General features: G+C 36.6%; 1 protein-coding gene across 1 annotated transcript; it reads right to left on the reverse strand.

The window, feature by feature from the left end:
* Window positions 1–7,767: 7,767 nt before the first annotated feature.
* On the reverse strand, window positions 7,768–97,175 carry LOC134659203 (uncharacterized). The gene is made up of 8 exons (XM_063514836.1): window positions 96,397–97,175; window positions 53,944–54,152; window positions 53,460–53,595; window positions 35,542–35,750; window positions 26,683–26,818; window positions 25,401–25,534; window positions 13,456–13,660; window positions 7,768–8,022 (listed from the first exon to the last, which is right to left on the reverse strand). Exons 1-8 carry the CDS (start codon window positions 96,473–96,475, stop codon window positions 7,937–7,939), a joined length of 1,194 nt encoding a protein of 397 aa, XP_063370906.1. The 5' UTR covers window positions 96,476–97,175; the 3' UTR covers window positions 7,768–7,936.
* Between the last annotated feature and the right edge of the window lie 47,004 nt (window positions 97,176–144,179).

The raw sequence follows: 144,179 nt of genomic DNA on the forward strand, positions 1-144,179 counted from the left end.
CAACAAATGTCACTTTTACGTTAGATACTCGTAGAGTTAGATATCTATTAGATGTGAATTGGATCTCTAAGCCATATCTTGTGGAAATCGTTCAACAGTATCTCAAGAATCGCGCAAATGTCAAATTTGACAGGTTAGATCTTAAACATATCGTTATCGTATCTTGGTGATGTCTAAAAGATATCTAACAGATGTCTATTTCAAAATCCGAATCGGGCCGACAGTCATGGTCTGGCTAAAATTGACTCTTCAAGTGTTCTTTGCCAGAAAGGAATTATTATCATACCTTTTGCATGTCTGTGAGACATTATATTGCGAGTTTTTGAGCTTAAGTATTTAGTTGTTAGGAGCACACTTATACTTGTTATTGTATACTTGTAGATACAGTCACGTTTTAATGGTAACCACGTTTTTATGAAATACAAGGGTTCTCTTATATACGCCATGACGGCCAGACACGCGTAGCTTTTAATTCCGCGTTTTTAATTGAAACACGCACTCTTCACGTGACCTGAATATCTAGAGTTTTACGGCCAGACCCATCATGAATAATAAAAAAGTTTTAATTTTTGTTTGTCAAAAATTAAAACCAGACAGATTGGCAACTGAAGAAAATGAAGGAATATTAAAAAAAAAACATGTATTATCGTAACACAAATGCGACGAGGTAGGTATGTACCGACTTAATATTATAGGTTTCGAGGAATGTTATTTGTTATGGAAATCCATTTTTCATTTCTCATGCTCTGAAAGTGGGTCGTTGTTGTTCTGAAAAGTGCAGATAATGATACGTTTCGGCTTTAGAGCACTGTACTTTCCAAGTACGTTTACCAAAAGCAATTAACATTTTGGCTTTAAATGGATTTGTTATACAATTTCCATTCTGATAATAAGCTCCCCATTCCATAAGTAACAAGAAATACTACTGAAGTTTATACTTAGCCTTTTTTTTTAATTCACATGTGTTTTACTTTCCTCGTATTCGAAATTAAAAATAGTAGAAAAAAAAAAAGATAAACACTACTTTTAATTTCGAATACGAGGAAAGTAAAACACATGTGAATTAAAACTCGGGTGAAAGGTACTATATTTCAGTCTCGGACTATTGGCAAACTACCCCTTGGTTAACAATCTACTATTTGATGATAAAGTGTTACTAATTAATCAAATTGTATGAGCGTACCTATCGTATCTTAGTATTTATCTTATCCATTATTTGGTGGGCCATTTTGATACTTATATCACATATGACTCTTTATGTCTAGATATATCTACCAGGGATGTTGCGGATGCCGATTTTTTGACATCCGCGGATGCGGATGCGGATGCGGATTTTTAAAGGCTCACATCCGCGGATGCGGATGCGGATGCGGATGTCAAGATAGTACCATAAAAAACGTCAAATATTACATTTTAGTAATTTTTATTTCAAAAAACCGGCCAAGTGCGAGTCGGACTCGCGTTCCAAGGGTTCCGTACATTAAGTCCCACTCACGCTTGACTGCTCATTTCTAATAGTTTTTTTTGGTTAATGACTAAATTACCTAGCAGTCTAGTACTTAAGCCAATGCTAAGACGTTCCTGTACCGACCTGTTTCACATCCGCATCCGCATTAAATCCGCATCGATTTTATGCGGATGCGGATGCGGATGCGGATGTTGAGAATCATGCGGAAGTTCCGCGGTTGCGGATGCGGATGCGGATATTCGCAACATCCCTGATATCTACCATTTAACGTTTTTCCCGTCATTGGCATAGCTCAGGGCAAAAGCTATATATTTCCATTAACAGGATCGCTGATCACATTATCAACACACGTAGATCGGCCATTAGACGCCGAACCTTCTGAAAATTGTTAAGCGAAAAACGAATTTATAAATGCGCAATGTTACGGAAAAAATACCTGAATTTTAGGATATTCCAAGTTATACGTAAGCAATATAACGAGTTATAAGAATTTACAATTTCGCATTACGGTGGAGTGAAAATACTTTTTTTAAATTGAAATTTTCAGATTTGGCCCACAATTTTCAGATTCGCATGAAAACCTCTGAAATAATAATATTTGTTTGATGATACAGGAGTGAACATAATACATAATGTTTTTCCGCACCACCCTATTTTACATAAAGGTCAATTTTATACACCTACCTACCTACTTGTGGGTGGCTGACCTTTTCATTGGGGTCTGTTTACACATTGATTAGTGTTTAAGTATTCAAGATCATACATGTGCTACTTGCTACTTGCATTTAGTGGCTCAAATGTATAAACTCGCAATCCCCACAGCCACACTTACTCGTATTGACCTTATCTATATACCTTTGTGTAACCTAACTGACAAAATATTAGTCGCAAAATTGGATCCACAGTTGTTGGTCGTGGTACACTCTTCAAACCTTGTACAGATTTTGACGTAATAGTTGTAATTACACATAATATTATCAAGCTGCAGTCAAGGAAAACTTACTTAACCGTTGTGATAGGATTTTGTGATAACAAAAAAATAATCAACAGCTAATTTTCTAAACGTAGAATAAATCAGCTTAATACTCGTATTGAATAATTACAGCCTCTATTTGGAGTAGTAAATATGTTCTATACTTAGTAAATTTTTGTAACTTCAAAGTCTAAAACGTAAACCAGACTGAGCTTAAAAAGTTGGTTCTACGAGTCTCAAGTTTTTAATTAAAATTTCTCAGTTAAGTTACTTTGTTTAAGATTTTGAATTTTACCTTTTTTATTTACCAATAGGTTGAAAACAAGAAAAAACACGGAAGAGTATTTTATTTAAGTTTATAAAGATCTAATGGCTATCTTATTGATCTGCTAAGTCAGTGCATGAAGAATTTAAAATATCGTTATAAGTAATAAAAAGCACTGAGATATATATTATACAGATTGACACTGGAAAATACTTAGTATTTTAAGTTGTAAACAATTGCATACCTATATAGTGGTGAATTGTGACCATCGTACCAGAATCCCAACTTATTACAAACTATCACTATGGCTGGGGTATTCATTTTAAATAGGCCTCATACACGTACATAAATTAGCTTCTTGCAAACCTACCTATACATATTCTTGCAAATTTTTATATGTATAGGTCAACGAGAAGAACCCTTTATTTAGGTTGACTTAAATAAATATGCAATATAAACAGACGTATCTTTTGATAGCGGTGATTTAGAAGTTTGATTTTTTTGCAAGGGAAAATCTGGAGGTCAATTCGAACTACATACAGATTGATAATTATAAAATTAATTCATTATCATACGCTCGCGCATTTCGCTTGTACCATTTCGCATGGGTACCATGACGTCAAAATAAAATCCTTTTGACGTCAGTTTGTAAGTTCGAATTGGCTTCCTGGGGATTTGTTATAAATTTAAACTTCACTCACTTGATAACTTCACGCGTTCTACATATAAAAACACTAACACAGTTATGCCAGACAAACGGACGGGCAGGCAGACGGACTGACAAAGAAGTGATCCTTTTTCCTTTTGAGGTACGTACAAAACAACACAACAAAGACAATTAATAAAGATAACCAGACTAACATAATACCACAAACGACTCATAACATATTATATCTATAGGACAATCGTCCAAAGCTTATCATTTATCTTTATTTCTTATATCGGTAAAAGGTAACGATCAAGTACAAACACTTAAGATAGGCGCCCTCAAAGTTTCACATCACACAAAAGTAGGTACATATACCTACATAATCGCCACTAGTGAGGGTTCCTTTTTGGAGAGTCGATCGCTATTCAAGCAAGTGCTTTGTTGGTTCCTTGTTAACATAATCTCTTAATAGTAAATTCATTTCCTACTATAAAACATTGTTTATTTATAGGACAAGAGGAACGACGTTGCAGAGCAAGAACTCGGTTTGGTCTGATTTTATTAAATTATATTAAATTAATTAACTTAAGATATTTAATAATTATAGTAAACCTTATAATGGATGGAAGAGCGGAGCCTTCTGGCACAAGTATTGTTTACTTAAAAGAAGGTTTCTGTTTTGGTTCTAGTTAAAACCTATTAACCAATAAATCATTTTTCATTTTTTCATTTTCATTAAATGTCGTTCTAAAAAGACGGAGATGGTGATGATGGCGGGACGACCTGGACGCATATCTCAACGATTGGCCGGAGATTGCCAAGACCGAGGCGAGTGGAGATCGAGGGAGGAGGCCTTTGCCCAGCAGTGGGACACTGTATAGGCTTATAATAAATAAATAAATATTGTTAAAAAAAAATTATCTTGGCTGGCCGTAATTTGCGATTTTTAAACACATCATAGAAGGTTAAAGATACGTGTGTGAATAAAATACTATAACTTTGCATATTCTACTCTCGTGCATATATTGCAATTTAACCATTCTATTATTCTAACTTACCTCCATACTCACCAAAATTTAATCTCTTTAAATAAATGTGAAATGCTAAAGTTATTAAATCTGTAGGCTGTAGGTCTGCTCATAAAAGCAATTTTATTAGCAGACCTAATACCTATGTATTAGATTTCAAATGGTTGTTTTCTGTGGATAATGTGTTTTATAATCGCATCCCTGTTCAGTTGCTGTAAAATAAAAGGTAGGTAACTTTTTGTTTAATCTCCTTCCTCTTGCGTATTATCGTCGAAAATTTTAATTTGGAAAAGGTTTCCGACGCCTGTTAAGTTGTTAACTACGTTTCGTTCATTTTGAAACAACTTTATAACAAGTGTTGGCCTTAATTACTGTCCTGCGTTTCCAAATTTCGCCATAGGTAGGAACGTGTTAAATTTAATTTGTAAACATTGTATACAAATTTTGTTTAATTTTTGCGTATTCTCATGGTATTCTCTTATAATTAAGCAACTATTACTTACCACCATAATATACGTAAATAATTATTTCGCCTTAAACGAGAGATCTTAGTTTAGACTTAAATTAAGTAGGTAGGTATATTATTTTCGCAATTTGGTAGGTATGGTTAAATATAACCCAACTTATTTAAAGAACTCACCAATTTTAAATAACAGTATTCGCGTAACATATCACTTATATGTCTACTTGTCATAAAATTTACTGCAGCAAAAATTAAAATGCATTTCAAAATAACCGGGAAATGTAATTAAAAAGTGCATTTACTCTCGCAGCAGTGAAGTCTACTTATTTTGCGCGTTGCAATTCGTGACGATGAAACGACAACGCGACGTGATGATTGAACGACGGTGACGGGACGCGCATCTGTGCTTACAGAGGTTGACCAATAGGGAATATAACGCGAAACTCTACGTAGGGGGCGTCACTTCCACAATCCGTCACAATCTAAGGGCTCATTTAGGCCTCATTTAGACGGCGTGCGAACTCGTATACGATTTAAGTTACACTGCGGACCATTGAGGTGACAGCAATTCAGCCGACCGATCAAATGACGCAATGTAATGAAACTCGCATGCGAGTTCTCGCACCGTCTAAATGAGCCCTTAGAGGATGCGAGAACTTACATGTGAGTTTCATTACATTGCGGGTTTTGATCGGTCGGTTGAATTGAGCGTAATTAACAGTCCGCAATGTAACTAAAATCGCATGCGAGTTCGCGCGCCGTTTAAATCAGCCCGGGTCTACCGCAAACGAGAGAGTCGACATTTTGTTATTTAACCTCTCTATCACTTGTGCATATTCGAGCGATATAGAGGCAGATAGCTGAGTTCCGATTTCACGTTTGCCAGTAGGCCCTTTGTTTGTCTTATTTTATTGTCTGTGAAAACTTGTCAAAAAACAGTTTAAGGCACAGTACGAGTATGTATACGTTACTGTATGGTTTGCTACAATGGGTGCTAGGGCTGCACTCTGGCGGCAGAACATTGCAGTAATATACCTGTGTTGTGTACAATAAAGTGATTACTACTACTACTAGTACTACTACTACTACTACTATATCCCCTATTACTGTACATTACTGTAGCGGCATTACGACACGGGCGCAGTCACTGTAAATTTCCTTGATAAAAACAGTTTATAGCTGCATTACTGCCACGATTAGAAAGTAATGCAGTAGAAGTTGACATCACCTTAAACATTTATGAATGTGAGAAAAATATTGTCACTTAAATCGAACTAGCGAAGTTTTTAAATTTAAATATTAGACTGACTGTAGGTATAAACCGTGCATGCAACTTAAAACCAGCAAAGTCCACTTCTCCGGACAGTTTAATTAAAAAGTACATTATTGCAGAGGCCGGGAAATGGTAATTCTTAGATGAGAATCGGTATACTATGCTATATACTAATTGGCAGGAATAGAAATTCGTGGACTCTTCTTCTTCCGACATAAATCCAAAAAGCATCACTCGTATCGAACCTTCACATCAAAAACGTTACTTATTATTACAAATATTTAATAATTGGCTTTTTGCGTTGATTTTATTTAGTTGATACGTTTTTAAAACGTAAAAAACAATTCAGTAATGGATTTTCATACACCTTCCCGTCCGCTAATGTAGGTACAATAATGATTTCGGTTTATTTTTTTGTGTTTGTCCATAATGAAGAACTTCCCGTACTATTTTTGCTACAATAAACTGAACATTTCTGAGCATATTAGAGAAAAAATGATTATTATTTTACACATGGCATTCACTGTTGGTCACTCCCTGTGCGTTCAGTTGCGGGCGCTCGTGAATAAAGGTCCCATCAAAAACATTACATGTAAAAAGGTGCAAGTCTCGCAACGCTTCTACTAATACAAAAAAGTTTTGAGATGTAATGTGAAACCAAGTCGGTTATTTTAATCAGTGCCAGGGGGTGTTAAAACTGTATCAAATATATATATTTAATTTGTAATACGTATAATGACTCATACCCATACTATGTATACACATATCATAACTAAACACATCTTCATTCATACTCACATCGTACATCGTAGTGTACCTTTACTTTACCTACAATTTGTAGGAACTGCAACAGTAACTTTGTAATAGCATATATTTATATGGGATTACAAACTTACTTATGCAGTTCTTAGATCTTTAAAACGTGACTGATATTGCAATATTTTTAGGTTTTCTATGGCTGGATAAGCTGAAAACTACTTATGTTTAAAATTTGAAGGTTGTGGGTATACTAGAAGTACCTTAGAATTGTGATGATCGTAGGTGAGTGAGTGAGTGAGTGTGTCAGTGTCGAAAATAAGGAACTTTGACGTACAATAATTCTTAAACTACAAGTTCAATTTGAATGTTTTTGAGAATATATCTTACGCATGTTAAGCCCTATATATTACTGAAAATTCAAGGTTCTAGCTTCAGCCAGCACAAAATTACAGGACGTCGAAAATGGCCTGAATCGCTTCGAGAAAAGGATGGTACGGCGTGCCTCTTTGTTTTGCTCGACTTGGCGGGGGCACTACCGTGCCCCCAGATAACTTACGCTAGAACGGTCCGGGTCGGGGCTGAGGCGTCCGACACTTCATTTTCTATGACGGATGATCAGTAATTACGTTCGGGCATATCCATTCAAGTCCTCATCAGCCCCACTTAGGCATGACGCACGGGAGGGTTCCCGTTTCCTCTGCTCTAGCTTAGCGTACGATGTGAAATCAAAAACATTTAAAATGGTAAGTACGAATAGTTATTAGAAACTGCAGCTTTTTTACAATTCTCACAGCTAAATTCTGAGGCCGGCCTTAATTTGCTCTTTTAATTGAATATATAAGATTGTATTTATTGAGATGCGAGGGGATCAAAGTAAATGAAACTTAGATTCACATATATAATTTATATTAAATCAACAATATCTCTTAGTCTTTACATTCTTTGGTATAATTGTCAGCTCGTTTAAGTTTTTCAACTAAATTCACAATCGTCCATGAAAGAATTAGTACATCTAGTATAATTATTTATTTGTATAGTTTCCATTCTTATTATCTAATCTAAGTGTTATTTGCCCAAATAATTGTATGCATAAGCAGAAGAATTTGACACCCTTGCAATGTAGTAGCGGACCCTGGTGATGTAACTGAAACAAAAAATATACACTACAGTTAACACAAATATGTGAACAATGTAAATACTGTATTCTTGTAACCGGGTTGTCCAACAGCGTGCCTATTAATATATGAATAAAATATTGTCATTATACCATAATTGTGCATAAACTCTCGAATATTTTTTAAACTTATTGAAACATCCGTAAAAAAGTAAAATTCTTTATTTGTACCTATCTATATTACAACATGACGTATAATGTAAATATCGACTTTGTACTCGTTAATATGTATCGTTTGTTATGTGTAGGTATATTGTATTGTAGTTATATTAGTTATCACCATTTTGCGCTTATTGGCTGTACAATGTTTTTAGTATGACTTCATATAGTGTGAAATACTAAAATACGGTACTACTTTGCCGAACTAGTGCGGGAATAAGCACTTTCCGTGCTTATGTCAAAAATTTAAAGGGCCATATTATTTATGAACCTACTGTAAAAAGTTGTTCAAAACACGTGTGAATAGATAATTCGCAACTCGTGTCGATTTCCTTTCGGTCGCGTTTTAATTCATCACCACTCGTTGTGAACTCCGTACTTTTCGCACTTGTATCATAAATAACTATTTACAAAATGGAATATTAAAAAGCACTAAGTAGTTCGCAAAAAATAATTTTGCGAACGCTAAACGGCCACGCAAATCACCACATTTTGAGCAACGGTATAAAAAATAATTTCCACTACGTGATAATTAATTTTCAAGCTAGATTAAATTAAAACACAAGCACCATTTTTAAGAATATTTTTAACATTTCACTACAAAATGTTATTTCATGTGGCAACTTTGCGTCGTTTCGCCGCTGAAAGCCTTTAGTAATTTAATTTCGCCAGCTTTGAGCTGAACGCACAGAGAGCAGAACAAGTTTTACGGAATCTTCCGAGAAAATAATATTATTAACCTATTCAATTAAAATATTTAATAAGACTTTTACGACAGCAAATAATTTACTTAAACCTTTGGTGTTTGATGTGAAGTTACTAATTGATTCAAGAGTTTTTACTCTTGAATATAAATTTGAGATTACAGAATTTTATATCGCAAAGCGCATTCATTGCTATTCTATCCAGTATCATCTAGGAAGAATGTTAGAAAGAAGTTATAACAGATTTGTTACTGTTATGACTAAATAATTGATGATAGATATATTATATTATATTAGGGCTTTCGGTATTACAATTGAATTATCATTATAGAATTGTGTTCTTTCGTAGCGTGATCCTCTAAATATATATGTACGAGTATATATATCCTATATACTTTATTTCTTGGGTCCCAAAGGTTCCTTTGTTACTTTTTTGCTAATACATATTCTCTTTCAAACGTATCTATAATAAAATGTGATGGAATGGGTTTGTTCCTGGTTCGTCGTAAACCTGTTTCGTCGGATTCCTGATTCGTCGAAATGTGCTAAAAATGTTAGAAAAAGTACGATCACTGGTGATTACATTAAATCTTCATATTTAGGTAATAAATACTGGTTTACTGCACGACATATTTAATTATATGTATATAATTCCGACGAAACAATAATACGACGAATCAGGAATCCGATGAAACAGGAATACGACGAAACAGGAATACGACGAACCAGGAACAAACCATGGAATGTAGGTACCCATTTATAAAAAAGCGAAGCGTATCAAAACTTTTCACAGAACTACTTAATAATTGTATTGTCACGTTAATTTAATGACTAATATAATATTCAATTGTCAATGATTGCTGTTACTAAACTTTTATCATTTACGAGGCTAACCTCGTACGTATACGTAAGTATACCTACGTACGTACATTACCAAATATACGCACAAAACGCATCTTAGAGGGCATAATATAGATTTGCTGAATTTAAGCGCAAATTGACGTCACGTGCCCTGGAAGTCCCTGAAACTGTCAAATTGTGAATGGGCTTGTTTTAAATGTATCTCGTTAACATGACATAAAATAGCATGTATATTTACAAATCACGGGATTTTCTTTTGTTGCGACAAGGTTTTGCTTAAATGGTAAATAAGTCTACCTAGTTCTGTATAATTTAAATTTACATTTTTTGCTCCTTTGAAACGACTTTTTCTAGGAAAGTAATAAATTAAGAAAACGGCATAGATATGCCATTTTACATAATGTTTCAATATTGTCTTGCATATAGCGCGTATTTTTTATATAACCACAAAAGAAACGAAACAAACACAAGTTTTAGTCCTATGACACTTTCATGAAAGATTTGATTAGTTATATTTTTAATTGACCTACATAGTAAACACCAGTAGTGGCGGCGCGTCAAACATATCCATATAATTTGGCTTACATATTTCCTTTGCAACTCTGCTCAAACGTCCAAAAACGTGCAAGCCGGTGGGAATCGGTTTTTATTGATGCGCCGCCACTGGCTAAACACGCTGTTGTGACGTCGCCTGGTACGACTCTTTGAATAAAAATAAAGTAGGTAGGTACCTACATAGATACATATATGATATAGCTGACAATATTGATAGGTACTGATATCAAATAGATAGAGACGGCCAAAGTGGTCAAATTTATCGGAACACATCTTTTTTTATCAAAGTAATAAATTATGTTTCGATATAAATAATTTTCCGTCACAATTTATTTTATGGTAACTGTACAGTGTACATTGCGTGTGTCTTTCGTTTTAATAGACTATTCACATATTGTATATTTTTTTGGTTTGTTCCTGGTTCGTCGTATTCCTGTTTCGTCGGATTCCTGATTCGTCGCGTCGAATATGTCGTGCAGTAAACCAGTATTTACTACCTAAATATGAAGATTTAATGTAATCACCAGTGATCGTACTTTTTCTAGCATTTTTAGCACATTTCGACGAATCAGGAATCCGACGAAACAGGAATACGACGAACCAGGAACAAACCACTTTTTTCACCATCAAGTATTGGTTAATTAAATAATGGCTTCGCTGCTTGAAGTGCTCGGATTTCCCGTGCGCTGATGTTCTAATAGTTAGGGAGGCGAATAGGGGAATTTTCGGCAATACTCGAGCGTGGCAGTTTAAGATATGAGAGATACCTTAGACCTAATAGAACAACCTTGTAAAGTATTTAGCTCTATATGTAGTGACGCGCGCCTAGGATAGACGATCAGATTAGTAAAAAAAAATGGATAGTCTGAAATACTCGAGCGCGTCAGATTAAGATATTGGGGGTTGATTTTAGTGTTTAAAGACTAAATTTAACTAATCTGACGATAAGTCCTTGACGCCGCCGAGTTATAGGGTCGCGAACTTGTAAAAAAAAACGTTAATCCGGCATTCTAAAGCGCGATTTTTTTTTATTTTATTTTGAAGAATATAATCTAAAACTTACTAAAAATACAAAATCTGCCGGTTTCCGCATGACCGGAAGTGTGGAGGAGCCATTTCGTCTTCCTAAGAACGCGTTGCGGCATATAAGTCGCGAACGATACATTTTACAAAAAAAAAGTTTAAATAAACAAAAAAGGTAATTTTATTTTACACAAAAAAGGTCTCTTTACATTTTTGTCCAAATAAAAAGCGCGGCCACGGAATTTTTTGAACCAAAAACCTTTTTCGGTCAGATTAAGAGAACCCACCAACATTTTTGTCAGATTAAAAAAATATGCTTTCAGGATACCGAGATAAACCTCCCCTATGAAAATCTGACGCGCTCGAGTATTTCAAAAAAACTTTTTTTTTTTGCATTTTCAAAAATTCATCGTAACTTATCGTCACGCCGAAATCGTCAGTTTTTTTAAAAGAAGCTTCCTTGGGGCCTACTTAACACCCCTTCCGAAAATCTGACGCGCTCGAGTAAATTTTTTTTTTTGCATTTTTGACTACTTTATATCAGGGATGTTGCGAATGCAGATTTTTTGACATCCGCGGATGCGGATGCGGATGCGGATATTTAATGGCTCACATCCGCGGATGCGGATGCGGATGCGGATGTCAAGATTAGGTACTTAGAAAACGTCAAATATTACATTTTTAGTATTTTTGTATTAAAAAAAAACGAAAAGTTTAGTATTTGAGCAAGAATATAGGTGCGTTATATTTAATAAACAGTAACTTCGCCGACTTTTCTGGATCTAGACGATTTCGTTATAGGTAATGACGAAATTACCTAGCACTTACGCCGCCGCTAAGACGTTCCTGTAGCGATTTGTTCGACATCCGCATCCGCATAAGCTCCGCATCGATTTTATGCGGATGCGGATGCAGATGCGGATGTTGAAAAGAATGCGGAAGTTCCGCGGTTGCGGATGCGGATGCGGATGTTCGCAACATCCCTGCTTTATATGCCTACCCCCACCACGGAAACCGGCACATCAGTATACCGTTGTTATCAGAGGCACTCGGGGCATACGTAGTATGAATATCTGACGCGCTCGAGAATGCCCAAGTAACTGTTTTTTTTAACATTTTTGAAAAACCGTACACGCCAAACCCACCGCTAAAATGGTTTTTGCCATACGAGCTTTTCTTTTCGAAATTATTTTATCTTTCGATTTTGATAGGTCTCGACGGCGCCGTTGAATTACGCCATTTAGCTACCTCGCCTCCCTAACTATAAGGCAAGCCAAGCTTGAGATATTACAAAAGAAAATAAATATAACAATAATTCCTCCTTTGTGTTAAAGTTAACAGAAATAGAATTAGTTCGTATATTAAAACAACGTTTGGAAAGCCTTTTAATATTAACACGTCGCTTTAACCGCTCACAAATCATAACCTTTGAGATTTATGAACCTCAAAATAATTTACTGTTAGGGTTCAGTGTACGGGCAGGGTTGCCTTGCGTCGAAGATAAATTTATTATCTCCAGACAACGCCCTACTGTGTTGCCCTTGGAGGAAATTGTCTCAGAAACGAGGCGGGAAGCAGTAACTCATTGGGCTCTCAATGCCCCTTTTAGACCAATGATCTTATTAGTAGCGCTTTTGATAAAAATCGATTTTGCGTGAAGGCAAACGAATAATTTAATGCAGATGCAACTTGCTATTTTATCTTTAGTGCTAATGGTATTAGAATAGGTAGGTATCTGAGATTCCTACTAAAACAACATCTGATTTAATTATCAGATATTTTAAAAACTAACTTAGACGCAGATTAATTATTTTATTAAATAGTTTGACTTAGTGAAATTTGCTACGTTTAGTACTTAATCGAAACATACTTGTCTCTAAATTTAACTCTCGAAGCCGTGAGTTCAGGTCTCACCCAAGACAGTAATTTTTCCACTTTTAAATTTAAATTTATTCTAAGTTTAATAGCATCGTTCGCAGACGTTTCTGCTTATTAAAAATTAAAATTAATACTTGTCTCTATTAAGAGTCGCATAAAATAAATTATAGTATATTATATTGTGACATTCTCATTATTGTTTTTAAACTAATAGTGAGCTTACCACGTTCTATTTTCGGATCTCCGTTGGCAGAATAAAGAGCAATTGTTGAATCGTCCCTGTAAAGGTCTCCTCCCGCCTTGGCCTCGCATCTGAGAATGGGCGCCCCTCTCTCGTAGTGGGCAGGCCACAGCTGGATCTGGACGTGGAGCTCCGCTCGGAACAAGCCCTCGGGAGCTGGCTGCACCTGGTACGAGCCCGGTGTTACCTGGTAAGTTTAAAGAAATGTTAAGAACGCTCTACCACAGATCAACAAGCAAGTGATCAACAGAAAACCTCCGTGTCGCCGAAATAATTTTTAGCTTGTAATTTTTTTTTATTATATGTATGTTAGTTTGTAAGGTATGTATCTATGGGCCTTAGTTGCCTGACAATAAATGATATTTGATTTGATTGGTTTTTTTACAATGGAGACCACAAAAGATTGAGTTTGAATGGAAACATTTAATACCGCTTCTTTATATTTGAATACTTGGAATATATAAGAAAAAAAATTGCTAGATTTGGTGTGTGCTGTGATCCAACTGTAGGTAAAAACTATTTACAGCACAAGTGCTATTTAACTTGTAGGTACCTAAGTACAGTCGACGTCAAAGATATATTTACAATTGAAAGTTACAAAAAAATCTTTACATTAAAATAAGTTGCCATGTAATGTGACAAGTACTTGTTTACGTGATATATTACAGTTTTATATTTTCACACAATGTGCCCAAAATATGTTTACACTATTTAATCCATTGTAGTTTGGCCCTTTTTCTGACGTATGTTCATTTACATGACAAGTTACAGAATAATATTTACTACTAATGTGTCAAACGTGATACACGTCAAGAGCAACATTTCTGTTTTTACGTTTCATGATGCATAACAACTTTTACGCATTCTGCTACAAAAACATATTTACACAATTCACCTGTTTATTTACTAATTTCTTTATAATTCACCTATTTCATTCTGGCCTACTTTTTATTTATGAAACCTCCTTGCTATAATTTTCTTTACCTTCTTACTTATTTTTATTAATTCATATTAAGAATATTCATATTAGCTTTTGCGTTTGACATGGCGCCGAAAAGGGTTAACTTATAATTCTTCAGTATCTATGCATTTACAAAATAACCGGCCAAGGGCGAGTCGGATTCGTCCATTAAGGGTTCTGTACAATTGGCAAAAAATCACGTTTGTTGTATGGGAGCTCCACTTAAATATTTATTTTATTCTGATTTTAGTACATATTTGTTATTAAACTTAACGGCACAGAAATACATCGTCTGAAAGTTTTAACTATTTGTGAGATAGATGCAGTCTGGTGACAGACAGACAGACGAACGGACAGTAGAGGTTTAGTAATTGGGTCGGTTTTAACCTTTGGGTACGAAACCCTGAAAATCAAAAATACTGAAAATGGTTTAAATGTAAACATCGAAATTACATACTCGACATAGCATTGACGTCATCTAAACGAACGAGACAAACAGACCATTTGACAGTATGGTACTCTTTTCGATGATTGTCATTATTTGAAATTAGAATGCAGCTTTCAAATGTTTGTAAAGATATTTATTTAGCAGGAGGTGTATAAAACTGTTTATGTATGGTTGATTGTAAATATTACATTAGATCTTTACATGCAATTTAATTTGGTACATTAAGAGTAAATATTATTCTGTAACTTGTCATGTAAACAAACATACGTCATAAAAAGGGGCAAACTACACGGATTAAATAGTGTAAACATATTTTGGGCACATTGTGTGAAAATATAAAACTGTAATATATCACGTAAACAAGTACTTGTCACATTACATGGCAACTTATTTTAATGTAAAGATTTTTTTGTAACTTTCAATTGTAAATATATCTTTGACGTCGACTGTACCTGAGTACCTAAAAACACACTAGACATCCATTTTCATTGCTCGTAAGGGTGTATTTTTAACTTCGTATAATAACAGGAAGCCTGGAAAAATCGCTAATAGTAGAGAATATGTACCTAGTTGAAAATGGTTTTTATAATTTAGTATATTGTGTTGATGTATAACTTCGGTCGAAAAAAAAATTGCTTATAGAAAAAAGAGCAGAAACTGACAAAGAAGTTCATTGTAACAACAAAAAGTAGGTACTAAACTTACGCGCAACTAACGTGTTAAAACACTGTTCAAGAGAACAAAAAGTAAGCAGATTTTCCAAGCTTAGCACTCCATATCAGGAACATTGCAGGAACAGTGCACTAATACCCCTATTGTGGTGCAAAAGGAAATTCTTGCTCGTTTACAAGATTATGTTTTAAGTAGGTACCTACACAAAGTTTAGTGTTTACTTTGCACTAAAGGTTGCTGCCTTAGACTTAACACTAAGTATAAATATTTGTTTGTGAGTGCCTACCTTTGTACCTTCTACGAATAATTTACAAGTTTATAAAAAAAGTGGTGGCCGCCTGGTAGGTCGGTCCAGATACCACTGGAGAGACAGTGTGGAAGCGGATCTGCGTCAGCTTCAAGCCGATAATTGGCAGGAAACGGCGCAGGATCGGGAAAAGTGGTGTGCTCTCGTCTCTGAGGCCAAGACCCTCTTTGGGTAGCTGAGCCGTATTAGTTACTTATAAAAAACGAAATTTTAAAAACTATTCGTTTCAGTGAACTATCGCCACTATTGAACTATTGATGTCACTGTAAAGATAAGTAGGTACAGTTAAAAGCTTGAATCGAAAATGAAATTATTGAGAAAAACTTATTGAAAAGTAAGTTGATCTGCCAATTTACTCATAGTATTTGTCGAAGAGCATTAAGTATGTATAGTTGGTGGGACTTTTAGCTAATAGTTTTACTCGGGTGGATACATATTGCGCGGTGACTAGAATTTTGACTGGACACTGCAAGTTGAACAAACACATGTTCCGAATAGGGAAAAAACAAGATGCGACATGCAGGTTCTGTCAGGAGTCAGAGGAGACTGCTATGCACATTCTCTGTTCCTGCGGACCACTAATGTCCAAAAGAAGTACCTACCTAGGGCGACACATACTGGAACCCTATGAGGTACAGAGCATTACGGCCCAAATAATCTGGAGCTTCCTGGATTCAACGGGCATCAGTAGTGAACTTTAAAGGGCTGTCACAATAGATCATAGCTTGGTCGAAGCGACACTCAAAGGCCCACAGAACCCCAATAATAATAATACATATTGTGTCGTTATTCTGTTCCGTTTTCCGAGGGACAGGTAGGTAACTAATAGTGGCACAATTTGTCAGAAGAATTGTACATTACATCACGTATTTTTAACCCTTTACCTACGGGCCTTTGAATCACTCCGTCACCGCCCAATACGGGCATGTTTTAGCGAGAGTCAGCGATTAGGTATAATTTCACATACTTGTAAGTTTTGAAGTATTATACACACTTGAAACTTCACACACACAATAAGTATAATGTGTTTAATCAATGAATAATCACTTGGAGTAATAATATTCACTATTTTTTCTGCTATCAAGCACTAAGAAATTGAAGATTTTTAAGTTACTACTCGCGGATTTCACAAGTTTAAGTTTAAGAACATTAGTTTATAGTATACTTAACACAAATAAATACTCAAATAACGATAATTATGAAAATAATGCATAAATATCAATCACTTAAAACGTTGCATAAAAAAAATGTGCCACTTATGGAAAATAGTGATGTGCGTCTATCGACATTTGTCGATATATCGATAACCTAGTAAATGTAAAACTTATGATTTTGGTGAAATTATTATTAGGTAGGTACAATAGTACCTAATAATGATTTCATAACATATTCCAATATTTAAACCTAAAACGGTAAAAAAACACTAAAGATAACACTCCAAACACTGCCACGCCGTACTCTCATATCGACAACAAGGCGATGAAATTTAAAACAACACTATTGTCCGCCATATTGAGTTCAATTTTTAGTACCTCTGCAGTACGGGTGTCAACCCCAGTTGCCAGCAAAAAAGCGGTAATTTTAAAATTATGTTTATGTCAGAGCCATCTACCGAAATATTATGATTTTTTTTTATCTATACTAATCGCAGTGCATAATGTGACCGCTATTACCAAGCCACAAGGTCTCGTTTTGATTTAAAAAAATGTTTAACACGACCATTACTTCGATCAAATATAGTTGACACCCGTACTGCAGCGGTGTCGCCTTACTGGCAACTCTGGTTGACACCCGTAGGCAAAGGGTTAACGTGCTTAGTAGTTTTGTTTGATTTATCTCTCAATCCAATTCTAACGCATAATTGTGATTGAGTACTTATCAAATAGTGTAGTTAATCAAGATTTTAAAAGTTGTTTTTCCTGGGACTACTAACCGTAACCAAGGCAACGAGTTTTACTAAAAAGTAGATTTACCCACTGACTGTATTTCTGAAAGCTTTTGCTATAAATAATAACTCTAACCGCGGAATGGTGACGCGGTGGAATTTAACCACGTTCATTCATGTCGCCACGTCGTAATGTGGTTTATGACGCTAATATGAATGACGGTACATTCATTGTAAGGTCTTTCGGAGTAATAGAGGATTTCATTTTATTTATATTTTTTAAATATTCAAATTAGGTACCTTTTAGTGTCGCCTAATTTCTGCAGATTCTCGCAATAATTTCCTTTACCGAAAAGCAATTAGTAAACACAAATTAAATTTCACACAAGTAATTAAGTACCAATAAATTCGGGTAAGAGCGCGGATTGCAAGTGGTATGAAAATGATGAAAATGTTTTGATTGTTGTTACGCACTTGGTCATGTAAAAACCACAGATTCATTGGTGTGACAACTGTGAAATGTTAATCAAATGAGTACTTCGAAATTGACAGCTAATGTAGATGGCGCAGTACGGTTCCATTCATTATTCTGTAAGTTTAAGAGTCAAAAGTTTACGATTAAGTTACCACAAAACATATAGCGCCGTATAGCGCCATCATTTTCAGCTGTGAAATCCGGGCATCATTTTTACCTACTTAGACTTTACACATCTTATACAATCAATATTGGTTAACCTTTTGGACGCCAATTACCGATATATCCGCACCGTAGGTTCAAAGCCAAAGACCGATTAATCGGTCACATATCACAGAGCAACATATAGACCTACGTGCATATACATAAAGATAAAGTTCAATTTCAGTTTTGACACTACGGTGACGTGGCGTCAGCGTGACAGCTTTTGTGTTTGACACGGCGTCGAAAAGGTTAAAGCTAAATGCATGAAAGCTTTGATCTTTACTTCAGAATTCATTTCATCCACAACTTTATAATAGGCCTCACTTTTCAGACGCGGACAGTCGACGAAATAATTTATTTCCTCCATTAGCAGCGGCTGTTCCGGCCCTAGAACTTGGGCCACTTTATTAATAATGTTTACCCGGCAGCAGGAACGGGAAACCGCACAGCGATGCATAAAGCATTGAAACTAATTGTATTACATGTTACTCTACATTACGTGAAAAAAAAAATGACGTAAACGTAAACTGACAATGTGATGTCTTGTGTTGTGGTTGCAGGTTAATGTAATGATAAAAAACGTATCATTGTTGTTGTCGATCGAAAATATTTATTTTATATTGTAATTAACTACAATAAGCATAATTATCAAACAATCATGAGCTTCACGACGAGTGATGAGCGTGAAAAAAAAGCTTTAATATAAAAAAACCGACTTCTCAAAACAGTTTGAAATGCCACTTATTTTATTTACAACCAATATTGCAGTTCATATTAATTAATTTCAAACTAGTTCGCCTGATGTAGGAGGTCAGATTAGAAAATTATTAGTGAATAATATAAAAATTTTACCTTCCAATAAAATTATTATTATGTTTCCTTCCACGTCTGAGATCTTCATTGAGAGCGTAACGTCTCCGGTGACCGATAGATGCCGCTAGCGTCTATGTAGTCGCTCCGCCGCCTCGCCGTGACGTAGTTCCGCTTCCCTTTCCTGCAAACAGACGCCCGCCCCCCGCCACTCGCCGCCGCTATGTCATTGTTGAGGAGAAGTGCCGTCGGTATAAAAGTAGCCTAGTAGCCTGCCAGGAAGGCATTACTCAGATCTCAGACGTGGAAGGAAACATAATAATAATTTTATTGGAAGGTAAAATTTTTATATTATGTGTTCCGTTCCACGTCTGAGATCTTCATTGAGACCTGTTTATTATCTCCTGGTGGCGAGTCAGCGGGCGCGCAAGCGTTAGGGCTACACCTACTGTCATATAACTCAGAGAAAGAATAAATATATATATACGCCTTATTGCAACCCATGAAATCACAATAACTCGTTATAATGATGCATTACAGGAAATTGAGAATTTAAACTGTAATCCCAGGTTCGAATCTGACGTTAAACTGGTTTGAGAGATTTCTCATTCGAAATCGCATCCGATCCGCAGAATCTCGGCGATAGTATCGTCTAAAGAAAGAGTCATGTTCCCAATTAACTTAAGCCAAAATATCGCTAAGTAATTGGATAGTTTTCCAGCTAATTTAGTGATTAAGTACATCATGGATCGAAAGCAATCGTAGGCGAGGCCGGATTGGATGAGACTACTGTGTCTGAAGGAAATAAGCGCAGTGTCCCCTAACATTTTGTGTAATTCTCACAAGTTGACGTACCCAGACTACCTACTGGGTCTATACTTTATTCCGAAGCTTCTAAGAGAGTCCAGTCGGTGAGACACGTTATCTGGTTTAGAAACGAATTTCGGACACAAAATAATAGCGTCAAAGTTATCTGTGTAATTGCCTGGGCTACAGTGTAGTAGGGTAAGGTCATTGACCCTGCGGCCTGATGCTAACAGTAAAGGTGCGGCAGCTCTTCTATATAGGTACGTTGTAGGATTATTCAAGTTAGGGCAAGTAATTTGAATAAGATTTCTCGCGTCCCAAGCTGGTGGTTTGGGAGGCGCGGGTCTCGCTATTAATGACGATGGAAGAAGGCATAGTGTCCGATAGTGGTTCACATACAGCACTTGTTACAGGCTTCTGAACAAGTATCATTCTGAGAGCTAACATGGAGAATAGAAATAGATGTCTGAGATAGCTTGCTACTTCACTGGGTATTAGAGGTACCTGGCAGTCGATCTCATTTTTGATGCACCATGAAGATCCTTTCTACATTGTGGGCGTACAGCGACCTCGACAAGGGGACGATCTAGGGAGTGCTCCTCGGTACTGGTTTTCTAGACAACCAGTACCGGAACCGGAAATACCCGGTTATCGCCGGCTCGGTGTTGGAGCGTCCTATCTGACAGGAGCTACGCCTCGATTCTTAAGGTCGTTGACTTGTAAGGGATGGTGGTCTGACGTTGTGTTCACTAGGACCGCCAGTAAATTGCAAGCTTACCACAGCTGCGAGAAAGCTCTCCTCATCACGCCGTCACAGTAAACAGACTAGCCTGGGAGGTGGAGATATCCATGCCAAGTCGTATCACCGGCAGCTGCCAAACGCGTCGTGGTAGCACTTCAAAGAGTCGATTAAGACATACCGTGGTACAGTGCGAGGGCTCTCGAAAGCGGAGAGGCCGACCAACAAGGTGTGGTGCCTATCAGGCGAAGATAGTCTCGGCGGCTTCTGGGCGCAGTTGCCACTCGATGGGACGCAGTGACTTTTTGATAAACCGTCGCCTTTGGGGGTTATACCGACCTGGTAAGTAGCAAGGAACCAGCGCGAACTATAGACGATCTGCTGGCATCAGCAGTTTTTTCGACAACCGTAGTAACGGTTGTATGTTTGTAGTACACTCCTGTCGTCAGCGCTGCAGGTGCGGCCCGTTAACGATTACTCTCCACTTGAAGGGCCTCACTTCGTACATTGTCTACCATTATTAACGGACTACAGGTATAAGGTGAGGACTACGACGGTGCAATCTCAATAAACTAACGTTTGCGAATTTGAGACTGAACAGGAGGCATCGAGTATAGTTTCTGTGAGAAACTCGGCAGCAAGGCAGGTCTGTATGTTGAGAAAACCAAAAACCTTCAGTCAAACTTGTATAGGAGCATGGTAGCATGCTTTTAAGGAAATCGCACTGATGAAATCAAGTCTAAAATCGATTTTGGCGCTTTGCTTAACAAAACTGTTTCGATAAAGTCGAAGACAGACAGATGGAAACTGCTGGAGTCCTCCTGGCCCCTTTCTCTTGGTACCGGAAACACAAGCTCGTTCAGGCGCAGCGGGTTTATTTGTCCCATTTTGTTTATTAGGGGCTTGGCGAACGAGTTCGTCTTTGTAAGACGGAACTTAAGCTGGAGAGCGCGGGCAAGCAGAGAGATAATTATGTGAACACTGCAAACCTTTTCAATGCCTTCAACCTCGGTTTTGAGCGGAGCACACGGGACCTTGTCGGAGGAATCCTTAACCGAAAGCAAGAGTTTAGCGGTCTGCTCGTGCTGTTGCACCATAGCTATAAGCGCCTGCGTACCTCAATGGGGCCATGTGGACAGGGAAAACTGGTACCGTGGTACACGTGCGTGGCGCCGGACGGCAGCGGCGTGGCGCCCGGCCGGCGTCGGCTTGGCGGGTTGCATCGACACGGCCGCTGGCGATATCATTGGGAACGGCAACAGGTAAGTTTTCTTACGAACAGAACATGGGTGCCATTGCAAAGGACGACAGCGTCGTACTTGCAGCATCGACGTAATTGCCGGCGCTATCATGGCAACCGCCGCCGCTCGGAAGGTGCCGGTGCGTGAGGTGGGCGGCGCCATCGTGGCGGCAGCCACCGCCAGCTCGGGAGGCGCCGGCGCGTGACGCGAGAGGCGCCATCGTGGCGGCAGCCATCGCCAGCTCGGGAGGCGCCGGCGCGTGACGCGAGAGGCGCCATCGTGGCGGCAGCCATCGCCAGCTCGGGTGGCGCCGGCGCGTGACGCGAGAGGCGCCATCGTGGCGGCAGCCACCGCCAGCTCGGGTGGCACCGGCGCGCGACGCGAGAGGCGCCATCGTGGCGGCAGCCACCGACAGCTTGGGAGGCGCCGGCGCGTGACGCGAGAAGCGCCATCGTGGCGGCAGCCACCGCCAGCTCGGGTGGCGCCGGCGCGCGACGCGAGAGGCGCCATCGTGGCGGCAGCCACCGACAGCTTGGGAGGCACCGGCGCGTGACGCGAGAGGCGCCATCGTGGCGGCAGCCACCGCCAGCTCGGGTGGCGCCGGCGCGCGACGCGAGAGGCGCCATCGTGGCGGCAGCCACCGACAGCTTGGGAGGCGCCGGCGCGTGACGCGAGAAGCGCCATCGTGGCGGCAGCCATCGCCAGCTCGGGTGGCGCCGGCGCGTGACGCCATCGTGGCGGCAGCCACCAACAGCTCGGGAGGCGCCGGCGCGTGACGCGAGAAGCGCCATCGTGGCGGCAGCCACCGCCAGCTCAGGAGGCGCCGGCGCGTGACGCGAGAGGCGCCATCGTGGCGGCAGCCACCGACAGCTCGGGAGGCGCCGGCGCGTGACGCGAGAAGCGCCATCGTGGGGGCAGAGGCGCCGGCGCGAGACGCGAGAAGCGCCATCGTGGCGGCAGCCACCAACAGCTCGGGAGGCGCCGGCGCGTGACGCGAGAAGCGCCATCGTGGCGGCAGCCACCGCCAGCTCGGGTGGCGCCGGCGCCTTGATAGACGGCAACCGGCGCGGCGAACGGCCCCGCCGCTGTACTCGTAGTGTTTCCACAGAGTGGCTTCCACGTAACTTACCTTCCTTCCACTTTGAGCAGTCGAGATGCAGTAGCGTGCTCCCCGTGGTCCGGTCCGCCTTCACCTTGGCGCCAGGACGGGACCGAGAGGTCCGCGATCCACCCGCGCCGCGACCGCAGCAACAGGAGCGGGCGTGTGACGTCTCTCGGAGTCCCGCGGACCGGAAGCGCCTGCGCCGCGACACTTCGGGCGCCGGCCCACAGCGTCGCGGCGTCTCGGAGTCACCTCGGACGACAAGAGAAAGTCGACGGCGCCGACGCGGCGAACGACACGAACTGTCGCGTCGGAAACTAACAACACGAGGTAATACTCCCGGGCTCCGAGCACGAGCACCGACCTCGGCCGACACCTGCGGTAATCGGACGAGAACCGGGGCTTTAGCGTCCAAGTAGGCATTCACAATGCGCTTCCGAACGCCAAATACAGCTAGAATATCATTAAACTGCCTTACCAGATGGTTTGAGACAATCCAAACCTATCCTATTGCAGCGCGGCTCCGGCACCCCACCGCGCGCGCGAGGCGCCGGGGCGCCGGGCCGGCCCCGCTCCCCGCGGCAGGCACGATGACGCACGTTCCTCTCCGATGCGGAGCGACTTACGTTACCACGCGTTGTAACAAACGACACTTGAAACGACTTGTTGACGCACTTCCTACTTCACTCTCGAAAATGCGAGTTAACGGTAACGATTTTAGCAGCATGGCATGTAAAAAATAATTTAGCAAGAAAAAAGTGGGTAGAATCGAAAAGCACCGTTGGAAGATCGATCCCGAGACCGCCAAAAGACTAGTAGTGGCGATCTCTGGCTATATCTCGCTATTTAATCGAACAAACTTTGGATCGGAAATTTTTAAAGCACCATGCTGCAAAAATGTTCGCAAAAAAATTTGCGGACCATCGGTCAGGACGGTCGACGAAACAATGTCATAGCGGCGGCGAGTGGCGGGGGGCGGGCGTCTGTTTGCAGGAAAGGGAAGCGGAACTACGTCACGGCGAGGCGGCGGAGCGACTACATAGACGCTAGCGGCATCTATCGGTCACCGGAGACGTTACGCTCTCAATGAAGATCTCAGACGTGGAACGGAACACATAATATATTAATATAGATAGGTATTCATACATGAATACTTACAAAAATAATGTCAGTGACTGAAATCTTATTAATTCGTCGACAATTGTGTTGAATTGATCAAAGCCTCGACTCTAAACGTTGACTTACTTAAGTAGAACATCATTTCCAGATTTTAACGTTCTTAATTAAATTCCCTTGTCTACTTTTACGCGATTAACGCCAGGAAAGGAGATTGTGGAAACGTTTTGCTCTCAATTGTAGGGTTACCACTTTACATATTTTTTCAGATAAATGACTGCGCCTAAAATACGGAAATTTCATGAAAAAAAACCTTTTTTTGTTTTAAAGTAGACTTTGGAAGAATAATTAAACACTTTAAAGTTGGCTAAGTTTTAAATGGCAATAGATGTGTCATATTGGCAACACATTTGTGCTCTTTAGTTTACTCAGGTTTTTTTAAAGTAAATTAAGGAATGATGGTCAGAACTTTAGAAATTAGTACCTCAAAACCACTTTGATGTTGTAACGTACACGATAAATATTCATAGAATGGAAAAATGTAGGGTATTTGCATGTATAATACGTATAATACGTTTTTACTGACAAAATGTTTAGTTTCATTGACATATATCTCAGGACTGGCCTTAAATGCACTAAAAATGATACTAGTTCAGCGGTGTCACTCACGAATTCGAGCCAATCGTGCAGACAAACGCAACTAGTTGCGACCAATCGCGCGGCCGCGCGTGCGTGATGTGAACTCATCAATAGTCATCAACCAATCGCGTTGTAGCGGTGTCACACCGCTGTAAGTACTTGCTCCATTCATGCCCCATTCTTATTGCCCGTAACTGATATATATGTCAATGTTTAGCTTCCTGTCAGCTTGTTTAAGAGCCCATCAGCGTGCACACTAGCGCCACTGCTAAATAATCGTGATTATTTAAATTTAAACATATCACAGGTGTTTAAAAAAGGGGACCGCTACGTACTGTATTTTGTATTTAAGTACCTTTTGTATACATCAAACTAGTCTTTATGTCGCGTCTATGCGTCCAAAGTAAAACGGCCGTTTTTGTTTTGAGTACCTACCGGCGGCCGGCTGCGTTGCGCTTGCAATTTGATAGATACTATAATAGGAAAAAATGCCACTATTTATCAGATTTGTTTCTACTTACGGGCTGGTCGTTGAGCAAAAAAGCAAGCTCGGAGGCCGGCCGGCTGGGCCCCGACGAGCAGTTGGCGTGCAGCACATCGCCCGGCATGTAGTAGTGCTGGCTCGTGTGAATGGTCGGCGGCGATGCTGGCCAAACTGTTTGGAAGATTTATTTCTTAAAACATTATTGGAATAAAGTATCAGTCCCCAGACACTCCTCCTTTCGGGCAAACTCGGCTCCATTCGACTCAGCATTGCTCTGAGCACAGAACATATTAAAGAGGTTAGAACGGCTATCGCGCGCAGTTAGTATCGGAACCGGTGTCGCCGCTCGTTCCTCTCCACATTTCCACATTTCTCGCGCAACGGTAGTAAAAACTTGTGTGCCTGGTGAATGGATACGCCTCCTTTAGACAGATTTGATGTCTGGCTTCTTAATCTGAACGTTATTGTGGCGCAAAAGGCATGTTTACGTTTTTCGGTCAGCGCGGGCGAGTACTAGCATGCGAGCGTTTGCTCATAACCGGCGGCGACACGTACCCTGCGCGCATCGCCATTCTACTAATTGTTCTGTGGCTCTGAGCAATTATTTAGCGTTGGCATCACTTGACGTCCTTTTGCGTGCACGACCACAGATAAGATAAAGACTTGAATTTTGACAACCCTAAATAGCCGAAAGGGATAGTGCCATACATTAGAAAGGGATAGCATGATTCGTCTCTGAATCGCTGTCAAACTTCGGTTTTGGAGAAAGTGTCCTTCCTGTCTGTACGGTAATACTATTATTTATTCTGTGTCATTATTTAGATTTATATAGGAAAGTTAGATTGACGATCTTTTGCTAACAATATGCTGGACACTACGCCAGACACAATAGAACGAACAATGGGATGACGCCTGTAGGCTTCTAGTGTCCACCAAGGTGTTAAAATAATGTTATGGGCGATATGTGTAGGTATGTGGGTAGTTTATGTTTAATGTAATTTACGGTAATGTTTCAAATTGTAATGTCTTTAATAAATAATTAATGAGTGTTTATGTTTATGGTATTAATATGTACCTATATGTAAGTAACTAGATAATATTCTTCATGAGAGCCAAGGTTAATTTATTCGTTTAGATGCCCGGAACTTCCGTAAAAAAAAACTGAAGATACCAATATATTGAATTACAAAAAGTCTAAGTTGCGTAATCTACCACTAGATCAGACCAATAATTATTGTTACTTACATAAATTTAACTGAATTTAACACATTATAAATTTAAGAGAATGTTGTTATGCTAAATAAATTAAATAATTTTACCGACGACTTCCATAATATTGGACACGATGGAGGTGGCAAATGAGGGCGCGTCGGCAGTCACCTCGCAGCTGAAGTTCCCCGATAGCCCGAAGCTCACTCGTGTCAGAACCACTTGGCTCTGGTTAGATCGAGATAGCTGGGAACAAAATAATATAATGACATATATTTTTTTTTCCTCCAGGACCACAAAGTTGAATTCCTAAAATGTTGAAATCCCAAAATGTTGACTTTGACTTGAACTTAACTAGACGGAGCCCCGCTTCGCGGGGCTCCTATTTGTAGGCGGTTTGCCCTTCGGGCATCTGAAGCTACCTAACGAACCTAACCTACCTACCTATTGATTTAGTCTGATATCATTTTGAGAATCCAACATTTTGGGATTTCAACATTTTAGGAATTCAACTTTGTGGTCCTGGAGGATTTTTTTAAATTATAATTAAATAGACAGGTAAATTACTCAGTATTTCGTGTTACTTATGTTACTTCGGGTGGGGTTAGAGAAACATCCTTTATTTTTCACGGGGCATTAGAAACCGTACGAGGAAATTGTTTCCACGTAAGCATTTTTAAGTTTTGATTAGTGCAGTAGTTTTATTTTTAGAATTATGATTAAATTTAGTTTTAGATGTATTTAAATCTTCTCGGGCAGAGATGTAGGGTTAGAGCCGGTGTAGCTATATTTGGCGTTCATAAGCGAATTGTAATATCACTTGAAAAATAAAGTATCTTTATCATTATCTTATCTAATACATATTATATGAAAAATAATTGAAATGGAGTTTCAAATATTTTTTATCTATCAAAATGTCCCTTCACTTGTCGAAAACTCCGAAACAGAACATGCGAGAAATTGTATTATTTATATTATTCAATGTCTGTATAAAACGTGATCATAGCTTTAAGTTTTTATACTCTTTGTTGAATGATATCAAAATGTCAACAGTCTTATTTATACTTATTGCTTCACGCAGTTAAAATTCGGCACCCAAATTAAAAATAACATAAGCGAGCACTCGCTTCACAATAACAACGAAAAAGCATATTCTATCAAACTCAGCATCAAGGTAGACATTTAATAATTCTCGCAAAAAATCTCTACCGCATTTCCGGGCATATTCAGGCAATTTTCAGATGCTGTAGCAAGGGCACATTTTTCCTTAGAACAAGTCCATCTTTCCCTGTCTCGGTCCCGGCGTCTGTACATAAATTTTACCCCTTTATCGCGGCGTACTCTTATTTCGCAGTGTTTCTGTAATAATAACTCAATGAGCTTCCCCTTTGCTCTCAATCTTTTATAGCTGAGATTAACATTTAATATCCAATGGAATTAGGTAAATTAATGGTTCAGCGCCTCTTTTGTTGTCAAACGTAAAAAAATTACACGTGTAAAGTTTTATTTTTAAAATTTGTCTGCCAAAAGACGAGTCCGGCGAATTTTTTGTTCTGAACCTGTTCTGGATTAGGTCCGTCAGCTATCGAAAGCGATATTTCTGGACCAGAAATGTGAGATATGTTACTTTTGGCAGCTGACACTTCTATCTATGTTCACACATCATCTATGTTGACACCAGGGATGTTGCGAACATCCGCATCCGCATCCGCAACCGCGGAACTTCCGCATTATTTTCAACATCCGCATCTGCATCCGCATCCGCATAAAATCGATGCGGAGCTTATGCGGATGCGGATGTCGAACAAGTCGGTACAGGAACGTCTTAGCGGCGGCGTAAGTGCTAGGTAATTTTGTCATCTCATTACCTATCACGTTCCCTGTGCATGCATCATATGTGTAGCATTTTAGGGTACATATGATACGTGCATGCACCACTAATGATGCACGACCCCATATAAACTTAAAGCATTGCCAAAATTTACACGTGTGAACTAGGTCTTTTTTATTTGCGTGCACATATTGGCTATGAACCTTTTGACAAAAAACACGTTGCACGTGAGGACTCAATTTCTGGTTCCTAGGTACACATGGAACGTGCAATCGTCTAGATCCAGAAAAGTCGGCGAAGTTACTGTTTATTAAATATAACGCACCTATATTCTTGCTGAAATACTAAACGTTTCGTTTTTTTAATAAAAAAATACTAAAAATGTAATATTTGACGTTTTCTAAGTACCCAATCTTGACATCCGCATCCGCATCCGCATCCGCGGATGTGAGCCTTTAAATATCCGCATCCGCATCCGCGGATGTGAGCCTTTAAATATCCGCATCCGCATCCGCATCCGCGGATGTCAAAAAATCTGCATCCGCAACATCCCTGGTTGACACATCAAATCTATGTTCATATATGATCAAACAGTTTTAGAACATACAATTTCAATCAGAACAGGCTCCAGATTCAATACAAGCCTCTTCTTTCAAACAAACACATATATTTGTATTGTAAAGGGGTGTTTCATAATGGCACTTGAAATGTGAAAATGTCATTGTAGCCTACTAAACCCGTAGAAATAAATTATTGAATTAAAATTTGACTTTGATGTTAATTTTTAGGGTTCCGTACCTCAAAAGGAAAAAACGGAACCCTAATAGGATCACTCGTCTGTCTATCTGTCTGTCTGTCCGTCCGTCTGTCACAGCCTATTTTCTACCGAAACTACTGGACCAATTAAGTTGAAATTTGGTACACATATGTAAGTTTGTGACCCAAAGATGGACGTGTAACGTAAATAAATGAATTTTAAATTTGGAGGCCATTTTTGGGGGGTAAATGAGAAAATTAAAAAATAAAGTTTTTCTAACCATATCGTGTTACATATCAAATGAAAGAGCTCATTGTAAGAATCTCAAATGTATTTATTTTTATTTTAAGATAAATAGTTAAGCGGTTATTCAAGAAAATAGGCAAAAAATGACGATTCCCCCCCCCCCTTATTTCCGAAACTACTGGGTCTAAAATTTTGAAAAAAATACACAAAATAGTTCTAGAAATGTGCAGTCAAGCGTGAGTCGTACTTAATTACTTAGTCTTTGACCCTACCCCTACGGGTTTTTAGGGTTCCGTAGCCAAATGGCAAAAAACGGAACCCTTATAGATTCGTCATGTCTGTCTGTCCGTCTGTCTGTCCGTCTGTCTGTCCGTCCGTATGTCACAGCCACTTTTCTCCGAAACTATAAGAACTATACTGTTGAAACTTGGTAAGTAGATGTATTCTGTGAACCGCATTAAGATTTTCACACAAAAATAGAAAAAAAACAATTAATTTTTGGGGTTCCCCATACTTCGAACTGAAACTCAAAATTTTTTTTTTCATCAAACCCATACGTGTGGGGTATCTATGGATAGGTCTTCAAAAATGAAATTGAGGTTCCTAATATCATTTTTTTCTAAACTGAATAGTTTGCGCGAGAGACACTTCCAAAGTGGTAAAATGTGTGTCCCCCCCCCCCCCTAACTTCTAAAATAAGAGAATGATAAAACTAAAAAAAATATATGATGTACATTATCATGTAAACTTCCACCGAAAATTGGTTTGAACGAGATCTAGCAAGTAGTTTTTTTTTAATACGTCATAAATCGCCTAAATACGGAACCCTTCATGGGCGAGTCCGACTCGCACTTGGCCGCTTTTTTAAATGTTTTCTCCGAAACTACTAGACCAAAATTGGTACACATATGCAAGTTTGTGACTCAAAGACGGCCATGTAACGCAAACAAATGAATTTTAAACATGGGAGCCACTTTTGGGGTGTAAATGGGAAACTTAAAAAATTAAGTTTTTCAAACTATATCTTGTTACAATTCAAATGAAAGAGCTCATTGTGAGTAACTCAAAATTTGGGGGAAATGCCTCCGGCGCGCCTCACTCTAAATTTTATATCTGCATACATCTAGCAACTATATCAAGTTTGGTGTCTTTTTCGTGTAATTCGAGGATAAGGAATTCATTTATGTGACTAAATTTTCATTCACCCATACAAAAAATACGAGAAATTCATAATTCATAAAAAATCTTTACCCTTTTTTTTACGAAACTCCTCTACAGAATTAAAAGTATGGGCATTTGCTCTAGAAAAAAAATACCTGTGAATAGCCCAGTTATCCTACTATATACAATAGTAAACTTATCAAAAAAAAATTATTTTATAACCCTGTTAAAAAATGTTTTGTGTCGCACGGCGTACCTGCATTTTAAGAGCGGTAAGCAGCTTTTAGGATTTTTATGTATGTTTAGATGATTTCTGATAAGTTGTTATGCTTCTGTACGGCTACCATCAGTTTGGCAATGACATAAACGCCATCGAGAACGTAATTTACTTTCTATGCATCTCGCTCGTACTCGCATATTAGTGCGAACGAGATGTATTATAGAAAGTAAATTACGTTCTCGATAGCGTATAATATGTCAGTTTTGACACTGTCAGTGACTCATGATACGGGCTCTGGTTGTAGATAACATTAATAAATTACTTCTAAACTTGATATATATACATATACAATTTAATTATTTTTTTAAGAAGCAGAAATGTCTGCGACCGATGCTATTATGCTCAGAAAAAATTAAAAATTGGAAAAAATACTGTCTTGGGTGACACTTGAACTCCAGACGCCGTGAGTTCAAGTCTCACCCAAGAGAGTAATTTTTCCACTTTTAAATTCATATAAATAAAGATGTTGGGAACACTTTCGCCAGTAGAGTTATTATAATTGTGATAAAATTAACATATTTAGTTAGGATATGTCTGACAAAAAATGCACATAGGTCCGTGCAAATGTGCAGTCAAGCGGGAGTCGGATTTAATGGACGGAACCCTTAGAACGCGAGTCCGACTCGCACTTGGCCGGTTTTTTGTATTTCATTTCTAAGACTAACTATACAAAACATCAAATGGACCGTAAAACAATAAAGAGTAGAATAACGCTGCAATTAAATTTTCTGCATTTCAAAGGCATTTCAATGAAGTCTAGAAAACTTATAAACAATCCAAGCTAGATTGAATTCATAATTAAAAGCAAAACTTAAAAGTAACTAAATTAACAAGCACAATTTATAATTCCAATAAAGGCTCTTGAGGTGGTCCCGAGGATGCTGGTTTTGAAATTGTATTAAAGTAGGTTTGTATTTTCAGGAAAGGGACGGTAAGATAACAAACACCTACAGGGTGTTGCGGTATTACAATTTAGAAGCGTCGAAGCGTAGGTACTCAAGTTTTGTCGTTATACGTACATTTGGGATACAATTAAACTAGACTTTGATTTACTAGGAAACTTCTGTATCGCTATATTGTTGAAAAGAAATAAGAATAAGTATATTAATTGTGCAAATGTTTAAAATATGTAACACAAAATTAATATTCATTTATAATGAAGTTTCCTGTGATGTCAAAGTGAGGTTATTGAATTATTAATATAAAATTACAGTTTACTGTACTACCCAGTTATGTGAAAGTGAGGTAGTTCAATTATTAATATATTTTACCGTTAAACGAGAAGTCAATTATCTACGTTAAATATCTAATTAAGCTTCCTACCCATATTTAAGTCTAGAGAGAGGCAACCCTGTTTGACAGATGACATAGCCGTTCACCATTGGCTGACACCTACCGCCAAATTCCTATTACCAGTTTCCGTTACTGTGGTTTTACTGCCACCAGGGGCGCTACCAGGAAAATCGAAGTTCGCAAATTGCGAGCATTTTTTGTACGGCAAGAAGTAGATAGAGTCGGACCAAAAAAAGTCTGCAGCGGATTTGATAGCCCACGCAGTGCAAGTGTCATTTATACTTCATAATTTCATAGAAGTTTGATGTTTAAAATAACACTTGCACTGCGTGGGCTATCAAATCCGCTGCAGACTATTGTTGGTCTGACTCTAGTATTTATTTAATTTTATCTACCCAAATATCATAAACCCTCCATGATGCGTCCAAGAACCACACATTATGACCACCATAAAAATATACTGTTTTGTTAGAACCAATTTCTTATCTGTAACAATGTTATTATTGCTAAATAATAACATCGATTTCGATAATATTATGCATTCAAATTTCGAACATCTTTGAAAAACAAAGAAATTTGATTTGACCTCTATTCTAATATCAGTCGAGATGACGTTTAGTTCGAAATGAATTGTTAATTTTCAAACAAATTTGACAAATGTCGCACGTAAGTAAGATATCGAACGATATGATAGTTGGGGCCGACTCTAGTTTGTCTCTGAATTAAAAAAAAAACTATGACAGCTGCCAGAAAACTTTTCAATACTGCCATTACAGGTTAAAATTTGTTTTGTTGCATAAAATTGTTCAATTTGTTGAATTTAAACCATAAAATGAGCGATCAAGATGATATAGATATTTCGGCGACGCCTCCTGATATCCGTGACAAAGCAACTAACGTTATAAATGACTTATTACCAGCTAAGTCAAGGAAACAATACAAAGGAACATACTTCTCTCCGAGCTGGGCAAGTGAATTATAATAATTGCACCATCCAAACTGTAGGTAAATAATTATTATTGTTCTAAATCAATTTCTTCATTTTCGCATTTGTTTTCTGTTTTATTTTACTAATAATTGTTGTTAGTGGCCCTGAACACCGCGATGCCGGTCATAATATGCGGCTCCTGAATGCATCATAAAGGCTTATGATATGTGGGTAGATAAAGTAGTATATGTAACTGTACATAATTAGGCATTAAAACACTCGTGTGATCCTTTTAAGAAACTCACTTCGTTCGTTTCTTTGTTCACAAAACACACTCGTGTTTAATGCCCTTCATTATGTACAGTCACATAAACTACTATTATGAATTTTACTTGATAAACAGAACACCAGTTTTTAAGTCCTAATTAAACAGACGCTTATAAATAAGTGCTATTGGGCGAATCTAACAATTTATATCAGTCAAGGTTTCGCGCAATTTATAATAACTGATGTGCGGACCCTTGATGCAAATAATATGAAGCCCCTAAAAGGGACAGAAAAATATCCCGACATCAAACAACGTATTTCATCCTTTTAAAATTGCTTCTTTATGATATCCAATATTTCACGTGTTGAATCCTTGAAGTAGAGTATTAGGTATACCGAATTTGCGTAGGTATCTTCTGAGATTTGAGATTTTTATACAAAACTCAAATCTGCTTTGATGGACCTGCAGGCTATATGCGTAATGCTGTCGGCAATTTTCTTTCGTTTGATATTAAAATAAGAGTTCCCGTTTTGTCATCATCATTATCTTCATCAACATCATCATAAATCATTATGTTCAAAAGGAATAGGTTATAAAATGCCATGACAACGATTTCGAGATATCTTATAACACCTCGTCATCATTACAGCCGAAAAAAATTCACTGCTGGACTTAGGCCTTCGCCAAGGATCTCCACAACGCCCGACTGTGCGCTACTCTCATCACATAGAATGCCAGCAAATCATCGGTCCATCTTGTTGGGTAAGATTAAGTTAGGATAGGTTATCTCCTCCTGGGCGGGCGCGATGGTTATCAATTTCCACAAGAGTCGGGTCCGAGTCCGGACGGCCGCTGGCGAGGTTGCGGAAGAGTACTTCGGCGTTCCTGGGATCTCGCCGTATAGCAGCGAGGCGGCAACAGAAGGGTTTTAGTGGGTAAACCTGGGGACTCATTAGCCCACAACAGGGAGTCCCACATAATCATCCGGCACGTTCCCGCGCCGGGTGGTATGCGTAAAGCATTTCCCCTCTTAAAAAAAACAAAAAGGTTATCATCTCCTGGGCTTTCTCCTGCTGCGACATTTTTTTCACGTTCGTAACTCAATAACCTTTCTTTTCTAGCGACCATCGGTTCTACAATGATTGTGTCCGGCCCACTGCCACTTAAGTCTGGCAACTGTGCGAGAAGATATAAGCTGATTCTCGGATCATCTAGGTATATACTCGTACATATTTATCCACAATCCAAGTCTCAGGGAAATATGTATGACTGTATGTGCAAGGAAGTTCAACATAAGTTTGGTTTTATCCGTGTTCACTTTAAGACCCACTAGTGAGATTCCACTAAGACGGTTCAGCATTTTGCCTAGGACTTCCAGGATCTCGGCCTTTGATATTGTTGGCACAACGTAGATTGATGAATGATGATGATGTACTCGCCGTTATCCACCCAAGCCCAGAAGCTTGAAGACAACTTCTAAAGCGGGGGTGAACAATTTGTGAACATCTTCCTGTCATACACCCGACGATGATGATAATTCAATGATGACCAGGAACGGGGCCTAAATAAAAAAAACTCTGAGGCACTTTTGCACCTCTACATGACGTCACGATAGTCGATTTGAACTTAACAAATTTAAAAACAAACTTTGTGTAAAATTATCAAATATTGCCGAATACTGTATAAAACATTGATTTTGCGACTCCCACTTAAAAATATGTATTGAAATACACTGATACTCATTAAATACAACTATTGTAATAACAATATGAATTAAACGGAATACCTATATTATTAGAATACAAGGGTCACTATATGTTCTATTATAGCCTTCCAGCGTCGTGTGAGTAGGTACTACCATAAAAATATTATCACCATTACCTATGCAACACAGAGGTACAACAAAGTTGAGGATTTACGGTTATTGTATGTCAGAAATACAACACATTACACAATCTTAACATAACCTTTTTAGCAAAAAAAAAATGCTAACACATGCATCGTCATCATTATGTCAGGTAATATAATGTCGATTGATGGACATAAAGAACACAGGGTATCCTTAATTATATCAATACCACTACTTACTCCCTCACTTATTACCGTAATCCAACGAACTCTGGAATCTTTCACCAGATTCTAGGTTAAGGAAACAAACTCAAGTGGGGCATAATGTTAGCTTGGGCAGTGAGAATTAATACTTACATCGACATTAATACCAGCAAATGGAAATATCTTCGTTGAAGGTGTTTCAGTAGGCGAGTAGCAGTAGAACTCTTGGCGCCCTCTGTACCACTTTACAGAGTAGAGGGGGGCATCCGTTAGCTCGTACAGGCAGGCAAAAGTAGCGTCTGCTCCTCGCTGGACCACTGGAGGAGATATCCGAAGCTCAGTAGCACGAAGCCCGCCTGCTCCTGCGTGTAAAAAAAAACGATATCGTAAGGGGAGTTTGCAAAAAAGTTAATAGTAAGAAAACAGTGATGTAACGATCAATTTTTAATGGAAATAATCCTCCGTTTATTACTAAATCTAAAATTAAGTACATTCTTATTCAATAAAAACAATATTCTTTTAACTAAATTTAAAATGTTCAGAGAAAGCATGCATGTCAAAACGAGCATAAATACATATAACGGTCTTCATGTAGGTAAGTACTTGAAAAATTTACGGGACATTATGAATTCGCTGCGTTGTGCAATTGGACCGCTACGCGCGTGTCGTAGCATGAATGTAGCGCTATGATTAAGCAAGAAATGTTTTGGACATTGTTTTCTTTCTAAAAGTGACATTACTTCAACCAAAAACGACACACCGTTTGACACTGACAGATCAGTATCGTATCGGAATCAGATCGCATAACTAAAACTCGAATTGGCCGGTAAGATTTAGATAGTCACAGCGGCAATAGCGTTATATGAATTAATCTGAAACTTAATTAAGGTTTATTCGGATAATTCCAGAAATCGGGTAATCCCGAAAATCATTGTAAAATCACTCATATTCCGTTGTAGTAAGAGTCAGCTTTCGGAATTATCCGCCACTTTCGTTCATTCGGAAATACCCGAATACACCATATGTATAATTGTAATATTATACTCGTAAACAGATAGGTACTACAGATCATACTGAAAGTACCTAGAATCTCAAAACAAAAACTGTAGTACATTATGTAACATTTTATTTTATAATCACATTTTTAACTCTTCTCAATTTTCTAACATAATAACTAAAACTATTTTGACCAATGGCATAAAGGTAACGTGGTAAGAAAGTTTTAAGAAAAGAGTTATTCAGAGCGGGCAGGCTTTGTTTGAAATTCTTTTCTTTTTTAACCGACTTCCAAATCTAAAAGGAGGAGGTTATCAATTCGGTTGTATGTTTTTTTTTTATTTTTTTTATTTTTTTTTATTTTTTTTTATGTTTGTTACTCCATATCTCCGTCATTACTGGACCGATTTTGAAAATTATTTTTTTGATTGTATGTATATGCATACAGATTGGTCCCGTTTTTATCAAAACCCAGTTCTGATGATGGGATCCATGAGGAATCGAGGGAACTCCTCAAATCTTAAAGGCACACATATAGTGATTTTTATATTTTTATCAACAAATCAAGCATATACATTCAAAAAAGTGACATTTGATGAAGTGGAACTGCTGATGATGATCAGAACGGAACTCTTCAACGATGCATAGCACATGTCTGACGATTTGTCCTCTTCGTTATGTTTGTTAAGCAAGTTAAGTTTTTAAGCTACATTTTTGTCAAGCTCGAGTGCTGATGATGGGATCCATGAGGAATCGAGGGAACTCCTCAAATCTTAAAGGCATGCGTATAGAGATTTTTGTATTTTCATCAACAAATCAAGCATATACATAAAAAAAGTGACATTTTATGAAGTGGAACTGCTGATGATGATCAGAACAGAACTCTTCAACGACGCATAGTTCACGTTTGGCGATTTGTCCTCTTCGTTATGTTTGTTAAGCAAGTTAAGTTTTTAAGCCACAATTTTGTCAAGCTCGAGTTCTGATGATGGGATCCACGAGGAATCGAGGGAACTCCTCCAATCTTAAAGGCATGCGTATAGAGATTTTTGTATTTTCATCAGAAAATCGAGCATTTTCATTAAAAACTGTCTCATTTGATGAAGTGGAACTGCTGATGATGATCATAACGGAACTCTTCAACGACGCATAGCTCGCATTTGGCGATTTGTCCTTTTCGTTATGTTTGTTAAGCAAGTTAGGTTTTTAGGCATATTTATGTCAATATCAAGTCCTGAACATGGTATCCATGAGGAATCGAGGGAACTTCTCAAATCTTAAAGGCATCCGTATAGAATTTTATATAATTTCATCAGAAAATCAAGCATTTACATTAAAAACTGTGGCATTTGATGAAGTGGAACTGCTGATGATGATCAGAACAGAACTCCTCAACGACGCATAGTACACGTTTTGTGATTTTCAATTTCGATTTTGACTTGGATTGGGCCCCGGACTCCGGACTCGGACCCGTACTCGGACTCGGACCCAGACCCGGACCTTGACCCGGAAAACCACTATGATACCTAAACTAAATCAACCACTATGATTACCATAAAATGCATGCATGCATGTTTTAGTTTAATCTTGATTTTACGTGTAATTTCGTGTAATTTTACTTTTATGTGTTTTTTACCGTTTATATCATGTTAATGTATTGTGTGGAATGTTATGTGCCTAGTTTTAAGTCTTGTATCACTGTATTTAATAAAATGTATTAGATTAAGGTGATTGGTCGAAATAAATAAAACTGACTCTCCATGTAACATAGTCTGGCGTTAAATTAAACACAAGTCGTCTCCTTCACGATTTTCGTAGACATCTCTTCTAAATACCTAAAACTGGTATGGATGTGTTCCTCGTGGTCTCTAGAAAACGAATTGACCGGTTTTAGTTTATGGAGAGGGGGACGTGTCGATAAAAAGGGGGGGAATGTGGGCGGCCGACCAGCATTGATATTTGTTCACATCTTGAGTCCTATGGGACCGATCGGTTCGTTTCAGGTGTCGTTTGAAAGAGTATTAAACGTGCTATTATTGCTTCATAATAACTGTAGTCATAACTGTAGTCGTTTAGAAAATATTTTAAAATATATGATTTTTACCGTGCATGGATGGCATAAGTACTGACAAAACATGCGTCTAACTCAATAAATTATAACTTTACCGCAATTAATGTTATTACAAAATATACGAGAAATTTCATTAGCTTTCTAAAAACATAAGGTTTATTGGTGTATGGTATTATATTACCATGTAATGATGAATTTTGTTCAGCATGGGTCACTACGCACCGTCACGTAAATGGCGGGCGACCGACCACAACCTGTTCATTGTTTCTCGGGTTCTATTTTACTGATCAATTGGTGATGGATACCATTAGAAAGAATGTTAAATGTACAATAATTGGTTTCTAATAACCGTAGTCATAACTGTAGTCATTTACAAAATAATTGAAAATATATGATTTTTACCGTGCATGGACATAAGTACTGGTAAAACATGCTTCTAACTCAATAGATTATAACATTACCGCAATAAATATTTTCAAAATATACGGGAAATTTTATGAGCTATCCAAAAATATAAGTTTTATTGCTTTATAATGTTGTATAACTAAGTAATCATGAATTTTGTTCAGCATGGGTACTGTGCACCGTCACGTAAATGGAGCCCGGCCATCGTTGAGTTTTCATTATATTTCAGGTTCTATTTTTCTGATACATGGTGGATACCATTTGCAAGCATATTAAATTTTCTGTGAATACTCGATTGTTTGAAATCTGAGGCCCAAAATAACCATTTTAAAAATATTAAAGAAAATGTTTAATTTTTACCTTAGAGGTTTGCTTAGTGAATGAAATAATTTGAGAAAGAGATAATGTAGTAAATATAGCGTGAAATTTTTAGAGTAAAATGAGCAAACTATTTATTAACTTTCCAAAAATATTGTTTAGTTACCGTACAACTATAAACATATATGTAGGTATGCCAGGACCAATTTCGCCAAGCAAGCAAACACACGGCGCGGCGAGCGCCTGGTAGACCAGCAGCATTCTATTATTGTTTGACAGTAAATTTTATAATGTAGGTATCCAAAATGATAAAATATCGATATAAATGATGGTTTGTTTTGTTTTTTTATCACAGGAAACTTAAGTATAGTTTGACTCTTTTGACAAAAGCCCAGTTCTAGGTTCATAACATCGTTAAGTTCGTAGCTTTCATGATTGCAAAACCACTGCATATGAAGTACTTAATATCTGTGTTGTTATTTGACTCACGCGTCTACACGTAAAACGTTTTCAAACCCACTCCGTAGTTAAAATTTAAAATCACCTTTTTAGTGGGATCTGAGGCTTGTGGCGTTAAAGAGATATTTGTCGCCGCACGCTCCAGGATGCAAAATAAGTGACTACTATTTGAGTAGCAGCGTATGTCCACATAATAACTATCCGTGAAGTCCGGTTTTAAGTATAGTAATAGTAAGATAAGGTCAATATTGAGTAAACTATCTATATTATATTTATTTACTATTTTATTTTACGGTCTAATTTATAGTTTTTGCTTACCTATTGATTCATTGGCGTTTGGCATTGTAGTTTTAGCTTGTAAGTATGACTCTATTGACAGTTATAAGATGTACTACGGTATTTAAATAACGCTCGTCTGTAACTACATGATCTTAGATCTATAATAGCGACTCATAACTTCTCTGTTCGACTGTAAGTCATACAAGAGAGTTAAGTAGCGATTGCGATATAAAAAGCTATAAGTAGAAGGCTTTATCACACGTTTAGAACCTTAAGTGCAAATTGCAGATTATTACTCATATAGATGTTAAGGTTGTTCAATTCACTTTGAGCTATAAGCTATAATACTAGCAGCTTAACATGCAATATAGCGCCCAAAACAGCTACTGTAGATCTTAAATCTTTAGATGAACCTTTTAAACACTTTTATCTCACCAGAGCCTGTAAACTGTAAACTAAGACTATAGATGTAGCTATTCTAGAGCCAGGCTGTCTTTAGGTAAGAAAATAGGTGCTAAGTGTCGCCTAATTGTTTGTTGGGATTTATATGACGGTGCGCAGTGACCCATGCTGAACAAAATTCATTATTACTTGGTTATATAATATCTTACACCAATAAATCTTATGTTTTTGGAAAGATAATGAAATGTCTCGTATATTTTGTAAATACATTAATTGCGATAAAGTTACAATTTATTAAGTTAGAACCATGTTTTAGCAGTACTTATGTGCATGCACGGTAAAAAATCATGTTTTCAATTATTTTGAAAATGACTAAAGTTATGACTACAGTTATTGAAAACCAATTATAGTACGTTTAATATTCTTTCAAATGGTATCTATCACGAACTGATCAATAAAATAAAACCCGAGAAATAATGAAAAGTTGACACCGATCTCCTGCCATTTACGTGACGGCGCTTAGTGACCCATGTTGAACAAAATTCGTAATTACTTGGTTATATAATATCATACACCAATAAAGCTTATATTTTTGGAAAGCTAATGAAATTTCACGTACATTTTGTAAGAATATTATTGGAGTAAAGTTATAATTTATTGAGTTAGACGCATATTTTATCAGTACTTATGCCATCCATGCACGGTAAAAAAATCAAATATTTTAAAATATTTTGTAAATTACTAAAGTTATGACTACGGCTATTAGAAACCATTTATTGTACGTTTAATAACCTTTCAAATGGTACCTATCAGCAATTGATCAATAAAATAGAACCCGAGAAATAATGAAAAGTTTACGTCGGTCGCCCGCCATTTACGTGACGGTGCGTAGTGACCCATGCTGAACAAAATTCGTTATTAATTGGTTATATAATATCATACGCCAATAAAACTTATGTTTTTGGTAAGCTAATGAAATGTCTCGTATATTTTGTAATAAAATAATTGCGGTATTGTTGTAATTTATTGAGTTAGGCGCATATTTAATCAGTACTTATGCCATCCATGCACGGTATAAAATCAAATATTTTAAAATATTTTGTAAACGACTACAGTTATGACTACGGTTATTATGAAACAATAATAGCACGTTTAATACTCTTTCAAACGACACCTCACACGAACCGATCGGTCCCATAGGACTCAAGATGTGAACAAATATCAATAATGGTCGGCCGCCATCTTTGCCCCCCTTTTTTTCGACCCGTCCCCCACTCCATAAACTAAAACCGGTCATTTCGTATTCTAGAGATCACGAGGAACACATCCATACCAGTTTTAGGTATTTAGAAGAGATGTCGACGACTTTTCTCGAAACAGGCCGATTTCCACCTGTCTAACACTCCCTAGTTGCTGGAAAAGTACCTACGACGGGATATTCTGCCTATATAAACCCCGATCTTGGTTGCTTATTCAGAGAGTTTTACTCACCCACCCAAGCACTTTGCTTGAACACTCTCCAGTATTATTAAAGTTAAATATGTGTTTTTATTTCACTTAAACACATCCCGGTAATTGGTGGTAAATTGGAGGTAAAGCGGACTTCTGGGCAACATAGCGGCCGGCGCGTTCCTGACTGCGTTTCTTCACTTCGGAGAACAAATATAAAGAAAAAAGCTACAGTCTACGCTCGACAGTTTGGTCCTTCGCTGCCGAATGAAGAAAGAAACACGTACGCGCTGAGTTTCAAGCGAACTATTGCTTAACTCAGACGGCAAGAAAGAATAAAGTACGCGCTGAGTTTCAAGCGAACTATTGCTTAACTCAGACGGCAAGAAAGAATAAGTACGCGCTGAGCCTAGAAGTTCGCTTCGGTTCAGACCCTACCCCAATAACCTTTCCATACCCCAATTACCGGCTTGCCGGACGGACCGTGCAGTGTTGTAGGTTTACCTCCACTCACGCGTCCTGGCAACTTTCGTTGCATATGTCACATGGTTGATACCAACACACTGCTTTCAAACGCTCTAGGCATTGCACTTTGCCATTGCGGGAGACTCAGTGCCACGAGGGATCCACGCTTAGGGCATCGACGTTGCGCTTTGTAACGTCAGATCATAGGCGTAGGCAGGTATATAGTTAGGGACCCCCCCGCGTGTGTAAAGTGTAAAGTGAAGTGGTTCCAAGAAGAAGATGTCCACAAAGGGAGCACGAAGCCTTCGCTCTCGCACCAGGGGCCAGCCTGCCCCCGCACCGAACATGGACACCCCTACCCCCTCGGCCGGAAAGACTACGTCCGGCGAGACCAATACGTGGAGTAAGGGCACCAGTGGCAACCGGAACACTACCGGTGAGAACGAGTCGGTACACTCGGAAGCGTTCGACAATACGGTAGTAGTTCGCAGTAGGTCAAATACGCTAGTGCATAAAGACACCGATGTCGCGCCGCCGCCGCGGGCGCCGTCTGATCGCGAATCGTCAAAAAGAAATCGCGAATCGGTAAATAGGGAACGCGATAAGAAATTAGCCGTGCTAATGGCCGAGCTCGAGGTTCATAAAGCCACTCTAACCGTTGCTAAGGCAGAGTCCGACACTGCAAAGTTAAGGCTGCAGGTTGCGCAACTGAAGGCGCAGTCTGTCGGCAGCAGTGACGCGACCGTCGAAGAACGGACTAGAAGTTGGGTAGAACGACAAGCTAGGTTACAGCGCGAGATCGCGAGTGAAAACGTTAAAATCCCGCCGCCGAAAGAGACCGCGCCACGTGCAGCCGCCGATCGGGCTAGCAGACCTCAACCGCGCTTTTTAGAGGTACCGCACGGTACCTACGCGCCAATGTACCATAAACCGCCAGAATTACCCGCATTCGGCGGAGATATCACCGAGTGGATATCATTTAGGGCAGAGTTCGAGGATACGTCGCCCATGTTTAGTGCCGTCAATAACGTGAGTCGGATTAGGCGCGCACTTAAGGGCGAAGCTCGGACCGCCGTAAAATCAATCATGTACACGGTTCAGGATTCGTACGAAATAATGGAAGCGCTAGAACGGCAGTTCGGCGACCCTGAGGAAATTGTTCTTACGGAAATACATAACATCAAACGCATGCCGCGTTTGTCCGAAGACAATGCGAATATCGCCTCATTTGCCGCGCATATCGCGAACGCCGTCGCCACCATTCGATCGTTGCGTCAAGAACAATATTTACACGCGCCTGAGCTTGTAAATAAAATCGTGGATAAATTGAATCTGATAGTGCGCTATGAATGGGCCAAATACAGGCAGTCTAACATAGAATCACCCGGGTTAGTTGCGATATCCGAGTTTCTTAACGAAATTAGCACTGCGGCCAAGCGCGTAAACCGACATAAGCCGTCCAATAGATCACGGAATGCAGTGAATGCGGTTTCCTCTGTGCGCGAACCGAGACGATCGAGCCGTGCTCTCTCTGGGTCTCGTGCCCCCGCGTTCTACCGTGACTATAGGTCGGATTCGACATCACGGAATGCAGTGAAGGCGGTTTCCTCTGTGCACGAACCGAGACGATCGAGCCAAGCTCTCTCTGGGTCTCGCGCCCCCGCGTTCTACCGTGAATATAGTTCGGATTCGGAGTCAGATTCCCACGAAACATACACACGTGATACGGGAAGTAGATCGCGTCCTAGTAAATCGACTATAGCTCAAGTGAAGCACCGCGATGGTAATTTAAAGAAAAAGCCAGCGTCAACCGGAGCTAAGCCCAAACGACAGATATCGTCTGTCTCTGTCTCGCGCGATGCGTGCGCCATATGTAAGAACGGCAAAGAACACAAAGTTAGTGCGTGTTCGAAATTTCTAGCCGCGACTATATCTGAGCGATGGGACTTGGCAAAGGGTGCTAGATTGTGCTTTAGATGTTTAGGCGCGAATCACCGTACGTCTTTTAAATGTAAATATGTCGCGTGTGGCATGAATCAGTGCGAAGCCGGACATAACAAACTATTACACGGATTAAGCGCGGCCGCGTCCGCGAACGGTAATAGTGCTCCGGCGGCACCTGCAGTACTCAATGTTAGACTGCCGCAGACGTATCTCAAAATCATGCCTGTAGAGGTGTCGGGACCGTTAGGTACCGTCCAAACCCTTGCGCTGTTTGACGAAGGCGCGGCAATGACTTTGATGTTACACGAAACTGCGGACAGAATCGCGCCGCGCGTGCGCGGTGAAACGTTAGAGATAGAAGGCATAGGCGGTGTAGTACGAGACCCAGATTCGTATGCGTTACGGGTCGCAATACGGGGTTTTTGTAGCCGACATATGGAAATGATGGAGACGTACACAGTTTGCGATGTAGGTTTAGGAGCGCAGGGCGTACCGCGAGACTTAGTGGATAAGTGCGATCATTTATCTAAAATCGCGGACGAATTAAGTTACCCTCCCGCAGTACCTACTATCGTGATAGGTCAAGATAACTGGCATCTCATCGTTACTCGGCAAATTATAGACGGTCCGCCTAACCTTCCGGTCGCGAGTTTAACCAGGCTAGGATGGGTTTTACACGGTCCCGACCGTACACGTCGCGCCGCGGTACAGTTTGTAGGGCACGCACGGCCTAATACCGCGGAGGACGAGGCCTTACAGCTTATGAAACGGCATTTTGACATAGAATCATTAGGCGTTTCACAGAAGTTACCTCGGGCCGATCCCGATCAACGCGCGCTAGATTTATTAAAAGCCACCTGCGAAAAGATACCGGGGGAGAATAGGTATCGATCGGGCTTACTGTGGCGATCAGATGACGAGAAACTCCCCGATAACCGAGCGCAAGCATTGAAACGGCTGCACAGTCTAGAACGAAAGCTAGACCACGATGCGAATCTTAAAGCCGAATATGCGAAGCATATGAACAATTTGCTTGACAAAGGTTACGCGGAAAAAATGGACTCGCCGCCGCCCCCCGATGCACCCCGGACGTGGTATCTAGCGCATTTCCCAACTTTTCACCCGCAACGCGGCAAAATGCGATTAGTTTGGGACGCGGCCGCCACAGCTCACGGACGCTCGCTGAATAGCGCGCTGTTGGCTGGCCCCGACCTGTTAGAGTCACTTTTTGGCGTATTAGTGCGCTTCCGCGAAGGCAAAATCGCGGTGATAGCCGACGTCAAAGAGATGTTTTTACAGATCGAAATAATAGAGCAAGATCGCGATGCGTTACGTTTCGTTTGGCGGGGGGAGGACCGCACCTCTCCACCGCAAGAATATAGGATGAAGCGGCTTATATTTGGATCGGCAGCGTCGCCGACAACCGCGTTATACGTCAAAAACGAAAACGCAAAAACGCATAGTAAAGAATATCCGATCGCAGCTGAAAAAACGATAAAGAATACGTACATGGACGACATGTTGATCGCCCTCGACACGTCCGAAGAAGACGCTAGACGCGTAGTAAACGATGTTTACGAGCTTAATATGCGCGCGTCATTCGAACTTCGCGGGTTCGCATCGAATCATCCTGCGGTAATTGCTGACGTAGTTAATAGCAAAGAGGAAACGTCTCTGTTAGGCGCGAACGAGAGCGAACGTACCTTAGGTTTGAAATGGAATCACAAGCGTGACACCTTAGGTTTCAACGTAAACTTTCGAAATACGCCCGAAGACGTCATTAACGGTCAAAAGTTACCCACAAAACGGCAGGTCACGAGTAGCGCGATGTCGATATTCGATCCGATCGGTTACGTAAGTCCCATATCAGTGTTAGGGAAGGCCTTAATGCAAGAGGTATGGAGAACGGGAATCGATTGGGACTCGCCTATACCCGTCTCGCTCGCACCCGCGTGGAGATCATTCATAGATAATGTACAGCAATTACGGGATTTAGAAATTCCGCGACACGTGCCCGCATGTAACAGGGAAGCGTATATGCATATATTTTGCGATCAAGCGAAAAGATATACGCCGCGGCCGTGTACCTAGTCAGCGTAACTCCCGAGGGGACTAGGGCCTCTGCGTTAGTGGCGGCCAAGGCCCGCGTGGCGCCCCTACGAGTAGTAAGCATTCCCCGAATGGAATTACAGAGTTGTGTGTTGGCTACTAGGTTAGCGGAAACCGTAAGCAAGGAATCAGACTACTTGATAAAAGACAGGTATTTTTGGTCTGACTCCAAAACGGCGCTTACGTGGATACGGTCCGACCCACGTAGGTATAAGACGTTCGTGGCGCACAGGTTAGCAGAAATCGAAAGCACGACTACCCCCGCCAACTGGCGCTGGGTACCGAGTGCGGCTAACGTAGCAGACGATGCGACGCGCGGTATACCTGCCCAATTCGGGGTAAACCACCGATGGTTTACTGGGCCCGACTTTATACGTAAACCGGAAGAGCATTGGCCGACCGAAAAAACGCCCGCGCGTTAATAAACTCGTAGGGTCGGTAGGTGCCGCGAAAAACAAATTTGAGTATCTTCCAGATGTCCGTAGGTTCTCGAAGTTCACACGATTAGTTCGCGCCACCGCTAGTGTTCTGGTTGCCGCCGAGGCATTTAAGGCCTTATCGCTACCTAAGAAAACAGAGATTAATAAGGGGCATTTAGGTTTAGCAGAGATATTGCTAATACGACGGAGTCAACATACCGCCTTTCCAGAGGAAATTAAGCTGCTGGAAACTGGGCGGCCACTTCCGAAGAAATCTCCGCTACACAAAATAGCTGTACAACTTGACAAAAACGGAATCGTCGTACTAAACGCTAGAATCGACAAAGACATGCACATACCTGTCTTGCATGCGAAAGAAGATTTCGTCAAGTTACTAGTACACCATTTTCATGCTCTTTTCCATCACGGCAACCACGCAACCGTCATCAACGAGTTGAAACAAAGGTACTACATTATCGGGCTGCGCGGTAGCATTCGCTATATAGTGAATAAGTGCCAATGGTGCAGGACCTACAAGGGATCAACACTCAAGGTTCCCGTAGGTGACCTACCGCCAGAAAGGCTCGAAGCGAATCAACCGCCGTTTACCGCTGCAGCCGTAGACCTGTTTGGCCCTATGCATATAACTATAGGCCGCCGCCGCGAGAAAAGATGGGGCGTATTATATACATGCCTCACGACGCGCGCTGTACATCTGGAGCTTGCCGCCTCACTTTCGGCATCCTCCATGATACTGTCGCTACGCCGAATGATAGCGCGACGCGGCACGCCTACAGTTCTCTATTCCGACAACGCCACCAACTTCTGCGGCGCGGAACGAGAACTAGCAGAGGCCATAAAGACGCTGCCCGACATTCTCAAGCCCTTTTTGACCGAGCGAGCCATAAAATGGAAGAAAATTCCACCCGGCAACCCCTCCGCTGGCGGTGCCTGGGAACGGCTCGTGGGCAGCGTAAAAACCGCACTAAAAGTAGTTCTGAAATAAAGAGCACCCCACGAAGAAGTTCTACATACGTTATTGTTAGAATCAGAGCACATAGTCAATTCTAGACCGCTGACACCAGTGAATCCAGACTTAGACATCGAAGCCCTGACGCCGAATCACTTTCTTATCGGTCGATCGAGCTCCATGTCGCCACTGGGCGTCTTTACAGACGCAACTATGTCACTCTCTTCGTGGAGAACAGCGCAAACGCTAGCCGACCATTTTTGGAGGCGCTGGCAGCGGGAATACCGACCCAGCCTCCTCCCCCGGCCTGGTGCTCATCAGAACGTGAAAAAACTGCATGAAGGCGACGTAGTCATCGTAGCGGATAGCTCCATGCCACGAGGAACGTGGCCCAGAGGCGTAATCGTCCAGCTCTTTTCCGGCCCGGATGGTCATGTAAGAGTGGCCATTGTTCGCACCCGCGCAGGTGACGTCCGCCGCCCAGTTTCCCGGCTTATACCCATCCACTCCTCACATGAAGACGGTGTTGGCACACGTGGGGGAGACTGTCGTGAATAGCTCTTAATCATGCATGTTTTAGTTTAATCTTGATTTTACGTGTAATTTCGTGTAATTTTACTTTTATGTGTTTTTTACCGTTTATATCATGTTAATGTATTGTGTGGAATGTTATGTGCCTAGTTTTAAGTCTTGTATCACTGTATTTAATAAAATGTATTAGATTAAGGTGATTGGTCGAAATAAATAAAACTGACTCTCCATGTAACACTCCCTAGTTGCTGGAAAAGTACCTACGACGGGATATTCTGCCTATATAAACCCCGATCTTGGTTGCTTATTCAGAGAGTTTTACTCACCCACCCAAGCACTTTGCTTGAACACTCTCCAGTATTATTAAAGTTAAATATGTGTTTTTATTTCACTTAAACACATCCCGGTAATTGGTGGTAAATTGGAGGTAAAGCGGACTTCTGGGCAACATAGCGGCCGGCGCGTTCCTGACTGCGTTTCTTCACTTCGGAGAACAAATATAAAGAAAAAAGCTACAGTCTACGCTCGACAGTATACATATTACCAAATAAAATGAAATGAAATGAAATGAAATGAAATAGTTTATTTCAGGCAACTAGTGGCCCATACATAAATACCTTAAAACTAGCATACATAATAAATACAATAATAAATAATAATACATAATAAAGTATAAGCACCGTTAAGTGGGTTAGGCTAGTAGTTAGAGAAGTCGGTTTTTTTCTATTAAAGATTATAGATTTGGAAGTCGGTTAAAAAGGAGGAGGTTATCAATTCGGTTGTATGTTTTTTTTTTTTTTTTTTTTATGTATGTATATCTCCGTCATTACTGGACCGATTTTGAAAATTATTTTTTTGATTGTATGTATATGCATACAGATTGGTCCCGTTTTTGTCAAAACCCAGTTCTGATGATGGGATCCATGAGGAATCGAGGGAACTCCTCAAATCTTAAAGGCACACATATAGTGATTTTTGTATTTTTATCAACAAATCAAGCATATACATTCAAAAAAGTGACATTTGATGAAGTGGAACTGCTGATGATGATCAGAACGGAACTCTTCAACGATGCATAGCACACGTCTGACGATTTGTCCTCTTCGTTATGTTTGTTAAGCAAGTTAAGTTTTTAAGCTACATTTTTGTCAAGCTCGAGTGCTGATGATGGGATCCATGAGGAATCGAGGGAACTCCTCAAATCTTAAAGGCATGCGTATAGAGATTTTTGTATTTTCATCAACAAATCAAGCATATACATAAAAAAAAGTGACATTTGATGAAGTGGAACTGCTGATGATGATCAGAACAGAACTCTTCAACGACGCATAGTTCACGTTTGGCGATTTGTCCTCTTCGTTATGTTTGTTAAGCAAGTTAAGTTTTTAAGCCACAATTTTGTCAAGCTCGAGTTCTGATGATGGGATCCACGAGGAATCGAGGGAACTCCTCCAATCTTAAAGGCATGCGTATAGAGATTTTTGTATTTTCATCAGAAAATCGAGCATTTTCATTAAAAACTGTCGCATTTGATGAAGTGGAACTGCTGATGATGATCATAACGGAACTCTTCAACGACGCATAGCTCGCATTTGGCGATTTGTCCTTTTCGTTATGTTTGTTAAACAAGTTAGGTTTTTAGGCACATTTATGTCAATCTCAAGTCCTGAACATGGTATCCATGAGGAATCGAGGGAACTTCTCAAATCTTAAAGGCATCCGTATAGAATTTTATATATTTTCATCAGAAAATCAAGCATTTACATTAAAAACTGTGGCATTTGATGAAGTGGAACTGCTGATGATGATCAGAACAGAACTCCTCAACGACGCATAGTACACGTTTTGTGATTTTCAATTTCGATTTTGACTTGGATTGGGCCCCGGACTCCGGACTCGGGCCCGTACTCGGACTCGGACCCAGACCCGGACCTTGACCCGGAAAACCACTATGATACCTAAACTAAGTCAACCACTATGATTACCATAAAATGTATACATATTACCAAATAAAGTATAAGCACCGTTAAGTGGGTTAGGCTAGTAGTTAGAGAAGTCGGTTTTTTTCTATTAAAGATTATTTAGTTGGTAAACAGGGCTGGTAACTTTCCTACATTACCTTAATCTTGAGAAACATTTTTTAAATTCACACAAATGTTTACCAGTAGATGCCACGTTATTTTTATTTATCCTATGCAGTCAATATCATACATTTAACGTTTTGCATATTTTTTCAATCGTGTTTATGTTCTTTGGCGTTTTCTAATAATTATGTGGAGAATATCGTCTATGAGGTTAGACCGTCTACGTGCTCTTTGGTAGCTTCTAACTTTTGCGTTTGTACACATAGGTACCTACCAGTGGCGGCGCGTCCATAAAAGCCTATTCACACCGGCTTGCCTGTTTTTGGACGTTTGAGCAGAGTAGTAAAAGAAATATGTAAGCCAAATTAGGTCCGGCTTGCCTATGGATATGTTTGACGCGCCGCCACTGGTACCTACTCCACTTACAGAAGGTCGGTAGAGCACTATGACTCTTGACTCTTCTGACAATGGGCCCGATTCGGATTTTGTAATAGACATCTATTAGATATCTTTTAGACATCGCCAAGATACGATAACGATATCTTTAAGATCTAAACTGTCAAATTTTACATTTCCGCGATTCTGGAGATACTCTTGAACGATTTCCACAAGATAATTACTTAAGAGATTTAATTCACATCTAATAGATATCTAACACGATCTATCGTAAAAGTGACATTGGTTGCCCGAATTGCGCTGCAAAAGAGAACTAGTTGAAATCTAAACTATAACGTATCTAGAATGGATCTAGTACGTGTCGTCTCTTGTGAATATCTTGAAGTTCGAATACGGCAGTATGTCTGAGCAACTTCCATATACAAATAAAAAACTTCAACGTTAAAGAGAAAACATGATTTAATGTTATACGCTGTCACATTGGCATTGAAATATATTAAGCTTAAAATCAAATGTGTCACATGTCTGATTGAATAATATGGTTCTGTTCTTTACGTGTATTATTTAAAAATAATCATATTCGGTAGGTGCACGACTGGTGCTCCCTCATTTTGTCGGACTTTCTACGTTAAATCTTATGGAGTAAAATTAGTTCAAGCGGCTGCCGCTAGTACTTACTAATGTCGCCTAAGGGAAGTGGTGTTTGTGACGACCAGCGCCACTTCCCCCTCCACCGACTTCGCACCTTGCCAATAAGCCATATCTTTACGTCATGACTTCGTCAAAAATGGCACGTATGAAACTGCGTTGTTTCATGTACTTATTCATATTTTCATGCTGTACCTACCAGTATTTCCAGTATACTTTTTAGGGTTCCGTAGCCAAATGGCAAAAAACGGAACCCTTATAGATTCGTCATGTCTGTCTGTCTGTCTGTCTGTCTGTCTGTCCGTCTGTCCGTCTGTCCGTCTGTCTGTCCGTCCGTATGTCACAGCCACTTTTCTCCGAAACTATAAGAACTATACTGTTGAAACTTGGTAAGTAGATGTATTCTGTGAACCGCATTAAGATTTTCACACAAAAATAGAAAAAAAACAATAAATTTTTGGGGTTCCCCATACTTCGAACTGAAACTCAAAAATTTTTTTTCATCAAACCCATACGTGTGGGGTACCTATGGATAGGTCTTCAAAAATGATATTGAGGTTTCTAATATCATTTTTTTCTAAACTGAATAGTTTGCGCGAGAGACACTTCCAAAGTGGTAAAATGTGTGTCCCCCCCTGTAACTTCTAAAATAAGAGAATGATAAAACTAAAAAAAATATATGATGTACATTACCATGCAAACTTCCACCGAAAATTGGTTTGAACGAGATCTAGTAAGTAGTTTTTTTTTATACGTCATAAATCGCCTAAATACGGAACCCTTCATGGGCGAGTCCGACTCGCACTTGGCCGCTTTTTTTAGTATCTCAATTAATTGAGTAATGATATATTATTATAAAACGATGAATAAAACCAAATTATAATTAAAGTAACTCTACCATACACATATATATAATACATAGGCCACTGTGGTCGCTTATCATCAGTGGTCTATGTATTATACCACCTCTGCACGTGGTGTAATAATATATGGTCAATATACAAATACATTAAATTATGTAAAAATATTTTATATGAGGGAGGTAAATGGGAACTACGTTTGTATGGAGAAGCGGTCCTCCACTATCGTCTTAAAGGTTATTGCATATTTAAACGATTACAAAGATTAGAAGATTACCTGATTTTCTCGCTGGAAATTTCTAAAATTTAAAATTTACAGGCATGATTAACCCTTTGATTAACCCTTCTAATTCTTAAAAGCTGTAAGATTAAAGAAATCAGAAATCGTTTATTTGCGAACCATGGTACATATAGTTGGTACAATAAAAACATAGAATCACGGGTTATTACGGGTATAGCAAGTATTCTTATAGCTAGGTAGGACTATTTTGTATAGTAGTATAATATTACAACGGTTATTAAAGGTTAGTTAAATGTACCCAAATCGTTAGCTATTGTAGTCTCCACAGGAAAAACGGGATATGTTAACATATTCGGTGTGACTAAAAGAAGTATCAGTACAACATTTATAAATATTGCATGTTTGGTATAAGTACTGTAGGCGTATATTTATTAATAAAAATTCCAGACGTTTCACTTGCGTTCAAAATGTAATAACATATGAATTCCGTGACAACCCTGTCGTCTGTTTCTTGAGCAACTCGTGTACAAAACAAAGAGTAGTTATTTCGTACAATGGCAAACGAAAATGCTTCTTTGTACCTACTGGAATGTCTTGAAATAAGAGTGCTAGGTGACATTTGGATATTATTAAATTGTTTTGTACAATACATTAATTACTATTTAATACATTTTAATAACATATCTTCCAAGTCTATGTGCTGAAAGGCCAGATATCAGTCAATAATTTCTAAACATGCGCATCGAGATGATAAAGTGGTAACACAGTTACATACCTACGACGTCCAGCCTTGCCACGGCGGTGTGGTGCGGGTACGAAGGCGCGTTCAGGATCACCTCGCAGCTGTAGTTACCCGTGAGGCTCGGACCCACTCGCAAAAGCGGTAACGCAATGACATACCCACGACGTCCAGCCTGGCCACGGCGGTGTGGTGCGGGTACGAAGGCGCGTTCAGGATCACCTCGCAGCTGAAGTTACCCGTGAGGCTCGGACCCACTCGCAAAAGCGGTAACGCAATGACATACCCACGACGTCCAGCCTGGCCACGGCGGTGTGGTGCGGGTACGAAGGCGCGTTCAGGATCACCTCGCAGCTGTAGTTACCCGTGAGGCTCGGACCCACTCGCAAAAGCACTACGTGGGTTTCGTTAGATTTTAATCTCTGCAACAATATATTTATTTTTAAAACTGTCCAATATGTGCAAGTACCTACCTAAATTTATTTGTTTTCAAAATATTTGGAGCTTTTCGAACTTTATATGATGTTGATAACTTATAAATATGTATGTCAAATCGTTATCAAACCAAGATCAAATGTTTATAGTACGAATTCCGCTTATGTATAAAGCTTTTGTTGTCTCACCGAGTAATCGTTTTAAAAAATCGTTTCACTATTTATGTCAAAATCATTAAGTCTTTAATTGCGCTTTTGTCATCAAAGGCAATATCAATCACACCGTGATTCATGAAATCGTCAAAACGGGAAAGTTTACGTTACAAATCCACTCACGTCGACTTTAATCCCGTTGACAGGCAGAACTCTCGTCGTTGGCGACTCGAACGGCGAATATCTGTAGAACTCGTGGGTGCCCTTGTACCACTTTACGGAGTATATTCCGTACTCTCGCAACTGGTACAGGCAAGCCATCGTCACGTTTCTACCGCGTTGTACGACGCGTGGCGTGATTCGCAGTTCCGTGGTACGGAGGCCGCCCGCGCCTGTGAACAATGAGATACTGGTTTAGTTTTTTGGTAAATTAATTTGGGGGAAAAAGTTGGTGTGAATGCTATGAAGACAGATGTTGAGAATGAAAAAGCTTAAGGGTATTACTGAAATGGAATCATTAAAAATGATAAAACGCTCTCAAAGTGATACGGAAAAACTTTACGGATTACTTTTAGTAGGTAATGTACATCGTGGTAGACGGTATTAATGTACCTAAGCAAAACACCAGAGTTTATAGTTATTAATAGCCACGCTAGGATATGTAACTCGACAAACAAACCCACTTAGGCTAGAAGTCATCATTAGCGTTATTGCCACCCCTTGCCATTACGTATAACCCTCCAAATCCCGCTGTTCCCAACACATTAGCTGGGTTTATTGCAGTGCATTGGATGGACAGGCGTAATCGAGAAGAAGAGTTATGGCAACATTACTGACCCAATTTGGGGATAAATAAAAAAAGTATTCCGGCAAATGACTGCACTCACATGCAGTACAATCGCCATCACTGCGACCAAGGTGCTCAAAAATAACTGCACACGCACTCTAATGTCTTGAGAATAGATAGGATTTGTTCAGATACCTACCTATTTGTGAACATCTTGGCCGCTTTTATATATCGGAATTTATCTGATGGCGACTGTACATATTTTTTCATTTCTGTCTTCTTCTAAAAACCCCTAAGTGCCACGTCAAAACAAAACGGTAGACGTATTGTTGTTACTCACCAAAGTTTGGTGGGCAACAATGAACCCGACTAAATTACGTACGAGTACACACATGTTTAAAATATAATTTCGTCGCGTTGCGTATGTTCTGTTCGTATGTGTGAAACCTAAAACAAATAATACTGCCCTGCTAAGCCGAAAAGCGCTATCTCAAAAGAAAATTCATTGCTAACATATACTTTAGTTTCTATAGCTGAGAATTCGATTTTCAATATCATTTGTTTTTGAGATAGCGCTACTTGGCTTAGGAGGGCAGAATACTACCTATAGAGTTGCCACATGCGTGCACCCGTGAAGGTAGTCTTTGCTTTTAGGTTTCACAAAACAAAAAAGAACATGCTTCGTATTATTTACGAGTAAATAGTTACTAGTCAAATAAGAGTAAAATAACAATTTGGCCTTTGTTCTGTTATTATTTATATAAACACGTAATGCATTACAATGAGATAGAATCCGCTGTTTTCCCCAGGGATCCTGAAACTAGAAAAAAACAATGAATACAAAAACCCACTATTGAAAGTGTTTTTCTTCCAAATCGAATATGTTGTCAGTGTTATTTTTTCAACAAGTAAACAAGCAGGTTATTGTTTATAAAACATTAAACTGAATACGAATTTTAATATATGAATAATCTCCTTCTTGAAAGTCAGGTCCAATATACATTACTATTGTCTTTGTTGATTTAAAGCATCATTTAGTACATGCTGGATTTGTTTTCTATTTTTTACAACGATATAAATGTAATGGTAAAGATACTTGACTATGGAAATGGCTCTAATTTTAGTATTTCAATATGTGAGAAAATCAGCACTAGACATACAACTTAATATATTCGCTAAGTCGAATTAAACTGAAATATAAATAATGAAAATATAGAATTTTAAACTTAAAACTAATATTTTAAGTACGAGTGAGTTTGTGATAGCAAAAATAACAAAATTAATTAAGTTATTTTTCACCTCAGCAGCTCGAACAAGGGTACTTTGCTACTTAAAAACAGTGAGCAAAATCGCATTTTGCTCACTGAGTGAGACAAAATGACATTCAAGTGACCTTAATATTCAAATGTCATTTCAACATGCGGGGTCTAATACAAGTTCGAAATACTTGGATTCTATTATCTCTGTCCCTTTCACGTCTTTAGCAAAAAGAAAGAGACAAAAAAAGTTCAAACTACATTCAACGGTACATTGACGGTTTATAATAGACCCCCGAAATACGTCAGAACGCATCGTTCCAAAATACATACGAGTATGGATTCTTAATAATTAATTAATGAAAATAAAATTTAAGATTTCATAAAAACTGATAAAAACACTATATTTTACGTTATTTATTGTACGATTAAAATAATGAACCCCAAAAATACACAGAATATCACGCAAAATAAATAATTATAGTTTTAAGAACCTCTACAAACACAAATAGTAAACTAGTATCCGCAATTCGGACCGTATCTTACAATGTTTTTTTTTACAAAAAAAGTTGTTGATTGAAGTGTCAATCAATTGATGGTCATTGTTTCCATTTATTACCTATTTAACTGAAATTTACTACGTTTTGTTTTTGTGTTTGATTGTGGTAATTCAACGTAATTGTTAGTATATCTTAAGAAAACATAAGTGAATAGGTAAGTGATGAAGAAGGATTACATTTTTCAGGTTGTCTAATATGTTCTCACTGCTGCATGCTGAGGTGAAAAAGTTTTGTGAACTACACGAGATCAAAGTTATTTACATCTCGTGCGCTTTTGAATTCCTTACTACGCTCAAGATTCTAAATGGAATATTATTAATACTATGGAATCTTTCGCTTGCACGGGACTCAAAATAAGCACTCGAAGAAATATCAAACTTTGATCTCTTGTTGTACAAATAACTATTTTCAAATGATAGGCGATTTTATGATATATTCGAATAATAGTTTTCCGTAGTCAAGTAGTATTATTAAAACGAGATGTTTATATAGCTGTAAAGTAATAGAACAAACTATCTTGTTAAATCCCGCAAAGCACGTCCAACAAATCCAGTATCTACTAAACGTTTCTAAATTACCAAATCAATAAAGCTATAGGTACTCATAAGTTTATTCCGATGCAGACTCGTAGCTTGTTATAGCCGCGCACCTGCCGCCGTCCGAATGGCAATATTTCTCGCTGTCTCCAGTTTGTTTTCTTTTTTATCTGGAGCGGACTTAGTGGGTCGAACAAAACACGCTAACTTGTTATTTAAAGCATTTCAAGTTATAAATGACTAATTTTCTGAAATGTTAACTTAATACCAATGATATTATATAAACATAGGTTATACTCATACTTGAGGAGCACAAAAAATACTTCCATATTTATTTCTGTGCCTACGAAGAAATCTGTTATTTTTTATTAATTTTCTCATTCCATTCATCTTTGTCACACTCGTTGTTAAACATAAGGTCATCTCATTCTCTTTCGGTGTTCGGGAGCTCATTAGCACGTGCACATTTCTCGCTTGTCCAGCCACGACTAAACGCAACTTGTCCAATTTGTCACAAGGTAAGCGCTTCAATTTTGGAACGCCTATAACCTATCTTGAGTTATAAATCATTGCTTAATACGTTATATTTAACATTTCCCTCGTTTTTTAACTGACTTCCAAACCTCAAAAGGAGGAAGTTATCAATTCGGTTGTATGTTTTTTTTTATTATACCGTTTTACTGGTAAATGTATAAACAGGTGATAAATACTGCAAGTAAGTCATTGTTCGTTCAATGCATTTAATCTTACCGTTGTTTTTATAGGTACCTACGCGGAGCGAGAAACTTAAAACAGATCTCATAGAGGAGGATAGTTTTTTTTTTGCTTCTCATTGATAATTAAATTTGAAATTAAATTTGTATATCTATTGACATTTAGAGTCTATTAATTTACTAACGACGTTTTATCGCTTTCGCTCATTACTATAAGCAAACCGAATTATACCAGCACTATGGCTTTAAATAGGTACGTACGTAAATCTATTCTATGAATTGGGATAAATTCAGTGTTTATTTCAATTTGTTCGCGCCGTGGTTTTGTTTGTATGTTTATTTATTATGGTACAAGCTAATTCCAATATGAAATGTAAGTCTTACATCAGTTACATATTATAAAACAAAGTCCGCCGCATCTGTCTGTTTGTATGTTCGCGATAAACTCAAAAACGATTGAACAGATTTTCATGCCGTTTCCACCTATGAATAGAGTGATTCTTGAGGAATTTAAGGTTCAAATGTATAATTTGTAAAGCGTAACCCGTGCGAAGCCAGGGCGGGTCGCTAGTTTATAATATATTTATTTTATTTAGAATATAATTGATACGACTATATTCGTTTACGTGTAAGCCAAAGTAATTGTTTAAAAAAAAACATCGAAAACGAGTTAATTGTTATAGTGAACATAAAATATAACTTTTTTTTTTCAGTGAGAACCAAACCAAATGAAGGTAGATTCAGATTTATTAATTACAAAACATACTATTGCGTCACAAATTACATTCATGACAATTTATTTGAATCTACTATATTGCGATCGTCAAAAATAAATTCTAGTAATAACATCATAATCCGGATAGCTTAATCATTGCAATAATTGTACATTAAAAAAATAAACTAACATATCTATAAAATAAAACTAAATTAAAACTAAAATCTAATACTAAATAAAATAATTACACAATGAAAATTTTCACTTGAAAAGGATTGCCAAGCTAGAATTTATAGAAAATAACAAACATATGGGGCATTATCTATGAAAAGGGACCTTAATCGTCGATGGCGCTTACGCCGCACAGCGTCGCGCGGCATTGTATTTATATTGGAGCATCGTTAATAATGACGTAAGCGCCATCGACAATATTTTTCATAGATAACGTCACATATGAAGTACATATAAGTTCCTATATACCTTCTACGAGCAAGTGTGATAAAGAAACTGTTACTTGCTACGTATTCATTTAGTTCTCAATTGAGTCATCCGCAAGTCTGCGTATCTGGAGGCCCCAATTGAGCCAATTTAGTCATCAGACCGTAATGTCGGAGATTTAAGATGATGAATTGATGATGATAATAGCAAATTACCTATATTAAGTTTTTTAATTGACATAACTTTTTCCCATGTTGGCAAACTTAAAGTTAAGTATAAAACGTAATTAAAACGTCTTAAAATAATATATCATACGTGCGTAATTCGTCGTTGGATAACATAGGATAGGGGGTAAAAAAGTGCTACGGGCTACGAAGTAGCAGACATGTTCGTACTTTTTAAATCCAAACTCGCTTTGATATTTCTTTAAATTGAGCCAGGGAGGCCCTTCGCCCTTTAACAATTTCAATTTGATTTGATAGCATTTTAGAATTATTCGCAGTGTATCTCGCTGTTACTTATAAAGGTGAGCACAGGAGATATTTATGTACTATGATGAATTTCAAATCAATATAAAATCCATTTCAGATATTTATATCAGAAAGCGACATCCGTGTATTTGACGCATTCACTGCCAACGTTTTCGTAGCGCTACGTGTAGCCGATTCTAGTGTTTTTCCGCGTTGTAGAGGAAAGCGACTACGAACAGAGCGCCCGTCGAGCACCCTCCCGGTATTCAATGTGTTAAGAAATTAAAAGTGTTAATTTTTTGCGCGAATCACTTTATGATATATCGCTCATAACCATACCCTTGGGTTTTGGGAGCGGGAATGATTTCGTGTACCTATTTATAATTTTGTTTACTGTAAAATATTTACCAAACTATGAATTACCTAATAGGAAGAGGTAGTGATACTTGTAAATGTTAAAATAGTTTCCGTTTTTTTACAGTTTTCACCTATTTTTGGCTAGTGTAAAACTTTCCCGCACCCGAACCCCGAAGTATGCTCTTAACTTATGACGAATCAAAATTTAACCTAAAGCGTTCCCCCAATGAGCTATAATTTACGTAAGTTGAAGTAAACTCAGATTAGCTATAATTGGGCACTTACGATGCTTCAAAGGGAACTTTGAGATTATATCGAGCAGAATTAACAATACACGCTTTGATGCGCTAATTGTACATAGTAAATGATGACGCTATGACTTCGGCCATATGTGGCGGGATGTTGGGCTACGTATAATTATGATACTCGAGTAGGTATTGATAACATTAACAATTAATGTTATAGAATAAGGTTAACCAAAATTTGAGTTAAGTAATTCTCAATATATGCCTATTATGGCTAAGCTGAGTATTTACTAGAAATTGAATTTATTTAATTAGTATACTGTCTGTGCTTTATGTGGTTTTAGGTAGTTTACTCCATTTATGAGCTAATAAATTCACATTTTTACATATGAATAATTTACTAATTTGATAATGCATAACCTAATTTTTACTGCGCTTAAATTATAATTTTAGTGTAGGTACTCTAGGTTATACATACCTTTTATCTACCTGTTACCTGTAAGTTAACTGGTTAATTTTAAGTAAAGTATGTGGTCGCAATCTACATAAATGTATTCGTGTAGCTCCACTAAGAAACCTCTCTCTAAGAGGATGACTTCTACTTTAATAAAACATAATTCTCAACTGAATGTTCTTTGTATTTTCACATATGTATAAGTGTACCTTTCATTTACAAACATAGAATGCAGAATTGTGACGCATCACGCGCCTGCAGTCAAAGCGTTTGATCAGGGAGGCGTGGCGATGCACGACAACAATATGGTCAGGGCTCGTAGCCAACGTTCCAATCGTTAACGCTACGTAGCGTATCGTAGTCATCTCTCTCTGTCACTCTTCCACACTAGTGCGACAGTGACAGTTGCGTTTCGTTCGCTACCGAGCGTTAACGATTGCACGTTGCACCTAGGTCACGTATTTAAGTAGAGAACATTATGGTTATAACTAACATATCACGTGTATATTGCCGGTTTGTAAACAAAATCTCATACTCTTAGATTCTATGTTTTACTTACTAAATTACGTTTTTAAGGTTCCGTAGTTAAAAAGAATGTCTAAAATTGTATCCATATTGTCTTTTTGAATGTATGTCCTTTCGTTCGCAGCGGGTATAATTTATTATTTATTGCACAAAAGAAAAACTTATCGTACAAAAGGTATTATATACCAGTCAATTTTAAGGCAAAGCAGAGAGATTGTGGGCTGTGCTACTACTACTATCTACCAACAACATCGTGCTTCATGACCCCGACGCAAGACCAGCGCTTGCCCAGCCAGGCTAGCAGTAGCACCATGCCGAGGCGCAACCATTTCGTGACTTATAATTATGGCAGGCGTGTCTCACATCGCGATTTCGTCGCTTTGCTACAGGTAGCTAAAAGTACATCCGTTCGGCCCCAATTTTGGGGAAAGCCATAAGCCGCGCGTGGCGCTGTCGCCACCTAGTGGCCATATCTGTGCTGATCGTAACAGACGCGTTTTGTTAGAGAGTGAGTCTTCTGTACTTAGTACTATTATTTATTCTGTGATTATGGTAAGTTTATCGCGTAACGTGCTTTTTTGTTCTTTTATTTTGCCACGAATAAACGTTCTCTATTGTCTATTCTATTATCAAAATATAAAAACACAAAGCTAAATTAAAATTTTAACATAAATATGCAAGAACATTTTAATATAAATATAATACAATACAATATATTATATACAGAGATCTACATATATCAATGTATAAATATATATACATGTATAAAATGTATTGATGTCATATATAGACAAATAGATTTTATATAGTCCTATTTACAATGCTACTAACGATACCTAAGCACCTATATTATTTAATATAAATTACGCCGTCTAAGTGTTAATACACGCGATTTGAAAATTAAGATGTTTTGAAAAATAATAAAATTAAATAAGTTCTCAGAAACTGTGTAGTCGGGCTGGTGGCGCCAACGTAGCAGTTAATTAAGTTTTCATACTGTTATTGACATTTCTTGTAGTAAAAATATAGTTTAATTAGCTCTCCGAAGAAAGTTTTAGTACAACTTTGATTAACGTACCGTTTTAAATAGTTTGCTAAACTTTTACTAGATGAAAGAAAGCTGCATTAGTACCTATTTTTACCTTTATCCAATTGTTTTATTTAGAAGTGTTATAAAACTGTACAAAATATTAACTGTAAAATATACTATTCTAACACATAACAGTACAAATACTATTATGTGTGTGTTATTATTACTTAATAGTTATATTATCACTTCATTCCATACCGTTATGCTTCTTTTATGCTTCTTTAGTAAATACTTATACCGTAAGTACACAATAAGGAACCTATTAAAATTCTGTTATCAGAACTTTGCATGAAATTATTTAATTAAGCGAAGTTTATACCACAGTTAAATATCATCAAAAAGGCCTCACAATTTTAATTATTATTTACCTACTCTTAAAAAAAAACCATTCGTATATTTTGCATAATTAAATTATTATTGAAGATAAGCTAGCGTTGGAAAATTGTAATTAATTACGCCACGTAGTTAAAGTTTCTTTCAATAAATATTTAATAGAAATACCGAAACGAATATACGGTAATTAAGAATATAATCGTGTCACATATTTTTCTCAATACCTATAAAAAAGTTTAGGTATAGTCTTATAGGGTATTTGACAAAATTATATGGGGCAATGTATCGTACGTATGTTCGTTTAGAAAAACCCCGAATGCACCCTTTCCCAAATCGACAAGAGTTGTCTCTCATCCTGAGGAATTACTTTGCTCCATTCGACACCCGTATATTGTTAAGCTTTAATCAATTATTCCAATATTATTTTGCTTGCTAACGCTTAAATTAAAATAGTATAAGTATTAAAAATTAAAATAAACAAACGTGGTCAAATTTCCAATTAGTCTGCTGTCATTGCTCCAAAATGATAGGAATTATTTACAAGGCATTTGTATTCAAACAATTTCACCTGTCAGTATAGAAATGGTATGTAGATATTAAATCGCAATCCGGTGGCTATTGTTAGTGAACTATTTCTATTGTGTATTGTTGTTAGTTTGTATTGACACGTAAACATTTATCCGTTCAATGTTGACCATACTTATTCTTACTTACCATCATATTAACACGTTCACTTACGGCCGGCCTTTTAATAGAGCCTTGCCGTGACCCATATGTGGGGCACGGGACAGTGAACATGTTAATTGTATGTTATCTATTGGATTTAATTAAATTACATTTAAAGTGTTCAACTACAAAGTATATTTGGGGCAGTTGGACAAATAAGTGACTATGGTTGTAGTAGAGATGACTGGGGTTATTTGTGACCCGAAAATGCCGATTAAATTGAAGGGACAGGTCTATAAGACCATCATTGCCCTTCTGTCAGCGACTCTTGGCCTTTACTAGAGCGGCACAAGCAGGAATTGCGTGTCACGGAAATAAAGATGCTGCGGTGGATGTGCGGAGTTTCACGCAAGGATCGCGTCCGAAACGCCCACATTCGGGGTAGTCTTGGCGTCCGTGACATCGCTGACAAACTGCAAGAGTGCTGCCTTCGTTGATATGGCCACGTCTCGCGCAGACCGGCAAGTTACATGGGTAACAAGTGTAGGTACTCTAGGTTATACATACCTTTTATCTACCTGTTACCTGTAAGTTAACTGGTTAATTTTAAGTAAAGTATGTGGTCGCAATCTACATAAATGTATTCGTGTAGCTCCACTAAGAAACCTCTCTCTAAGAGGATGACTTCTACTTTAATAAAACATAATTCTCAACTGAATGTTCTTTGTATTTTCACATATGTATAAGTGTACCTTTCATTTACAAACATAGAATGCAGAATTGTGACGCATCACGCGCCTGCAGTCAAAGCGTTTGATCAGGGAGGCGTGGCGATGCACGACAACAATATGGTCAGGGCTCGTAGCCAACGTTCCAATCGTTAACGCTACGTAGCGTATCGTAGTCATCTCTCTCTGTCACTCTTCCACACTAGTGCGACAGTGACAGTTGCGTTTCGTTCGCTACCGAGCGTTAACGATTGCACGTTGCACCTAGGTCACGTATTTAAGTAGAGAACATTATGGTTATAACTAACATATCACGTGTATATTGCCGGTTTGTAAACAAAATCTCATACTCTTAGATTCTATGTTTTACTTACTAAATTACGTTTTTAAGGTTCCGTAGTTAAAAAGAATGTCTAAAATTGTATCCATATTGTCTTTTTGAATGTATGTCCTTTCGTTCGCAGCGGGTATAATTTATTATTTATTGCACAAAAGAAAAACTTATCGTACAAAAGGTATTATATACCAGTCAATTTTAAGGCAAAGCAGAGAGATTGTGGGCGGTGCTACTACTACTATCTACCAACAACATCGTGCTTCATGACCCCGACGCAAGACCAGCGCTTGCCCAGCCAGGCTAGCAGTAGCACCATGCCGAGGCGCAACCATTTCGTGACTTATAATTATGGCAGGCGTGTCTCACATCGCGATTTCGTCGCTTTGCTACAGGTAGCTAAAAGTACATCCGTTCGGCCCCAATTTTGGGGAAAGCCATAAGCCGCGCGTGGCGCTGTCGCCACCTAGTGGCCATATCTGTGCTGATCGTAACAGACGCGTTTTGTTAGAGAGTGAGTCTTCTGTACTTAGTACTATTATTTATTCTGTGATTATGGTAAGTTTATCGCGTAACGTGCTTTTTTGTTCTTTTATTTTGCCACGAATAAACGTTCTCTATTGTCTATTCTATTATCAAAATATAAAAACACAAAGCTAAATTAAAATTTTAACATAAATATGCAAGAACATTTTAATATAAATATAATACAATACAATATATTATATACAGAGATCTACATATATCAATGTATAAATATATATACATGTATAAAATGTATTGATGTCATATATAGACAAATAGATTTTATATAGTCCTATTTACAATGCTACTAACGATACCTAAGCACCTATATTATTTAATATAAATTACGCCGTCTAAGTGTTAATACACGCGATTTGAAAATTAAGATGTTTTGAAAAATAATAAAATTAAATAAGTTCTCAGAAACTGTGTAGTCGGGCTGGTGGCGCCAACGTAGCAGTTAATTAAGTTTTCATACTGTTATTGACATTTCTTGTAGTAAAAATATAGTTTAATTAGCTCTCCGAAGAAAGTTTTAGTACAACTTTGATTAACGTACCGTTTTAAATAGTTTGCTAAACTTTTACTAGATGAAAGAAAGCTGCATTAGTACCTATTTTTACCTTTATCCAATTGTTTTATTTAGAAGTGTTATAAAACTGTACAAAATATTAACTGTAAAATATACTATTCTAACACATAACAGTACAAATACTATTATGTGTGTGTTATTATTACTTAATAGTTATATTATCACTTCATTCCATACCGTTATGCTTCTTTTATGCTTCTTTAGTAAATACTTATACCGTAAGTACACAATAAGGAACCTATTAAAATTCTGTTATCAGAACTTTGCATGAAATTATTTAATTAAGCGAAGTTTATACCACAGTTAAATATCATCAAAAAGGCCTCACAATTTTAATTATTATTTACCTACTCTTAAAAAAAAACCATTCGTATATTTTGCATAATTAAATTATTATTGAAGATAAGCTAGCGTTGGAAAATTGTAATTAATTACGCCACGTAGTTAAAGTTTCTTTCAATAAATATTTAATAGAAATACCGAAACGAATATACGGTAATTAAGAATATAATCGTGTCACATATTTTTCTCAATACCTATAAAAAAGTTTAGGTATAGTCTTATAGGGTATTTGACAAAATTATATGGGGCAATGTATCGTACGTATGTTCGTTTAGAAAAACCCCGAATGCACCCTTTCCCAAATCGACAAGAGTTGTCTCTCATCCTGAGGAATTACTTTGCTCCATTCGACACCCGTATATTGTTAAGCTTTAATCAATTATTCCAATATTATTTTGCTTGCTAACGCTTAAATTAAAATAGTATAAGTATTAAAAATTAAAATAAACAAACGTGGTCAAATTTCCAATTAGTCTGCTGTCATTGCTCCAAAATGATAGGAATTATTTACAAGGCATTTGTATTCAAACAATTTCACCTGTCAGTATAGAAATGGTATGTAGATATTAAATCGCAATCCGGTGGCTATTGTTAGTGAACTATTTCTATTGTGTATTGTTGTTAGTTTGTATTGACACGTAAACATTTATCCGTTCAATGTTGACCATACTTATTCTTACTTACCATCATATTAACACGTTCACTTACGGCCGGCCTTTTAATAGAGCCTTGCCGTGACCCATATGTGGGGCACGGGACAGAGAACATGTTAATTGTATGTTATCTATTGGATTTAATTAAATTACATTTAAAGTGTTCAACTACAAAGTATATTTGGGGCAGTTGGACAAATAAGTGACTATGGTTGTAGTAGAGATGACTGGGGTTATTTGTGACCCGAAAATGCCGATTAAATTGAAGGGACAGGTCTATAAGACCATCATTGCCCTTCTGTCAGCGACTCTTGGCCTTTACTAGAGCGGCACAAGCAGGAATTGCGTGTCACGGAAATAAAGATGCTGCGGTGGATGTGCGGAGTTTCACGCAAGGATCGCGTCCGAAACGCCCACATTCGGGGTAGTCTTGGCGTCCGTGACATCGCTGACAAACTGCAAGAGTGCTGCCTTCGTTGATATGGCCACGTCTCGCGCAGACCGGCAAGTTACATGGGTAACAAATGCCTGGCCATGCCGCCTCCTCCCGGTACGGGAAGAAAAGGCCAGGCCGGCCCAGGAAGCGATGGCTTGATGTCGTTACGGAGGACATGCGTGCCAACGGACTCACCACCAGGGACGCCGAAGATCGGGCAAAGTGGACACGAAGGAGTCGGAACGCGGACCCCGGGTCCTCGCGCCCCGCGCGGGGGCACAGCCGGGATTAACGCCAGGATGATGATGATGATGGACAAATAAGTGACTACAATTTAGCTAAATACTTGTAATAGTATTCATTTTTATCATCAACCCGGTAATATCCCAACATGTAAAATAATACTTGCGGACTTTGCATCAAAAAGCACTATTATTAAAGAGGATTCGTACTAAATATTAAAGAGGTAATAAAATATTACTTAGAATCAAAATAATTATCCTCATTATTATGTATATTGTATAAGTACAGTATTTTGAGATAGTATTATTAGGTATCTTAAACGTAAACACGCTATTCTGAGCGTTGCTAATGGCGAAGGTGGCTTCCTTCATGACGAACAAACAAACAATTGTTCGGGTGATCTCAAGTTATTTATGGCTCGTAATAAGTAGCTGAGTGGTATTAATGTATGTAACGAGCGGCCACCCGCGGGCAAAGAAGAAAACAATTTGATGACTCGTTTGATGCCTATTGTTGATAGTAGCGGAATTTACGTAAATTTTGTTACTTGTGATTTACGATCAATATCTGAAAATTGGGTATTTGCGTTTGCAATCAATTTTATTTAAATTTTTTAACATACCTAATGGTAATGTATGAGCTCATATAGTTTGAAAAATAATGTTCATGGTTCATCATGTGTGATATTCACACAAATATCGTTCAATAAAATGGTTAGTTTTAATTGAAATTGTAATCGAATAAACACTTTTAAAAAAATGTGTAAATTATTAAAACTGAAGTAGGTATTACATTTTTCATAAGCTGTAACTATCTGAATTTCTTAATGCCGGTATCACAAAAATCTTCAGAATATTAATAATGCTACGATACAGATTTTTTTGAGCAGGAATTTTATCATTTCCTTTATGAAATACAAAATTCTTTAGGTATACGCGGAGTATATACTGTCTACTGACTCGAACAAGATTGAAGTCAATGTCTCGTTTATAATTCTTAATACCAACTTCAAAGTGTTTGTGTTCAAAATGGCGGAATTAACATTAGAATTCGAATGAAAATATTACACTTAGGGTTATAATTTGCTGAGTTTTATAAAACGAAACTTTATTAAAAATATGGCCCAACAGATATGAGTAGACACACAACAATGAAAATGGGACAAGGCCAAGAGTCACATAAGATTTATTTTTAAAGTTGCATTCGAGCAATTTCATGCTTCTACACATATCCGGCCGCACAATTGGCTTAAAGTTGAATCGCATTTAATTATACGCGAAACGTTGCTCTGTACCGAACAGTATTGAGTATCTTATAACTCTTGTTTTCATAATAAACTTGATTATTTCGTCAGAGGTAAAGGTTTGTTTAAACATAAACCTTCTGTGTCATTTTTCATTAAAACACATTCCGTTGGTGTCATTTTTTAAAAGTTTCAAAAGTTAAGCCGTGCACAATGAACTTGTTAAAGAGAAACACAAAAGGCATTTGAAAAATTCCAGCCAGCAAGTATGTACGGCTTTATTCTGAAATATTCATAATACCGCCGTAAAACCACCACAAATCATAATGTCTGTTTTTAAACCGTAAAAAGCGTTTCTGCATAAGTAGGTGGACTCTGAATGTGATTTGAGGTCTATGGGATAAGCGACAGCGATTTACTTGAAGTTGAATACAACATATGTAGCCGATATTTCATCATCAGTTAAAGGACTAATTCTGTGCCTCCAGTGTAAAAGGGTTTAACTCGAGTTTATCCAAATTACAAATTTTGCTACTAAAAGGTTTATTTCACGAAACTACATCTTTTGTGCTGACACCCACGCCCTACGACTTCTAGTTTCTGAGATATCGATTGTGCAAAAGGGTTAAAGTTTGTCAAAAATCTGAACCATTATGTTCAAAACGATTTATTTTTATATTATCTCGTTTAAAAAATTGAATTTTAAGAATCGTGTTGCGAACGATGGTTAAAGTAAAGTTTAATCTTAGTAAATAAACTACATTTCAAGAAACATTCGGTGTAAAGAAATCAAAATTCACTTAGATCTATTTCGACTACCGGGTTTAGTTCGTGAATAACGGTAAAACTTATGTTTCTTCATTATTCACAAACAATTTAAACGATGTCATGATGTGTAAAGGGGTATAAAATAATATACTTTGACCGTTTTTCACCATCTAGTTTCGCTAAATTGAGTTAATGATTATGGTTAATGTTCACTTAGATTCCTTTCCATATAATTGTTGTCAATGAATGTCAATTTTATTGTTGGTCAATGTGAAATAAAGTATACTGCGAGAAACGTAAACAAAAAAAAAGGAAAAGTTGTTGTTTATTAAGGTGAGCGAATTCAAATATCAAAAAGAAAGTCTTGTAGAAGAAATGACATCTGGAAGATTGATTAATGAAATACCTAATTGGAGAAAAAAAAAACAAAGATGGGAAACAAAAACTTCGACAGCGAAATGTTTTTTTGTCTCTCTATCACTCTTCCTTATTAGTACGAGAGTGACAGCGTTGCGTATCGTTCGCTACGGAGCGTTAGCGATTGGCATGTTGTTTACGGGACTTGCCCTGTTGTACTGAATCATTAGCAATTTCAGCAGAGAATTAAAGAAATTAAGTCACTCTGTAATTACCTACATTGATATTATTATTTTGGTTTGTTTTTTTACCATAATTTAAAAAAATGCAATATATAGTTCCCAAAATGGTTTCTTTACACAATACAAAAATTCAAAAAGATTTTAGCAACACTAGAAAAAGTGCAGTTTAACCCTTTCACACATTCATTATTCTTGTGACAAGGGATATAAGTTTTTTTTCAAAGCCGATATTTCTGTTACTTTCACTTAAGTCAGGTTAATTTAAATGACAAAATATAATTCATTTCTTCAACTATCTAAACTAAAAACAAAAACCTAATTTTTTAGAAAGAATGCAGAGAAAACATGGTTTGAAACGTTTTTTGGCCATGCTGAAATATTACATTTTTTGAGTTTAACCCTTTTACACTGGAGGCACAGAATTAATTTCCTATGCTTCCATATTATTTTGCTTTATAAAATAAACAAATTAAACTAGCAATTGTAACATTATTAAATGTAGAGTTTGTGCGGAAAGAGAAGAGCCGTGATATGTATATGTCACCGTAAGATTGTAAACACTCGTCATATTATAATCTCGCTAGTTACATTATAAACTGACGGTAGGGAGATTATAATCTAACCTAACCTAACCTACGTTAGATTATAAACTAACGGGTTCACAATCTTACGGTGTCATATACATACATTCCCCCCCCCCCCCCATACATTCCACGACTCTTCTCTTTCCGCACAGACTCTAGTAGAGCTAATGTGTATATAATATATGTATATGTTTTTTTAACGAGTTATGGTCTGAGTTCCAGAACAGAGGTTTTATTTTTAATTTTATACCATTCTATTTCATATAAGTTAAAAATAAAGTTTTGAACATGTACAATAGAGTACTACTCCTGATCAGTAAATGGAGCGAACTCATTAATAAATTAATATTAAAATATGTTTTTTCTTGTTCTAAGGCCATGAAGAACTATACTTACATATTTATTTTTATTTTGTTGTTATGGAGAACTGAATATTATCCTTATATTAGGTTAAATCGATTTTTTCTGTGGTTATAGTTAGTTCACGAAGAAAACTATTTTTATTATAAATTTGGTTCCATATAGCTAACCTAAGTATGTTTTTTAGGGTTCCGTACCTCAAGAGGAAAAAACGGAACCCTAATAGGATCACTCGTGCGTCTGTCCGTCCGTCTGTCACAGCCTATTTTCTCCGAAACTACTGGACCAATTAAGTTGAAATTTGGCACACATATGTAAGTTTGTGATCCGAAGATGGACGTATAACGTAAATATATGAATTTTAAATAAGGAAGCCATTTTTGGGGGGTAAATGAGAAAATTAAAAAATAAAGTTTTTCAAACTATATCGTGTTACATATCAAATGAAAGAGCTTATTGTAAGAATCTCAAATATATATTTTTTTAATAATTTTAGGATAAATAGTTTAGCAGTTATTCAAGAAAATAGGTAAAAAATGACCACCCCCCCCCCCCCCTTATCTCCGAAACTACTGGGTCTAAAATTTAAAAAAAAAATACACAAAATAGTTCTTTACCTATAGATGACAGGAAAACCTATTAGAAATGTGCAGTCAAGCGTGAGTCGGACTTAATGTACGGAACCCTTGGAACGCGAGTCCGACTCGCACTTGGCCGGGTTTTTTTTTTCATAATTTGACTAAATTAAGATATTCTTCAATAAAACTTATATATTTATTTAAACAATTAAGAATAAAGTATATGTACCTATTGTTGACAGTAAAATATAAGAACATATATTAATTCTAGCACATCGACTGTCTCTTATCCTTTGGGCAGAGAGACGCGTTTGAAATATGTCGTTGAATCACGGCGCCAGGGAATGCGTTAATAAGTCCCCCTACATTCTTGACGCTCTCAACTGAACGCCAGCAAAGTTTAGCGCATACTGTTGAAAAAGTATGCAGTCCCTAGTGCGCGTGAGCATACTTTTAGTTTAAGGACTTCCTTTATAACTTTATGATTATTTATTGTTACTCTTTTTGCTGAATACAAAATATGAGTCGTGTTTAGTGATGACCAAACTTCATAACAGATGGCGCTGTTACAAACGCAAACTAGGTAATGCTAATTCATCGTATATAGTTGGGGAGCCGACGATGCTAAATGTGTACTTACTCGAGCGTCGTACAGACCTATTGGAATCGAAAATCGAAATATTAGATGATAAGAAGAAAAACAAGTTATATAAAGTTTTTTTCCAGCGAGCCGGAAAGCGTCTACAATTTTTTTTTAATTTCGGGAGGTTGGTGGAGGGTTAAAAAACCGTTAAGCAGTTTGTGGGTTTGGTCGTTTTTGTCCACGTTAATGCTATATTTTTTCTATAACTTAATATTACGCTTATTTGTAGGCATTTTCTTAATCTGACGAACACAAGTTTGCCCCCTAATTTTTACATTGTAAGCGTCAGATTAAGAAAATGCGTGCAAATAATTATCAGATTTAGTAATAGCACAATTATAGCGTTAATTTGGACTAATATGACCAAATCCACAATCTGCTTAACAATTTGTTGAACCAAACCAAGGGCTCAACATAGATGGCTAAAAGGGGTAAAGGTAGACTACACGGGGTAGCAAGATATCACTCATATCTTAATCTGACGCGCTCGAGTAAACACAAAAATCCCCTCTTGGGCTCCCCTACCATATATTAATAAATGTTTGGTAACGTAGCAACTTGTTTAATCAAATCGCAATAAATACATTGATTTATCTTGTGATCTACCTCAAAGTCATTCAATAATTATGTTGATGCGTAGCAATTATTTAAACACATTTACCGCTGAAACTTATTTCCCGGTATGTAGCGGAAAATGCTTCGTAGAGGCAAAACGACAACGTGTCGTGATAAGCGCTGAATGGGTTAAAAAGATATATATTCAATACACATACGTATAACTTCATTGGCTAAGGAATAACTAAGCAAATTATAATAAAGTATGTAGTTACATCAATTAAGATATAAATCTGGATTTCTTATGTAACTTAGTTTGTTGCCATCGTCTTAATGCGACTGTTTAACGAACTTAAACGTCAAAATAAAATAAAAACAACTAACGTCTTGTATAACGCCCTCTGAATTTTGAAACTTGGAAGCTTGCTTATTATAGCTTTCTACGGATATTGGCACGTGCTCTATTTTTTAAACGCAAAAAATACGCCTTAATCACCCGTCGATTTTATCATTAACGCAACTAAAAGCCGATAATTAGAAATTTACCGGAGCTAAGAAATCCTCTTAAAAGGTTCCGTGAAGAAAAGCGTGATAATTTAAGGCGGCGGTCGAGGATCAGGGTGCAGGGTGGTACTGTGATCGTTTATCGAGCCCGGACTATTCATTCGACTTGTCAATATGATTATGCATACATACCTGCCTTTTTATGTCATTCATTTCTTATTCAGCTACAAACATCTTAACTCCTAGACAAAATATTTTCATATTTATAATAATGAGTGGTAATTTGTAGTCATTAAGTATTCATAATTTAAAATGTTTTGTAGTCCAGTCACTGCCAGTAATAAACCTTAGCTTTATATTTAAATTATGAAATTACTGTTATTAGGATATTTAGTGTATCGATTTAAATAAAGTTACGTGAAATCTGGAATAAATTATATCAGTAATCAGAATAGGTATATAAAGAGATAGTGTATGGAGCGCATTTCGTTTCTCCCTGCACACAAAACGTAACAAATACCGACATATTTATTAATATTTTTTACTTGTAGTAACATGATTTTTCTAGAAAGAATAAAGCTTGTAATATTAGGGTTCCGTTAGTTCCAATACTAGATGTAGGTAAATATACTCTAGACCAACGGTCAGCTACATGCGGCCCGCAAACCTCTCACTTGCGGCCCGCGAACCTCCCTGGCTATTTTGTATGTAATATTGACAAACGACAATGTCTGATAAAGTCATAAATATTAACAAAGTGCGGCCCGCGTCACCTTCGTTAACTATTATGTGGCCCTTGGCTGCTAAAAGGTTGCCGACCGCTGCTCTAGACAATTGTAGGAGCAAAACTTATTCGTCGCAAATAACAAACTCGGTCCACCTCGTTGGAAACTATCATTATATAATGTTTAATGTTCACTGGGATGGATGTCTATTATTTCAAAGGTAAAAGCTTTTTAGTTTTTATTGATAAGATTTTATATTCAGGGATATTTTAAATCATATCATAAAGGTATAGAAAAGAAAGAGAGATAGAGTAAAAGTGGGATAGATGCCCCACTTTTTCAAATTACTGTATATTTCTTAGTACACAAAGCAAGATTCTTTATTTGTAATAATGTGATTGTTTATTTGGTTTATTATATTCAAATTTATGAAGGGAATAAACATTCTCTTTGATATTTCCAGAGTATTGGCGATTTTTGCGGACCTCTACATTTTGGGACAACTAAGGGGATAGTTGCCTAATCCATGTAAATTACGTTTAGGATAGATGCCCCGTCGAGAAAGACGATATTTATCCTGCAAAAACTTTGATCGCACCTAGCCGTCCCATGCAATTACACAGAGACATGCAACACGGTCAACTTAGTTGTAGTTGCAGAGTCTCTCGATAGATGTAATGTGTTTCGCGAAACTAGAGTAATTGCAATCAAGGCGGTTGCCTTACCCCCGGGGCATCTATCCCAGTTTTACCCTAAAGGTAACGTTGCATAGAAATTGTAGGTATCATAAAAGTATCTGTGCATCGGCACATATACCATGATCATGATCCACTACAGTGACTAAGACAACTAATGCTAAAGTACAAAAACTGACAGGACGAAAGTAAAAGTAATATAAATGATTACATGTAGTAGAATTAACTAATATTAATTTCTACTTCATATACTTAGCTATTTTTCATATAAAAAAAATTACAAATTTACCAGACAAAAAAAACTAACGGCTACTTTTTATATGGATCAATCCTTTTTAAGAGGAAATTAAATAAAGGAAAACCTTTCAAATGATAATGTTCGTTTAGGGCCTAGGTACATAATTTCGGAATTATATTTGTACTGTTTTCGCCCGCAACTTCGTCCGTTTTAATACAGTAATTTTGTTTGTGAACTTGCATATCAACTGTAACAGTAACATTTGGATTAACCCAGACGTCTAGACTTTGAGGTCATGGACGGAAGTAGGAACACTTGTGCATTCAGAACCTTTTTCTGCTTTTAGTATACGACACAGTTTGCGAACAACGACAAATTTAGCGAAATTTCTGAAACAATTACTTTGCTTAAGCTAGAAATTCCCTTTAGTTTTTCAGGTGGAATTTATAGCACCGGAACTATCGGCAACTTATCAAAATATTTGTGATTGAATCCAAATCGGGCGTTAAAGTTTTGTACCGTTCTTCAAAATATATTTTCGGTAGTTGAATTTACACTATCGTAGCGTCATACATACATTAAGCTAATTTCACGGTTGAGGTGTCGCGCGAGTGACTAAAAAATACGTGAGTTAAATCATAAAATTTTCTGCGCTTCTGTTTAATTATACCTATGTAAATAAGTAAAATTTATCGATGCATTTAAAAACAAAGCATGTTTTATTAGAATACTGGCCGTATTGGTAACCGCAACTTGATGATTGTCCTCCCATTTTTTACAGATTCTCTTTACATTCACGTTTTAGTCTAGCTAGCTACGGAAATAGGTATGCAATTTATAGAGCAACGAAATCCCTCTAGTTAGTGTGCCATACCATCATTATTAATTAATCCGGTCGCCTGGCAGCAGTTCAGCGGTGGGTGTGACAGTGGATGGGCAACAAAGGGGTTGTAAAATCAATTTCGTAGCTCCGGCTATTTCTTATTATACAGCTTCCTTTTGGCATATAGCGGGGGAGCACTGAATATGTAACACAACTCATATCGCTCTAGGATTGCCTCGGGAATAAGCAATTATTCAGTTTGGGTTCTTAGTTCAAATCAGGGATCGGATACCGGTATTTTTTGTATGGGAACGAAAACGGTGTTTTTTCGTTCTTTGCTAATTATTTCATTTCTAATTGGGCAATCTAATAATATGAAGTCGTTACCTAAAAACACAACCGAGTCCTACATTTCGAGTATAAAATAATTCGAAAAATATGGTTTTTTCGAAGTTTTTGAACTTCAAAATATGATTCTATCCGACAGAATTATGCAGGTACGAGAAGACATGGAAGTGGAAAAATTTCGTCAAATGATTGGTTCCCTCAAAAACAGCAGCTTATGATTTCATAAATAATTATTATGATGCTTAAAAAGTACCGTCAAGTTCAATATTAGCGAAGAGAACGCGCCAAAGGTTTTTAACCTATGCGCTTTTTACTTTTTAACCTATGCGCATATATTTTTCACAAGTATCTGCTACACTCTATGTTTAGCATGGAGATAAATATATTTTTTGAAGCTATTAGTGAGTAGAGTAGTTTCTATAGTGAAACTATTCATGATGCGGACGGTACCTAACTCGGAACCCTCAGTACCCGATAAAATGTATGTTTGATAGGTACCTGTTAGAGATTTTAACACACAAAATGTACATAAAGGTACAAGCGAAATTCAATTTGACGATAAACGTTTTTTCTGTGTACTGGTGAGTGGCTTTCAAACAAAAAGAGAAGCCGGCTATCGGGTTATCGTTCACGTGGATTTTTTTTGCGAAATTGAATTTTGCTAACAATAGACGGCGATGTGGATTCCGTGAACACCGACGATTATTGGTGTGAGTGAGAGACATTCAAAACAGTGTGTTTATGCAGTGATTAGATTTTTTAATCATAAAATAATAATATTTTTATATTATTTAGTCATAAATTTTAACCGTTTCAACGATATTTCATAGGCATATTTATTTTTACAGTGTCATTATAAATCATTGATTGATTCTGATGTCCACATACTATCTAAACCCTGAGATTAGCTTATCATCAAATTTTGATTTAATGCTGGCTTTTGTACTTTAAGCGTAGGTACAAAAACGAGGAATATCTTCTTCTTATCTATTATGCAAAAGGATAAAAATGCATTTCCAAGGAAGCGATTCCAAAAAAATTATCGGTTCATATTTAACGTGTAATATTTAATAAGCTGGTCCTAAAACTATTATTGTCATAGAACGTATCTTACTTGGTCTATATTTACCAATTTAACTAGTAGGTACTAAACAGAACACCAAAACTGAATATTTTCATACATGTGATCTAAGAAAATGTATAAAATACGTCAGCGTAAAAACATCCTTTACCCAATGATATTATATAACCATAGATAGGTTATACTCATACTTGAGGAGCACAAAAAATACTTCCATATTTATTTCTGTGCCTATGAAGAAATCTGTTATTTTTGATTAATTTTCTCATTCTATCCATCTTTCTCACACTCGTTGTTAAACATAAGGTCGACCCTTTCTCTTTCGGTGTGCGGGAGCTCGTTAGCACGTGCACATTCCTCACTTGTCCAGCCGCGACTAAAGGAAACTTGTCCAATTTGTCACAAGTTCAGCGCTTCAATTTTGGAACGCCTATAACCTATCTTGAGTTATAAATCATTGCCTTTACCTTTATTAATCATCCAATCATTATGAAAACATGTTTAAACACCAAATTCAACCACAGCGGCAAGCCAAGTTGGTCATTGGTTGTCATTAAAAACCACTGCGCAAACTGCACGGAGTTCACAACTTATAATAACTAATGTTCGTAATTAGTTCTGAGTCAACCGGTGACGTTGAAATATGACTTCACTTCGCCGATTTGTCGTAACGTATGGGTTATGCCTGATTTATGTGAGGCCGGGATGTATTTCCCCATGAGGGTAAACATATAAACTGAGGACGTAATGCGAGAGGTAGAGCCATTTGACAACCATTTCAGTAATAGCTGCTTACATATTTAGGTAAAGGTTCTAACTTAGCACAGACTAATTTGTGGTTGTGACAAAGTTTAATGTACGTTTTATGTAAAAAGCACTTTAATTATAAATCAATAAATATATTATTTTTTATGGCTAATGTTTGTTAAATTAATGGATAAAAGTATTTAACCTGTAACATGAACCAGCAGCATAACTTAAAAACGTCAGTAAAATAAACGCGATTTTGTGAGCAAAGCGGCATTCGTATTCCAAAGTAATAGCAGAAATACAAATCAGAGTTGCGCTCCTGGTTATCTTAAGCGTTAAAGCTAAAGCTGCCGATGGAAGCGGTGGCTAGCCTCTATCCACAAGCGTCCGTTCATTAGTGACCGCAGCGCTTGATTGCTCGCCTTGTACCTTCGACTAGGTAAACAGATAGTCTATACCTGATCATCTATCCTTGAGGTGAAGAATCAATACGTCCTTGCGTTGTTTCTTAAATGCATTTGTAGCACCAGGCGGTCGAGCATAAGTTGCGTTCTCGCGCGCAAGTCCATACACGAAGTCGCGTCTGATGTATGGAGTCGCGCGCAAGAACGCAACTCATGCTAGACCGCCATGTTTCACAATCAAGATGTAGCTACACAATATACAAATATTCGAATGGAGCACAATAATACCCCACCACGCAAAACAGCCAAATGTAATAGATATAATAGGCGTATATATCGGTGGAATATGACTAGCACGCGTCGACGAAAATGTTCACAAAAAATCAGAGATCCGAGTGCACAGACCAAATGAAACCTCCATACATGGAATACTTGCTTATGAGGCTATTGTGCCAATTTGCCATAACTTATGGAAGGCTTTCGAAATTTAAAAACTCGGCGAAGAAACTAATGCATTGTTTCACAGTAGCAAAACCAGTTTTTATTATCAGTTCTAATGAAATTGACTAAATTGCAACTAAGTTTCGACAAGAATATTTTTTTAAAGTATAACTTAAGTCCTTAATAACTTCTCACATAGACCCTGTTTTCGTGCCCAAAGCCAGTAAATAACTTCTCGTATTTAAACTAGCAAAAAGCAGAGCTTTGTAAGGGCTCGCGGAGTTACCTAAACGTACCGGACCGCGAATTTGATCCAATCCAAGGCTTGTTTCATGTTCGATCGAGTGGGTACCTACGTAATAAGTCCGTTAAGGACGCAGCTATAAGTGAGAACAAGAAAGAAATATACTAACCGGGCCCCGGTTGCTGTCCGGTACGCCTGTCTGTTACAGCTTTTACTTTGTCCATTAAAAATGTGTGCAGACGACAAAATCATCCACACGTAATTATACAATTTCTTAAGCGCTTATTACATCCTACACGGTCGCCCAGTACTTACTTTTTGTAAAGAAGCCAACTGGCTTTCCTACATAATGTTGGGTCAGCCAGCCAATGTCCTTGAATTTATTTTTGCGTCCACACCACAAAATTGACCGAAAAACTATCCCGTCTGGACACCTACTGGCGGTAATCACGCTGCTCCGCACATAAACACAGTTCCACTAGGTACAGCCAGGGTTCAGCATCAGCTCTATCTTGGGTACTGCTCTTCTATTAAGTGTTCATTAAGACGTGTCAGATCACCAAAACAGCGTGTGCCTATGTTGCACCAAACCTGAGTTCCACTAGGTACAGCCTGGGTTCAGCATCAGCTCTATCTTGGGTACTGCTATCCCAAGTACTCATCATGATGAGTCGGATGTCCAAAACAGCGTGTGTCTATGTTGCATCAAACCTGAGTTCCACTAGGTACAGCCAAGGTTCAGCATTAGCTCTATCTTCTGTACTGCTCTTCCAAGTGCTCATCAAGACGTGTCGATTGGCTAAAACAGCGTGTGCCTGTGTTGCACCAAACCTGAGTTCCACTAGGTACAGCCAAGGTTCAGCATCAGCTCTATCCCAAGATAGAGCACCCAAGTAGTACCCAAGTACTACTTTCCTAAGAGTACTCATCAAAACGAGTTGCATGACCAAAACAGCGTGTGCCTATGTTGTATAAAACCCGAGCTCCACTAGGTACAGCCAAGGTTCAGCATCAGCTCTATCTTGGGTACTACTTTCCTAAGAGTACTCATCAAAACAAGTTGCATGACCAAAACAACGTATGCCTATGTTGTATAAAACCCGAGCTCCACTAAGTACAGCCAAGGTTCAGCATCAGCTCTATCTTGGGTACTACTTTCTTAAGAGTACTCATCAACAAGTTGCATGACCAAAACAGCGTGTGCCTATGTTGTATAAAACCCGAGCTCCACTAGGTACTGTCAGGATTCAGCATCAGCTATCTTGGGTACTGGTATACCCAGTGATCACATGACGAGTCGGATATCCAAAACAGCGTGTGTCTATATATGTTGCACCAAACCCGAGCTCCACTAGGTACTGTCAGGTTTCAGCATCAGCTCTATCTTGGGTACTACTCTCCTAAGTGCTCATCAAGATGAGTCGGATGACTAAAATATAATGTGCCTTTGTTGCACCAAACCTGAGTTCCATTAGGAACTGCCAGGGTTCTGGGTCATTTTGTTGAACTGCACGCCGACGTTGCAATTGGCGTTCAGTCGGCGTGCAGTTTCCATACAAGTTGCAGTCGTGTATCGGCCCTAAGTCACTGAACTATAACTATGTTCAGTGACTTAGGGCCGGTACGATACACGACTTAACTAACGACTTAACGACTAACTTTGTATTAATATGCTTATCTGTTATTTATAATTTTAGCAGTTCCAAGCAATAGTAACACTAAAGGCGCCATTCATTAATTATGTAAGACAATTTTTGCCAGTTTTTACCCCCTCCCTCCCCTATGTAAGAAATAATAAGAATAGGATGACCATCTCCCCCTCTCACCCCTGACCAAAAAATGAGTACACGTTTGGTTTGATTTAGTGTTTATTTTACAAAAATATATTTTTATGAATATTTATTTGTACCTGTACAAAGGTACTTGAGCTCATTTACGCTAACTCTGCACCGTGTTTGATAGCATAGTGTGGAAGTATTATTATTATTTGAAAACGTTATAACTTCATAGAAATTAAAAAAAAATCGCATCTTTGTGATCTTACGTAAGAACTATAAAAACCCCCTCCCACCCCCTTATAAGAAAAAATAAGATATTGTTCGATCCCCCTCCACCCCAAAATCGTCTTACGTAATAAATGAATGGCGCCAAAACTGTTTCTCGAACTGAAAATACCCGATTTAAGTTTGCTAATACAACATGACTGATCAGTTCATCAGTGTCACAAAACATACGAGTAAATTGACCTCTGCAGTGAATATACAGCAAGATTGATTGTTCTAGTAGGTATTCACAGAAACTTAATTGCTAAATTGGGAATCAAACCAAGCGAAGCGATTTTAACCCACTTTTGTATTTCATCGATGTTAATGGCGTAAGCGCCATCGACATTATTGAAATTGAAAACACCACATAGGTATCGTTGTCTGAGTACCCACAACACAAGCCTTCTTGAGCTTACTGTGGGGCTTAGTCAATTTGTATGAGAATGTTTAATATTTATTTATTTACTACTAACGCCATCTGTTAGAGAAATAAATAATTAACATTAGCACCAATGTTAATTCATTATTTTGCCAACAGATGGCACTAGTTGTAATACAAAGTGTTATTACTTTATTTTATTTTTTTAGGCTTATAAAATGATATTTTTATGTTTGATAACACATCTAGACATGAATTTAAATTACTATGTTAAATCTCAAACCTAACAGTGCAGTAGTTTTTCCGTAAAGTGTACCACAAGAATGCATAGTTTGTCGAATAGTGATAGGGCTCGCTTCGCTCGCCCTAATAAATAAATCATAGGGTATCTCTCATTCACTTGTTCCTTCTATAATTATTATCCTTTGTCCTGCCCGGTCCTCCGGACTCGTTAACACTACATTAGATTTGCACAAAAATTGCTAAACCACCACTGTGACTTCATCCTAATTGTGTAAGGCATTTGATAAAGCTTTGAAAAATGACATTTATTATACTCGACGTTAAAGAAACTTATCAGTCTTTTATTGATTAGGTACTTATAATGTTGGCCACGTTTTGGAATGATTTATCGCCAAGAGGGTATTTATTAAACAAGGTGGATATATTTTTTGCCCATCCATGAACTACCCTAAAAATTTGATAGCTATTTAAATTGTCTTTATCGAAACATATTTTTGTTAGGATCGATTAAAAAATACTAATTGTACTCTTCGAATTATTTTATTTTATTTTTAGCTTTTCTGGCAGTCTTGCACCATACATTTAGATAATTAGTTTTATGAGGTTTTTGATTCTTGATATAAAATAGGATAGATTGGCGTTTATTTAGAATAACAAAAAAATCTATGTATTTTGTAAAACTTGGTATATGCAATGATTTCTGTTTCGGAAAATAAATGTGTATATTTTACCTTTAAGCAAGTGGAACCCAATACATTCTTATACACTGTGTAGAGTAGGAATACTAACCAGTAGGTATTGGACTGATATAATTATGTTAAAGAAAGCAATAGGTATGACTATTTTTATTGAGCATAAAAAACTATTCATTATTAAGAGGCCGGTATCGATTTTAGTCGCAAAAATGTAAAATTGATAGATTTAGTCGATGAAATTCTACACCTTTTGTTACGTAATAGAAATAACAAGTACTGGTATCTATTAGCACGTCTTCTTATCTTGCATTTGTATAGATCATTTTTTTGAAAACTCACTAAATTAGTAATGATTTTTTTTCTGATGGACGTTTAGGTAGACGCGCGTAAAGCACTGATTTAGTCGACCTTATTTGTAAATGTCGTAAAGTTTGGATTGCTAAAAATGGTAATTTTGTATTACATTTTTGTTATATGATATTGAACAAGAGTAAATGAATGTTAGAAGAAATCAATTTTCACCAGAAATTACTTCAAAACAAGTGACTTGACAAACTTGTTATTTAGATATTACGTAACAAAAGGAGTACAATTTTATCTATCAATTTTACATTTTGGCTCTAAAATCGTTAACGGAGCCTTAAGCTTAATGTTTAATCCTGACCTCTATTCAACAATAAAGAATTGCTACGAAAATGACAGTCAGATTTTATATTGCTTTTTATGTCATAACAATACGATCGGCAATATTTTATACGTTCTATTAAAAAAGTGAGCGTCGTAATAAAAGAGACAAGATTTTGGCTAAGTACCATAGCGAAAATGCCAAAAATAAGATCCTTATAATAATTATACACTTCCGTTATGTTTGTTTCTGCGTCTATCCGTATTTTATAACTCGTCTTGTAGTTTTAACTCATCCGTGGTCTTAAAAGGCAAAATATAAATTCATTCATAAAGTACCCACTTTATGCAATTTTGCGGCTGGGTGTAAATGTAGTAAACAAAATAATAAATTGAATACTAAGATTAGCCTCAACACCAATTATTAAACAATATTTTCAACACAAATATCAATGTCACAATATACATAACGACACAAAATAAAGCAATTCATTTGTTATTTAAAAGTAATTTAGTACTTCATTAATTTAGTTTCGTTGCCTCCTATTAAACCGTATGACGTTTTGCCCCGGTGCGGTTGAATTCCCGCTTTGATTGGTATGTTATTTTTGATCCTTTGAGCTTGAAAAGAGCTCTGAATATTCGTCTCCCAAAAATGAAGTCTTAATGACTTAAGAATGAAATAAAATTAAGATTTCAGTGTCTAAAAATAGATTGCAAACGCATGATGCGTGAGCGAAGAAATTAACGCACCGTATTTATACTTTCTTTCTATAAATCAAACGAATACATATGGTGCAGGATAAAAAAAAATGGTTAGAACTAAAAAATAATATCTCTAGTCAAAATATTAAAGTTTGCAAGATTCTAAATTGCACATATTCTTTGGATAGAAGCAGAAAATGAAAAGCAGTTTTATAATGAAACTGAAAAATGGTAAATAAAGGACAGAGAGTGAAAACAAAGGAACGGAAACGAAAGAAAGAGAAACAAACGGGACAATGGAGGCGGAACTAAGACGGAAGCTGCGGGGGTGCATTAGACTGAGACAATTAGTCGCACGCTTTCCATTCCATGATCCATTCCTCTGAAAGACCCTTTTCTACCTGGGACGGCCTCGAGGATGAGGACGTGTAAGGTCGTATGTTTTGTTAATGACGACGAAACGATTTACCTATACAGTGGATGTGGGCTACTCTATTTTAAGGGCTCATTTAGACGATGCGAGAACTCGCATGAGAGACTCATCACATTGCGGGTTTTGATCGGTCGGTTGAATTGGACGTGAACAGCAGTCCGCAATGTAACTAAAATCGCATGCGAGTTCGCGCACCGTCTAAATCAGCCTTAATGCTTCTACCTTTAGTCTGTGAGCTAGAGCTGTTTAATTTGGTCACTTGTAATTATATAATAAATTGGCTACAAAATGAACCAGCGAGTTTCAGTTTAAGATCACGTCATAAAGGTTTTTATATATGCCAAATTATATCATGTATTATGTAATATAAAATTAAATCAACTCTAACGTACGAGGTATCTATATTCTTAGCTTCACTGACTTCACAAAAAGGCCACCGTCGTAAAGTCTGGTCTTTGTGATCGCTGCCATTGTATAAAATAAATTTACGAGTAATAGCTGCCCTGCCGTAGGTTTGTCTCCTTTATGCTGGCAGCGCTGACGCTAGTGCATTAACTGGAACACTATTGTTATTTAAGTTCCTGAAGCGGTTTTCACTCGCATGTAAAACGCGTGTTTTCATGAGAATCTGCTTTACATCGGATTTTTTTAGTTATAAAGCAAAAGCGAGAATTCATATTCACGTTTTCCTTTACTAGACAGTCAACAGGGCTCAGTCGACTGCTGCTATCTATCTACCGCGCGGACAATTCAAAAAGCTCACCGGGTACTGCACTAATTCTTGGTTTTGAAATGAGAAAAAAAATGGCTAATAAATTTAATATGCTCATAAGATTTAAGGAGTTCCCTCAATTCCTCGTGGAACCCATCGATCTCTCATGTACCCATGAACTCGATCTTTCAAAAATATTTCTTAAAAACCTGACTTGCTAAACAAACTCAATGAAGAAGACAAATTTCTAAACGAGAAATATGTGCCGTTGAGGTGTTCCGTTCTGGTCTTCATCAGCAGTTCCACTTCAGATGTCACTTGTCACTTTTTTATGTCTGCTGATGAAAAATCAAAAAAATTCTATATGATAAGATTTGAGGAGTTTCCTCGATTCCTTGACAAGGAACTGAATTTTGACAATAACTCTGAAATGTTTCAAACTAATAAAAGATTTTGCAAGATATCGTTCACTAAAATGCAGAATAACTATATGTGCATGTCCTCGCCAGTATCACATCCTACACATGTTTCTACTTGACCGATTCATTACCATAATGTATGGTAATGCAGTGTCAACCTTCAGCTTTATTATCGTAGCTTTTTGCAAGTTCGGCTCCCCTAAGTAAACGTCACGGTTCACTGAGGCGAGGGCCATGTTTTATATCTACTCTATTCTATTAGAGACTTGTGTGACACACTAGCGTTATTTACGTTTGCTGACGATGTTTCTTTTGACTTTGTGTGTTGAAGAGTTTGCCGTGGTGTTGTCTGTGAAAGATGCACTAAATGCAAATGGCAAGAAAACATTTTTCAGGAAGCGACTCTGACCGATTCAAATAAAGGCAACACTCATACTTATTAAAAATTATTTACTGGAATTACATGAAATTGCTTATGAAATTATCGTGAAAGTTGTAAGCTTAACTATATTTCATTTAGAAGTATGTAGGACATGTATTGAATTAGGTTTACGGCTTGGCTTATATTTCTTTAATTTGTAAGTAGGATAATCTTATTAGGCATTATATTTAACCTCAAATAATTAATTTACATTAATTAAAATGACAGATTAAGATAACCGAATAATATCTTGTAGCGCATTAACGTCAATAGTGTGGCAAATCAACAATACAGTAACAACCCTATGCTTGTCCCTTTTGGGGGCGGTAAAAATATAAAAAGTATAAGAAAAAGACTGTCCGATTCTCTCTGCCTTATTGCCTTAGTGAAAAGTTACCTTCGGTAAACTTTAGTTCTATACATCGATGAAAACAATTTTGTAATCATTGAGTTGTTATAATTATGACATAGTTATGCACTTTTGCATTACTAACTTTTATCAGCTTTCCAAACCGAGCATACTACAGTTATGGCAATTTTACCGCAGAACGCCAAGTCATGCGTGAAGGCTAGATCCAGCGAGCTTTGAAAATTACTGAGTCATCTCTTATGTTATCTGGGTATCATAGACTAATATTGAAATATAGAAAGTGCATCTTCAAATATTTGTCTCTTCAGTCGCAAATTTATTTACTATACCTACTTCGGGTGCGTCGTCTATCTCCCTTTTTCTTACATCTTCCACTATCTCTCTCTCCATTTTACTCGTATTCAAATTATTTTGTAATTTAATTAAACACCTTATAAATAAGGGGGGTATAGTCGGAGTAATGTATGTGAAGATGTGGGTATCAGTTTAACGGCGAAAGCGGGTGTTGGCGAACTACCTGTTTGCCCCTCTTGCCGTGGAAACCGCTGGCTGTTGGTGTGCCGAGGCCAGGTCTTTCATTGGGGAAGTGGGCAGGCGGTTGAGGGAGGGGGGTCAGGACCCTCGTTCCGGGTCGTTCCTTATGCAAAGGTTGTCCATCGCGGTTCAGCGTGGCAACGCGGCGAGCGTGATGGGCTCCTTTGCGTCTGGAGGGACTCGAGAATTTTGTGAATAGTTTTTGTTCTGTTAGTTGCTAGTTTAGGTTAAGACATTAGTAATTTTTAGATTTGTATTGTATTGTAGATTGTAAGATTTGTATTGACATATAATTAATTAAACTGTTTTCATATATATTTATAACAAATGATTATTAAATTTGTTAAACGGTAGGTTCTCGTTTCATATCGGCTGTCAAAAATAAATTCTTACGTTTCCTACTTCGACTAAGTACCCTCTAAGATTCATAAACCTTACTTTTCTTAATCGTTTTCTTTTTCTAACAAACAAAATCTCAATATGTTGAATATGAAGTAAAAATAATGTATTCATTACTCTAACATATTTACATAACATATTGACTAAGTAATTCCTTTTTTCGGGTTCCGTACCCAAAGGGTAAAAAACGGGACCCTATTACTAAGACTTCACTGTCCGTCCGTCCGTCCGTCCGTCCGTCCGTCCCTCTGTCACCAGGCTGTATCTCATGAACCGCGATAGCTAGACAGTTGAAAATTTCACAAATGATGTATCTCTGTTGCCGCTATAACAACAAATAGTAAAAATAAAATAAATATTGAAGGGGGGCTCCCATACAACAAACACGATTTTTTTGCTCTATTTTTTGTTGATGGTGCGGAACCCTCCGTGCGCGAGTCCGACTCGCACTTGGCCGGTTTTTTTTAATAATAATAAGTAAGTAAATATCTTGGAACAATGTTACACAAATCAACCTGGTCCCACAGTATTTTTGGATGTCAAATTGGTAAAATTGTCTACCTATGAGAAATATTCGTCTGGAGTGGACTAAATTATCATAATCTGTGATGTGTCATTATGCTTGCCCAATGTAAGTACGTGCCGCCCCATATATTTTCTAACATTTACATGAGAGAGGAGTTGATAGCATATATCATGTTTTATTCAGGGTCCACGTAGGTACGTTCACATATGTAAGTATACAAGTAGGACGACAGTATTATCAAGTCAAGAAAAATAAAATTAAGTAGTAGTAGGTACGTGTTTAAGAACAGGAATGAAACTAATTCGAAAACTCAAACGTCAAAAGTATAACTTTTATATGTAGATTTAACCCTTAATCAAACACCGGGAAATTATTTCCCACTTCATTCTAATTTACAAAATATTTTTTATCTTTTTAATGGCAGCACTCAGCGATACCAACCATACAGATTTAAAATCTTAGTAACATTTTGAATTTGAAAAATGGCAACACTTTTCTAATGGCCGCCATTTGTGACCATACGTCAAAGTCAATGTCAGTTGTCGTGATTTTTTTTGCAAAACAACAGTTTTTTGTGTTTTGACGTTAAGTGCGAAAAAAAAATCTTGTAAGTGCATACACTGAATACTATCATAAACTAGACTTATTTTCCCTGTGTTTTGTTTGAAAATAATTGTGATAACGATATGATTTAGCCAAGATTTTAAGGTTTTAGTAAGTGGGAAACTATTTCCCATTGTTTGTTCAGATTTACAAAAAAATGGTAGGTTTTATCGAGTGGGAAATTATTTCCCAGTGTTCGTTCTCCACCTAAAATTACTCCACCTTTAATTTGTCTCCATATATAAAAATATATGCCCGTTTGTCTTTTACACAAAAAAATCTGTGCCCTTTTTTTTTTTTATTTTTTTTTTGAATTTATTTTTATTTATTTCAATGATTATCTTTTTATTTGTTTCATTTATTTTATTTTTATTTATTTCTAGTAAAGAGAAATGGAATTATAATTTTACTGTTACCAAAAATCATACTTGAATTCCAAGCAAAGCCGGGGGGAGCTACTAACTAGTAAAAAATTCGTAACCGTATCGGACAATGGGAAACTATTTCCCACTTCATTCAATATTTTGCTATTCCGTAACGGATAACGGGAAATTATTTCCCACCGCAAAACCCCCCTTTCCCCCCCACAAAAAAAATCGTACATATTTTTTCGTAATCTACGCACCCAAATTACCTAAAAACCATTTTTAGTTTTCAAAAATCTCAGTAAAAGTGTTCCGTTTGATTAAGGGTTAAACAATTTTTAAAAACATCATGTAACATTTTTTTTTTTCAAAATAGCGAGAAAATGTATTTTCTCTGGAATATCTTTTGTTACTATTCCAGTAAAGTGCTCTATTTTTTCAAAGTATAAAAACAAGCACTTCGCATGTTAGTCTCTCAAAGAGAATGAGAAGAGTTGTTCCCGGCAGTTTATAAAAACGTGTAATATGAACCTAAGAAAAGTAATTAAACTTCCATCCTGTTATTACATTCTTAATTGTGCCATAAAACATAACCCTGTTGCCTGTTGCAAACATCATCGACTCAAGGCGTAAAGTAAATCCTCCCTTGGATAAATAGCTTTAGAAACTGAATATGACGTAAGTACAATGTATCGCGAATCCCTGAGAGAATGAAGCTCAACGTCGTTGAGTTTAATCTCGAAATTAATACCTGCATTATTACAGGCCTTTCTATAGAGACCCGGGCCGATGTCGTGACGTGATCATTTTGAGTTACATGAAGAGACGTTTCAATAGTTAAGTGGGTAATGTCGAGTAATAATTTCATTAATCTGAACAGTACCACTACCACCAGTTTGACACTGACATAAACGCCATCGAGAACGCAATTTACTTTCTATGCATTTCGCTCGTACTCGCATATTAGGGCAAGCGAGATGTATAGAAATTAAATTACGTTCTCGAAAGCGGTTATGTCAGTTTTGACGCTGTCAATGACTCATGGTACGGGCTCAGCACGAGTTTGTTGAATAAGACGATTGATTGGTTTATGTAATAATCTTACGAGGGCCTGATGAAATAATGAATTTAAGTACATACTCGTAGGTAATATAATAATTGTTGCACCATTGAAATAACCTTTTAAGGTTTTGCTTGGAGTCCCGCTCCCTCAAATAATATATAGTCTATAATCCAGTACTACAGTACTTTGTCGCCTTTTGTAAGGGGGTTCTTTTGCGCCAAATCCGATAATTCTGATATTTTGCAGACTTGTTTCTGATGTTGGCTCAATGAATAATCGAAGTTTGTGACTTCGATCGTCGAAAGCAAAAAATCGAAAAAAAATAACGCGAAAATTTCGGTTTTTTTAGACCTCGCTGAGACAAAAATGCATACCTACTCACTGCACTCACTTAGCCTACGAACTCAATTAAAAAAAATATATATTTGTAAGCCTTTATCTCGGAAACTATTAAATCTACAGAGACAATTCTAATCTCGTATTAAAGCAAATTTAAACTATGTACCTACTTTAAAAAGGTTTTGAGAAGTTACTATAAAAACTAGTCCTTTAGGGTTAGAATCGACTAAATAAAATAAAAAAAAACTATATTTTCGCGGTTTTTGTTAGATTTTTTACAAAGTTGCGTTCGGCGCTCGAAGTAACAAACTTGGATTATTCATTGAGCCAACATAAACAAGTCTGCAAAATATCGAAACTACCGGAACGCTAAAATTACGTATATAAAGTTACTGGATTATTACGATTCTTCACTAATATGTACATTTTTCTTTGCAATTTACCCTATTGTGAATTAATAACTAAATGAAAAGCTAATGAAATTGAAATTATGGATATGAAACGTGTTTAATAAAATTATGAATGTATTTTATTAATATTTATTCAACTACAACCACACTTTATCTTTTACAAAAGCATATAAATATTATTTTCCTGCCGAAATGTTCATTTATGTTTACATTTAAGTGAAATTTTAATTAAAAGCGAATTGTACATTGGAATTAAAAGCTTGAGCGCCCTTAAAAAGGTCTTTGACAAACGTTTGTACTAATTAATTAAATTCAACCATACCTTTCCTTGGGAACCAACCTTATTATGTGTTTTGATTTTGAATACCTACCGAAGCATTTTCAAAGAAATTGATTAATATTTAAACTTCAAATGATGTTTAAGATAAACTCGAAATAAAGATACTAATATTTTTTTATTATGTTATCAAAATAAATAGCTGAACTGTTACAAACTTGTATGCATTAAATTTAATACGTCCGCAAACTTCGTTGTCTCACTACATTGTTAAATTATTCCATTGAGCTTCTAATTTAATGTTCAATTAACAAAGTATTTAAGTAAATATCCTCCTCAAACAATTGTACCCCGACCTTACCCTGACTTTAAACAAAACAATAACGCATTAGAACTGTCCGTCACAGATACATAATTATACCTACAATACGCCGGTGAATAGGGGAAATGGTCCAATCCTGGAACAATAGTTCCCGAAACTTACCCGAGCGGGAATTTCATTGTGCCAGGCACGTCGCTAATCTGCTCTGTGACACTTTACATATTAAGCTCGAATTTAACTTGGAAAGTTTCAGTTTGTCAGCGTCATTACAGTTTCTTAGTATGTTGCTAAGACCCGTCTACACATTTGTTTTGCACAATAGCTAAACAAAACACATTTAAATTAAACTGTTTTAAGTATCGCCTACAAAGCTACTCGAGATATGCAGTATATGTTAAAAACTATCCTATCCAAGTGTCCAACAACACGAGCGTAAAAAAATACCCACCTACATCCCTATTTTTATTTTATTTAATTGTTATCATTGTATCTCATTTGCACTTATTTACTTTTTACAAGACTAACTGAGCCTAACATCAAAATCAACACATAAACATTAATCTTAGTGTATCTCGCTCACACTTGCTTTCAGTTACTAATAATGCACTGAGACTAATATCAAATCAGGTTCGTAATTATAAAATAAAAATGTGCCTGCTAGTTTAATAAGACCCCGACACGTGGTAGGCACATTATGCCTCAAAAAGTTTATATAATCCTTACCTACTCTTATCAACCAGTTACAAAAACTTTAGTGAAAGATTTAGGTACGTTTATAGGTAGATATTATAGCATTTTGTCCCTTGAACGCGAAGGATGCTTCAAAATTTTCAATAAGTAGGTACATGGACTCGGTGATTCCTTAATTTCTTGTAAAAATGATTTCCTAATTTTATTTTTTAACTAGCAGAAACGTCAGCGAACGATGCAAAAATGATGCGATGTAAAATGATTACCTGTTTTAAAGACGACTCACACTGCTCTTTGTTGCCTTTATAAATAAAATGTGGTTCTCGTCATAAACACACAAAATTTGAGTTTTATATCAAATTCAATATCAAGGAGGCTCCATTTTGAACTTTGTATGTAATATAATATTTACTATTTTTAGTGGCAACTTCCTGGATACCCAATTGATATAGGTAAGAACAGTTCAGTTAAGACATAGTTCACAGTGCGCGCGCTGTAGTTGCGCAGCGCCTGGGCATTTGAGGCAGCAATGTGAGTAGCAAGTCGAGATTTCCACAAGTTTTAACCTCCTTTTTTCAGTTTTTGACCCCCGTGGTTCAGTTTCCGGCTACAAGAAAAGGTTTTTATTTTAATTATTTTATTTATACTATAATTCGGGCTAATGGTTAATTACAACTAATCTTACCAACAATTTTAGCACATAATATATAGTAGATCCATAATTATTTATATTAGATACTTACGTGTATATAGTTCTTGTTTTCCCTCCCTGTACCGTTTGGAGGAACAATTCTGTCTACCTGCCTAATTTTAGCGTTTGAAAACCGTTGACTAATAATGTATTACTTCGTAAAGAAGCCTTACACGTAGGTGAGGGTGGGGAGGGTCGATCCCTAGGGGACACTTGGTAAACTTCATTTTTAATCAAACCAAACGAGATACAATTTTTTGCGCTGGTAACACTCATTCATTCGTTCCTAACTTCACGTTCTGTCATGGCACTGTATCGGAAAAGTCAGTGGTTCAAAAATGACGGACGGTGAAAGATTTTCTGCGTACTATATTCAATTTTCGGTAAGCTTTAACTGGATTTATTTTATAATATGAGATGGAAATGATGTTAGTGAGTGTGCTTATTTTATTTGTTGTTTATTGAAGTGATGATTAACTTGGATTACATTGATATACGCGAACACATGTTTCGAGTACGGCACGTTTTATAATCTTACTATGTATGGGGAGACTTTGTCTTTTTCTTCAGGGGAGATATGATTCCGGGATCATGTCACCCCCAAAGCGATCAAGTATACATTGTAATAAATTTACTTACAAAATGATTCATAGAGCTATCATAAATATTTTCTTTTCTTTAGTAAATCATGCCGCGAAAGTACGACCAGAGAAACACTGATTTAAACTTTCAAGGTTTTTGACTCATTATTGTTTATTAAAACGGAATTTAATGGCGTATAATTCAGTTTTTAATTATACAACCGACTCCGAAAACGTAATTATCCCTGTGGCCTTTGAAAAGACTGACTAAAGTTGACATCAACATTTTACGAACTACCCGTACTTGGTCTTATTTATCAAGTTAAACGTTTTACACACAGGGGATGTTACTTGGTCGACAAAAAACACTTATTTATTTATTTGGTTTTCAACCGACGATATTTGTTTTTATGGATGAAATGCTATTTCAATGGCTTTCCGACCTTATGTACTATAGAACCGACGGTCCATAGAAAGGATTTTAGGATTATGCAGCTCAAACACCGTCCTCGAAACGTGAGCAGTAAATTTCTAAACTTAGTTATTATACTAAACAATAACGACCAGTGATGGGTAAAAAAATTAAAATTGCTGTAGGTATCTGACGCTAAAAATACCTTCATAAGAACTTTAAAAAAATTAGCTTGTTACAAGAAATTTTATGTTAATAACTTAGATTTTTGTTTTTTTTTTGGTACAAAAATTGATTCCCTATTTTATGTTGTTTTATGGATGATACGATTACATTGTTTTTTAAAAGTATAAGATTATGGATTAATATGTGTAATCTTCATATATTAATTTTCTGTAGATAAAGTGAATAAATTAATGTAGATACTACCCTCGAAATATGACATTACCACTTAAAATCTTTTTACCAAGTGTCCCCAAATCTGGAAGACTTGATCCCTTCGGCTTAGACATCTGATTACCGGAAATACAACTTCAAAGCATGGAAGATGCAATATATATATGTTTGCTGTGTATTTTACAAATTATAGATGCATTGCTAATAGCGATCCGAGTTATATAATCAATGAGAATCTGGTATGGGGAGACATGGTAAAAATATGTTTACCATGTGTCCCAAGAACCAGGGTCACTTGATCCCCCTAGGATCAAGGCTCCCGACCAGGGGTAAACAAGTCTCCCTTACATAGGGGACACATGGTAAAAGTCAACAGTATGGGTTTTCATTAAATAATGATCTAATTTATTGCACAAATCTGTTCTAATTCAAACTATTAATGAAGAGATAAATTCTGAGTCGTATGGTCTATAAAGTTTTTCAATACTACAAATAGTTAAGAAAATGTATGCTAAAAACAAAAGGGGTGATCAACCCTCCCCAGTTTCCCCTACTACGAACTGGCGCCAGAAAATTGGTGCGCAAATAGGTTTTGTGCACAAATTTCGTTGATGCTATACTTTTAAAAACTTTGTTGAAAACTTTAAACAAATATATGACCAGAAAAGCCTATACTGTTGCAGTTACTCTTGTTAGTCCGACGTCCATCAAAAAGATCAAAAATTGATGAAGTTTGGAATGCACCTACTTATTAGGCATCATAGGATTGTGGCTTAAATGCTGAGTGACGCCTAGTATGTCCCATAGTTCCTTTACGGCTTACGCTGTATTATTTAGATCACAACACAATACTGATGCCTATCAGATTTATTAAGTTCGTAACACTACAAATACACGGTGGGATATTAATAACTGTATACAGGGTGGATTTTCTTTTTGGGTCAGTGAGGGCAGCTACCAGATCCCGTGCTGCTACGAGAAAACGGTCTAAGAAGACCTTCCCTCGATTTCAAATTAATGAAGATTGGCTTTTACAGATTTTGGAAAAAACATACAGGATGCGAGAAAAAGGTCATTTTTGACAAACTTTTTTTTTGATGCCAATCGATCCCATTCCTATTAAGGATCAAAAGCTTGTATGGAACCAAAAAAAAATTTCCGGCTAGAAAAGCCACAAATCGAGGAAAACTTTTCCCATACAATTTGTATGAAAATGAAAACTTTTATTTTTCACATGCTATTTTTGTATGCCAATCGATTCCATTCCTATCCAGTATCAATAGTTTCTTTGGGGTCAACTTACTGTAATGTACTAAAAAGCCACATATTAAAGAAAACTTTTTCCATACATTTACTATGGAGAAAACGTGAAATTTAATTCACATTTTTCTATCTGGCCAATCAGTCCTGTTACATTTAAGGACCATAATACTGTATGAAGACATTGCTGTAGGACTGATGGGCGAGATAGAAAATTGAGAATAACATTTCACATTTTCCCCATGCCTGAAACGAAGTTAATTAATTTCACGCTAATATTTTTCTTTTCGTACGCAAACATGAAATAATGAGGATTAAGTCGTATGTGTTTTAAGCTCGTACCAGGGCTAGTATGTTACATGCAATATAATGATTATCCCAACTTTTTGCCAGTTACGTAAAAACAAACACGTATATAATTAAAAACCATTCTAAAGGAAGCAAATCAAAAGCGAGCCATGACGAGACAATACAAAAGCCAGAGTTAGAGCAAAATTGAATTAAACACGTATTAATTCACTATTCCGCAGAACTCGCTGATTCCGCGCGAACTTTCCGAATTTCCTACAAAGCGGGAAAAATAATTAAATTAACTGAGAACTTCATGGAACTCGGTACTCGGGTGTGTACTTACGTTTATAATTGAGTTGAATTTCTTGTACTAGTAACTTTCGGGAACTGGCAGGCTTTAACAAGATTGTAAAATTATACCTAACATACGCTATGAGGCCAATTCAAACTTACATTGCAAAATGAAAATGATATCTAAATGTTGTTGCGTATACAAGATGTCAATCGTTAACGCTCCGCAGCGGACGAAACGCAGCTGCTACCTGTCTCTGCCACACTAATATGGAAGTTTGATGGAGAGAGATAACTAATAACTAACGCCACAGAATAAATAAGTAATAGTACTAAGTACAGAAGACTCACTCTCTAACAAAACGCGTCTGTTACGAGCAGCACAGATATGGCCGCTAGGTGGCGACAGCGCCATGCGCGGCTTATGGCTTTCCCCAAAATTGGTGTGGAACGGATGTACTTTTAGCTACCTGTAGCAAAGCGACGAAATCCCGGAGTGAGACACGCCTGCTAACGCTACGCTACGGCGCGTGGACGATTGTTGTCTTGTCTACGTACGCACCCTGTGTCCTAAGGCTCTTTTGGATGGCGATTCTCCGTCGTTTTGTATGGAGATAGTTTTGTATTAGATATAGTTAGTATTAGATAATTCTCAACAAGATTAAAGTTTTCGTTCCTATTTCTCGATATTAAGAGGAAAGGGGACGGCCGTTTCTCCATACAAACGTAGTCCCCGTTTTCCTCTCTGGATATTGACATTATGGAAAATATTTTCACATAATAGGAAACATTCTTATAATAATTAAAAATTCGAAAAAAATCAAACGTAGGGGGCATAGCCGTGATTGATATACACATACAACCAATTGTCAAAATATTTTCAATAATGTTAATATCCAGAGAGGAAAATACTACTACGTTTGTATGAAAAGGCGAATCCGCGCGGGTCATCCATTTTCGTCTTAACTCAGCTCGTCGCTGTTGACATCCTTCTTAACATAAATATATTGTATAAAATAATAAGATATATAGTTTCTCGGCTAAAGGTTGTAAGAACTACACAAATATATTTTTTTTCAAACAATCATCGAGCCTAAAAAAAAAGTACAACCGAATGAAATTTACAAAAAAAAGTGTTTATACCATTAACGAAACGACTTTTTTATAGCAAGACCTCTCTCTATGATGCCAATTCTAAAAACGTGCAGTACCTAATACATAATGTACCCCCGTACGGTATGGTTAAAGTAAAAAAAAAAAGTGGACAGTTATTATTATTTATTACAAACGTTTTTACAACGACTGTAAATTCTAAAGAACACCAATTTACGATTCACATACTTCGTTTAAAAAATCCTAAAAATATCAGAAAAAAGGCTTTTGGTAACCAGTTATATAGGTAATATAAATAAGTCCGACGTAGGTACCCTGCATATTATAGGTAGGTACATATGTATATATTACTCGTAGACCTACATGTACATCTATTTTCCATAGTCTAATTATTAATGGAAAAAGGAATCGCCTGTGAAAAAAGTAAAAATATGATAATCACTTACCGTATATCATAGAGATGAACAGAAGCAGAGCATTCAGTAAGAATGAAAGCCTTTTTATCCTTTTCAGAGTTCCTGCCATTTTAAATGTTTTCACTCCTTTCTAATTTAATTTCATTATTACACTTGTCATTGTCACTTAATTAATTTACACCAAATTTCACTACCCTTAAAACGACGTCTTATTTTTAAGCATCTACTAGAAATTAATTAATGACTAAGCTGAGCCCGGCGTCATGTCACAACTCATAGTCACTTAAAATCTACCTTCTGCCACTAAATCTGTCAACATTTATACTAGTTCCTAATTAACCCGTTGACTAATAACAGAATGACACTTATCAGCCTTTAAACCGAATGTCACGTCATTTATTCTATCCCACTAAGTTACTGAGCTATTTTTATTTTATCTTAAAATAAGGGATTGCTTGAAATAAATCGTTCCAAACAGTCTGCTTCAACTGGAGCGTGGCGTGGATTATTTTGTTAAGCATAATGCTGGTATTACTATACACCCGAAATCTCCGTCGTACTTCAAGATAAATCTGCTTTAATTAATCCTAGCGCGGAACTTTTAAAGAAAATTCGCTTCGGCACGCTGTTTCGCAAAATTTACGGCTAACCATAAATCGCAAATCACTGTTTTATACCGAGTCATATAAGTTCTAAATCAACTTGTACATCACTGGCCGCTAATAATCGGAATCGAGAATCGTATCTCGTCATTGTAGGCAGCGCGTCGCGCGCGTACTGCCCTGTCGACCCGACGAATAGCACTGACTTACATAAGGGATTTGGCTCCAGCCAGCTGAGGATCTGCGAGATAGGGATGCAAGATCGTTTTCGTAGGGGGTGCAGGCTATGTGTGAAGCAAACAGAGAGAGACGGAAGAGATTTCGCATTCAGCGTAGATCGGTTTAAACGTACCGCTGAAATCTTGTGTGAAGAAGCAATTAAAGTGTACATTTATCTGAGGGAGATACGTATTCTACGTAACACATTGAAGTTAATCTTAAAATGAGTGTTTAATCTACTGGTTAATTAAACCTATGTGCGTCTGGTCACAAACTGGGTTCTTTTATAATCGTTCCCTGGTAGAAAAGGTAAGAGATGTGAATTTTCTACGTCAGCGATTTCTTTAATTTGAAATGTGTTCACCTTTTGACGAGTAGGCTAATACAAGAATAAAAGCACGTTAATATCGTTTTATTTACAAGGAATGTTTACTAGGGTAATTCCGGGGTAGATGGCCATAAGGGCGAGATTGCCCATCGAAATATTTCATGGTTCTGATGGCTAGATGTCGCAAAATTTTTTTGTACGTTTCCCGTCATGCTTGGGAATAAGATGTGGCCAAAATTTTGGGAAAATAATTGGTAAAAGTACGTAAAATCTTTGTTGATTTTTTTGACTAATGAAAACATTTTTTAGAGGGTTCATATTTTATTTACAGGTTGGTGATGCCTAGTGTCTTATTCTAATGGTGTTATTTGCTTTTGGTGCAAAGCATACGGTTGTAGTTTTGTTCTAATAACCTAAATAAGAATGAAGCCCGAGTCTCAACTTGTTTTAATTTTAGGCGTGGTCTTCTCTCGACAAGTTTTTTTTTTCTCAACAACATAAAATTTGTTCAGTCACTATAACAAAATAAAAAAACAAACAAATTGAAAATTGTACATACGTGATTGGTATATTACTAAAATAAAATACGAGTAGACCATTAAAAATTACGTGTTAACATCATTATAATTTTTTATCTTAAGTAGTTTTTTTTCTCAAAGTAAGTTGGTAATGTGGAATCCTTTAACGATAATAAGATTGCTTAAACCTGAATTGTAACTATTAAGTACAATATTATAATATGTAATATTAAAATCGATGTTATGGCATTGTTTTATAATGTTATATAAAAATGTGTCTTACGCCTGAATCAATATTATTTGGATGACCCTCTGTGCCCTGTTCTATAAATATTTACGTTTAATTATAGTAACCCTAAGCTAAGGTACCTACTTCCTAATTGATTTTATGCTAAGTCCGGGATTAATTGAACCCCTTTTCCTGCTAGGTGAGGCTTATTTATATACACATACATACCTAGTCGGTCTATAAATTCTGTCACAAAGGTTTTTACTAAACATGTTATAGATACATTTCCCTTATTATTCACATACATACATGGTTTAAAAGCTTATTTTATGATTTTTGAATTGAAATGAAATAGCCTTTATTCCTGACGTATACATTTTCTTTTACACTATACAAGTATTTGTACTGTTTTATTTATTTATGTTTGTACTCTTTTCTTTTTTCCTTTTTTTTTCTTTTTTCTTTGTCAGGCTGTCTTTGACATAGACCTAGATTTGGCTTTGTTTTTTATGATACATTATATAATTCAACGTAATTTATTGTCTCAGTTTTGCATAATTTTATATAATACTTGAAAAAAAAACATGATAAAAATACCCCAAAAATACGCGCTCTGTTCAGGGTATTTTGATCCATATTTATTACTTTATATTTTTTTAATGGTTGAATCTTACATAAAATAAAAGCTAGGTCTTTAAAATTTATTTCGATACATAATACAAGTGTATTGGACTGCTGAAATTACCTACTACTGTACACGTTTTACCAGATGTACTCGGCAATAATAAGCGTGTTACTGGAAAGTGTCCTAAGTTGAAAAGGTCGGACAACTAAATGCTGGTGACAAAATAAAGTTCTAATAAAGTAGGTTCATACAAATAAAGAATTAAAAATATTTAATGAATTTTTACTCCCTTTTGTGACGTATAATTTTTCACAATCCTGCCGCGTGTACGCGTCTAACGACAATCACAATGTAACCAGGAATAAATTAAAGTCACGATATAAGTTTTAAATTAGTTATAATACGTTTTAATCAGTAATAAACAAGCTTTCAAATCATGGGTATATTATTTTATTAAAACCTTCGTATTACATTTTATCAGCCAATACCTTTGTGACAGGACTTATGGACCAACTAGGTAAGTAAATACATACTTCCCTCGATATTATTATGCATATTTCATGTATCCCTACAGATGCTACCTTCTATAAAATTAGTTTTTGGCAAAAATTTCATTTTTGGTACAAGCTTTTATCGTTGAGTGTACTTTTCTTACGACGGACAACTAATACTCATCGAGACAATTCTAAAAACCCCTAACACAATTAGGTTGCGTTGTTTCATCAGAGAGTTCCTATGGCCACCTCCTGTCTCCATCATCAGATCAGCTCGATGGTACCATAATATTGCATTGTAACCCGACTTACATGTGTATGCAAAATATCAACTCATTCGGAAACCGGGAAGTGGATCAAATTTAACTTGCAAGATTTGATTACAGACCGACAGACAACGGGACAGGTGAAAATAAATAAAAGCTTGTAATAATAAAAAAAATAGAGAGTATTCCCTGCACAATGCACGACGTGGGGTCATTTTGAGCTTTAGGCGGGCTTTTATAGTATTCTAGTTCGTTGGGTGCCGGATTTAAACCGGTTAAATTATAGTTTGGGAAGCCCTGTTGCCAAAAACTAACTAAATTTTATACCCCATAATAACGCAAATGTGAAGTATTTTGGATACAGTTATATCGCCAGCAATCAGCACGCGTTGCTCATTCGAATCAGTCGACTTTACTGTTATGTACCGATACTGAACTCAACAATCTCAACATCGTTATATGTTATGTATACACATCGGTAACTCGTGGCATTTAGGTAGCACTTAAAAGATTAGTTTAATTAATTCCTTTTTTTGTGGTTTCTTTTTCTCGACTCGTATTCGCTCCGTGCAAAGCGGGTAGTTGGGGAAGCCGAAACGATCGCAGCGCTTGATGTGGCCAATAATGACAAGATTGGTAACCGTGTTTCTGTCAATTCCCATACTTCTCAGTTATTTTAGCTTTATAATCATACTTACGATAAAAATGGGTCACGATAGCTATTGTGTGGTAAACTGCAATAATACTGGACGAAACAGTAATAGTAAATTTTATATATTTTCAACGCCGAGCTAGATATTAGCCTTTTATACCATATAGTACTATTCCAGGCTTAACAACGTAATGGCTAAACATTTTATCTAGTCTATGTCAACACAGAGTTTTTCTTGTATGTTAATAAAATAGTATGGCTAATACAGTGTACCAACATTAAGTGATTGTAATATTAGTTATTGAAAGCCCATCAAAAGCACACTTTTGGCATGTAGGGTTATCTGTCGTCTGTCACAAGTCACACAAGTGTCACAACAGACATTGTGCCTATTAAGCGGGAGAACATAAATTTTTAACATAAAATGTGTTGATTAAAACCTGTAAAAAAGGTCAAAGTTTTTATAATTGCAAGCATCGTACCTACGTATCCCCAGGAAGAGGATCACTAAGTGAGTCATCAAAACATAGTGAAACATGCGTTTTTTCATTGAAACAACAACGAAGGAAATTGACCGAATAATATAAAATACACAGATAATTCTTACTGTTTTCACTAAAGCAAAAACCAGGTGTATTTAACATTAAATACGAATAGATTCCGCACATTGTTAAGTACATTATAGTAAATATTTTTAAGGAATAATCTTTATTTTGTTGCGCTCGCTATTTGACAGCGCCGACCACGTTGCGAACGCTAGGCGGCGCTGCCATCGTGCACGGTGCCAATAGGAAGCACATTGTCACACCACTAGTCTGTTAGAAACTGTCAAGTGCTACCTAAGTGCCACGAGTTACCGAAGTGTGCTCATCACTAATCTTTTAAGTGCTACCTAAATGCCACGAGTTACCGATGTGTAGTTATGTACCTACCTACCTATAGGAAACCCGCGAATTTCATAAAATATTTCACGATACAGTGTACTATAATACTAAGGACGACTATGGCCTAGTCAAAAGACAGCGAATCACTGCGGTTTGGGCGTTTAATAAGAATCAAAATACTGGTTATAGATACAATGTTACATTAAGAATTATCTGTCTTATACCTATTACTGATTGTAAAAAATAATACAAAATTTATGTTATGTAATTCTCACACTTTCATTAATAATTCATAGCTAAAGAAACTTATGAAAAAGTCAAATAATGTCTAGTAATATCAGCGGCTTTTCGGCATTGTCATTGCCCGGCACTCTCTTCGGCTCTGTGAACACAATTTACTGCAATTATATTTCAGAAGTCTAATTCTTTTTTTTTCATTTCATATCACCTGTGAAACTGCAGGTATATCTAAAGAAGCTGAGTGAGTATCTAAGCCTTAGATTCTAAGGTACCTACGACCTATGTGTTTTATTAAGCCTTAACATAACCTCAATTTCTCGGTTGTATTGCAAAGGGTTAAGTCGCGGCAGGCGTGTCTCACTCCGCGATTTCGTCGCTTTGCTACAGGTAGCTAAAAGTACATCCGTTCGGCCCCAATTTTGGGGAAAGCCATAAGCCGCGCGTGGCGCTGTCGCCACCTAGCGGCCATATCTGTGCTGATCGTAACAGACGCGTTTTGTTAGAGAGTGAGTCTTCTGTACTTAGTACTATTATTTATTCTGTGATCGCGGTTAGTTTATCATCTGCAAATAAATTAATAACCCCAAAAAGTTATTATTTTGTGATAAATAAAAAATATTTTCCGACAATTACAGTCTATAGTTGTTAGTATTAACTTACAGACTATGTTACGTTACAGTATAATACACTAAATTACATAAATGAAATGAAATATCTTACATACGTACTTAATAAATTGCTGATTATTGTGGCCGATCTACCGAACTGCATGTTTGTGCATGTACGGTGTACTACTGATGCAATATTTTTGCGGATAAAGCGATACCTATGTTTATTTACAATTTTTTCAAATTTGTGCTACATGGCATTGGTTTTTGCAAAATTTATGACTCTAGATCAACGGCCTTCCCATTTATTGAAGATCCCTAGATAGGTTTTGATTCCCTTGCGAGCGTCAAAATATGAGTCATAAACGGCCTTATCGCTAGATTGCGTTTCTTTTTTTATACCACGTCAGTGGCATACAAGATACAAGCATACGGCGCGCCATACATTAAAGGAAAATTTGCATGCTTCTTTAAGTAAAATGTACGCACCAAAAGTTACCTACTGTTCAACTGGGTATATGTACCTATAAGACACTACATTATTGCAAATAAATGTACGTAAATAACGTTATCAAAACGGTGGCATGTGATTTTGTGAATGTCTTCAACGTAATTATTATTTTTGTTCAAATGCACAAGAACACATTAAAATGTAAATATCTTTCATTAAATATTAGACATTGTCAATTAATACAATTTGTAAGTTTAAAACCAAACCTACCAATATTGATGAAGTATATTAATTAATATTAATAGGTTAAAAGCGCGATGGAAACCAATCAGCCCCAATTTAAACAACTTCAAACGTATCTAAGAGACAGATTTCTCGTCTGAACGCAGACGGACCGGACAAAAGGAAAGTTTTTTATTGGCGGAAGTAATATGCTTAAAAGGGACTCTAAACACTGATTTCGATTTGATTTAAGATCGTACAGATTAAACAACCGAATTGTAAATAGCCGATTCACAATTATGAACTCTATGTTGGTTGAGTAGAGTCGAAATCGAGCTGGTTAAGACGTTCAAGTATAAATAGCGGGCACAAAGGAAGGGAGACGGATTTATAATTAACTGCAATCAACACTGACGTATTGAATTTCAAGCATTTTGTACAGTTATGAACGAAAATGCTTGAATAATGAATAATCTGTCCTACTTTCCAAAAAAAACCATAACGGTTTTAATGTCGTTGAAGGTGTCGAAATCATGAGTTATAAAAATAAGACTGAATAAAACTAAATTACCTACATAAATATTCCTATCTATGAAAATAAATATGTAAAACAGTAGTAAAAACGTAAAGCGCGCTCGCTTAGTTATACCACGTTATACGTTAAAACTACTTACTTGACGTCAGTCAGAATGACGACCATAATACCTATCTCTTCTGTAACGAATTTCTAAGAATAAATTCCGATTTTTTTCTATGATATCCGTATCATTGTTATTGTTCGTAGGTATGTCTGAACCAATTCAAGGTTCATTTGTGAAAAAATATTTCTGTACAATGTGAAGTCCCCAAATTGTTTTGGACTACTTTAAGCGTAAAAAATGGGCTATTAATACCGACTATTACCCCACTTGTACCCACCCGTACTATCCGTGATACGTATAACGTACTATGTAATAGGCTGATGATGATTTTAATCTTAATCTTATTTGCTAATATGCCGATGCAAGCATGAATGTAGTGTACATAGGATTAAGTTTACTGATATCATTTATGATATATAATTTTATTACACTCACTACACTACACTGCTAGAACAGTAGAGTGTAAGCTGTTTACCGACACCACAACAACGCGACGCACACTAACACTCGCGCGCGCGCCTGTACTGAGTTCCGCGACAGATGTTAACATACGTTGTTTGTTTTCTTACTTTAAGAGATATATTTGTTATTTTTTCCCTCCAAGGAAAGCCTCTTCCATTTTTATTTACGTCAATAGAAATTAACTGTTGGTTCAGATTCTTAAGCGTAGATAAAATTCATTAATAGCTGGGATGTTTTTGAAATTAGGTTAGCATTAACATGTATTTATTTGGTTAGTTTGACTAAATTATGAGTAGGTAGATATTTGGTGAATCATTTGTGATAAATCACTTGTTTTCATCATTCATTTGATCTTTTCGAATGTTGGACTTGTTTAAAGCTAATTTATTGCTCCTAAAGAACGTTACGTTTCTGAATACTTGTTTTAAATCCAACATTGTGTATTTTCCGAATTCAAACTGAAATAAATTATTAAATCCGACGATGCTCCTTCTGTTTGTTTCTTTAAGGATTCAGGATCGCCGCTGCTTTTAACTGGGTTCTTGGAAGCAAGAAACGAGTTTTGTGTAACTGAAAGTTATACTTTGTAATTTAGCTGTGACGGGTCATCCACCAGTTGTCAGGATCTTTAAGTAACTTCTGAGTACCTATAATAAAGGTAAAACGTTCTTTGGCTTATAGCACAATATGAATTAATAAAATGTATACAAACAATACCTGTGTGTTCCGTTCATACATTTTGTCTATAAGATAAACTAACTCGATAGATAGTATTGAATTACTTAAAGTAGATTAAAGTTATTCTGAGATTGATAAATGAAGATAAGAATATCATAAAACAGGTGGGATTATCTATATATCGTTCCTTTAGTAAATTGTTCTAATAGGACATCAATACCCTGTCAAATTTGGCTTAACTAAATAGAATTATCGTACAGCTCATCGGAATCTATCCAAATATTCACAGTGGGATTCGTTCCAAAACTAATAAATCACTTCGAATCCCAACCATTTAACGGAGGGGGAACTTTTAAAAATGAGTCCATTTTGATGTGACACGTCGGATCCGAGATGTTTATTTTAGTCCGATTCGGATTTAGTGAAATTTGTCGTTGCGATCGGAGGGGAGGAAAGGTCAACTATTTCAGTCCAAACACAAGTCACGTCAAATTACTTCAGAAATAGATTGGGCGCTTAGTATTGAAAAAATACTATACCTACTGTATTTTCCTTGAACGTGACTTTATGCGACTCTAGTTCCTTTCTATGTTATGAATTAATTACAATCACAGGGAAATTCGAACCAACCGATATTACAATGATATTGGAATCAAATTCGTACGTTCGAATTGGCATATCCTATACAATAAATAAATATTTTTTTGGGAAAAACTTAAATTTTTGGTACTTACAAGCTTTTATCGCTGACTGCACTATTCTTTTCACAGGCAACTAATAGGTACTCATCGTGACAAAACACTATTAGTTTGCGTTGTTTTATCGCAGAGTTTCCATGGCTACCTCCTGTCTCCATCATCAGATCAGCTCCATGTCATCATAATATTGCATTGCCATCCGATTTACATATGTATGCAAAACTTCAGCTCAATCAGAAATCGGGAAGTTAGTCAAATTTAGTTTCCAATATTTGACCCACACTAACTAACATACATATTTATGTACTAACAGGACAAGTTAAATAAAAGCTTGTAAAAAAAACATTTGTTACTAATGTCAAAACATGACAGAGATGAACGATAAAAAAAAAACGATTATTATATGGCACTCTGCTCTATGCTTTGCTTACACTTCTGCTAATGATGGGTGCATTTATGACAGGAATCAAACCGAAATAGAACGCGTTAAATGCACTTTTATCGCTGTTTGATTTGTATGCCATCTGTACAGAAACTCTTTCCGATCTTTCAATGCTGCAACATCAACCTTTTTCTACGGGAATTAAAAACCTTTTCTATATTTATATTGTATATAAATGATGCACGAGCTTAAGTTGAAGATATTTAATATATAAGATATTTAATTGCGGTTTCATGTCAGATTTTGGTTTTTATTTTCTGTATAAGTACAGTATTTACAGTATGCAATGCATATAATTTTTAATTATTTAGTAATAAACGCTTGGCCGTTAATTCTGGGACAAAAAAGGTTCCTTAAATTTATAAGCACAGAACATATTAAAGAGGTTAGAACGGCTATCGCGCGCAGTTAGTATCGGAACCGGTGTCGCCGCTCGTTCCTGCTACATTTCCACATTTCTCGCGCAACGGTAGTAAAAACTTGTGTGCCTGGTGAATGGATACGCCTCCTTTAGACAGATTTGATGTCTGGCTTCTTAATCTGAACGTTATTGTGGCGCAAAAGGCATGTTTACGTTTATCGGTCAGCGCGGGCGAGTACTAGCATGCGAGCGTTTGCTCATAACCGGCGGCGACACGTACCCTGCTCGCATCGCCATTCTACTTGTTCTGTGTTTATAAGCATCATAAAAAAACATGCATAATCAAATAGAATTCACTTAGTAGTTTTACTGTAGGTAGGTAATAATAATAAAATTGGTGATTTAATATTTATTGCAACGTTTAAGATTTAAGAATATTATTTGTAACCTCTGTTTGTCTTAAAATTAGGTACCTGTAACTGAATGAAAAATATTTGTTATAAAAATAGTGTTTGGAAAAAATTACCACTTTGCAGATATTACTTCACGGGAACACTTTCAGTAGGTATTAACTTATATAATGATGTTCAAATTCGCCATTATGATATGTAATCATGATCATAGTAAGGTACTGGTATAGTATATCATTATATAGAAGCTATAAAAAACAAACACCCGTAAAATTAAACTTTAAACCAATTACACTGAAAGGACAAAATTTTCGCACATTATTGTGAAGTTTTGGAACATTTATACTTATCTATATCCAAACAATTGTCATAATAGGAAAGTTTTGGAGCAAAATCGGTATAAGTTTAATTTTGGAGAGGCCTAGCCATAAAAGTGCACGTCAATCAAAACGACGTAGTCTAAAATAAGTTACATTTATTACCTACCTACAAAATGTAATTTATTTGTGTAAGTCATTGAGGTATATACAAGAGACGACATCTCGAACAAAATGTTTTCGCACCTCAGAGAAGTGCATGCACTTCTTTGCTTTTAGTACGTCACCGACCACTGACGAGATGCCACACGTGTACAGAAAATTAAAAAAAAAATCAAAAATGCCTTCGTGCGTGTTAAAAAGTTGCGACAATAGCACAAGAAAATATAATAAAAGGGATGGAATAACATTTCACCGGTACGCAATGGAATAACTGTTGATTTACTATTATTTAGTTTTCAAAGTAAATGTTTGGTCGTAGAAAAAGTATTGTATGCGACGTTGTTTAACTGAGTCAAAAAATACTCGTGGCGTCTTTACTAACAATTTTCGGCTTCGCATGCATGCATGCACTTCTCTGAGGTGCGGAAACATTTTGTTCGAGATGTCGTCTCTTGTATATACCTCAATGGTGTAAGTACTACAAAATTAAATTCGGTCACAAATCTCCTCTAGATTCTATTAGTATTTGTAAGCTTAAAATTGTTTTTAAAGTACTTGCTAACTACTCTATGAGTGATAAATTATTATACACAAAATTTCAAGGTTGTCTAGGGGTTAATCTTTGAGTAGTGTTTAGAATAACATTGTAAACTAATTCATTTAGGTATTTATCTTAGATTGTAAAAGATTGTTGGTATGAAATGTGCCACGTTGCGATATCGTGCGACAGATCGCTATTGCGATAAACTGTTGGTTGTCTGATCGGTTGCTTCAACCCTGCTAGGGTTTGCTCCCGGGAAATACCGGTACCGAAAGTACCGGGAATTCCCGGGATTTAGAGCCAAGCAAAGAACCGGGATTTCAAAATTAAAATCCCGGTACTCCCGGGATTTTTGGGACTAAAATTTCCGGTACAATATTTGACTGCTTTCTGTTACATAGCATGAAATATCATGTTTTATAAAGAAAATAAATATGTATATTTTATCAATCTAAGGCTGATGGTAATACTTTTACGGCTGACCACTACATTAAAATAAATTAAAAAAAAGTCAATGGGTTTGACAATGGCGACAATATAAAGTTGCGTAATTTGATTCTTTAAGGGCATAAAAGTTTGTACGATAAATAATTTTATACGAACAATTAGTTATTTCATATTTGTATACTAACTAGAAACAAAAATAGAGACAATTTTGTAAATTACTACTTTTAATTCAAATTCAAACACGGTATAAGAAACTCACATTTATGATAATGATATTTTTAATGAATTAATAATTCTGGCTGAATAATTTCTTGATTTGTCGTATTGATAGTACTGTTATTATCAGGGATCGGATATTCGGATCGATATTTACCTAAACTTTGGCGGCGTGAACGGTATGGAGACGGACTCAACTTTATTTTCGTAATAAATTTCCCGGGATTTCCCGGGATTTGTTAACTATGTAACAAGGCAATCTAAACTCATATTTGAACATTTTAATACGCTTATTTATTATGTATTTAATGTAATTTACTATGGAGAAATATTAAATTCAATGTACCTGAGATTTATTCAACTAGCGAAGTATCATTATCATAACTTAGTTTAACGGAACTTGTCGTGAGTACTAGTACTTTTAAAACTACGAGTACTTTAGAAATTGTTTTCCTTCGACGTTTCAAGGAGGACATTATGCCCGTGGTCTCAATTTTTTGCCCTTCCGCTATCTCTGCTACCGCCATTGTCTTACGCATAGCAGGTAAAAAAAGACGGGCAATACAAAGAAAATTCGTCACCACGTGTACTTTAGGTATGTACGTGGGCTTTATCTTAGAGATTAAGTGGGGTGTTGAGAGTAATATTAATACTATTCATTTAATAGTTTTCGAAAGTGCATAGATCGTTCGTTGCTGTACTGTACATGCATTCGGGTGTATTATTTACTTTGGTTTTACGTTTCTACTCGGCTATTCAACAACGGTTTCGGCTTTGCTTTGTGATTTGGATTTTGGATTATTTTTCAACACCGACTTGTGCTTTGGATTCCCGGACCTTTGTGTTTCCTGTGACAACATATTTCCTTACAAAAATTGTCAAAAATAGCCATAAACTAAACATGTAGGTAAATTTGTACCATCTTATGTCATTTCGTGCGATCCCGGAGTCCCGGAGCATATTTATTAAACTTATAATAAAAAAGAAGCCGACTCCATATTTTCCCAACAATTTCCGGAATTTTGCCAAGTTTAGGTAAATATCGATCCGAATATCCGATCCCTGGTTATTATATGTTCGAAGGTCCACAGCCCATTTTGAACGCATGCGAAAATTATCAATTTTTTTATCTTTTTTCACAAAACGTCTTACATATTTAAAAAAAATAATGATATTACTGAGCCACAATTCAGTTTTTGCCAATCAACAAAGATAGTAAAAATATCATGTAGTTTAGGAAAAAAATTATATTAATGATTGTGTGACTTCAATCTTAAAGACACATATTATGGTACAAAAGAAGTGTGTACCTTCACTGTGCTACTTTTTTGTTTTTTGATGTGTTGATGTGAAAATTGATGTGAAAACTGATTTTTGAAGGCAGTCCCGAAAGTACCGAAAATACCGGGAAATCTCGGTTCCATTTTTGCCCGGTACCGAAAATCCCGGTTCTTTTAAACAGTACCGGTTCTGCAATCCCTAAACCCTGCAGTAGTACCTACTCGTAATACTGCTGTAGCATTGTTGCACAAAATGTTAAAGTCAGTGTTGATACTTTGGGTTTTCTTACATTTGATGCAGCAAAGCAGTCTTGCTGCCGACTGCTGCACCACAATTAATTAAATACTGCAGCAGTAATGCAGTCTGAATCCGAATGTTACCTTAGAATTTTAACTATCTATTGTTGAAATTGGGATTTATATATTTTTTTATCTTATTGTTCTCACAATAAACGCTATTTCAAAGAGAAAGTTGTTTCAGTATGACCATAAAACTACCGCTATGATAATAAAAAGGGTTCAAACCGTCTCCCGTGCTCATGATACCTCTCGATTACAAATAAAACTATCACTGAACTGTAAGCGATCCTTTCATATCCATTTTCAAAGCAAACATTTGTTCAGAAATTTGGTCTCGTCTTCTAGATAATATGAATGTAGATTTGTAGAAGTGTAGTTATAACTTGATTTTAAAGAGAAATTTAAAAAATAAAAAGATAAGTAACGTTTTTTTTGTTGATTTATCTATGATGAAGCAAAACAATCTTCTTTATCCCCTTGTCGTCTTATTTTACAAACATTTTTTTGTACTGGTAAATGCGAATAGCCGTTAAACATTAAATACACAATACAAATCGAATGAAAAGATAATTTTAACCCTTACTAACGGACCTCCTGAAGACCTGATCGTCCTTAACGACGAGGCCACCAAGTGGCTGATTGGACTTAATTTGAATTTATAACTGTTTGTTTTCTTATACTACGCCATACGTTTAAATAAATAAACCCTTACTAACCCGGCTAGCAGAATACTGTATAAACGTATGATCGTTAACGACTTTTACGCCGCTTTTGTAGACTACAGTAGTCGTATTTATTTACGCGGGCTCGTGTCCGCGACTGTACCAGATGTTAACATATGCCGGTGCTTTCTTTATTTAAGAGCTGTTTGTTACTTTTTGTTCGGGGCACGCCCCCGCTCCCTCACTTATTATTTATGGCTGCGTATGTACGCGTGGATAAAGTAATTGGAAGCGGACATTTGAAGAGTTAGGAAAACAGTAATAGGAAGAGCCGAGGGATATCAAACTTGCACTCGGTCGGTTTATATTTGCTACTTTTAATGTAGCAAATATAAACCGACGACCTGATTAAATAAAACCACACCAAAATTACTTCTTTTGTGAGATACTTGTATATTGTTGTTGGAATGGGAGGCATGTACATAAAGGTGAAATCAGACGGTTCACTCGAATGATGTTCCTGAAGAGTGAATGTCTCACTTTTTTTTTTCTTTCACTCTATGTTCACACGGCTTATTAGGAATGATACAGAAATGAACGTGCGCGTGTTATTTTCTTTCATATGCGAATGAAGTCGTGTGTGGATTAAGTTTAGTTTGTGATCATTTAATCAATGAGTTAACAAAAAATAAGAAGTTAAAGTATCGACATCAGGGTCAATCAGGGTAAACGTTTTTACTGCATTCAGGCTAATATTTTTTTGATAATTCGAAGTGCGAGTGAATGATGAAGAATGACAATATCCAACCTTATCTTATTGGATAGCAGGATTAAACATTTCGTTTTAATACAATTTTCGTTAGGCATCTCACGCATACTATACGTGTGTGGATTAAGTTTAGTTTGTGATCATTTAATCAATGAGTTAACAAAAAATAAGAAGTTAAAGTATCGACATCAGGGTCAATCAGGGTAAACGTTTTTACTGCATTCAGGCTAATATTTTTTTGATAATTCGAAGTGCGAGTGAATGATGAAGAATGACAATATCCAACCTTATCTTATTGGATAGCAGGATTAAACATTTCGTTTTAATACAATTTTCGTTAGGCATCTCACGCATACTATACGTGTGTGGATTAAGTTTAGTTTGTGATCATTTAATCAATGAGTTAACAAAAAATAAGAAGTTAAAGTATCGACATCAGGGTCAATCAGGGTAAACGTTTTTACTGCATTCAGGCTAATATTTTTTTGATAATTCGAAGTGCGAGTGAATGATGAAGAATGACAATATCCAACCTTATCTTATTGGATAGCAGGATTAAACATTTCGTTTTAATACAATTTTCGTTAGGCATCTCACGCATACTATACTAAGTGTATACATAAATCTTAACAAATTGTATAATCAGAATTGGCCTCCGTGCTTCATGACATTTCCAGACTTCTCTAATTCCTTTTCAGCTTCAGTGGGTTGCAATGAAATCGTCTAACTTTTGCCATAACTCAAGCTCGCGATTTGCGAGCAGTGTGTTATTTCTGTATCTGTGTTGCCTTTTATCGACACATCTTTGTTCCAGTTTCCTGTGATTTTGTTTTGTGTTAAAAGTTTGATGATACATAAAAGCTTTCGACGGTAGAATCCTAGGACGCAACCCACAGCCTAAGTATATTGGTTTCGCCCTTGATCGCTCGCTCATATTATCTTAAGATTCACACAAACCTATAGCCGCCGCCATACAATCGATGTGATGTTACTTTCTCATTGGGGGAGGGGGGAGGGGGTTTGAAACGACACACGTTGTATCCTCATGGATACAATTCTGTCGTAGACACGTTTACACTGTTTACACTACACGTCGTATACTGGTTTACTATAACTTTTGTAGTAACTAGGATACCACCTGCTTTATTTCTTACAAGTCACCCAGTTGAGACGAAGGACAAAGTAAACTTACACTGCACTGGCTGGAGATTTGTAACACGGTGACAAGCCGTTACTTTGTAGAACTCTAACTCGTGCATTTATTTGCGAATATTCGCGTATTTCACAATAAAGTGAACTCTAAAATACAAGCAGCAAGGTTTCTCCAAAAGGCATCAATATGTTAGTGTCTGTGGTAAGAAAACAAGAGCAGTTTGCGTCAGACTACTTGTATAGTTTTAAAGAGTCTTCCGGATCCGGATGCGTTGGATTGGATCACATTCGTCAATAAACGTCAAACTTGCTTATTTGTTTACTTCGCTTCGTCCCTAAGTACTTACTGTAGAAGAATAATACTTAGACATACGTGTTAGGGTTCCGTAGTTTCTGTAACCAAAGGGTGACAAACATAACCCTATTACTAAGCTTCCGTTGTTCGCCTGTCTATCTGTCAGGCCTGTATCTTAAGAATAGCTGCAATTAGGGATTGCAATCCAGCAGCGTTTTCAATCCAGCTGGATCCAGAGCGGATTACTGATTTTACAAAAAAAAGAAACACGGTGCAATTGTACCGATTTTTTTAATTAAAATGTTAAACCAAACAAAGAAAGGGGTAATTTTTATAACCATGTATAGTAAAAACAACAAAACTTTAAGTGAGATAGGTAATTTCTTGCGAAAGTTTATTTCTTTTGAAATCTCAAGAAATAAATAGTATTAAGGGTGTCGTCACTCAGTCTGCTTCTTATAGCGCTGCAGAAAAAGCTCTCTCACACTGGTTGGGCGTCATCAGGCAATCGTGCTAAATTTAAAAAAAAGTTAAAATTAAAATTTAATTAAAATTAAATTGCCGCTACAACAACACATAATTTAACTTTCATACAAGAAACGCATTTACCTATTGCTTTTATGTATCTTTTTAATGGTAAAATATACAGGATTGAAACTCGGCATGATAATAAAGAATATATACTGCATAACAACAAAATAAATAATAAAAACTAGTGTAGCGTGAGGATGGAGTATAAGGAGGAATGCCGAAATCGAGGAGTTGGTGGCCGGACTCAATATCATCGGCGAAACGAAATCCCACAGACTTCGCTGGTTCGGGCACCTATTGAGAATAGGAGAGGACCGAGCTGCTAAGAGGGTGTACCTGGGAAGACCGACTGGTGGCCGCCCGGCAGGTCGGCCCAGATACCGCTGGGGAGACAGTGTGGAAGCGGATCTGCGTCAGCTTCAAGCCGATAATTGGCAGGAAACGGCGCAGGATCGGGAAAAATGGTATGCTCTCGTTTCGGAGGCCAAGATCCTCTTTGGGTCGCTGAGCCGTAATAGTTTAGTTAGTTTAGCGTGAGTCAGATACCTAAAGGAAAAAAAACAATGTACAAAATTATGTGATGGTACAGAACCCTGAGGGTGCGATTCCGTCTTATACTTAGCTGTTTTTTTAACCCCCGACGCAAAAAGAGAGGGGTGTTATAAGTTTAACGTGTCTGTCTGTGTATCTGTGTATCTGTCTGTGATATCGTAGATCCCAAACGGATGAACCGATTTTAATTTAGTTTTTTTTTTGATCCCGAGTGTTCTTATTAGCCATGTTTCATGAAAATCTGTTCAGCCGTTTGAAGATCATCAGCTCTAATAATCTTATAGTCGGGGGGTTTATTAAATTTTAAATTTTGGGTAGGTTATTAATAATATTTTTAAGTATTTGACTAACTAGAAAATTGACAGTAAATCGCAATATGAAAAGGCGTTACAGAGCAAATCCATTTTTAAACAAGTATTATTTTTAACATTTTCACATACCGACACGGGATTGATCCCGTAACCCTTGAGGGTTACACGATCTTGCCAGAGAAAGTTATTGAACAAAAGTGTCATAGTTTGAGGAGTTTGTATGCCACACCGTCCGGTAAATGCGCACTCGTAGTTATAAAATATTTCTTATGATACCCTTGCCATGAGGATGCCGGGTACACAGACCTTTTAACGACAACCCTCTTCATTTCGATGTCCATTTACAAGATTTATAGCAATAGAAAGTATACGCTGAACCACTCGACGACAGCAGTTGAAATATCTGCGAGCTCCGAAGGATTCAGATTGTACTGGGAACGTCAAGATGGGAATTATTAGAGGCATAAATAAACGCTTTCATTATAGTCTTTTGTATACTGAGACTGGATTGTGGAGTATAAAATAATAATATTGGCTCTGTTTCCAAACAAAATAGGAGTGGGTATTTATGTAGGTAATTTCAATTAAAATTTATTTTCATAGCTAATTGTATGCAAAATAAAAACATGAATGATTTCCCTATAGGCACCTAAGATGTAGCAAATTCAAAATATATAAAGACTTCACCTGAAATGTAATGTCATTTTTTTTTTTTTTTTAATTACCCTACTGGAATTGTTATATTTGTTATAAAATACCTCAAATTTTGAGTACCCAAGGTACACACTACTAATGAAATCGAATTGAAATTGTTTTCCGTATGAAAGACAAAATTTAATTAACTATTCACTTGCAAAGCTAAATTTGCTATTGCTAAGGCTAGGTTTGCTATTGGCAATGTGCGAAGTCGGTGGAGGGGGAAGTGGCGCTGATCATCACAAACACAGGTAATCTTATGGAATGTCCGATATTAATACTAGCGGCAGCCGCTTGAACTAATTTTACCCCATAAGATTTAACGTAGAAAGTCCGAGAAAATGACGGCAGCACCATGCAATCGTGCACGTAGCGTATAGACTATTGAAACGCTTGTATATGTAACTCATATACTTAGTTCAAAACAAATCTAGCGTACATATTGACTGTATCCTAATCACTTACCGGCGATAAATCCACTCTATTGCAAAGAGGAACAAAGGACATAACATCGTAAACGATACGGAGTTCACTTAAAGATATCTGTTTTAGGATTACTAATGTCCTTGTGATATACATACCATGGTTGCAGTGTTAAAAAATACAAAATAGTCAGACTGACATCAAAGCCTGAAATGGTAAAAAGAATGATTTTATGTAGTTTATCTTAAATAAACAAAATATATACAATTAAACCGCTCCCTGCCGTTCCCGGTGCGAAGTTTCCCTTTCTTATATTTTAAGTTTAAGAACCTATATGGTTTTAGTTATTTTATTAAATACTTAAATTTTGTAATCGTATTCTGTCGCGGGACACCTTGTATACAATTATGAGGCACGTGCGTTTACCAGACAAGGGCGTTTACCATCAACAAGGCAAGGGTCGTATAGCAAGGTCGTATAAACGTTTTTTCTACCATTTTATCCGACTAAATAGTCGGTTAACATATTGTCGTATAGCGAGGTCGAATAAACGTTTATTCTACCATTTTATACGACAGTCGTATAGTAGGTATTACGACGACTTCTATATAACTTTCTTAAACGACAGTTGGTCGCATAGAGGTTATGGTCGTAATAATGTAGTCGCGACAATTTTGTGGTATGGATACCCATTATGCGACTTTTAAACTACCAATAGTTGCTTAAACGTCGTAAAAGTGTTCCTTATAGAACAGTCGACTAACTGTCACTGGGGCGACCGCTATCCGTATTTAGGTAGCAAAAGTGCTATCATACTACCGCTATGTAACCAATAGTCGAATAGATGTGGTTAAATAAACTTTTATACAACTTTTGAAAAGTTATGGCGGCCATTCCAATTCAAACGTATAGATTATAGAACTTTAAGTTGTATAACTGTCCTATAAGGGAACTGCTTAATAATTTGTTAATCAAAATAATTAAATAAGGAAGAATTTTAAAAGCGCATTACTAATTAGCTATAAACGTTTATAGCAATCATCAGTAAATTTGACTGCGCAGTAGTTTAAAGATATAAAATACACTTTTGTCTCCTATTTCATAGACCACCAACTTAATAAAAATGACTACTAACTTTCCTTCAAAGATACAATTTCACACCACTTGCTTAATAATATTCCGGTCAATTTGACACACTGAACTTGCGTTGAAATTGTTATTTATACAACCTTTAAACGGTGATACCACAACTTGATGTCGTATAAATATCGTACTTCGCACCACTACTCTTCCTTAAGTCGAATAGGCGTCGTAGTAATTACTTTTATACGACGAAGTGTCGAATCGGCGACGCGTATACGACGACTACGCAACTAAATAGGTATTAAAACGACCATTACTCAACTTCTTTACGATTTTAAGTTGAACAAGGTGCGCCCAAATCGCGACATCGCGATATAAAAGTATATACGACGATTATACGACCACAGAATCTGGTCGTATAAATAACCCAAGATTTTTCCTCAAATTGTTAGTTGGATTATGTCTTAAAACCATAATCGAGTAGTATAACAATTCTAACTTGCAATTGATCAATCCGGTCAAATATTTCTGTGTGAGAGACGGATAGCCGCACTAAGTGCATTTGTACATAGATCGGAGCAGTAAATATTAGCAAAGGCTGGTATAGCCGCAACACGGCAATTGCACTATCGAGGCTCCTGCAAAAACAGAATTGTGCACTGAATTGAGTACTTCTCTGTATACTAGGCTCGTTGAGGTTAAAATACTACTTTAGCCGAAAACTGACGAATATAACATTTTTTATTGTCCATAAAAGCGAACCTTTGTTTTAGAAATTGTATTATTAAAGTCCGTCAACCAAATCTTGTCAGTAGTAAAAGGCGGCAAATTTGAAAAATCGCGGGTTAGCAACACTGTGTTCAAATAATTCCAAAACGCGTGTCATCTGTGTTTTATCTGTGGAATGTGGATAGTGAATGACAGCCGTCACCTTATTTGTTTTCATTTGGTTTTCATTCTGAATCGTTTCTGTTTCAAGAGATATTTATGCTGCCACCATTAAATACCAATACATTAAATAAGAATAAGCAAAGCTAAGGGGCCTACAATGTACAATCATGCTCGTTGGTGGTAAACATTACTATAAATTGAGGCTATGACAAGTACTGGAAGAACTCTTTCGAACTTTTATGATTATGTCCAGTTTTTTTGTTTTAGCGTTAAAAGGCATAAATAAAATTAAAACGTATGCCTAAATCTATCCAGCAAGACCATAAATTGTGTCCTGGAAACCGTCCATAGGCCCACATGTCTAATATTTTCAGCAATCAGTTGTGACTATTTACAAAGGTAAACCTTTTAAACAGTATTAAGAGTCTTGATTATATCGCCGTTCTTTCGCAATATCTACCTAATCCATACACGTTTGTTGCAGGATTAAATCTTGCCCAATATAAGGCGTTCGTAGTAGGTAGTATCTCTTCAGGCAATACTTACCTATGGCGGTTTATGTACGTGTACAACGCAACCAAGTCGAAAAATAAACTTATTATTTAAAAATGTAACAAAAATATTGAGAGCAATGGAACAGATTATTCTTGTAAAAGTTGTCATTATGTTAATCATCAAGAAAATAGATTATGTAGGCTGATTTGATTCATGCACTCAGTTACTGCACATATGTACCGATGGAAAATCCTAGTTTATACTTGCTGAAGTAGGGATGTATCTATTTAAAAGAAGTTTTAAGTCGCTGTACATACCTGTTTGTTCAATTACTTTAATTTTAAGTCGCTGTACGTACCTGTTTGTTCAATAAAAGAAAATAATTTATTCAGCGTGCATATGAAGCACTAGTAGTAGTAACTTAAATTACACATTTTGAAACAAATCTGTTTTATGCTTAAGATGCAATAGATTACTACAGAGTAACATTGGTAACTTCATTATACATATTTTTTCAATTAATGACCTGAATTATAGTGTAAGCTAAAGTGACCCTTATCTTATTTACCTTTAAATTAAATAAACACCCAAATATCAGTTGTTTTATTTTTAATATGTATATTGTACAATATATACCAATCAAAAAAATACACAGGTATGTCATATTCATCCAGAAGAGTACACTAATTTACATTAACAAGTGGCATATTATATTGTAAATAACAAATATATGCACTATCTAATTATATGCATTTTGATATGATTTTATTTTAGTAAACTTAGAAGACATAGATAGGGAACAAAGAGAATATAAGCACTACGATAGGGAGATGTTTTTGATATCTTCAAATTTGTTCATCATTTTGATTAACATTGTTTTAACATCGCTTTTAAATTGTCCGTCCATGTTTCAAATTTTTTCAATAAACCGCGTGTGACAATTTGAATTGAAGTACGCAGGGCGCGCTCAGCGGAAAAAAAAAATTTTGGTTCGATGTACATTGCTGCTTTTCTTAGCGCAATACTGCTCTTTGAGTGTTGCCCTACTTTAGTTTGCTTTACATTGCTACTGACAAGATTTGGTTGACGGACTATATACTCTTTATTATTTAATTTTAGTCTTAGATTAGGTTATGACCGCATATTAGGTATTAAATAAGTACATACATATTTAATTTTATACGGGTCCCTGATGCTGGTATACGTCTAAATCATGGTGCAATAAAAATATACAAGAATCGCACTTTTACGAGGGGCGTTCAAAATATTCTCGGTATTGATATCTTACAACCTCTTCTAAAATTTCTTTCGTTACTGGCCGCTAAGGTTTATTCATTGACATTAAAAAAAAGTATAATTCGAACCGAGATGTTCTTTTGTTTTTCTGCAATTGCTGAACAAACATGAACATCATGTGGGAATTGACAATGTTAACTAAATTAGAACATCGATGCGTGATAAAATTCTTGACAAAACAGGGTAAAAATCAAAAAACCATAAAAGAGGAAATGGATTGTGTTTACCGTGAGTCTGCTCCTTCTTTATCTACCATTCAAAAGTGGTCAAGCGAGTTTAAACGTGGAAGGGAGAGTGTTGAAGACGACCCTAGACCTGGCCGGCCTGTAGTAGCTACTTCACAAGAAAATATTGATAAAGTGGAAAAACTTATATTGGAAGATGGTCGAGTGAAGGTAAAATCTATAGCACAAGTAACCAATCTCTCTATTGGTACCGTACATGATATTATCCATGACCATCTTAATATGTCAAAAGTAAGTGCAAGATGGGTTCCGCGAATGCTGACTCGGCTTCAAAAAGACATGCGTGTAGCTTGTTGTTCCGATTTTATTGACCTGTGCGGTGAAAATCCTGATGAGGTGCTGCAAAGAATAGTTACTGGAGATGAAACCTGGGTTCATCATTATGACCCAGAGAGTAAACAAGAGTCCATGCAGTGGCACATTAAGGGTTCAGCTCATCCCAAGAAGTTCAAGGTCATCCCTTCAGCTGGCAAGGTCATGGCCACGATATTTTGGGATTGTGAAGGAGTATTACTGATCGATTATAAAGAAAAAGGTGTAAATATCACAGGACAGTACTACGCTAACATTCTACGTCAATTAAAGGATGCAATCAAAGAGAAGAGGCGAGGAAAGTTAACCAAAGGTGTTATGCTTCTGCATGACAACGCCCCCGTCCATACTGCTCATATTGCCAAGGCAGCTATTGTTGAATGTGGGTTTGAAACTGTTACTCACCCACCGTATAGTCCGGACTTAGCCCCCAGCGACTTCTTTTTGTTCCCCAATCTTAAAAAGGATCTGCGTGGAAATAAATTTTCCGATGATGAAGCATTGAAGGCGGCAGTGGAGGAGCATTTTTACACCAAAGATAAAAAATATTTTTATGCAGGATTAAAAAAAAATAATTGATCGATCTTTTAAGTGTATGAACATAGGGGGGGAGTATATTGAAAAATAAAAATATCAAACTTTTCGTACTTGTTTGTTTTCATTCTCATACCGAGAATATATTGAACACCCCTCGTACTCCGAATCGACCTAGAGTGATGCTCTACAGCAACCCCAACTTCATTTGGCTTGTACTCCCAAATTATACAGGTACATTTTTTTTTTTTTCAAGTAAGTACAAATTAATGACCGATTGTGTACTCCTCAATACTTAATAAAAAAATGCCTAAACGCTATGTGTGGTTGTCAGAAAGCACGACGTTATGAATAAATAACGACGACAACTTTGTAAACATTTTACAATGCATATGCTCAGAAAGTGGTACTTTATGTGGGACAAGCACATAGGCACAAGGCCTAAAGTGCAATTTTTCCGTGTCATACCAATACGTGAATACCAATTAAAACTGTTTTTCCAAATAATATAGAATAAAAAATATGCTGTAAGCAGAATTGAATGAGACCACAGCCAGTTAGGGATGTTAGCAAAACAGTTTCAAAATGCGATATCTAAACAGTAATCTCAGTGGAGGGAGCAAAGGTCTTTGCATTGGTGTGCCGTTTGAGATAACCGTTCCAAGAACAGGGAGATACGAAGCTCAGACTAAGAAATTAGGTATAAATAAAAATATTATGGGACAGGTCCCACTATGGTCATATAGTGCTTTAATTGTGGGTGAAACTAGGAAGTTCGGCGTTGCAAGTCATATAAAATCTCACGCTCGAAATTAGTCAGGATCACCGTTGCCGTATGGCATGGATAAGTAAGTATTGTGGATCCTAGACGACGAAAGAAAAAATATATTGATAAACACATCAATACGCAGAAAAAGAACAAATACCCGTACTTAAATATTAGATATCATTCTGATGACAGTGTACGCTCGAATTGGCCTGTTTGTCTCCTGTACAATATAACGTAGATGGCAGCCACTCTGTAATGTACAGCGGATGGGTGGGAACTGGGAACATTCCCCATATAATCCAGTTAGCCTACGCTAAAATTGTTCTGAAGAATTCCTCCTCTAAAATAAAATGTCGGCTCCAATTTTCCGAATCACGCGTGATTTTTACGACTCTAACATAATTAGCGCAAGTTACAAAAATTATATGTACAATTATTTTGCAAACGTAATGGTTCGTGTTCGTTATGACATAAGTATATAGATGAAACATGGTTCCTAATGGGCCAGGGTCTTATTTTGCCAAGTTCACGAATTTAAGTCTTATTGTTATGTGTTGAATGTACAAACAGTACGAGTATTAAATGTATCATGCATCAAGTGTTATAAACCCAGTGCTGCAGTAGAGATAACTAAAATATTAATACATTTATTTGCCACCTCCGAAGCTTTTCCAACCTCGAACCCGTTAAGCACGATATCGCTTTTCACTACTATTTACATTTTAATCAGCCATTTCCATTTATGGGACCAAAGTAATTAGAAATTAATAGTACTTTGTGGGTATCGACTATGCTAATTAGAACTCTTCAGTGCGCCAAGTTAATGGATCTGTAAGTTGTTTGCATGTTATCTGCTAAATTATAAAGTGCTGTTCGGATTAGGGGGTAATTATGAAAATTGGCGACGTTTTGGTTTCTCTTGTTAGTATGTAATTTTGTAACTTTCGCTAACTTTGCGTTCGTCGTGAATGTAAACTTTGTTAATGGAACCGTAATTTGGTTAAGTAATTTATCAAACAGCGTATTTCTTCGAACTTGGCTCATTTGAACTCCAGTAGGTTCGATTTCAGCTGGGGGCAAATGTCTTGCGACACGTACCAGCAGTCACAAGTGTCACAACACTCTAAGTCGCACGACTTTTTTCACTTGAATAAAAGGTAAAATACAAATTTTATTACGTGCGTGCGTGTGGAAACTTATAAGCCGTTGTTGATTTGTTTTCGGCCCGATAACAAATCCTACATTTTATCATAATTTCATAAGGGATTGATTATTTAAGTAGAGTTATAGTTTTTGTTTTCTTCCTCGTTTGTTCGAAACCTGTAGTATTTTTCAAATACCCAATATCAGCGTTTTAGATTATTTTGCATTTAATAAAATATTTTCAATACATTTCTCATAAATTATTGTTACACTAAATCGTCCAAGAGCACGCTTTTGACAAAACTTCCAAAATAGGTACTTTTACACAAAAGCATTTCCAATATTCACAGTTTTCCACCGTATCCGATGCATTGTCTAAAAACAAAACGATCCCTTTGTTTGTGCCGCTTAGCCAAAACATTGAAAGCGCTCTCTACGGATTCCAAAAAAAACAGAATGGCGTCAAATCCACAGTGACAGTCGGCTCGTAGATCCGACGATAAGACAGTGATGTATGGTCGCAATTGCTTTTTCCAAATTGCTCACATAGCATGGAGCAGTATGTTAAATTTATGTCTGTCAATTATTTTTCGAGTATTAATGATAACGAATCAAAAGTTAGGTGTAGTCTGTTTTATGTTTGTATTAATTAATCTCGACGATTATAGTCTCGATAAATTTGGCTTCGTACGTTTTATTTTCCTTACTAACGACCCGCCCCAGCTTCGCACGTGTTACACAAACCTTCCTCAATCAACATCCAACCATCATCATTCTATTGATACGTAAAACCTGCAAGAAAATTCGTTCAGTTGTTTTCGAGTTTATCGCGAACATACATACACACAGACAGACGTGGTGGGGGACTTTGTTTTATAAGGTGTCGTGAAACAATATTTTACATAAAAGTTTCATCGTTCCACCTACTTTTTGACAATAAAAACGTATTTGGTATTTGGTATCTTTTAAGTCCTTTCTTTGTTACTTGGTTCACTATAATTACTTATGAAAAAAGTTTAAAAATAGCCATAAATATTTCTAAATCCTCCAGTGCGTATCATTCCTAATCCCATGTGTGCGATCTCTGGTTCTATCAGGTGGAACCGCTATTTCTGCCAAAACCTTATTGCAATGTAGAAGCAATAGTTGCGTCACACTTATAGAATTCTCACATAAAAAGGAACGGGTGAAGCGAAATATCCCTCTTTTCCGTTCACCCTTCTTCGTAGGAAATTGCCACAATATATCGAGGCTTATCTCAAGATCTATTTACATCTCAAGAATGTCGCAACGCGCTGCCTCCTTCCGTTTGAGATGGCAGAAAGTATTTTGTGCGAATGAATGAGACACGAAAGATAGTTTCAAATCGTTACCGAGTTCCTGTATGCAGATGCGATGGGAGGTTGCCAACGCTTAAACGTGTCCTGACTGACACATTCGATGTAAGAAATGTTTGCGCTCATTTGCTGCGATTTTTCGTTAACCTAACATGACTATATAGTTATCAAAAAAAGTTCCAAAATCGTGCCTAAATGGTAAGGTACCTAAATTAATTAATTTATGAACCTGAATAAATCTGTAACTAAATGGAAGGTATATTTGCACAAACACATTACAGGCAAAGCTTTCTAGCTAACACGTTGCAGTAATTTTTTGAATTTAAGAGCCAACAGGAGTGGTCATTTCTCCATACAAACGTACTCGACTGTTTCCTCCGTGGGTTTTGAAGCTAGAGCAATGATTATTTCAACACAGATTAATATTGTCAATATCTGTGTCGGACCGTTTTGCTTTTTTTGATATTTTTTGTTTTTTAAGGCGCTAGAGCCCTTCAAAAATGGCCAAAATGGCCTAATTGACTATGTCGCAATGAGAGGCGTGCTATTCAAAACTGATATCAATTAGTCAAAAAAGCAAAACGGTCCGACACAGATAATGTCATAATCATTTAGATTTCCAAATTTGGTTACGATTGGTTAAGTTTTGGAGGAGGAAACAGTCGAGTACGAAACCTCGATTTTTGAGATTTTTACGCAGGGTTTTTCGCCTTGTCCTTATCGCATTAGTTTTAGAAGCCGCTTCCATTAGCGAGACGGGTATAATTACCTAAAATATTTAAATCTTAGCTCCTGTTGGCTCTTAACTGTTTAGTATTCAAATTGCACTTACATTGAAATTTTGAGTCTTGTTAGTTATATATTATTATTGCTGACCAAAACATGTAAAGTTAATGAGTTTTAGTTTTAACAAAATCGATTTTTGCATAATATTTAAGGCATAGATTATGATAGATGTTTAATTGTTCAGAAAAGGGACGAGATGACATGATAGTGAGCCTGTCCCGCAATAAAATGTGGATAATTCCAAGAAAACGGCCCTCGCAAGCTTAATTAATCACTTCGTTTTGTCAACAGGTAAATTAAATCTCAGTTTACCTAACCTTACCTGATTTTAGAAAATAGGGTTAGGGAAAATATTTGATTGACTTCAAACATTTTCCATTAACGGTACGTTTAAAATTTCAAGTTATTTAGAATCACTTAACAGTATTGTAATACAATAAGATGGAATGAACACTGATAACAACGGACTGGCCTGCGAAATATGATCTAATTTGGCTTCTAATCCAATGTTGTAAACTCAATTTGTTGCCGGGAATTACGACTCGGTGTAAGTAACAAGCGTTTATCTGAGATTCACAGGCGTATTCTGATTTGAATTACAGGTTATGAATGAGATAAGATCCATAATCCAGATTAAAATGAGAATACGCCTGTAAGATTCTAAGTAATTATACAACATATATTATTTGACAGTGTACTCGCAAGTACGAGGTTCGCTAGATTTATGTTTCAACGGAATTTGAAGTGAATATCGAAGCTGTTTAAGTATTAAATAAAAATAAATTTAAATAACTATCATTACACATTAACGATCACTAACTTTTATGAAATTTAAATAACGCAAACGCGCGCCTACCTAAATTGTTAATATGTAAAAAAATATTGTACACTATATTAATTAATATAACGAGCTTGAAAATAATTAGGTACCTTACGCCACGCGGCAAGTATGTATGGTAACTTAAATTAACACTGTATTGTAAAGTGTCATTCAATAGAACTTGCTAACTATGTAAACAAAAGTTACTAGTAATTTGACATTCAGTGTCAATTTTAGTATGGCGGTTTGTTTACATAGTTAGCAAGTTCTATTGAATGACACTTTACATGCAAATATTGTAACGATTGATTAAAGTTAAATCAACTATGTCACCACCGTTTTAAATTCCGTTCGAAATGTTGTTCTTGGAAAACATAGGCTATTCATTAATCTGTACGTAAACTAGCCGACCGAAACCTACCTACCGGGTTCCCCTCATCTGGCATAATATTGTTTGTCAGAAATACATTTCGCATAACATGTATCGCAGAAACACTTTTAGTCGAATGATAATTTTGCATAACTATTACTTGGCATTACTATTTATTACGCATACAATATATTTTGCAGCATATCATTAAGCAGAAGATTACTGTTGCCGATTTTCGTTTAGCATAATTTTATGTACCATAACCATCCTGCAGCATACTCTTATTATGGCATAATGATTTTTTCTGCTAGCAGAAAAATGGGTTAAGTTAAGTAAGAACTGCGACGCCAACAAAATTGGACGTGTGCCAGAAAACAAGGTTAGGTTATGTTAGAATTGCGTCCTTCTACATAAACGAATGGCTGTCAGAAAAATAGGTTAGGTTACGTTAGAGCTGCGGCCTCGTACAAAAACGAATGGCTGTCAGAAAAATAGGTTAGATTAGGTTAGAGCTGCGACCTCCTACAAAAACGAATGGCTGTCAGAAAAATAGGTTAGGTTAGGTTAGAGCTGCGACCTCCTACAAAAATAAATGGCTGTCAGAAAAATAGGTTAGGTTAGGTTAGAGCTGCGACCTCCTACAAAAACGAATGGCTGTCAGAAAAATAGGTTAGGTTAGGTTAGAGCTGCGACCTCCTACAAAAACGAACGGCTACCAGAAAAGTAAGATCACAGAACATATAAAAGAGGTTAGAACGGCTATCGCGCGCAGTTAGTATCGGAACCGGTGTCGCCGCTCGTTCCTCATTTCCACATTTCTCGCGCAACGGTAGTAAAAACTTGTGTGCCTGGTGAATGGATACGCCTCCTTTAGACAGATTTGATGTCTGGCTTCTTAATCTGAACGTTATTGTGGCGCAAAAGGCATGTTTACCTTTTTCGGTCAGCGCGGGCGAGTACTAGCATGCGAGCGTTTGCTCATAACCGGCGGCGACACGTACCCTGCTCGCATCGCCATTCTACTTGTTCTGTGAGTAAGATCAACTGCCATAAAAACAGTTTATGTTAGAGCATACTAGGTAATGCAGCACATTGGTAAGTCAATTAAAACCGTTTATATTATAACATCACCTTTAATTAAACTTGATAGCTTTATGCCACCAAAATAGTATGCAATACATTTATCTGCGAAATCAATATTCGTTTAAAATACTATTATGATCATCAACAGTATGCCAAAATATGGTTCTGGATTATAAAACTCTGCGAAGTGATTGTATGCTAAATGATACTATGCGAAAGGTAATTCTGCCAAACGACATTTCTGCCAAGTAACATTGCATAATGTTAAATACAAATATATGTCAAAAAACTTTCTGCAACACATTAGTAACTCCTACCTACCAATTATTGGTATGACATTTAATTAAAATATTAATTAGTTACTTAATTTATCAATGATTTTGATTTCGACATTTTCTCAGTAGTATGTTTATTAACAGGTTTTATACTCGTTACGATTTTGTGACTAACTGTAAATATGGTATGGTTACAACCGCACACTGATTAGGTACTTTGTAATGAAGTGCTGCGTAACATACTGCAGTCATGTTCTCCTCGCTTAACCCGTAGACTTAAGTGGGCGTAAAGCGCGATAGGACACCGCCGCCTAAGGAACTGCGACCCTTATCAACATTGTAGGGTGACTTGAATTCCGAGATACACAGAATGACACCTTGTATACAACTTCACCTCTCGCAATATTCAATCTTACACTCAATATATTAAGGCACATAATTTAATGGAAATTGTACAATTGTTAGGTTGTTCCTATTGCAGAAGTTTTGAAATTTAGTACCGCCCTCATATTAACTTTGTTCGGTTCTATTGTTTTATCCTACCTTGTTTCAATTACCTTCCGTCTGAAGCCAGGTAGGAAAAATCCATCGAACAATTTTATTTCAGGGTTTGGATAGTTCTCTTTCGAATTTACTGCCTGTTTATATTTATTGTTAACCGAACTTACTCAAACGGGATTAAGAAAAGTACGATAGTTATATTTATGTATAAAGTTGGAAACTTTGTGGCATAGAATTATTGTATTGTAGAAAAAGAAGACTAAAATCATGTCTAGGGACAGAATTCCTACTAGGATTGTATAATCTAGTAGGTATGTAATGACACTATTTAGAGCCATAAATAATTCTAGAGTTAACGGGGCACCGCGCTAAAAGTTAAGAGCTATTTAATACCATCAAGAACCAAAAACTAGGTCATATTTTATCATGACGGGTTCTTTGCGTAGAAAGAAGTTCTGTGAAATCAAATCAAATCATGACAGTTATGAACGTTTCCGAGGAAAAACGATGGGCAAGTATTATTCACTACATCTGTACCTACCTAGAGTTCGACTTAACAAATGTCATATGAACAGACTTCGGATTCTAGCGGGTATAATTTATTGACAGGTAAGGAGTTTATACATATATCGATAAAATAAATTATCGATACTTTTCAATAGCACTTAGGTACATTGAAACGAGTAGGTATGAAGGAACCGATTTATTCAGCCAAAAACATAACTTTTAAACACACAAATCGCTATCGTATCGCAGTGACAACTTAAAAGCATATTTCGAATACGGCCGTTAGATAGGTATTATTAAACCAAGCATAAATTCACGTTATTATTATATTTGCGCCAGATAAGCTAATTTCTTAATTTAGTTTAGATTTAAATTCTAAAGCACGTCTTGTCATTTCAGATCACGTCTTCGGTGTCACTCTGTATTTATTTACAAACCCTTAAATCTCCCTGTTTCTGAGTCGATCGACCTAATTCCGCGACCTCGATCTCGGAAAAGTTGGAAATTACATTTTGTGTTGGTTATAATTTCTTATTAATTTTTCAAAGCGAGATGAAACCTGCCAATGATATTGGATTGTTTTCAGACGTGCGATGAAAATTAAATATTCAGGATCTACATCCTGTATATAAATATTTTAAAGTTGTAATAAATATTGCGTTAAAGAAGTTGTACTGATGCTTTTCCCACTACAGGGTTGATGTAATTATTCTTTTACTTGACACAATTCCCAGTGCATTTTAATCAGCGTGACTGATCGTCAAAGTTGTATCATATCAAGTTAAAAACCTTGATAATTAGTAAAATCGAAATACCGCTTCTACGCCTAACTAGTATGCCCCAAATCAGATTTGTGCACCTATAAATTAGACACAATCAGTACAACAACATATTTTATTGCAAACAAGATGCTTAATCGTGCAAGTCACCAGTCCTGTTAAAAGAAATCAAACAGCATTAATATAAAAAATATGAAAAATGTTTGAAGAACAATAACAAGTATTAAGGACCAAATGAAAAAGCACCCGATTTAATAGCTTTTACTAATGGTATCGTGCAGGGAACATTTTTCATTTCAAATTCAGTCAATATTTTTTATCAATCATTTTTCTGTCGGCATTATTATTAATTCTTAATTAATGATTATTATTAAGCTATAAAAAAGACACGTTGGTTTATAAAGAAAAGAATAAGTCATTTTATTATAGGTACCACTGACGAAACAGGCGGTAGGTAATTTAATTCATTTCAGTTTTAATCAGATTAATTGGTCGGAAAAGCAGATTAGCTGCTTGACGGACGGTGTATAATGTCCAATTGCAGCCATCTGCCTTCTTGAGTAGCGTGTCACAGAGATCCTGTGTTTGACAAGCAAGGTATGGAAAACGAAGGAGTAAAACAAACTATAATAGAGTTTTTATAACATTCCGCTTGATGGTAAACTTATGCACGTAAAAATATGGTGCATATTATGTGCCATAAAACGCGCGCAATCAAAATACGCTTGAGCAATTCTTTTTTAGCTTAATGATTTGATGTAGTTATTCTAAAAGTATCCTTGCTCAATCAGGGTAATCTCCGATTAAGCCCGATAGAGCGTACCTACGTAATCAAATGTATGAGGACCTAAGTGCTAGCTAGAGCGTGCCACCAATGAGTTGACTGAATACAATTTCGAACTTCATGTATTCAGTGCTGCAGAATAGAGTTGTCGAACGAAACTAACGGTTTCAAAAACGCTGTATCCATATGTCTCGAAGACGAGCTTCGCCGGGAAGCCATTATACGCATTATCATAACACATTAACATAATTCGGTACATCTATCCAGGATAGGCCGTGGTTATGAAGCAATTTTCCACCCCAATCCCTGGCAATGTCTTGTGTGGTAATAATAATAATTGCTTTGATGAAAGCAAATGGAACATGACAACGTGTAAATGTTAATTCAGACGTGTACAAGGCCGAGAAGCGGAGGAATGGGACCTTTGTCAGACGTTGCAACTAAATGTTTCGGTACTCTTAAGAGGTTTGTTTTGTTCCTACTTAGATGTGGTAATTTCAAAGGTGTTGGTATATTATGCGTTATCAAATTAGGTAACTGGTTCTATCCAATGTGTTTCCTCAATTGAATAGAAAACTAAGAATTTTGCTCATTATGGTATTTTAATTAAAAAACATTATAGGAAAAGAAAAGGATATAAACAATAACAAAATTATATGCGATGTATTTAATGTTCTATATAACTAACTTTAGAGAAGCTTGCATGATTTTAATAATTAAACATCATTTATGACAAATTATTAAACGGACACACAAAACTCAAAACACAAAACAAAATATTTCATAAATTAATTTAACTTGTTCCCTAATTGGATCATTAATTACCTACATGCATTTTAAGAAGAAAATTTATACATACTTCAATTAAATGTGGGCAATAATTCATCGCAGCCATCGAGTAATTAATTCCAGAAAGAGGATACTCGTAATGGTTTATTTCAGTAATACAATTATTTTATACGTATATATTATTTTTAATAACAAAGATAAGATTTATATATTTGATACCGGCAGTTGTCAAAATAATCTATATATATAAATGCAAGTGTCCTGACTGACTGACTGACTGACTGACTGACTGACTGATTCATCAACGCAGAGCCGAAACTACAAAAGCTAGAAAGTTGAAATTTGCACAATAGGTTGCATTTGTAAAGTGTACAAGAGATAAGAAGCGATTTTGAAAAATTCAACCCCTAAGGGGGTTAAAAAGGGGATGAAAGGTTGTATGGGGTACAAGTTTTATTTTAAACTAGGAATTTGAAACTTTGTAAAAATGTATTATATTAAAAAACAAGAAAACTAATTTCAGCGTTTTCGAAAATTCATCCCCCAAGGTGGTGAAAAAGGGGTTGAAAGTTTGTATGGAGATCAAATATTTTTGTGAGTGTGGGACTTCAAACTTTGTATATGGGGATATTATTATCAGACGGAAAAAGTAATTTCAGCGTTTTGGAAAATTCATCCCCTAACAGGGTTAAAAAGGGGTTGAAAGTTTGATTCCATTACACATGCTTTGAAACTTCTTAAAAAGGCATAATAGCCGATTACAAAAAAAAGTAATTGCGACGTTTTATGTAATTCCACCCCTAAGGGGGTAAAAAAGGGGATGAAACTTTGTCCTGGGGTGCAAATTTTATTTTAAGCTAGGACCTTGAAACTTCGTAAAAAGGTATTAAATTAAAAAACAAGAAAACTAATTTCAGCGTTTTTGAAAATTCATCCCTTAAGGTGGTGAAAAAGGGGTTGAAAGTTTGTATGGATATCAAATATTTTTTCGAGCGCGGGACTTTAATCTTTGCATTTGGGGATATTATTAGAAGACAATAAAAGTAATTTCAGCGTTTTGTAAAATTCATCCCCTAACAGGGTTAAAAAGGGGTTGAAAGTTTGTATGGGGTTCAAATTTTATTTTAAGCTAGGAACTTGAAACTTTGCAAAAAGGTATTAAATTAAAATACAAGAAAACTAATTTCAGCGTTTTTGAAAATTCATCCCCTAAGGTGAAGAAAAAGGGGTTGAAAGTTTGTATGGATAGGTATCAAACATTTTTACGAGCGCGGGACTTGAATCTTTGTATTTCGGGATATTATTAGAAGATAAGAAAAGTAATTTCATCGTTTTGTAAAATTCATCTCCTAACAGGCTTAAAAAGGGGTTGAAAGTTTGTATGAGGTTAAAATTTTATTTTAAGCTAGGAACTTGAAACTTCGTAAAAAGGTATTATTTTAAAATGACAAAAAAACAATTTGAGCTTATTTGAAAATTCATATCTCAAGGTGGTGAAAAAGTGGTTGAAAGTTTGTATGGAGATCAAACATTTTTGTGAGTGCGGGGCTTGAGTCTTTGTAAAATGGCATATTATTAAAATACGAGAAAAGTAATTTCAGCGTCTTTAAAAACTCATCTCTTAAAGGGTGGAAAGGGGGTTGAATGTTTATATACTTAGGGTTCAAATTTTATTTAAAGCTACTAACTTGAACTTCGTAAAAAGGTATTTTATCAAAAGAGAAGAAAACTAATTTCAGAGTTTTTGATAATTCATCCGCCGAGGTGGTGAAAAAGGGGTTAAAAATATGTATTAAGTTAAAATTTGTACGTTTTTAAAAAGGTATCCCCTAAAATGGTTAAAAAGGGGTTGAAAGTTTGTATAGGGTTCAAATTTTATTTAAAGCTAGGAACTTCGTAAATAGGTAGTTAGGTAGTAGGTTTTATTAAATAGAGGACATGAAAATCTTCTAAGGGGGTTGAGAGGGATTATATCGAGAACAATTTTATTCAGTTAGGGGCTTAAAACTTTGTAGGTTGTGAAAGACAAGTCTCATGTATAATATTAATAATTAACGAATGATTAACCGTCCTGCTGCAATCTTTTGCTGCATAATGTTCTAAGCTAATGTACCACCAATATACAAATCCACGCGTACGAAGTCGCGGGCAACAGCTAGTACATATATAAATGCAAGTGTCCTGACTGACTGACTGACTGACTGACTGACTGATTCATCAACGCAGAGCCGAAACTACAAAAGCTAGAAAGTTGAAATTTGCACACTAGGTTGCATTTATAAAGTGTACAAGAGATAAGAAGCGATTTTGAAAAATTCAACCCCTAAGGGGGTTAAAAAGGGGATGAAAGGTTGTATGGGGTACAAGTTTTATTTTAAGCTAGGAATTTGAAACTTTCTAAAAATGTATTATATTAAAAAACAAGAAAACTAATTTCAGCGTTTTTGAAAATTCATCCCCCAAGGTGGTGAAAAACGGGTTGAAAATTTGTATGGAGATCAAATATTTTTGTGAGTGTGGGACTTGAAACTTTGTATATGGGGATATTATTATAAGACAGGAAAAGTAATTTCAGCGTTTTTGAAAATTCATCCCCTAACAGGGTTAAAAAGGGGTTTAAAGTTTGAATCCATTACAAATGCTTTGAAACTTCTTAGAAAGGCATAATAGCCGATCACAAAATAAAGTGATTGCGACGTTTTTGGAAATTCAACCCCTAAGGGGGTTAAAAAAGGGGATGAAAGTTCGTCTTGGGGGGCAAATTTCATTTTAAGGTAGAAACTTCAAAATTTTGCAAATAGATATTAAATTTAAATACAAGAAAACTAATTTCAGCGTTTTTGAAAATTCATCCCCTAAGGTGGTGAAAAAAGGGTTGAAAGTTTGTATGGATATCAAACATTTTTTCGTGCGCGGAACTTGAATCTTTGTATTTGAGGATATTATTAAAAGACAGGAAAAGTAATTTCAGCGTTTTTGAAAATTCATCCCCTAACAGGGTTAAAAAGGGGTTGAAAGTTTGAATCCATTACAAATGCTTTGAAACTTCTTTGAAAGGCATAATAGCCGATCACAAAATAAAGTAATTGCGACGTTTTTGGAAATTCAACCCCTAAGGGGGTTAAAAAGGGGATGAAAGTTCGTCTTGGGGTGCAAATTTTATTTTAAGCTAGGAACTTGAAACTTTGCAAATAGATATTAAATTTAAATACAAGAAAACTAATTTCAGCGTTTATGAAAATTCATCCCCTAAGGTGGTGAAAAAAGGGTTGAAAGTTTGTATGGATATCAAACATTTTTTCGAGCGCGGGACTTGAATCTTTGTATTTGGGGATATTATTAAAAGACAGGAAAAGTAATTTCAGCGTTTTTGAAAATTCATCCCCTAACAGGGTTAAAAAGGTGTTGAAAGTTTGAATCCATTACAAATGCTTTGAAACTTCTTTGAAAGGCATAATAGCCGATCACAAAATAAAGTGATTGCGACGTTTTTTGGAAATTCAACCCCTAAGGGGGTTAAAAAGGGGATGAAAGTTCGTCTTGGGGTGTAAATTTCATTTTAAGCTAGGAACTTGAAACTTTGCAAATAGATATTAAATTTAAATACAAGAAAACTAATTTCAGAGAATCCCCTAAAATGGTTAAAAAGGGGTTGAAAGTTTATATAGGGTTCAAATTTTATTTACTTCAAACTTCGTAAATAGGTAGTTAGGTAGTAGGTTTTATTAAATAGATGACATGAATATCTTCTAAAGGGGGTTTAGAGGGATTATGTCGAGAACAATTTTATTTAGTTAGGGGCTAGAAACTTCGTAGGTTGTGAAAGACAAGTCTCATGCGTTGTATAATAATTAACAAATGATTAACCGTCCTACTGCAATATTTTGCTGCATATTATTCTAAGCTAATATAGAATATATATATAACCACCAATATACAAATCCACGCGTACGAAGTCGCGGGCAACAGCTAGTAATACATATAATTTAACAGTTTGTGAATCTTCACTGGAGCAGTGTCAACACCTGTCAAATCCGGACGAGAAACCGATAGCACCAAATACAAGCCGTCGCGACCCTGCCTATCCATCAAACGCTTCAAAAACTACTCCACAGCACACAGATATTGGCATCTAAAAGCACGTAATTAAGCATGTACTCGTATATTATATTTAACTGCACTTTAATATGTATTTATAAGGTCATACGATCTGTCCTGTCCTGGCAAAATATTTTAGTGTGAACAATCAAATAATTAATAAACTAAAATCCCTATATTCTTTTTGTTTCTTTTCTTTAAATTCACCATACTATACTCAATTATAATATTTATATTCAGTTATTTATTATTAATCAAAGAAGCTTTGTGTACCTTCTTTAAAAACGTATTCTATTTGGTCAGTATCCTTAAATACCTAGTGACCTTAATTTACGGAATCACGTATATTTTATAAATGTTTTTTATTCATCTTACAGTTTTTTCATATCCCACTGCGCAAGGGTCTTTTCTGTACATGTACTCATATAACATATTTATACACAAAAGACGCATAGTTTATGAGGTATTGATTCTGTTTCGTAATACGTGGTTAAAGTTTTTCGGTTACTGGCGTCCACCCTGTATATACCTAATACCTACTGTGGCGGGGCCGATATCAAAATGTAGTTACCATTGTCCCCAGTTGATAAATATGAGAAGTGACGTTGACAAATCGGCTAGACGCCTTGAGAAATGCCGGGGAGCACCGTACAGCGCCGAGAAATTCCGAAGTTCTGAAGTTAGTAGGAATATTGTTAATAGTTGTAGTAAATGTTAAATGCTTTAGGTTACTGAAGCTTTGAGCAGATTGATTTTCAATATACACAGGAGTGGTACATTTGCTTTTGGTAACAGTTAGGAAGGTCTCGAGAAGAAGATTGAGTGTGTCATATTGTCATACACCTATTGACATACAATTTTTGAAAAATATTGTTTTAAATTGTGTTTTTTTGCTCAACGGAGTCTGAATACATCCCAAAATATTCAGCTAGCATTATTAATATGAAAGGAGCATCAGGTTAGCAATTTGTCAACGATTTGTTAGTTGATAATGTGATCAGACCAGCTCCGTCGTAAAATGCAATAGGTACTTATATTGTGTTGCAATAAGTAAACCAAAAATACTTATTTACATATTTTATATCCGTTTACTGAATTACATCCGTATACTTAAAAGGAAAATGTACAATCACATTATTTTACGCTACATTTCTTCTCCCTCAATGCAACGAGTTTGGCAAATCTAAGACAAGTGTCTATTTGTTTTCGTAAGAAATGATGGGGCATTTAGTGTTAAAAATGTAATATGAAAGAAAAATTATAAACTAAAATTAAAAACTATATAAACCTACAACTAAAACATAAACTAAAATTATAAATAAAAAAGTGGCTCCAGCTCTGTGCCTTTGGGCAGGGTGCCAAGAAGGCTGGCGGCATTACCGCACTGGACGGCAATACCAATGCGTTGCGCAAGGTAGGAGCCAGCCCTCTTGTCACCCGTCGCCTCCACGAGGCGCTTCGCCAGCTCGGTGAATATGCCGTGGGCGCCAGGTCCCCACGGCCCAAGGGTTTCCACCCCAAACGGCTCAAACATGCAGCCAGGATCAATGGCTGCATATTTGCGCCGCTTGAGGTGTTCAGCCGCGTTGGCGGCCGCACCAGCTCTGATTGATGTTCCTGGAAGATGGGACGGCGCAAGTGTGTCCACGCATGTGGCATCCCAAACTAAAGGCCGTCCAATCTTCCAGGGAACGAGGGTCATACCGTCCGGTCTTTTACCATCATCGCGGACCAAACCAGACGGTTCCAGAACCGCCGGCACCCCAGCCGTGACAAGAGCACGGCGGAGGATGTCATTTAGGCTCGCGTGTCGTGAGAGACGGCCGACACTCCTCGCACAGGATAGGCCGTGGAAACCAAAAGAAATTGTATAAAAGATTACGGACTCAATTGATATTGACGTTGAATAAAGGTGACGCGGTGATTTGTTCTCTCGTTTGGCCAATCGCAGCGTTTCTCCTTCAAACTGGCAGCTATAACTGGTGTGGTAACACTTATGATTTAGGACTGTTATTTAGTTAATTCACTCCAAAAATAACGTCCAAGTGCTAATTAACACCCCAAGGTTTTTAAACTACTTACACATATTTTTTGTGAGGTGAGGATCTATATTTTCTGAATTTTTAGGGCGTAGGCATTATTTAAACCCTATACTGCTACAAATTATTTTGAATAGCGTAATTTTTTAGGTCTGTCATTAATATTGTTCACAAAAACAATTCGTAACTAACGGCAAGTGACTTAAGAAAAGGTCTGTGCCAAAACAGATAGAAACCAGTGATTCTTGACTTATTTAACAAAACAGGAAGACAATTTGTCAAAGTCCCGCAGCCTATTCGTCGCCCAGATAAATTCATTGGAGGCGTGATAAGGGCTGCGATAATATTTTCCCTTGCCGACCACTCGCCTTAGAAGCTCCAGCATAATAGTATCTCTAATTTGAATCACTATTTACAGAACTAGAGATCTTACTTGTACTGGTCAGTTTGATATTCAATAATATAATGAGACAATATTTAACAGTTCTTGAACTGTTGGCATTCTTTAATGGCTAGGGAATTCGCTTTAAAATTAGATGATAGATGAATCCAGGCTTAAATTTTAGTTAATCTCGATATTGTTACAGGAGCACAAAGTCGTTTCATTTAATATCTATACCTAAGGAGTAATACTGAAATGCTCTGCCACCAGAGGCAGCACTGGCACAAACAGTAAACCATAGAGTAACTTTTATATAATATGCCTTAAACAGTTTTTTGACAAGTTTTCACAGATTATTTCATACTAATAAATATAACATTAATGCATCAAGGCAGTTTGTTTACAGTTTGTGCTAGTGGCGCCCACTAAGCAGAGATTAGCGTAATACTCCCTATTCTGCCACCACAAAGGATACCTTATAATATACTTTCGATTAATAATGACTGGTTCTTTCATGATTACGCCTAGCTGTCAAAAGTTGAATCATTACCTCGATGACGGGATCGATCTCGAGTGATTAATGTGAGTAGTAATTATTACCGTTCAGCCCGATTCACGTACGTATCATTTCGTAATAAATCTATAGGCACGTGAATAATAGTATTTTATGCAACCGTTGTTTAAGAGAGGTTAAAAAAGGCGAGTGGCGTGAGTAACAAAGACGCCACGAATACTTTTTCTACGACCTAGCACTTACTTTGAAATAAAATTTTAAATTTAACAAATATTTTTAATCAAAGAAGTAGCAAAAACGGAAGGTACGGGCGGGAAAAGAATGAATGAATGAATGAAATTAAAAAAAAACATGTCTATGGTTCACTTATTTGTCAGAGATGACATTTAAAATAAGGTTGGCAACACTGTATTTAATTCAATATTTTTTAAGTGGTCATTACACGAAGCATCGTAAAATCGCCAAAAAGATATTACGTTTATGCACAAATTCTTTTTTGGGGAATAGACTAAAGACTTGTCTTGACAACTATAAGGTAGGGTTTTAAAGGTGTGTGCACGACCCTTTAAATGACAAATAAAAGTACGGGAGTAGAAAAAAATATATAAATCGTTACTATACTTCCGTTTTGGTAAACTTTGAATGATTACTTTTTATCGCGTACCTACCTAGGTAAGTTCCTTTTTTCAAAGCAAGAAATATTATTATTTAATTATGATTTGAATGTCCTCCTTTCTTAGTTAGAGTCTGTCCTGGAATGTATCGGGCCCCATACATTCCACGACTCTTCACTTTCCGCACAGACTCTACTAATTAAGTACTCCGTCGGTTTAGTCAAAGTCATGCTACTTTCATCAATATTACGAATAGCAGCCCACTTGAGCCCACGGCAGTCATCGCTGTAGGTACGGAGTATATTAGACACTGCCAAAATACGCTGCAAATTCTGCTCTCTGTTAGCATTAGGATTACGCTGTCAGATGAATTAAGCTTATTAATTAGATACCTACTACGTTTGTAACATAGAACATAGAAAAGATGACTACGCTACGCTACGAAGCCTAAACGATTGGCAAGTTGGCTAGGCATCCAGCTTGAAGTAGCGATTGCGATTGAACAAACGCAATATGTTCGAAGTTCGAACTGCGATACCAAGGCAACATCTGGCCGCGACGCACCGCCTCATTCCTCGGACAAACTTTACTAATATATTGTTTACTTGATTTATGTAAACGCTTGTCGCTGAAAGGTAATGGACCCCGGGTACAATGTGTAAAAGCTAATACAGGATCTAGTTGTTATATAATATAAGGGTCGTTTGATGTTTTAGGTACGGACAGGAAACCTTACCTTTCTAGGATTCTTTACTATGTATTTAAACGCCTATTATTAGGTACCTTCACGGCTACCACCAGTTGGCATTTGAGTTTGACATTTACGATAGCGACTGCGTGAACTTGAATAACTCGATCGCATTCCCTTTCTATCGCACTAATTCATCAGTGCGAGCGAAATGGACTGCGATCGAGTTTGCGCAGTCAGGCGTAGCTCACTCCGCGATTTCGTCGCTTTGCTACAGGTAGCTAAAAGTACATCCGTTCCGCCCCAATTTTGGTGAAAGCCATAAGCCGCGCATGGCGCTGTCGCCACCTAGCGGCCATATCTGTGCTGATCGTAACAGACGCGTTTTGTTAGAGAGTGAGTCTTCTGTACTTAGTACTATTATTTATTCTGTGCACTCCACGCACACACACATGCACACACTTACACACATGATACGACCAAATGTTATTTAATTATATTTTAAATTTTATTCCACGAAGGATTATTCTTTGTTTTTTACCTACTGATGGTAAACTTAAGTTATGTTTGTTTTAATATTACGTTTCTCCATCTTGTCTTTTCTTTTAATTCTTTGTCATCTCTGTAAACTACATATATCTCTGTAAATTTATTCTTGACCGTTTCACTTTAAATAATTGTTTCATTTATTCAAATATCATCGTACAATAATATTGTTTTTACTTGTAAACCGCTTTATGTCCACCACAGGACAGGCTATGCCTAGTGTGGGGGCCAGCATAAATGTAATACTGTATATTTTATTTCCGAAATAAAACATTTGTATTTGTATTTGTATTTGTATATTTGTATATGTGAGTCGCATGAGAGGAGGCCTGTACCCAGGCTCAATTATTAATATTATTTACTATTTGTGATAAAAGCGACGTACATAATTAACAAACACATTGATAAACACACTAATTGAACCCTAAAATTTCCTTCATTTGGCGAGAAAACACCGCATATTATGAAAACAAGATTAGACCAATCGTCAGAAGTTGACGATGCAGTCGCTTATACTGGCACTTCTTTTCATCGGTTGTGTTTTAGCGGAGTTGGAGTTTCCGCGGTACCCCGGAGGCGGTATGCATTAACTATTTTTTTTCTACTCTCGTACTTTTATTTGTCATTTAAAGGGTCGTGCACACACCTTTAAACCCCTATCTTATAGTTGTCAAGACAAGTCTTTAGTCTATTCCCCAAAAAAGTATTTGTGCATACACGCAGTGTCTTTTTGGCACTTTTACGATACTTCGTGTAATCACCACTTAAAAAATATTGTATGAAATACATTGTTGCCAACCTAATTTTAATTGCCATCTCTGACAGATGAGTGAACCTGTTACAGACATGATAGTTACAAACTGTTAGATAGACATGTTTTTTTTATTTCATTCATTATTTTCCCGCCCGTACCCTCCATTCTTTGCTACTTCTTGAATGAAAAATATTTGTTAAATTTACAATTTTATTTCAAAGTAAGTGCTTGGTCGTAGAAAAAGTATTGTATGCAACGTTGTTTAACTGAGTCAAAAAATACTCGTGGCATCTTTATTAACAATTTTCGGCTTCGCCTTAAATTGTTACTCACGCCACTCGCCTTTTTGACCTCTCCTAAACAACGGTTGCATAAACTACTATTATTTCCTATGAACATATTCAATAATATGTAAATAAGAAGTAAAATATAATTGTTTTAAAACGGGTTGTGAAATTTTGCCACTGTAGAAAAGAGAAACTTTAACGTCAATAAAAGCTGCTTACTACGGAACTCTAAAGATAATTATGTATGAATACTAATATGTATACTCCCTTAATTGACATAGCCTTAAGAGCATTCACATTGTTCTATCCGATATTTCAACATCGATCCAACAAAGAAGCAGAATGTATTAAGGTGGTTTTTTTATACATTTTTATACATTGAATAATTGTTTGTTGTTCAAAAGCAACATAATGCAAAAATAAAAGGACTTGCTATTTAATTGCGACTCGCAGCGATTAGTCATTTTCTAGCAGCTATTTTATCTGCAAAGGTCATCCGACATCCGATATCGGATCGGACAAAGAGAAAACGCTCTTAACGGAAACCCATCGAGTCGGTTCAGGCGGAGTATGTCACTTTCTTAGGACGTCACATTCTGAGTTCGTCACTTTCTGACTTTGTCACTTTCTGAGATCGTCACATTCTGAGTTCGTCACTTTCTGACTTTGTCACTTTCTGAGATCGTCACATTCTGAGTACGACACTTTCTGAGGACGTCACTTTCTGAGTACGTCACATTCTGAGAACGCCACTTTCTGAGGACGTCACTTTCTGAGTTCGTCACTTTTTTAGCATAGGTACGATTTAACAGTATAATATACCTGCACGAAAGATGTATACTGCCAGCAACCAGATTAGCTGTTCGACATACGGTCGCTTTTATATCCTACATACCAATACCAATCTCTGTTTGCCTTACACCTGACTGGTAGAGAATTCCATTTGACAAAACGTCCTATGTTTCGTGCAATAAAGTGAAAATAGAGAAATAAATAATAATAATAAAACAATCTAATTATGTTTCAATCAGAGTATTTAATTCAGAATAAGTATTTAGAAACTACAAGCACCAAAACATTTAGCCACAGATTGGAGTTAGGCCGGCAACAGCTTCGATTCAATACACATAAATGTTTCGCACAGTAGGAACCATGATTTTGTCATTCGCCGCTGTGATTAGCTCGTGAAGGTATCACGGCAAGCTCGCTGACACCAGTAGAAGGTCATTCCAACATATTTACATTTAAACGGACTGCCGCTCCTTTCGTGACAACATATTCTTCAGCATCTTCTGTCATGTCTCCATAAACTCAAACGTTTTTTTTCTGATCCATACTCTCATAGTTCTCATGTTCTTTATTTGTTTGTTTTCTTCCTATATGTATAGGTTACACGATGAATTTTTAAATTATTATTACATTATACTTTTAGCCTGACAATAAAAATCTAGCATGTCGCCGATTTGACATCGCTGATTTTTTTTCTATTTAAAATGCGAAACTACAAAAAGGTTATTTATAAGTAGTTTGTCAAAGGACTCTCTCATTTCAAACATAGACAGAGATAATCATACTATCTTTGTCTTACTCTATTACTAGCACCCAAAAGAAAAGGATGAGTACAGTTTGTATTGTTCTTATTTAATGACAAATTGGTTTGACCAACTATACTTACAGTCCGTTAACTCTCAGAATGAAATTCGTTTTTCGGGTAAAATCGGACGTAATCGCGTAATAGAAAATAGAAAATATATTTTTTAATGTTGATCCTAGCGAAAAAAAGTAGCATTTATTTTATAAGAAATCTCAAATAGATTATTTACGTAAAAGATAATTTTTTGCTGTGGGCTACCGTTTAGGAGTTATTTACGAAAAACTAAAAAATAACAACCTTAGAATAAATTATACGTGACTTTCCCACTTTAATATATTTTAAAACATTGATGCTAGCGAAAAAGTGTACTGAATCTTTTTTGTAGGAAATTTTATATGGATTACTTATGTAGTAGAACATTTTTTGCTACGGGCCACCGTTCAAGAGTTATTTACGAAAAACTCTAAAAAGGGACCTTAACACCATAATAACATCATAATTTGACAGAATCTCCGGTCAAAGGAACCGAGGTGGAAAGTTCCCAAATTAGTAATCTGATAGCCCACGTAGTGAAAAATCTAAAAAAATTTTTGGACATCGAGGTTTGTACCACCTTGTATAGAGTAGTTAATACCACCATAACTAGTAGGTGAGTAAATATTGAAATTCATTAAAATATGTGACTTTTAAGTACTTACTGTATATTTACAAATTAAATTTAAAATTATTGTTTTAATGTATTATTTTATTTTAAAGTAAATTTGAATTAAAACTAGAGATAAAATAAAAAACACAAACTATAAAATATACTTACTTACCTACAAAAAAAAATGTGACTGTTATTACCACTCTATATAATTTCAGCCAGAAGAGTAAATGACGGTGTGACGTTCTGCTTTCAAATTCTGATTCTATTTTATATAGAATATGACAAAAAGTCAAATAGCAATATAGTCATCAACCAAATATTAAGCATAACGTTATTAAATTAGGGCTTATTTTACATTGAGACAATAGGTATCCCTAACTTTTTGCGGTAAGTTTAAAACTTTTTGTGAGTGAGTAAGAAAGCAGAATAGCAGTATCACCTTCGCGTGTTACCGCCGATACCCGATGTAAGTATCTTTCTAAAATCCGAAGGCCATTAGAGTTAACGGACTGTATAATAGATAATATGTTGCGCTAGCTTCGACCCGCGACTTCATCTGCGTGGAAATATAATGATGATGATGATGATTTATAAACAATAATTAGGTCCTTCGCGTCGTAGCGCAAAAACAATCAAATTTTCGTTCCCCTTTGAAACCCCTTGTGATATTTAAAAAACACGAAAAAAAAAAATGTTTATAGGTTGTATCTTCTAAACCGAGCGCAAAAATATTAAAATGTTCATTCCTCTGTAAGAAACCCCTAATTAATATTTAAAAAAAAAACACAAAAAAAATAAAAAAAATAAACAAAATAAAAACTTTATAATGCTGTATCTCCTAAACCGTGCGTCGTAGCGCAAAAATAATCAAATTTACGTTCCCCTTTGAAACCCGTAAGTGATGTTTAAAAAACACGAAAAACAAGAAAAAAATAAAAAAGAAAGAAAAAGGTTTATGGGTTGTATCTCCTAAACCGTGCGTCGTAGTGCAAAAATAATAAAATGTTCATTCCTCTGTAAGAAACCCCTAATTAATATAAAAAAAAAAACAAAAAAGAAAAAAAAACTTTATAATGCTGTATCTCCTAAACCGTACGTCGTAGCGCAAAAATTATCAAAATTTCGTTCCCCAAGATTTGAGGCCCGGGGAAGGACATATACTTGGTCAACCAGATCTTGACAGTAGAAAAAGTCACGGGTCGAAGCTAGCGCACCATATTATCAAATTATAGTTGGTTAAACCAATTTGTCATTAAATAAGAACAATACAAACTATACTCATCCTTTTCTTTTGGGTACCAGTACTAGAGTAAGACAAAGATAGTATGATTATCTCTGTCTATGTTTGAAATGAGACAGTCCTCAAACTATATATAACCTTTTTGTAGTTTCGCATTTTAAATAGAAAAAAAATCAGCGTTGTCAAATCGGCGACATGCTAGATTTCTATTGTCAGGCTAAAAGTATAATGTAATAGAAATTTAAAAATTCATCGTATCACTCCATACGCAAAAGTGATTGATGGCTGAACATATATTCTGAAATTCGGCAACGCTTTGAAGAAAAAATCCATTGACGCCTATTCTCCACAGATGACACGAGAAGAAATATTGTCTGAAACAAAACTGCAATGCTGATTTTATACGCAGATAGGTATCCAAAATTTACACTATCATCAGAAAAAAAGACGTTTGAGTTTATGGAGACATGACAGAAGACGCGGTATGCTGAAGAATATGTTGTCACGAAAGGAGCGGCAGTCCGTTTAAATGTAAATATGTTGGAATTATGACCTTCTACTGGTGTCAGCGAGCTTGCCGTGATACCTTCACGAGCTAATCACAGCGGAGAATGATAAAATCATGGTTCCTACTGTGCGATACATTTATGTGTATTGAATCGAAGCTGTTGCCGGCCTAACTCCAATTTGTGGCTAAATGTTTTGGTGCTTGTAGTTTCTAAGTACTTATTCTGAATTAAATACTCTGATTGAAACATAATTAGATTGTTTTTTATTATTATTTATTTCTCTATTTTCACTTTATTGCACGACACATAGGACGTTTTGCCAAATGGAATTCTCTACGAGTCAGGCGTAAGGCAAACAGAGATTGGTATTGGTATGTAGGATATAAAAGCGACCGTATGTCAAACAGCTATTAATC

This window comes from Cydia amplana, chromosome 2, assembly GCF_948474715.1.
Source record: "Cydia amplana chromosome 2, ilCydAmpl1.1, whole genome shotgun sequence".
Classification (NCBI taxonomy): domain Eukaryota; kingdom Metazoa; phylum Arthropoda; class Insecta; order Lepidoptera; family Tortricidae; genus Cydia; species Cydia amplana.

Coding starts and splice junctions, on each gene's coding strand:
- LOC134659203 (XM_063514836.1), bottom strand. CDS start 96,475: ATGGCAGGAACTCTGAAAAGGATAAAAAGGCTTTCATTCTTACTGAAT. Junction 26,819..35,541: donor TTGCTGGTATTAATGTCGAT/GTAAGTATTAAT, acceptor TTTTGTTCCCAG/CTATCTCGATCTAACCAGAG. Junction 8,023..13,455: donor AGATCCGAAAATAGAACGTG/GTAAGCTCACTA, acceptor TTTTTGTTTCAG/TTACATCACCAGGGTCCGCT.